At 46.1% G+C, this 141,730-nt stretch overlaps 4 protein-coding genes and 1 long non-coding RNA gene across 13 annotated transcripts; 4 read left to right on the top strand and 1 right to left on the bottom strand.

Annotated features, from left to right (window-relative positions):
• The first annotated feature begins 23,158 nt into the window (after window positions 1–23,158).
• Window positions 23,159–34,207, top strand: CNBP (CCHC-type zinc finger nucleic acid binding protein). 7 transcript variants are annotated; one of them, XM_088027022.1, is made up of 5 exons: window positions 23,159–23,312; window positions 31,545–31,664; window positions 31,781–31,871; window positions 32,053–32,256; window positions 33,207–34,207. In XM_088027022.1, the coding sequence occupies exons 2-5, from the start codon at window positions 31,559–31,561 to the stop codon at window positions 33,322–33,324; spliced, it is 519 nt and encodes a 172-aa protein (XP_087883148.1). In that variant the 5' UTR covers window positions 23,159–23,312; window positions 31,545–31,558; the 3' UTR covers window positions 33,325–34,207. The 7 variants fall into 7 exon arrangements, with proteins under 7 accessions (XP_087883148.1, XP_087883141.1, XP_087883154.1 ...); XM_088027015.1 differs by having other exon boundaries at window positions 23,160–23,312; window positions 31,545–31,682; XM_088027028.1 differs by having other exon boundaries at window positions 23,160–23,312; window positions 31,545–31,661.
• A 14,634-nt stretch (window positions 34,208–48,841) lies between these two features.
• Window positions 48,842–73,759, top strand: ISY1 (ISY1 spliceosome associated protein). The gene is made up of 11 exons (XM_028101558.2): window positions 48,842–49,029; window positions 52,235–52,257; window positions 52,866–52,917; window positions 53,690–53,755; window positions 55,150–55,192; window positions 58,792–58,904; window positions 64,301–64,418; window positions 67,958–68,080; window positions 69,102–69,226; window positions 72,571–72,657; window positions 73,020–73,759. The coding sequence occupies exons 1-11, from the start codon at window positions 49,027–49,029 to the stop codon at window positions 73,125–73,127; spliced, it is 861 nt and encodes a 286-aa protein (XP_027957359.1). The 5' UTR covers window positions 48,842–49,026; the 3' UTR covers window positions 73,128–73,759.
• Window positions 73,760–80,250: 6,491 nt separating this feature from the next.
• RAB43 (RAB43, member RAS oncogene family) lies at window positions 80,251–116,964 on the top strand. Its single transcript, XM_028101559.2, has 3 exons — window positions 80,251–80,599; window positions 110,372–110,555; window positions 112,719–116,964. The coding sequence occupies exons 1-3, from the start codon at window positions 80,396–80,398 to the stop codon at window positions 112,967–112,969; spliced, it is 639 nt and encodes a 212-aa protein (XP_027957360.1). The 5' UTR covers window positions 80,251–80,395; the 3' UTR covers window positions 112,970–116,964.
• An 11,634-nt stretch (window positions 116,965–128,598) lies between these two features.
• Window positions 128,599–130,256, bottom strand: GP9 (glycoprotein IX platelet). 3 transcript variants are annotated; one of them, XM_028101574.2, is made up of 4 exons: window positions 130,157–130,256; window positions 129,362–129,389; window positions 128,720–129,265; window positions 128,599–128,678 (listed from the first exon to the last, which is right to left on the bottom strand). In XM_028101574.2, exon 3 carries the CDS (start codon window positions 129,252–129,254, stop codon window positions 128,721–128,723), a length of 534 nt encoding a protein of 177 aa, XP_027957375.1. In that variant the 5' UTR covers window positions 129,255–129,265; window positions 129,362–129,389; window positions 130,157–130,256; the 3' UTR covers window positions 128,599–128,678; window position 128,720. The 3 variants fall into 3 exon arrangements, with proteins under 3 accessions (XP_027957375.1, XP_027957373.1, XP_027957374.1); XM_028101572.2 differs by having other exon boundaries at window positions 129,362–129,456; XM_028101573.2 differs by lacking the exon at window positions 129,362–129,389.
• LOC148165091 (uncharacterized) lies at window positions 128,719–137,202 on the top strand. The gene is made up of 2 exons (XR_015769091.1): window positions 128,719–133,130; window positions 136,197–137,202. It is a non-coding gene; the product is annotated as an uncharacterized LOC148165091 (long non-coding RNA).
• Window positions 137,203–141,730: the final 4,528 nt, after the last annotated feature.

Below are 141,730 nucleotides of genomic sequence, written 5' to 3' on the forward strand. Positions count from 1 at the left end.
GCATATTTCTGCTTTGTTATATATTTTTCACCTCCTTGAAAACTTTCTTGGGGCGCCTGGATGGCTCAGCTGGTTAAGTGTCTGCCTTTGGCTCAGGTCATGATTCCAGGGTCCTGGGATCGAGCACCACATCGGGCTCCTTGTTCAGCAGGGAGCCTGCTTCTCCCTCTCCCTCTGCTGCTCCCCCCTGCTTGTGCTCTTTCTTTCTCTGTCAAATAAATAAAGAAATAAATAAAATCTTAAAAAAAAAAACCCTTTCTTATTAGAGCCTGGTGGATTTGGGAAAGTGTTGGTGTCCTGGCTCTGTGACCAGCAGCAAGTCTCTGAAATTTTCTGGGCTTTTTGCCTCATGGAGGATGTTGGGAGATGTGATGTTTGAGTTAGTTTTTCAGAAGATTGTCTGTCTTGCTACTTGGAAAAAAAGAACCCAGTCATATAGCATATCTCCATAATACTTCTAATATGCCCAAGCTTGATGTTGAGAAGATCCTAATTATGTTTAAACTTTTATATCCAAATCACAGGAGTGGTTTATGTCTTAAAAATGGTTTTAACTGAAATTCATACACAATAACTCAAGTTTACATTCCACATGCATTTGAAATATTGTTATTATTATGTTTTGTGTATTTTTAAATAAAAACATTTATCTTGTCTTGAATTTTCCTCCTATGGTGGATACTGATAAAACCATCAAGGCATGGGGCGCCTGGGTGGCTCAGTCGTTAAATGTCTGCCTTCAGCTTGGGTCACGATCCCAGAGTCCTGGGATCGAGCCCCGCATCAGGCTCCCTGCTCAGTGGGAGGCCTGCTTCTCCCTCTCTTGCTGTCTCTCTCTCTGTCAAATAAATAAATAAAATCTTAAAAAAAACCACACAAAACATCAAGGCAATTTTTTCTTTCTTTCTTTTTTTAAGATTTTATTTATTTGTCAGAGAGAGAGAGAGTACAAGCAGGGGGAGCGGCAGGCAGAGGGAGAAGCAGACTCCCTGCTGATCAAGGAGCCCAAGGTGGGACTCGATCCCAGGACCCTGGGATTATGACCTGAGCCGAAGGCAGATGCTTAACCGACTGAGCCATGAAGGAATCCCTCAAGACAGCTTTTATTTGTCACATTTTATATTTTAGGGGTAATCTTTTAAACCAGTGAATATCATTAATTTTGCATATATATATAAATATGTATTTACATTCTTTATAGTAATATAAATATGCTACATTTATGCATATACTTATAAATATGGACTGTAACTACATTCTTTATGGTAATACAGTGTAAGAAAGCAGTATTTCCTGGTTGGATTGTTTTCTAATTGCACTAGCAGTTATTGCTTTGACTTCAGTTTGTTAAGTTTATGATAGGAAGGGGCACCTGGGTGGCTCAGTCGTTAAACGTCTGCCTTCGGCTCAGGTCATGATCCCAGGGTCCTGGGATCGAGTCCCGCATTGGGCTCCCTGCTCAGTGGGGAGCCTGCTTCTCCCTCTCCCACTCCCCCTGCTTGTATTCCCTCCCTCGCTGTGTCTCTCTCTGTCAAATAAATAAAATCTTAGGAAAAAAAGAAAAAGTATGAGACTAAGGCATTATTAAATATTTTATAGGTTGCCATTTTCCTATAGATTAAAAATTTCCTTGCACTAATTAGTGCACACTTTTTGTAAAGATTTGTATAATGCAATGCAACCCATGATTTATATTAATTGGTTTGTCCTAGATTGGAAAGTCCTAATAAATTTTGTTTATGGACTCTGCGGACTCATTTGTATCTATTTCTCAGAAACACAGCTCCAGAACACGGGCTGATTATCTCAGAGCCTGCGGGGATAAAGTGAAACATCTAAAAGCAAACAATGTTTATAGTTGCTCTGATTCAGCACAATTTAGATTCTCTTTGGCAAAGAAGAGTAAATAATGCTCTGTTACTTCTCAGCCTAGGTCAATAGAGCTTTGAGCTCCCTGTCCTAATGACCCTCCTTGCAAAGGCAGCCTCTGGAGAGGGCCGGGAAGCCAGCCTGGACACATCACACCAGATGCTCCCTCTTGGACAGGTTGCTTCAGCTCAGTACATTTGTTTGCAAAATCAAGACTGATTTTGATCGTTGTGGTTTTAATGTGAAACAAAATGAAGAAATAAAAATTCAGGTAGAGATTTAAAAAGGGAGCAAATTCTGGCACATGTTACACTGTGGATGAACCTTGAGGACATCGTACTAAGTAAAATAAGCCAGTCACGAAAAGGCAAATGTGGTCTGATTCCACTTATATGAGATTCTACTACTAGAATCTTCAAACTGATAGAAAGTAGAATGGTGGTTTCCAGGGGCTGGGAAGAGGAAGTAGGGAGTTCCTGTTTCATGGGTACAGAGTTTCATTTTAGGAAGATGCAAAAGTTGGAGTGCCTGAGTGGCTCAGTGGGTTAAGCGTCTGCCTTCAGTTCAGGTCATGATCCCAGGGTCCTGGGATTGCGTTCGTGGTATAGTGGTGAGCATAGCTGCCTTCCAGGGTCCTGGGATTGAGCCCCACATTGGGCTCCCTGCTCAGCGGGGAGTCTGCCTCTCCCTCTCCCTCTGCCTTCCTCTACCTGCCACTCCCCCTGCTTGTGCTCTCTCTCTCTCTGTCAAATAAACAAATAAAATCTTAAGGAAAAAAAAGAAAGAAAAAAAAAGGAAGATGCAAAAGTTTTGGGGATGGATGGTGGTGATGGTTGTACAACATGAATGTACCTAATGCCACTGAACTGTAAAATAAAAAATGGTTGAGATGGTAAATTATACGTTAGGTATATTTTACTAAAATAAAAAAGAAAATTCAGTTAGAGCATCTACCCCAAATCTACATAGTTCTGTACACTGAGGCTTTGGCTTTTTAAACAGAAATCTGCTTAGTCTTCCTTTACTAACGCTGAGCCTCTCTCTCTCTTTTTTTTTTTTAACTTTCATAAATCAGTTTAAAACATAGAGAGGTGGAGATTTGGGAGCTTTTTAAAAAGACAGTCAATCCTTCCAGGTTAAAATTACAGTCAGACTTGGCTCAGATTCAACAGATTCAGTACTGCCGGTACTCAGGGCCTTAATTCTGCCATGTACTGAGAGGTAGCTGGGCAGTCCCAGCCTGATCATAGACTATATGGAATTGAACTAGAAATCAACAACAGAGAGCTGGAAAGCCCCCAAATACGTGAAGATTGAACAAGACACTTCTAAATAACGCATGGATCAAAGAAGTCTCAAGAAATTTTTAAATATTTTGAATATACAGGGGCGCCTGGGTGACTCAGTCAGTTAAGCATCTGACTCTTGCTTTCAGCGCAGGTCATGATCTTGGGGTCGTGAGATCAAGCCCTGTGTTGGGCTCTGTGCTCAGTGAGGAGTGTGCTTGAGATTCTCCCCCTCTCCCTCTGCCTCTCTCTCTCAAATAGATAATTAATAAATAAAATCTTTAAAAATATATTTTGAATATACAAATAACTCTTAAAATTTGAAATTAAGAAAAGGAACAACCAATTAAAAAATTAGCAAAACACCTGAACAAACATCTCACCAAAGAAGATACAGAGGTGGCAAATAAGCATCTGAAAAGACGCTCAACATCATATGTCATTAGGGAAATGCAAATTAAAACAACAACAAGACACCACTACAGACCTATCAGAATGGCCAGAGCCCGAAACACTGACAACACCAAATGCTGACAAAGATGTGGAGGAACAGGAACTCTCATTCATTGCTGGTGTGAAGGCAAAAATGGTACAGCCACTTTGAAGGACAGTTTGGCAGTTTCTTACAAAACTAAATATACTCAGGGCCCCTGGATGTCATACTTGGTTAAGTGTCTGACTCTTGGTTTTGGCTCAGGTCATGATCTCAGGGTCGTGAGATCAGCAAGGAATCTGCTAAAGTTTCTCAGTCCCTCTCCCTCTGCCCCTACCCTCACTTATGTGCTCCGTCTCTAACATCACTAAATAAAAAAGAAGAGGGTTTTTTTCTTTTAAAGATTTATTTATTGATGTCAGAGAGACAGCAAGAATCTAAGCAGACTCCAGAGCCCAATGTGGGGCTGATCTCATTAGCCTGCGATCATGACCCGAGCCAAAACCAAGAGTTGAACACTTAACCAACTGCACACCTGGGTACCCCTAAATATACTCTTACCATCGGATCCAGCAGTCATACTCCCTTTTTTTTTTTTTAAGATTTTATTTATTTATTTGACAGAGAGAGACACAGCGAGAGAGGGAACACAAGCAGGGGGAGTAGGAAAGAGAGAAACAGGCTTCCCGCGGAGCAGAAAGCCTGATGCGGGGGGCTCGATCCCAGGACCCTGGGATCATGACCTGAGCCGAAGGCAAATGCTTAACGACTGAGCCACCCAGGCGCCCCAGCAGTCATACTCCTTGATGTGTACTGAAGGAGTTGAAAACTTTTGTGCACAAAAAACCTTCATACAGATGTTTATGGGCAGCTTCCTTCATAATTGCCAACACTTGGAAGCAACCAAGATGTCCTTCAGTAGGTGAATGGATAGGTAAACTGGTACATCCAGGTAATGGGATGTTACTTAGCACTAAAAAGAAGTGAACTATCAAGCCACAAAAAGACATGGAGGAAACTTAAATGTATATTACTAAGTGAAAGAATCCAATCTGAAAAGGCTATATACTGTATGATTCCAACTATACAACATTCTGGAAAAAGCAAAACTGGAGACAGTAAAATGAGCAGTCTTGCCAGGGTTTCTGGGGGAGGGATGTGGGAACTTTCTGTACTCTCCGTTCAATTTTGCTGTGAATCTAAAACTGCTCTTAAAAAAAAAAAAGTCTGGAATTAGATAGTGGTGATGTTCGCATGGCTCTGTGAATGTACTGAAACCCACTGAATTATACACTATAAAAGGGTGACCTTTATGGCATATCCATTATATCCCAATAAAGCTGTTATAAAAAAAGATAACTACTTCATAAGATTATGCAGATTAAAGAAGGTCATGAGGGGGAGCTCCCCTCTACTTGCTGGATAGGATGCTCCCTAATTCATGAATCACTTAAGAAAGCCAATTAGAGGGGCACCTGGGGGGTTCATTCGTTAAGCGTCTGCCTTCAGCTCAGGTCATGATCCCAACATCCTGGGATCGAACCCCGCATCAGGCTCCCTGCTCCGCGGGAAGCCTGCTTCTCCCTCTCCTACTCCCCCTGCTTGTGTTCCCTCTCTCGCCGTCTCTCTCTCTGTCAAATAAATAAATAAAATCTTAAAAGAAAAAAAAGCCAATTAGACCTTCAAGTTAAAAAAAAAAGGTCATGAGTCATTTTATACATGTGTATTATAACACTTAGTAAATACTGTTTTGTAAATACTTGTCCCTTTCCACCTTTCTCTCCAGAGTCTGGACTGCATCTTCTATATTTATATCCTTAGTGCTTAGCACAGTACCTAGTACTTAGGGAATGCTCAGTAAAGGTTTAATGAAGGAATTGGAGATGAAAAATAAAGTAGAGATAAGGCCATAAATGACGCCAGGGCTTCTAATCTGGACAAACAGATGGACTGTGACCAACAGGAACTTCAAGATGGGAGGCAAGTTTCATTCTGTTTGTACATTGAGTAAGATGTATTCTAGTTTAAACAAATTGCATTTGAGTAGTCTGTGGAATGCCCCAGTTAATTTATCCAAATTTTCATTAAAGATACAGGTCTCAAACTCAAGTAAGAGGTGTAAAGCCAGAAAATGTACAGTCAGTCACAGGTTGCTAACTACAGTCTATGGGCCAAATCTGTTTGGGTTTCATTTGGCCACAGTAATTTTTTTTAATAGACACTATTTTTTAGAGTAGTTTTAGGTTCCTGGAAAAATTGAGCGGAAGGTACAGAGTTCCCCTCTGCCTGTCCACACGCATACTGTCCCCCACTATCAATATCCCCCACCAGGATGGTGTATCTGAAACAGTCAATGAACCTACACCTACACATAATAATCACCCAAAGCCCATAGTTTCCATTAGGATTCACTCTTGGCATTGTATATTCTTTGGGTTTGGAGAAATTTATAATTTATAATGGTGATATGTATCTACCATTATAGTATCATATAGAGTAGTTTCACTCCCATAAAAATCCTCTGCAATTTTATTTTATTTTATTTTATTTTAAAGATTTTATTTATTTGACAGAGAGAGAGAGAGAGCACAAGCAGGGGGAACAGTAGAGGGAGAGGGAGAAGCAGACTCCCCACCAAGCAGGGAGTCCGATGCGGGGCTCGATCCCAGGACCCTGGGATCATGACCTGAGCCGAAGGCAGACGCTTAACCATCTGAGCCACCCAGGCACCCCAAAATCCTCTGCAATTTTAAAAATAAATTGCCAACAGTTGAAACTGGGAGATTTGTCATAAAAACGAAGAATTTCAACTTCTATCAAAATATGAGGAAAAAAAAAACAAGAATCAAAAAACAAAACAAAAAAAAGAGACACCTGGTAACCCTAATTCCATATTCTCCAAAGACAATCAACTAGGTCTGAATAAGGGCTGTCCCCTTTGGGCAGGTGGGCTCACATGCTCAAGTTTGTTTTGATCATTTTCATTGTACTCCATCCCTAGTTTATCTTAGGTAACTTTCCCCTTACCTCCTTTCTTCTTAGGTAAATGGTAGTTGAAACAGGGTAGGGAGTAAGGACAGAAAGCAGCCAAGGACAGACCCTTTGGGAACACCAGTGATTAAAGATTGGTAGGTCTTATGTTCGACGGTCTTTCCTCTTCTGAGCCTTTTTTCTGGGTTTCACTAATCCTTAGCTTGGTTTCTTGTTGCTTCATTAAGAATCTAATCACTGGGGGGATACCTGGGTGGCTCAGTTGGTTGGGCATCTGCCTTCAGCTCAGGTCATATTCCCAGGGTCTTGGGATCAAGTCCCACATCTGGCTCCCCACTGAGTGGGGGAGTCTGCTTCTCCCTCTGCCTGCTGCTCCCCTTGCTTGTGCTCTCTCTCTCTCTCTGACAAATAAATAAATAAATAATCTTAAAAAAAAAAGAATCTAATCACTGGGGCATGTGGGTGGCTCAGTCCGCTAAGTGTCCAACTCTCGATCTCAGCTCAGGTCTTGATCACAGGGTCCTGCGTTCAAGCCCTGTGTCGGGTTCCATGCTGGGCATGGAGCCTACTTAAAAAAATAATCTAATCATAGTTGATTTTGGAGGAGTTGTTGAAGAATCTAATTGTAGTTGATCCTGTTCTTGGAACTCCTTTCCAGAATTCTTTTATTCCTTTTCTCTTTCTTAAACAGAAGGTTATTGGAAACTGGAAATTAAAGGTAGTCTTTTTCTTTCCATTCGCTGGAGTAAAACACTTGCATTAGGTAAGAGTGAATGAGATAGCAAGTCTTGAGGTATTTTCCAGAATGACTAGCTGACCAAAAATATTGGAGAACCACTACTTTGTCATGTTGAGTAAAAATGTCCTGGAATACTCTGTTAGGTCCTATGGGTAGTTTTCTGTTATTCTAATAACAATAGTAGCTAAATATGGATAGCACTTTATAGTATAAAAAGTGCTTCATACATACATCATTCTAACCCCTCAGCCCTCTTGTTAGGTAAGCATCCAACCTTCCCTTTCTATGGTAGTTCCATTTTAAAACTATTTGTGTTAACATCAATTCTGGAGATTCCAGATTCTGTTACTGTATCATTGCAAAGGCCAGCATAAAACACAGGCCAACTGATGTTGTCATCAGCAAATCGAGGTTGGCCAGTACTGAAAAACAGGAAAAGCCTGTGGAAAATGCCTTGTCTTAGCGACTTTCGAGTGAGATATAATAAATGCTGGCTCTGAGGATAATGAACAATCTGAGCAATCTCAGGCGTGATGCCGAGAGGAAAAATGAAATCTTCATTCACTCAATAATAATTCACTCAAGATACTCTGTTAGGTACTGGTACTATAAAAATTAGTCAGACCTTGCCTACCTTTGACCTGGACAGTCTATAGAGTTTAGAATCATAATGACATTAAGAGATTTTTTTTTTAAAGATTTTATTTATTTATTTATTTGACAGAGAGAGAGCGAGAGAGGGAACACACCAGGGGGAGTGGGAGAGGGAGAAGCAGGCCTCCCCCAGGGCAGGGAGCCCGATGCAGGGCTCGATCCCAGGACCCTGGGATCATGACCCGAGCCGAAGGCAGACGCTCAACGACTGAGCCACCCAGGCGCCCCAAGAGATTTATTTTATTTTCTTTTTTAAAGATTTTATTTATTTGAGAGAGAGAAAGAGAGAGAGCACACGTGCGCATGAGCAGGGGGGAGGGGAGGAAGGAGAGGGAGAAGCAGACTCCCTTCTGAGCAAGGAGTCTGAGGTGGGACTGGATCCCAGGACCCTGGGATCATGACTTGAGCTGAAGGCAGACACTTAACTGACTGAGCCACCCAGGCTCCCAAGAAATTTGTTTTCAAACACTTCCTCTGATTTTACTTTTCAGAGTTCTCTTTTTTCCCTATGGTGTATCTTAAACTATAGTTTCACCTTTTATGTCCCCACATGATAACCCAGTGTACTGTCCTTTATATGTTCCCATATAAAGGTCTTAAAAGTGGGTAGAATAAAGAAGTAGGTAAGGGTCTGTGCCTATGATGTGAGGAAACTTGCGGAGTCTGTCCTTTTTTTTTTTTTTTAAGGAAACTTGTGGAGCCTTTTTTTTTTAAGATTTTATTTATTTATTTATTTGAGAGACGGTGAGAGTGAGAGAACATGCACAAACAGGGGGAGGCGCAGAGGGAGAGGGAGAAGCAGACTCCCCGCTGAGCAAGGAGCCCAATGAGGGACTCGATCCAGGATCCCAGGATCATGACAACTCACCTGCCCAAAGGGGACAGCCTTTATTCAGATGCTTAAACAACTGAGCCACCCAGGTGCCCTGAGCCCGTCCTTTATTAGCCTCTCTATGAAGTCTACCACAAAGGATTTAATGGGCTCTTCAAGAAGGACCCATGGAAGAAACCCAGGAAAAGATAAGACCCTTGGCTATTGTCTCCTAACTTCTCAATAGGAAGCTCTTTGTTGGCTCTTTTACTCAGCTGAGATCACTACCTAATAGTATTGGCAAGACAATGCTAAGGAGTGGGAAAGGGAGTTGTGAAAAGGAAGAGGGATAGTAATCAAAGACAGTTGCCGTCCTCCAGTTGGGTCTTAGGCCCGGTCAGTATCCTTGGAGTTGTTGATCTGCAGAGGAGGTTTTACCCTCCTGTGTTATTCTTCCAATCTTCCAGTAATCGAGGGCATGTAAGGTGCTGTGGGCAGGTGTGTGCACCGCACGCACACACACACACACACACACACACACACACAATCAGATTGCTGCTCTGAGCTTGGAATGCTGCCTGCAGCTGGAGACCTACACCTACACTGAAATTTTCAGACATACACACCATTCAGGTGCTGAAGTTCTCAAACATCCCTTCTATTAGCCCTTCACTCCCCTCCTCACCCCCACCAAACAGCCCAGTAGACAGTTTCCTGGGAATAGCAAGCCAACAGGAAAAGCTGGTTGAACAGCAGTCAGACATTCAAATGTCCCAGTACCAGCCCTGGGCTCCAGGTTCTTCTGCTCTGATAACTCTGCACACAGAAGGAATAGGAAACAGGAAATTGTTTCTGCCCTCTTTTTTTCCTCCCTTAATTTAAAAACATTGTTAATGCTCAAGGATAGCTGGCCAACGTGTTATGATTACTCAACAGCGTCCTTGCCATATTCAAGGGAGAAAATGATCTTGTGTTTTATTTTTAACAGCAATAGTGTATTTCTTGAGGATCTTTCTTTTTTTTTTTAAGATTTTTTAAAAAATTTATTTATTTGACGGAGAGAGCCACAGCGAGAGAGGGAACACAAGCAGGGGGAATGGGAGAGGGAGAAGCAGGCTTCCCACGGAGCAGGGAGCCCGATGCGGGGCTCAATCCTAGGACCCTGGGATCATGACCTGAGCTGAAGGCAGATGCTTAACCGACTGAGCCACCCAGGTACCCCGAGGATCTTTTTTTCCACCATAATTACCACACAAATTACTCCAGTAGCTGACCCTCAAGACCTGTCAGAGTTCAAAGGCAGATACTAAGATTGGATTAGGTGAGAGGCTCTGGAAGTGCCACCCCCGTGTACTTCTCTTCTCCTCTTCCACTGTTAAGGATTCCTTTGCATTTCATCTGCTTTCCAACACTTGGTCCCCTTGCATACCCTCCACTCCGTCTTTGCCAAATCTACCCAACCTTCATGCTATCTTTGGGAGTGTTTACATTTTGTTGTACTTCCTCTGTTCTTATTTACTTAATATTTCTTTCTTTTTTCTCAAAGATTTATTTATTTATGGGGCTCCTGGGTGGCTTAGTCGGTTAAGCATCTGCCTTTCGCTCAGGTCATGATCTCAGGGTCCTGGGATTGAGTCCAGCATCGGGCTCCCTGCTCAGTGGGGAGTCTGCTTCTCCCTCTGTGCCCCCCCGCCCCGCTCCTGCACGCTCTCTCTCTCAAGTGAAAAAAAAAATTTATTTATTTATTTTGGAGGGTGGAGGGGCAGAGGGAAAGAGTCTCAAGCAAACTCCCTCCTCACAACCTTGAGATCTTGACCTGAGACTAAATCAAGGGTAGCACGCCTAACTGACTGAGCCACCCAAGCACCCCATATTTACTCTTTACATTAACTCACGTTTTACTCTTACTTTAAGAGGAAACTTGAAAAAAAATTTTTATATAAATGTAGTTGACACAATGTTCCACTAGCTTCAGGTGTACAACATAGTGATTTGGACAAATTTCTACATTATTCTCTGCTCACCACAAGGGTAGCTACCATCTGTTACCATACAACATGGCTACAGTACCATTGACTATATTCCCTATGCTGTGTCTTTCATTCGCCTGATTTATTCATTCCATAACTGGAAGCCTGTATCTCCTGCTCACCTTCACCTATTTTGGCCATCCCCTCACCCTCTCCCCTCTGGCAATCATCAGTGTGCTCTCTGTATTTATGGGTCTGTTTCTGCATTTTATTTGTTTTTGTTTTTAAATTCAATATATGATTGAAATCATGTGGTATTTGTCTTTCTCAGTCTGACTTATTTCACTTAGTATAAAACCCTGTAGGTCAGGGGTGCCTGAGTGGCTCAGTCGTTGAGCATCTGCCTTCGGCTCAGGTCATGATCCCAGGGTCCTGGGATCGAGCCCCGCATTGGGCTCCCTGCTCGGCGGGAAGCCTGCTTCTCCCTCTCCCACTCCCCCTGTTTGTGTTCCTTCTCTCGCTGTGTCTCTCTCTGTGAAATAAATAAATAAAATCTTAAAAAAAAACCCTCTAGGTCTGTCCCTGTTGTCACAAATGGCACAATCTTATCCTTTTTTATGGATGCATATTATATATATTGCTTATATATATGCATATTTATATATATAAATATCTCACATCTTCTTTATCCATTCTTCTATCAGTGGACACTTAGGTTACTTCCATATCTTGGGTATTGTAAACAATGCTGCAATAAACATAGGGGTGCACAGTTCTTTCAAATAAGTGTTTTCTTTTTCTTTGGTATATACCCAGTAGTGGAATTATTGGATCATACGGTATTTCTATTTTTAGTTTTTTGAAAAAACTCCATACTCTTTTCCACAGTGGCTGCACCGATTTACATTCTTATCAGTAGTGTAAGAGAGGGTTCCCTTTTCTTCACATCCTCACCAAGACTTGTTATTTCTTATCTTTTTGTTTTTAGCCATTCTGACAGGTGTAAGGTGATAGCTCATTGTGGTTTTTATTTGAATTTCCCTGATGATGAGTGATGCCGAGCATCTTTTCATGTGTCTGTTGGTCGTCTGTAGGTCTTTGGAAAAATGTCTATTCAGGTCCTCTGCCTGTTTTTTATTTTTTTTAAGACTTTATTTGAGAGAGAACAAGTGGTGGGGAGGGGCAGAGGGAGAGAGAGAGAAGCAGACTCCTTGCTGAGCAGGAAGCCCCATGCAGGGCTCCATCCCAGGACCCAGAGATCATGACCTGAGATGAAGTCAGATGTTTAACTGACTGAGCCACCCAGGTATCCCCCTCTGCCTGTTTTTTAATTGGATCATTTTGTGTGTGTGTGTTGAGTTGTATAAGTTCTTTATATATTTTGAATATTAACTCTTTATCAGATATGTCGTTTGCAAATATCTTCTCCCATTCAGTAGGTTGTCTTTTTGTTTTGTGAATTGTTTCCTTTACTGTGCAAAACCTTTTCATTTTGATGTATTCCTAATAGTTTATTTTGCTTTTGTTTCCCTTGCCTCAGAAGACCTATCTAGAAAAATGTTGCTATGGCTGATATCAGAGAAATTACTGGCTATGCTTTCTTCTAGGATATTTTTTCAGGACTCACATGTAGGTTTTTAATCCATTTTGAGTTTATTTTTGTGTATGGTGTTAGAAAATGGTCCAGGGGCGCCTGGGTAGCTCAGTCATTAAACATCTGCCTTTGGCTTAGGTCATGATCCCGGGGTCCTGGGATCGAGCCCCGCATTGGGCTCCCTGCTCTGTGGGAAGCCTACTTCACCCTCTCCCACTACCCCTGCTTGTGTTCCCTCTTTTGCTGTGTCTCTCTCTGTCAAATAAATAAAATCTTAAAAAAAAAGAAAAAGAAAATGGTCCAGCTTCATTCTTTTACCTGTAGCTGTCCAGTTTTCCCAGCACCATTTATTGAAGAGACTGTTTTTTCTTCATTGTACATTCTTGCCTCCTTTGTCCTAGATTAATTGACCATATAATCATAGGCTTATTTCTGGGCTCTCTATTCTATTGGATTGATCTATGTGTCTATTTTTGTGCCAGTACCATAGTGTTTTGATTACAGCTTTGTAGTATATCTTGAAATCTGGAATTGTGATACCTCTAGCTTTGTTCTTCTTTCTCAAGATTGCTTTGGCTATTTGGGGTCTTTTGTGCTTCCATACAAATTTTAGTATTATTTGTTCTAGTTCTGTGAAAAATGCTATTGGTATTTTGGTAGGAATTGCATTGAATCCGTAGATTGTTTTGGGTAATATGGGCATTTCAACAATATTAATTCTTCTAATCCATGAGCATGGAACGTCTTTTCATTTGTTTGTGTCATCTTCAATTTCTTTCATTGATGTTTTATAGTTTTTAGTGTACAAGTCTTTCACCTTTGGTTAAGTTTATTCCTAGATATTTTATTCTTTATGGTGCACTTGTAAATGGTATTGTTTTCTTAATTTCTTTTTTTAAAAGATTTTTTTAAAGATTTTATTTATTTATTTGACAGAAAGATAGAGAGCACAAGTAGGCAGAGCAGCAGGCAGAGGGAGAAGCAGGCTCTCCACGGAGCAGGGAGCCTGATGCAGGGCTTGACCCCAGGACCCTAGAATCATGACCTGAGCCAAAGGCAGACACTTAACGGGCTGAGCCACCCAGGCGCCCCTAAAAGATTTTATTTTTTATTTTTTTAAATTTTTATTGTTATGTTAATCACCATACATTACATCATTAGTTTTTAATGTAGTATTCCATGATTCATTGTTTGTGCATAAAAAGATTTTATTTTATTTATTTATTTTTTTAATCTGGGGGTATTTAATAGGGTTTCACTGAATCCAATTCAATTGGGTCAAAGAACATGCTTTATAGGATTTCATCCCATCAATATTATTGAGATATATTTGAATGTCCTCTATGATCTTGAAGAAAACCTGATTTTCTACTGTTTGAAGTAGTTATATTATTGCAATTATGTTACTTTAGGTATTTTATATTTTTAAAGATGTTTTGTTTTTTTTTAAGATTTTATTTATTTATTTGAGAGAGAGAGAATGAGAGATAGAGAGCACGAGAGGGAAGAGGGTCAGAGGGAGAAGCAGACTCCCTGCCGAGCAGGGAGCCCGATGTGGGACTCGATCCTGGGACTCCAGGATCATGACCTGAGCCAAAGGCAGTCGCTTAACCAACTGAGCCACCCAGGTGCCCAAAAAGATTTTATTTTTAAGCAATCTCTGCACCCAAGCAATCTCTGCACCCACAACCCTGAGACCAAAAGTCACATACTCCACCAACTAAGCCAGCCAGTCGCCCCATTTTCTTAAATTTTTTTAAAAGATTCTATTTATTTATTTATTCATTTATTTATTTGAGAGAGAGAGAGAGCATGAGAGAGAGAGATCATGAGCAGGGGGGAAAGGTAGAGGCAGAAGCCAACTCCCCACTGAACAGGACTTAATGAGGGACTCAATCCCAGGACCCTGGGATCATGACCTGAGCTGAAGGCAGACGCTTCACTGACTGAGCCACCCAGGTGTCCCATTAGGTTTCTGTAAGAACTTGAAGAGGTAAAAATACCCTGGATGGTGTGGCACATAATAATCTCTCTATAAATGCTGGTTGAATGTTTATGTGCCAACTATAAGGTGCTATGTGAATGAAGTTATTAACCTAGCATGCATTGGTTGATAAAATGATAGTCTCTGATAGAGCAGGGCATGCCAATGTTGATGAGAGAAGGAAGCTGGCTCTGGCTGACTCGGGAAATCACTAGGAAACTAGATGTGTGTCAGAAAGGAAGAAAATAGGAAGCACAGGAAAGATCCCATTAACCACCCCCTTTAGTTTAGTCCAGAGCTGTCTTTGAATTCTGTACCACCCAAAGCAAACTTCATTTTGGATAAATCTTCAGCATCAGAAGTTTTAGAGTCAGTGTTAGTCCCCTGAGAACTTTTATTGCATCGAGTAGGGAAGCCAACATCTAAATAAAGGAAAAAAATTACTTCCAGTCATTCTTCAAATGCAATAGAAATATTACCATTGCCTATTCACATGTCCAAGATATTGTCTTTATATGTTTTAAATCAGTGTGGAAAAGGAATTTCATGCCTTAAATGTGTCAGAAACTGATCTTAATATTTTACCTTGGTAAAACATTTGGGAATTTGTGAAGCATTTTCCATTTAAATACTTTATTTATTTATGGTTTTATTTATTTATTTGACAGAAAGAGAGAGCACAAGCAGGGGGAGCAGGAGAGGGAGATGCAGGCTCCCTGATGAGCAAGGACCCCGATGAGGGGCTCAATCCCCACCACTGCCCTTTGAAAATATCCAAAGCCTCTTTTCTTTAACATTTATTTGTTTGTTTTAGAGATGGAGCTGGGGGAGCTAGGGAGAGGGATAGAGAGAATCTCAAGCAGGCTCCACATCAGAGTGGGGCTCGATCTCATGACCCTGAGATCACGACCTGAACCGAAATCAAGAGTCGGATGCTTAACTGACTAAGCCACCCAGACGCCCCTAACATTTATTTGTATGGCGTAGGTATAAATTTCATGCTCCTAGAAATCCTGGTACTCGCCTTTATAGGTTTTTTTTTTCCTGTGGTTTGAGGGGAAACTTTGCATATCAGTTTCTTCACAGGCAATCCACATGAACAATTGCAATGTTCTTATAAATAAACTAGTGGAGATAATTTTGGCCAGTGAATGTTTTATAAGGTAATTTATTGAAATGAGAGCTAAATTTGGGATTGTTAATTTCGCTATGCAGACTGTTCACTGTAAGCGCCACGCCCCAGCCGGGACTCTGCAGAAGGGAAAGCCAACTCACTGAGCTCAGAAGGACGGTACTGGCCGTGCCAGCCCGTACAATCCATAGCTTTATGGCTAGGATTCCAGAAGCGTGGCTTCCCCTTCAGTCAAAGGAGAAAGGATAGCAGCTGAGTAGAAGAGAAAGTTAGAAAAGAAAAGCCTCACTATTACCTGAAATTGCACTGGTTTTGGTTTGTCCAAAAGCTATTTCCCCTTTCAAAGTCACTTTGTGAGCATTGACCATACCAGAATGATCAGCATTCTCTATGGCTGGCTGAAGGGTGAGTCAGGATTCTAAATTCTGGCTGCAGTGCTAGAGAAAATGGAAACACCAGTGGAGGAGTACATCATGATGTCAGCAGTTTCTGAGGGCTGATTAAAATGCTGAAAATCATGGTTTTGTGGTGCAATAAATGCATCTGAATGTCCTCCCCCAAAATGAGGCAAAGGGTTTGATAAAAGTAAATCTAAGGACTCCGTGGCATTTGCTCTCAAGCAGGCAGAAATTTTGATATGCTCTGTCTAGCATTCAACATGACACCATTAAAGCATATTGTTGGCATTTAACAGATGCAAAGGAGGTGCTACAAAGTATGGGGGTTGCAGTAGTCTCCCTAAACTCTTGGTGGGTAGCCCTGAGTGACATTCCTTGAAAGAAATCACTCTGTCTCTTCATCAATGATCCAAATCCAATTTTCAGGAATTCTTTACCCATTTCTAAACTTTACATCACACTGAGAAATAATGATCACCAAAATGTCAACACATACAATTTTTTATTACTTACGAAGGATTGTTATCCCGAACATATAAAGAATGCTTTCATATCCGGAAGAAAAAGGCAAACAACAAAATTCACAAAGTGAGCAAAATCAGCCCTTCTCAAAAGAGGAAACCTGAAGAGCCTACAAATATATGAAAAGATGATCAACCTCACTGGTAATGTGGGAAATGTTAACTGAAAAATGAAATGCCAAATGAAAGCGTGTTTACACAGACCTGCACACAAATGTTCATAGCAACTTTATTTGTAATAGCCCCAAATTAGAAACAGTAGTCCTTCCATGGGTGTTGGTTAAACTGTGGTTTATCCATACCATGGAATGCTACTCAGTAACAAAGGAAAAAACTATTTGATGCTTACAACAACTCCCATGAATCTCCAGGCCGTTATGCTCAATGAAACAAAAGCCAATCCCAAAAGGTTACAAACTGCACAATTCCATTTCTATAACTTTTAAAAAAAATGTATATATAACATTTTTGGGGCGCCTGGGTGGCTCAGTCAGTTAAAGCAGCCAACTTCTGATTTCCGCTCAGGTCATGACCTTAGGGTCCTGGGATCCAGCCTTGTCAGGCTCCATGCTCAGCAGGGAGCCTGCTTCTCTCTCTCCCTCTCCCTGTGCCCCTCCCCCTGCTCTCACTCTCTCTCTCTCAAATAAATAAATAAATCTTTAAAAATTTTATATATAGTACTAAATGGAGCACTGGGTGTTATACGCAAACAATGAATCATGGAACACTACATCAAAAACTAATGATGTCATGTATGGTGATTAACATAACATAAAAAATTTTAAAAAATTATTAATCCAAAAAAATTTTTGGATTAAATAAGTTTACTTATTTATTTTTTTTAATAATCTCTACACCCAACCTGGGACTCAAGAGTCACATGCTCCTCCAACTGACCCAGCCAGGCGCTCCTATATATAACATTTTTGAAAGGGCATTTTGGAAATGAAGAACAGGAATTAGGGTGGAGGGGAAGAGTGGGAAGGAAGTAGGTGTTGGTATAAAGGGGCAACAGGAGTGAATCTTATGATGTTGAAGGTATTCTGTATCTTGAATACGTAGGTGATTACATAGACCTACATGTTAGATTCAGTTGTATAAAACTACACACGCACACACACACAGAATACAAGTAAAATGGGGAAATTTGAACAAAACCAGTGGACTGTATTGATTTCACTATCCTGGTTGTAATATATATATATATATATATATATATATATATAAAAGATTTTATTTATTTATTTGACAGAGAGATGGAGAGCACAAGTAGGCAGAACAGCAGGCAGAGGGAGAGGGAGAAGCAGGCCCCCCTCTGAGCAGGGAGCCCGATGCAGGGCTCAATCCCAGGACCCTGGGATCTTGACCTGAGCCGAAGGCAGACGCTTAACTGACTGAGCCACCTAGGTGCCCACATTATACTATATTTTTGTAAGATACTACCATTGGGAGAGAAATTGGGTAAAGGATATACAGGATCTCTCTATATTACTTCTTTCAGCTACATGTAAATCTACAATTATCTCAGTAAAAACAAACAAAACAGAGACAACATGTTTCATCCGTCAGATTGGCAAAAAATAATTTCACAGTGTGAAGTGTTGGCAAAGATTTGAGAAATATGGCACCATTGCTCCCTGCTGTGGGGAGTATAATTCGATACGACCAGTTTGGAGAGCAATATGGCAGGCAGCCAGTGAAATTTAAAATACACACCTTTCCTTGCCCAACCATTCTCCTTCTGGGTTTGTATACCCTAGAGAGAATCTCCCACAAGTGCTGAGGAGACTTGTATACAAGGGTGCTTATTACAACATTGTTTTTAATAGCAAAAGAGTAGAAGTAATATAAGTATCTTCCAAATTGGGAATGGGTAAATAAAATATAGTATATTTATAATACATAGCAGTAAAAATGATGAACCAGATAAGATTATTTATAATATACATTATATTTACATATTATATATGTCAGAAACACAACATCAAATTTAAAAAGCAAGATACAAATTGATATTTATTTATTCAGCAAATATTTGAGTGCCTGCCATATATAAGGAGCTGTTCTAGGACCTGGAAGTATAGCAGAAAACAGACAAAGCCAAAGTTCTTGCTTTGTGGATTTTTTGTTCTTGGAAGGGAACACAAACAAATAAGCAAATATATATGATAGTATTTATGTAAAATTTTTAATTGTTCATGTGTATATATATAAACATATATGTAATTATATGTATACATACATATGTAATATAGTCACTATATACTATGTAATTACTATATACTATATATACATATAGAATTATTATATACTATATACATAGTAACTTTATTATATAATATAAAAAGTGGACCAGAAGGATATATACCATTTTTGTGATATTAGGAAGAAGGAAAAGAAGTGGGACTCAGGGTAAGGAGGTATAAAGGAAACATTAGTTGTATCTGTGATATTCTAATTGTCTAAAAGCCATTCTTTTGCCAGGTATAATTTCAAATGTTCTCTTTTGTAGTTACAATACATAATTGAAAGACATTTCCCTAGTATAAACATTTAGAGTTTAAAGGTAATGTTTCTTATATTGAAGTCTGAGTACACATCAGAAGATTTAGAAATTGATTATTCATCCTCGTTAAACTCATAAGTTTATGACTACTTTATAAACGAGAATGACCATTTGTGTTAATTTCCAAAGAAAAAGGCTGGAGACACAAGGCATGAGTGTACAGTATTAGATTTGGGCTCCCCTTTTCTTACTACTACTGCAGTTACTTGGATTAATCAGGTCACAAGCATAGCTAACAGCTCCTTCCTTATGAGATGTGGGTGGCACCCTGGTTTGCTCATGTTAAAAACATCAGTTCTTTTGGGGACTTGTAGGAACTCTAAGCAACTCTGTAGGTCTCTTTGTCTCATTTAAAGATGAGGGGATTAGATGAAATATTCTGAGATTAGGCTAAATACTCTTTTAGATGTTAGATTCTAATTCACCCATTTATATAGTACTTATTTTTCAATCTAATCTTGAAAAGTCAATTACACTATTTTTGTAGATTTGAGAGCCAGATGATCAAATTTTTAATGCTCTCTCAAAAAACAATTTAAGACATTTTGTAATTTGCCATTCACTACCTATTTTAAAGTTTAAATAATGAAGATGATCCATATGAAGTTACTTTTTTTAATGAATGCATCTGCTTTTCTTTTAAGAAAAAAAATGGGTGGTTTTACTTTGAACCTTTAAAAGCTATTTGCAAATGATGTTCTTCTCTTACCAGTTATTTTGCAGAAGTAGAGGTAGTTTCAATTTGAGGTCATAGAGGAGAAAGCCAACTGATGGAATGCTCACAAAATCATTAGTCAGTGTTTCATATTTTCCTTATCATCCGTTAGTATTCCCTATACTATTACTTTAAGGAGTCAATAGGAAATTGTAGGATTAGGTTTCAATAACTACTGGGAGGCCGGAAGCATTGTGTTTAAGCACTTAGGCTGCTTCTGTTTGAAGCCTGCCCTGTCATTTATTCACTTTCTGACCTTTGGCAGAATACTTGAATTCTCTGGAATTTTATTTCCTCATGGGGATAATAAAAGTACGTATCTCATAGAGGTTTTGTGTAACCTTATAAAGAGGCTATAAACAATGACTGGCATATAATAAGCACTCCATAATAATAACAAAAATAATAGATAACACTTTAATAGTAATTATGCCAGGCCTTGTTAAAGAACTTTACATATACTATTAGCTATTATTAGTATAACTGATTCCTATTTCAGGATTTAGTTTAGTAAACTATGTTTTAGCTTCACAGGCAGACAGGAGAGATGAAAACGATTTATGCTCCTTAAACTTATTTGCATATTTTCCAAGTCAAGTCACAGAGACTCTTTCCTGTAGGCAGAGAAAACAAGACATGGAAGGGTTTAAAAAGATATATACGATATCATCTCCATTGGACAGCAGAATTTAAGGCATGTACTATGCAGTTGGGCATTTTAGCGGAAATTAAGAGTTGGCAGGTATTGCTGCTCAACTGGTACTCATTTTAAGGAATCCTGAATCATGCTGAATCATAGCATTTTAGCTGATCCTCCCTCAGGACATTTAATATTTTCTTTTTTTTTAAGATTTATTTATTTGAGAGAGCAAGAGAGAGTGAACACAAGCAGGTAGAGGCAGACCCCCTACTGAGCAGGGAGCCTGATTCGGGGCTCAATCCCAGGACCCTGGGATCATGACCTGAGCAGAAGGCAGAAACTTAACCAACTGAGTCACCCAGGCTTCCCCCCTCTTAATACTTTCTTGTGGCCCATTTCATCTTGCAAGATCTTTAGGGGCAAGGTCTACATCTGAACTGTCACTTTCATAACAGTCAACATTGCTGAGCACAAAAAGTGTGGGTAAGATTGAACACTGGAAGGGAGGAGGAGGAGAAAACACATTTATAGGGGAGGGACTCTTTCTTCATATATGATTGGCAGTTTATCTTTTGAGTGGGCTGGCTTTTTCCTTTCTTATTTTCAAACATCTCTAGTGAAATAGTTGTACCCAAGGGCATATCTAGACAACACAAACGAGTGTAAATTCTATCATAAACCTCTGGAGACAGAATGCCTCATGATCAATCTGGCTCTGTTAATAATAATAATCATTACAGAAAGCTGGATGCCAGGTAGAGAAGAGCCATTACCTATTACTACTCCTAGAGCCAAGCAGCAAAGACCACATTATGTTTCCATTTCTTCCACTTAAGTCTTTTGAAACCTACAGAATATTATGTCCACTACCTATTTCACACCCACCCTCTTTTTAAACAATTTTTTAACATTAGGAACATTCTGTCCCTGGGTCTATAATAGATATCAAACATTGTGGTTGGAATGATAAACAAAAATCAAGTAAAAAATAGGAATTGATGGTTACTGTGACAATTTCACTAGTTCTCCTGGCATGGCTTGGATGCACCCAAGGTGGACTTCCTCCATTTAGCCTCGTGCATTATTATACTGTCTTACTGTTGGGGCTTAGGAAATCACTACTTAAGTGTCTGCAATTGCCACACTACTACCTTAGCTGGAGATATTATAAAGATTAATCAGTTAGGAAGGGGAAATCTATAAAGCTATGTAAGCTTCTTGGTAATAAAACTATATAAGCACAAAAGTTTTATTATTTGTAACTCTGTGTTATATAACTCAACACATAAACTGCTAGGGAATTCAATCTTATTGGAAGTGGGACCCTTTCATGCTGAATTTTAAAATATTTTTACTTTAATTTTCTTGGTTAAAAAAACTTTAAAAAATTATTGGCCCTTGAAATAGTTCACTCTTTGATAACTGAAAATTGCTGCCCTTCATTGAGCACTATGTTGAGCACAACCTGCTAAATGCACTACAATGATTAAGTAAGCACTAGTGGTTTGAATCCAGGTTTAATGCCTGATTCTCAACACCTGTGCTCTTAACCACTGTGCCTTCCCATGAACATGATTTTAGAAGTCATACAGCCTGGGGACTGGGAGGATTCAATGAGATGAGACCAAGGACAAAGGACACCTAAAATCTTCACAGCTACCCACCTAATTAATGCTACAAACAAGGACTGTTTATCACAGTTTTAACATCTTAATGGATCTGTACAATTAATTTCAAGTAAGCTGATCATTAAAGGAATGAAAAGTAAATTTCTGGGCTATACCAGCCAACAGCTTGGGCTGCATACTAACCTTGAGGAGCATATTAAGCTTAGTAGGAGACTGTAGTAATTTCAGGGCTTTTAGAGCTCAAGAGACTGAGGGGTGCTTCTATTTTTTTTCTGTTTCCAACAAAAGTGGTTTCAAGATGGTACACACAATTCTTAAAAATTTTAGTTCATATTCAACAATTGTTTTCATCCTGAAATAGTATCTATGGCTACATACCCATATCTTTGGAGAAGATACCAATTCTCAGCTAAAGGCCATTCCTGAACATGATAGCCCAGGCCAGATGGCTCTCCTGGCACGCCGTGCTACCCCCTTAAGTCGCAGGGAATGTGACTCTTCAATGTGCTGAAGGGTCACAAGGTGTGTTGTGAGGCAGAGAAGTCTCAGGGCCATTCCTTCGCCATCTTCACACCCTCCGCAGGGCAGGTCCCTTTCCCTCATCGGACACATTTTGTGAAGGGGCTGATAGGGGGTTTTTGGTGGTGGTTTATCTGTTAAGAGGTGTCAGCACCAGGGAGTTCTAGGTTCTGCCTACGCTCACACAAAAACCAAAACAAAACTTAGGGCCTCCGACCCACAGCCACAGCAACTTCTGTCACTTGGCAGCCGCGACTTTTCCCTAAACTGAGATGTGTGTTTTAGGAAACGTGTCCTAGCTCGGAAAGTCAGTCCGAACCAGAGGTCTCGGAGCAGACGCTTTTTTCTGAGCCCCAAAAGTGACAGGAATTTTCCCTGATCCCACGCTAATCACCGCCACTTCACTGAGACCCGCCCTCTGGTATCCCTCTTCGCCGGCTGCCGCCAGATATCACCAAGGGCGGGGCACCCAAATTTCCCCCGGGTGGGGGGGGCCTGGAATAAGCGGAAAGGGCCGGAGAAAGATTGGGGCTGGGGGTTCCGGGCGGGAAAGGCCACGCGCGGGGCACGCTGGGAAAGGCCGCGGCGCGCGGAGGTAGAGGCCCACCCCACCCCGCGCAGCGCTCAAGCAGGGCGGCCCTCCTCGGGGGCGGCTCTGATTGGACGGCGGAACTCCGCGTGCTGATTGGCCGCGTGGGCGAGGCGGAGGAGAGCCGTGCGCAGCGGCGTGTGTGGGGCCGTGTGCAGACCCGCGTGTGGCGCAGGCAAGGACCCTGAAAATAAACAGCCGCTACCTTGTGAGCCGCCTTTCCCGGGCCTGCGTCTGAGTCTTCGCCGCTGCGGGCCCGCTCAGACGCCGAAGGTGAGGTCCTAGAGCGGGGCCTGGGGTTGGTGGGAAGCCGCGGTGCGGGCCCTGGCCGAGGCGGACGGAGAGGTTGGGAGCGGTGAGGCGGCGATGGCGGCCGCACTCTGGCCTGCGCTGCTGCTGCGTCAGGCGGGAAACTGGGCTGCCACCGTTGCCTCAAGTCCAGGTTTCCGGCCTGCCGCAGTCGGGCCACCCTGCCGCCCTTCTTTCCGTCTTGGGAAGCTGGGTCGCCGCCCCTCGGGGCCTTTTCCATAGCCAAGGCCGCACCCCAGGCCATAGCCTTAACAGCAAAGGAGGCCCGGGCCCTTGGGACTGAGGCCCTGAGACTTCGAGGGTCGCGGAATGCGGGACGGAGGGTCGATTTGGCGGGAACTCTTTGGAAGGAGGCTGTGGTGGGGAAAGGACCCTGGTGCGGTTGGGGGGGATGGGTTTGAGTATTTATGCAGGCCATGTGCTGGGGTAGTGGGCCTGGCGGGCCATGTGCCAAGGGTTCTGATGGGCTTAGAAAAGGGCCACTGAAGGCGCGCTTGGGTTTAGAGTGGTGGGATACTCCGCCAGAAGGCCAGAGAATCTCCGAAATTCGTACTCTTCCGTACTTGATAGCTTCCCGATTCTTGAATTTTTATCGTGGTTCAGATGCTAAGTTACTTCTTTTAACATTGCAGTTCGAAAAGGGGCAGATAGGTCTCGCTTTCCGTGAATCAACGAAATCCAGTCGTTTCATGGATTAATTAAATACAATTTAATTTTAAAATGAGACGTGAAAGTTAATGAGCCAGCCCCCATCTAGATATTCCAAATGTGAAAACCTATTTTGGGACGACGTAATTGCCCACATTTGGGTTTGGGTGTTGATTTTATTATGGGTAAGGCGTATGCTTGTTGCCACATGTTAACCACATGGCCTCAGCCACAGGGCACTTCCAAAGGAAGTGACTACATCTGGTCTTGGAGGTCTTAGAAAAAGAAAATATTGCTCAGTAGTCATCTGTGACTTGGGATAGTGTGTTTCAGTCATTATCCAGAAAGACCCACAGAGAAGGTAAGAAGCCAAGAGTCTGGATTAATTTATATCCTCATCATACCCCAAGTTAAACAAGTTTTTTTTTTTTTAAGGTTTTCTTCCTTTCCTATTGTTTGACCCAATTTTTGAGAAAAACATAACTAGTTAATTTCTGAATGGACAAGTTACCTTAAATTAAGATAGCAACTTTGTTACTCTTGCTCAAGCACTATAAATTGTATATATGTTCTGAGGGTTTTTAAAAGATGTATGAGATGAAATTCCTACCTCTTAGGCTTTTTTCCACCCCCCTTCTGCGAAGCAGTCATTTTCAAATGCTTAAAAATTACTCTGATCATGGTTTAATCAAACCTCTACAAATGCCACGTACATAGGTACATGCTGTTTAGCTTGTTCAGCCTGATTCTTGTCTACAAGGAGCTGTCTGTACTGGAATATAAAAAGAATATTAGATTCCCAAGGGCTGAAATAAGGACTTAAAATTTTTTCCAAATCGCAGCTCTTGGCAACAGTTTTTTTTTTTTAAAGCTAACAGTATATGTTTGTGTACTTACCCGCATATGTCACATTAGAAAACTTGGGTAAGTCTTAGCAACCTAAAGGTCCACACTTTCATACTGATGAGAGATGATGTGTTTGAAACAAATGTGGAGTCTGTAAAATATTTTGAGCCAAATCAGTGGAAGACCAAAGGGCATTTGTTACACTAGCATTTGAACTAGAACAGGCAGAGTGATCTCTTCTTTAAGGTATTATAAATGGGTTTTGTAGGTGGTTTTATGACTTTTTGGATTATTTTTGCCTTTTATAAAAAAATCTAATAAGATCTGCATACATGGGAAGCTACCAAATTGGTGCTTAAAAGCAGTAGAACCATAATTTGACTAATTGGAATCGTCTCTTGGCTAAGCATTTGACCACAAGAGAGTTTTTTTTTTTCTTGCAGGAGTGAGAGTTTTAAAAAATTGTTGGCTTTCCTCTTCCTAGCCCTTTTGACAGTAAGTGGAGAGCCAGAAGACTGATGCCAAGGCATCCTGGCCTGCTATGTGGAGAATGCTCTTTCCCTACTGTCTCACGTAATAGAACTCCGATTCTGGCAGTGTCAGTTGCTGCTGCAGTAAGGCTATGCGTTTGAGAATTCCAGTAAACTGGAGTTTACTGGAATTTACAGCCATTTTCATGTTGTAAAAAACTGCTGGGATAATAAAGTGAGAGCTTGTGGCCACCGAAATGCAAGTTGTAAGTAGGATAGAATGTATTAATCAGTAGTATGAGAGTGTAGTATAGTGATCACCTGAAGTGGCTCCATAATTACAAATGAGGCTGTTAACTAGTGAAATCAGTTGCCAGTCTTTGGATCTGTGGTGACACTCTAAATTCTACCACAAAGAAGGTTAAGAAAATCTGTCTTGGCTTAAAATTCAGGAAAGCTGTGTGATGGTATACTGTGAATAAATTTATATATGGCTGTGGATTTTTAAAAGGATCAGTTCTAGTTTCTGTTTATCTAAAGAGAACAAGTACTTTTGTCATTACAAAGTAACTTGTTTTACATGGGCTCAGATTTTCAGTCTCCTTATCAGTAAAATGGGAACAAGAATACATAACTTGCAGGGTTGTAAGGATTACAGGTAATATGTTTATTAGTCTTTGGGTCATAGTAGATACTTAGTTATTAAAACCTAAAACCCTTCGGGGGTAATTAGGGCAGGAACCAGGGTAAGAACCCAGAATCGCTCCCAGTATTACACTCTGGTCTCCTTTATTCTGGTCAGAATGCAGGTAATGTACAGTGTAACTTGCTTCCTTCCCTGCTGTCTGTCGTTTATTTATTTAACAATAGTCTGAAGTGTTTCAGTACCATGTTGGAACACTAAACTGATTTATTAAGAGTATAATGATGGTGAGGGGGCGCCTGGGTGGCTCAGTCGTTAAGCGTCTGCCTTCGGCACAGGTCATGATCCCACGATCCTGGGATCGAGCCCCACGTTGGGCTCTCTGCTCGGCTAGAAGCCTGCTTCTCCCTCTCCCACTCCCCCTGCTTGTGTTCCCTCTCTGTCTCTCTGTCAAGTAAATAAATAAAATCTTTAAAAAAAAAATATGATGAGTGAGTACATTCATGGGGGGGCCAAAGCGACCCTGTGGCCTGGTTATAGTTAGGTCAGCAATATGGATGAGTCAGGGTAACCCTAAACTTGAGGGAAATAACTAGAGATACAGTAAATGTGAATACACACACACAGAGCTATGTTAGGAAAACCATGTAAAACAATAAAGATAGCCAGATCCACATCAAACTTTGTTGCCCCCCCGTTTGCCTGTCACTACTTACGTTAAATAGATTTATAGCCAGAGTTAGGGTCTTATTCACTGGAACTCACATTGTTAGTCTTGATGATGTCTTGTTAAGATTTAAGTAGTTTAGTGGCCTTGTTCTTAGAATCAAAAATGTGGAACAATTACATTGATGAAGACAAGTTAGTATAACCAGTAATGTTTTGGTTTCAATTCCAGAAGTTAAGCCTAGGTGAGTATAAAATAATTGGACCTCTTAATTATAAATGGCCTCTCAGTGAATTTTCTATCTTTTCAGGCGATATCTTGACTGCCTTACTGCTGCCTGGCATGCCCTGTGCTCCTAACATTTCTTTAAGTGGTTTGTGTCATGAAAATTTGATACACAAAAACTGAAATAGAAACAGATAACTGATTTCGGTTGTTGGAAATGTGAAGTTGTTTGGCATTTACCCATTTTTCTTACCTCTTCATTCCATTCAGGAAGTAGACTTTGAGATGGGAAACTTGAGTAAGCAGAATTTGCCCTATTCTAAGCCTGCTCTGTAGGCATTGCACGGAGTTCTAATCCACCTGTAAGCAATCTAACTTAATTGGGGAGAGGAGAAAGACTAAGGATATAAACCAAAGTTTTTTGAGTTGAGCACCTGTTAAGGGCAAGACACCTGGTAACAATTCTCATCACAGACCAGTTTTATCTTTTCCTGATAGGGACAGACCTCAAGTGTCTGAGGTAACACAGCAGGTGGTTAAGTGGTTAACCCAGGCTTACCTGTTAGAGTCCCCAAATCTTTACTGTGTGACGATATCAGTGTAGATACAAGCAATGATTTTTAGCAGCAAAAGGAAGAAAATATATGCTCTCCTTCTGCCTGGCAACAGTGAAAATACAGCATTTTGTCTTGTCTTTATTAGTAGATAATGTTTTATAGCATTCTATAAAATATTAGAGGTCTAGTTGATTGTGAATTCTAGGAGTAATAGGATTTTATTAGATAATCCGAAATTATCATTCTTAAATTTAGAGTGATAGTACATCCTTAATGAGTACATAATTTAAAAATACATTGTTAACTTTTTTTTTTAAGAGTTTATGATAGAGCACACAAACTGGGGCAGGAAGGGCAAAGGGAGAGGGAGAAGCAGACTACCCACTGAGCAGGGAGCCCAACTCATGGTTCAATCCCAGGACTCTTGAGATCATGACCTGAGCTGAAGGCAGATGCCCAATTCACTGAGCCACCCAGGCACCCCTACGTTGTTACTTTAAATTAATGGTGCAGTAACTCTTGTGATAGCAAGTATTTAGGTGTTAGTACTTGGTTAGATTGGGTTGGGTCTGTACAAGAAACAGTTCGTTTCATTCAGCAAATGATTATAATTGTCCCTTAACCCCAAGCAGTTAAAATACTGAGTATAACTGCTACTAAAAGCATAATTATATGGGAGTGTTGTGATGATTGAAAGGTGAATTACTTGGTCTATGTCCTCAAGGAATATGGTAAAAGTCAATATGGTAGTGTTATCAGACAGATACTAATAAAGTACTGTGGGTTTTACTAGGAAGGAGAGTTCCAGGTTGGGAGATGTGGTCAGATTCTTTTATAAATAAGAGTTGGCATTTGAGTTGGCGGGTGAAGGTTGGAAAAGGTTATGACAGGTGGACAGGGGCAGAGGCAGGATGGTGCAGCAAAATTTCAGCCAGGAGATCATAGGCAGTGAGAACCACAGAACCATAAATCTCAGCTGTGTTACCTTACTCCCTCTCCTTTTCATAGGGAATAGCATATAGTTTTCTAAAAGACTTTATAACTAAATACATTTGCATATAAGATGAATATTAGGATGGGGACCTGCTTCTAGGATAAGTGGCAGGTCTCTAAAACATAGTGGGAATCGGTTGGTTTAATGTTATGAGACAAATCTATCACAGGGGACTCTGAAAATGTAGAACAGCTAATTGATTGTCTTGGCCAAAGGGGGAGAAGGGCAGATTGCATACACAAAGCCCACTGGGAAGATCTTTTTAAAAGTATGTGGCCTCCTGATGATGGGTCTTTGGGATGTAAATGACATGTTTCTTTTCCCTTTAAGATTTAGTATTTTTTTTTAACATTAATTTACTCCAGTAAATAAAGTTATGTGAGACTGAAATTTGTTGATGGCAAAGCAAATATCTAAAACTAGTTAACTATAAAGTTGCATATTTGTTTTGTAGAATTAATTACTGTCTAAATGGAGAAATACTGCTTTCCCTAAATTTGTGGTTCATACAGAAATGATCACATTCTAACCAAATTTCAGTCAGGAATTAGGGTGGGAAGAAGTAGAGTGTAGTGTTTAATCCTTTAATGTTATTTTAACTAATTGTCTTTCCAGAAGTACTTTTCCTATCATTTCTTGTTCTTTTCATTTTGGATCTGGGTCCCATGAATAGAGAAAAGACAAGAAAACAATTAATGAAAATGTACACGTAGATTAATCAGTACTTGAGTAGTTTTTTAAACTCCTATTTCTATGGTGAAAGTAAACCTAAAATTTTACCTGCTGACTTTATCCCACTGATAAACATGATGATTCATTATAACACATTTCCTTTGTACTTTATTACGAAGTAAACCATGTTCTTTTAAAGCATCAGTCTAAAGGGGTGATTGTCTGAAACTAGCTTTAGAAATGCATATTGAATATATAGGATTATGATGTTTTCTAAAAGATGTTATCTTGTTTGTACTTACAGATAATATATAATTTCTATAAAAGATTTTGAGAGAGAGCATGGGCACAAGCAGGGGGGAGGGGCAGAGGGGGGCGAGAGAACCTCCAGTAGATTCCCTGCTGAATGTGCAGCCTGACACAGGGCTCGCTCTCATAACCCTGAGATCATGACCTGAGCCAAAATCAAGAGTCGGATGATCAACTGACTGAGCCACCCAGGAGCAGCCCCTCTTGTTTAAATATTAAATGAAAACTACTCAGGACTTGTCAAATTGCCTGTATTACCTTGTAAAGGAAGTGATCATTTCAGTGCAGAGAACTCATTGACAGCAAAAGTTAAATGTGCTTAAATTGGTCTGGCTATAAACTGGAGAAGATGCAAAATGAAAATGAGGTTAGAGGGGAGGACACGGTACCATAAGCAGCCCTCTTCTCTAATCTTTTTATTTTCTATCCTAACTTCTCTGGTGAAAACGAGTACTTTACATGACTTAAAAAGGCTAATACCAGTAAAAGCAAATCTAATATTTTGCAAAAATACATTTTTAATCTTTACTGGCTGTTTTCTTCTGACTAGAAATGTGCATTATGCATCTGAAACCACTAACTTTTTTTTTTTTTTTTAAGATTTACTTATTTGAGGGAGAGTGGAGATAATCTTAAGCAGACTCTACTGTAGAGTTTGGAGCTGGATGCTGGGCTTGATCCCAGGACCCATGAGATCATAACCTAGGCCAAAATCACGAGTTGGATGCCTAACTGACTGAGCCATTCAGGGACCCCTGAAACCACCAACTCTTAAGTATCCCATGCAGGTCCCCACCTGTCCTTCCCCCACCCCCTTTTTTGGTAATGTGTTTATATGGCAAGTTGCAAGAATTGATGGAAAGATCCCTTTGAAAACTTACCATGAATCTGATAGCAGAGACTTGAGATAAGTATTGAGTTCTTTTGAATATTTGACAATGGAAACCTTTGAAACTTAACTTTAGCTTAATTTTTAGTTATTGGATTCTCTATAACTTAGCAGTGAACCAGTTACTGAAAGGATGGCAGGGAGGGGGGACTTTGCCATTTCACTGTCACTTGAGTTTTGGTGCTGTGGTTGGTTTAGATGATTCCACTAACTAGTCATAGTTGAAACAATACGTTTTGCTAGATCATGGTGCTTGTGGCTTTGAGAGGGTAGTTAAAAAATTTGGTGTACCATGGCTTGACACTGGAAATAAGGGTAAAAATATTCAGATGTGGAAGTGTGGAAATGTAAAAGTTACTACATTGTTCCAAGATAGGTTGTTTTTTAAAAACCACTTTCCTAGGAGTTTCTTCTGCAACATTACATTCTATTCCAGGAATAGTCCCTGTTTATTTTTAGATTGTTACATAAGAAGTATAAAATTCATTTGCTTTAGTGGGAGTTTTGCCCCCCTTTTATAAATAATACCCAAAAAGGAATCTGTTGTGAAATTCCAAGTATCCTTGTTTTAAATGTAAAACTACAGGAAAACTTAGAAAGAAGAGAATAAAAGAAGAAATGGTCCCGGTGCTTTAGATGCTTTTTGGTGTACCCTTTTGTTGTTTTTCTAATAATTTTAGCATGCTGTATCCTCTAGAGAAAATTGATATACTGCATTTCTTCTAACATGTTTGCTCTAAAGAGTCCGCAGACAAGTGCTGCAGTACAACTAGGCACTGTTAGATGCTAAAGTTACAGAGAGAAATAGTTTTTCTTTACCTACTCCTTACTCTCAAAGTACATACCACAGCTCTTGTTTTGAACTATTCTGATTTTATGACCATTAAATAACTTCCATTTGCCCAAAATAAAGTTTACTGGCTTATAACCATGAAAATGTGCCCATTAAATTAGACCTTGAATGAGGTGTTACATTTCTAATAATGGATGTGCATTGATACTATCCCTCTAAATTCCATCACCCCTTTAATAACTGAATTAACATTTGTATTAATCCATATATTCATAATCTTAATGGTTTTAAAAATCAGAAATTATGTCAAAATACGTGTTAGTTTTTCACTTTTAATATATTTCTTAATAGGTATTTAATGCCTAACCAGTGTATATGCTGGCTTCTTCCCCCAGAATAATTATCCAAAAATACACTCAAAGGACAATATAAGCTAAAAGTAATTTCAAGTAGTTTAACAATGTCATTTTTAATATTTTGAAGATCTGACTGCAGCCATGAGCAGCAATGAGTGTTTCAAGTGTGGACGATCTGGCCATTGGGCCCGGGAATGCCCTACTGGTGGAGGCCGTGGTCGTGGAATGAGAAGCCGTGGCAGAGGTGGTTTTACCTCGGATAGAGGTATTTTTGTCGAATAAAAAAATTTGAAGCACTTCAGTATTTATTAGTATCAAGACCGGTCTAATTAGCCAAATTCTTTTTGTTTTTACCCAAAATAGGTTTCCAGTTTGTTTCCTCATCTCTTCCAGACATCTGTTATCGCTGTGGTGAGTCTGGTCATCTTGCCAAGGATTGTGATCTTCAAGAGGATGGTAAGTATTTAACACTTCCTTTTCATACCCTTCTAGAATTTGGAGAGGTGAGCATGTACAACTGCTGCACATAACACTAGAAAAGACATTTTACCTTTGAGGTTTTGTATTGTATGGCTTAAAACATAGCAGTGTTTGTAAAGGTTTTATAGTCTTGGTCTGCTTCTTTTCCTTATTGTTGAAGCCTGCTATAACTGCGGTAGAGGTGGCCACATTGCCAAGGACTGCAAGGAGCCCAAGAGAGAGCGAGAGCAATGCTGCTACAACTGTGGCAAACCAGGCCATCTGGCTCGTGACTGTGACCATGCGGATGAGCAGAAGTGCTATTCTTGTGGAGAATTTGGACACATTCAAAAAGACTGCACCAAAGTGAAGTGCTATAGGTAAGTTGTTATGGTGTTGCTGGAGGAAGGCTTATGGCAGAGATTATTTTAGAGGTGAGTTGGGTATAAATGGAAGGGCCTTGTGGACCAGTACATTAGTGAAGGTTGGCTGTGACCAGTTGATACTGATTTTCAGCATATATAACCAGCGGCCTGTCTGTATATTAGTCACTATTCTGCCATCATGGCTTGTAGCTTATGGCAGTTGGACAACTTACACAACTTGGAATTTTTAATGTTTTAAAAACAATGTTATGCTGTAATTTGGAGTTTTCAGAGGCATTGTAGAAAACGATTATTCCGATACACAAATCTTCTGTCTTGCAACCAGAAATCTTTGTCTGTGGATGAGACATACAATAAAATGTACATATTTAAGGTACAAAACTTTTAAGTTTTGGTAAGTACTTACCAGTGAAATCTTAGGGATTAATTTGTATAAAGGTACATCTTGGGGCACCCACCCAGTGTGGGACTCAAAATCATGTCCCCACGCTGGGTGTAGAGATAAATAAAACTTAAGAAAAAGGTACATCTTGGCCAATGTCCTTTTTAGCATTTTGGGGGGGGTGGGGAGATAATCGCAAGCAGGCTCCACGCCCAGCACAGAGTGGGCCATGGGGCTCCATCTCGTTACCGTGAGATCATGACCTGGGCGGAAATATAAGAGCCACTTAACCAATTGAGTCACCCAGGTGCCTCTGTTTTTGGTGTTTCGGAGTTTTTGGTGGATCTCATGGTGAAAATTTTAATTTTATGGCTTAGACTGCATAATTGAGTACTTTGTTATCTAATTTCTCCTTCCTGCTTTTAGTTTAGGGGTTAATGAGACTCTTGGGAAAAAATGCATTGCTTCATTTGCTAATTGCTTTTTGTTCCAGTTACTATTGCTTCAGTACAGTTTTGCGTTTTCTGAGCACATTGTGAAAACTTTTTTTTTTTTTTTAAAGGTGTGGTGAAACTGGTCACGTAGCCATCAACTGCAGCAAGACAAGTGAAGTCAACTGTTACCGCTGTGGCGAGTCAGGGCACCTTGCACGGGAATGCACGATTGAAGCCACAGCTTAATTATTTTCCTTTGTCGCCCCTCCTTTTTCTGATTGATGGTTGTATTATTTTCTCTGAATCCTCTTCACTGGCCAAAGGTTGGCAGATAGAGGCTACTCCCAGGCCAGTGAGCTTTACTTGCCGTGTAAAAGGAGGAAAGGGGTGGAAAAAAATCGACTTTCTGCATTTAACTACAAAAAAAAAAAGTTTATGTTTAGTTTGGTAGAGGTGTTATGTATAATGCTTTGTTAAAGAACCCCCTTTCCGCGCCACTGGTGAATAGGGATTGAGGAATGGGAAGAGTTGAGTCAGACCAGTAAGCCCGTTCTGGGTTTCTTGGATATGTTCCCATGTAGGAGGTAAAACCAATTCTGGAAGTATTTATGAGCTTCCATAAATAACTTTAATTTTAGCATAATGATGGCCTTGGATTGTCTGACCTCAGTAGCTATTAAATAACATCAAGTAACATCTGTATCAGGCCCTACATAGAACATACAGTTGAGTGGGAGTAAACAAAATAAAAAGACAAACGTGTGTTAATGGCTGTGCGAGAAAAAAACGGGATAAAGGCCTAAACAGGAACAACTTCATCACAGCGTTGATGCTGGATATACATAAGGTGATGGCAAAGGTTTAGAACACATTTTTTTCAAAGACTAAATCTAAAACCCAGAGTAAACATCTATGCTCAGAGTTAGCATAATTTGGAGTTATTCAGGAATTGCAGAGAAATGCATTTTCACAGAAATCAAGATGTTATTTTTGTATACTATATCACTTAGACAACTGTGTTTCATTTGCTGTAATCAGTTTTTAAAAGTCAGATGGAAAAAGCAACTGAAGTCCTAGAAAATAGAAATGTAATTTTAAACTATCCAATAAAGCTGGAGGAGGAAGGGGAGTTTGACTAAAGTTCTTTCTGTTTGTTTCAAATTTTCATTAATGTATATAGTGCAAAATGCCATATTAAAGAGGGGAATGTGGAGGACTAAAAGCTGACAGTTTGGACTTTTCTTTGTGTACTAACTCAGTCATGTCTTCAGTAATGAAAATTAGCTCTTACAAGGAAGCATGAGCTTTAGATCCTTTGGTGTCCTGTTTTGCAGGGATATAAAAAATTCTTTTTGTAACCCATTGTAATGCTGCCCTTTAGCTCTATGTTCATTCTTGATAGTTTTAATGCCATTGTTTATATTTTAGCATTTACTATTTTTTCTAGGCTTCACAAGGCTCTGAAATGGTTGATTTCCTTGTTTTTCTAGGATTTGTTCTAGAGTTGAGATGGACCTTAGAAAATCATTTGGTTTTTTTTTTTTTTTTAAAGTTTTATTTATTTATTTGAGAGAGAGAGAATGAGAGATAGAGAGCACGAGAGGGAAGAGGGTCAGAGGGAGGAGCAGACTCCCCGCCGAGCAGGGAGCCCGATGCAGGACTCGATCCCAGGACTCCGGGATCATGACCTGAGCCGAAGGCAGTCGCCTAACCAACTGAGCCACCCAGGCGCCCGAAAATCATTTGGTTTAATGAACGAATTTACTTTATACATGAGTTAGTGGAAGCTTAAGTTGCTTGAAAAATGACAGCTACCTAGAGTCTAGAACTTACTCAAGTATCCCTCCCACCCTATGTCCTCTTTTTGTCCCCATCCCCCCCCCCCCCCCAGCTATACTATACTTAGTGGCTTGTGCTTTCCCAGCTTAGTTTCTTTTTTTCCCTTCACAATGCCATGTGATTCTTCACATTGGATCTATATTGTGAGTTTTTCATCCTCAGGTAGTCTGGTCAATTTGTGATCTATACCATTGCAGGATTAAGATGTTGTTGCCTGGCCAATTCCTACTTTGTCTAATTAATAGTCAAAAGCAGGCAGAAAAATACGGAGCCCTGACATGTAGGTCCTTTAACTCCTGAACACAAGCAAACAAGTTTCTTTTTCCTTTGATACTTGTATTGAGCAAATGATACATATCAGATGTTAACTAAGCATGTTAAATGTCTTTTTTTTTGTTTTTTAAAGATCTTATTTATTTGACAGAGACACAGCGAGAGAGTGGAACACAAACGGGGGGGAGTGGGAGAGGGAGAAGCAGGCTTCCTGCGGAGCAGGGAGCCTGATGGGGCTTGATCCCAGGACCCTGGGATCATGACTTGAGCCCAAGGCAAATGCTTAATGACTGAGCCACCCAGGTGCCCCGCATGTTAAATGTCTTGATAATTTTTGCTTCTATTGCAAGTAAAAGCATAAGGGAAGACCTATTTTCAAAGGCATTACTGCTAAATGTAGATTCCGGTTTGGGGGTGGTACACATGGGGTTATTTTCCCCCAAGGTTTCTAGCCTCAAGTTGGAAAACCTAGCAAGTGAGATATTTAGAACTGCTTTGCTTCACACAACTGTTCTTTGTGCTGCATTTGTAGTACCTAGCAGCCTTTTGTTTCAAGGCCTTTGATACACATAACTGAGGGCCTATTCACAGGCTACATAAGTGTTCTTTCATAAGGTTGCATTTAGTCACATTGACCTTGATGACTGAGCAAGTACAATGTGAAAATATGTGTATTCTAGGGAATCCAAGCTAATTGCTGAGAGCCAATGAGCAGTTCCTGTAGCAATTAAGGATTTGTTGTAAGACTTTTTCAAGATTATTTTATTTATTGGAGGGGGACAGAGGGAAAGAATCCTCAGACTCCCACTGAACGTGGAGCCTGACACTGGGCTTAATCTCAGGACCCTGAGATGAGAACATGGCCCAAGCTGAAACCAGGAGTTTGACACCCAACCAACTGAGCCACCCAGGAGCCCTGTAAGACTTGGTTTTAAGCAATTTTTTTTTAAGATGTTATTTATTTGACAGAGAAAGACCCAGCAAGAGAGGGAATGCAAGCAGGGGGAGTGGGAGAGGGAGAAGCAGGCTTCCTGCTGAGCAGGCAGCCCGATGTGGGGCTCGATCCCAGGACCCCAGGATCATGACCCGAGCTGAAGGCAGACGCCCAACGACTGAGCCACCCAGGCGCCCTTAAGCAACTTTTTATTTGAGAGCTAGAGAGAAACAGCATGAGGGGAGAGGGTCAGAGGGATAAGCAGGCCCCCTGCTGAGCGAGGAGCCCGATGTGGGACTCCATTCAGGGACTCCAGGATCATGACCTGAGCCGAAGGCAGGCGCTTAACCAAATGAGCCACCCAGGTGTCCCCTTGAGCAACTTTTTTAAAAACCTTTTTCCAGATAGTAAGCATTGCCTTGATAGGTGAATGGTTCTGTCAAATGTGAGGTTGGTTTGGGGTTTAGCCGCTCCGCTTTTGGGTAAGAAACCAATCCCCCTGTGCTGTAAGGTTTGCTGAGATTTCTATCTCTGCAGGATCGAGGAGATGATGGAAAGATAAATGGAGGTGGTACAGTGAATTTTGCATTGTCTAACATTTTCATCTTTGCATCCCTGTTCAGTTTTGCTGCCTTTTTGCATACTTCTAGAATAGCTGTTTCTCCTCAGCCTCTTGAAGCTGCTTCAACATGACCGAAATGGAGTGGATCAGATGGAGCTCTTGCCTACAAACTTATTTTGAAGAATTTAATAGAGTAGTCAAAAGAAGAATCCATACATTCTGAGGGTGCCTGGCTGGCTCAGTAGAGCATGCAACTGTTGATCCTGGGTCCTGAGTTCAAGCCCCACATTGGGCTTTGGAGCTTAGATTTAAAAAAGAAATAGGTCATGTTCTCAGGGTCGGGAGATCAAGCCCTGTGTCCTGCTCCACACTGGGTCCTGCTCTACACTGGGTGTGGAGCCTGCTTAAGATTCTCTCCCTCTCGGGCGCCTGGGTGGCTCAGTTGGTTAAGCCACTGCCTTCGGCTCAGGTCATGATCCTGGAGTCCCGGGATCGAGTCCCGCATCGGGCTCCCCCTTCTCTGTGGGGAGCCTGCTTCTCCCTCTGCCTCTGCCTGCCACTCCCCCTGCTTGTGCTCACTCTGTCTCTCTCTCTCTCTATGTCAAATAAATAATAAAATATTTTAAAAAAAAAAGATTCTCTCCCTCTCCCTGTGCCCTGCCCCACCCCCACCCCCCTGCTCATGCATGGGCTCTCAAAAAAAAAATGTTCCATCTAACTTAGGTATGCATAGCAAAGCTACATTATTTAGTTTTTTTTTTTAATAAAGATTTTATTTGAGAGAGTGCATGAGAACATGAGCTAGGGGAAGAGGCAGACTCCCTGCTGAGCAGGGAGCCCAATGCAGGGCTTAAACTCAGGACCCCAAGATCAACAGTACCCCTATTAAGTAATATTTTAAAATGTTAATTTCAGGGGCGCCTGAGTGGCTCAGTCGGTTAAGCGGCTGCCTTCGGCTCAGGTCATGTTCCCAGGGTCCTGGGATCGAGCCCTGCATTGGGCTCCCTGCTCGGCGGAGAGCCTGCTGCTCCCTCTCCCTCTGTCTGCCACTCTGCCTACTTGTGTTCTTACTCTATCTCTGTTAAATAAATTTTAAAAAAATCTTTAAAAAAATGTTAATTTCAGGTGCCTGGGTGGCTCAGTCTTTAAGCGTCTGCCTTCGGCTCAGGTCATGATCCCAGGGTCCTGGGATCGAGCCCCGCATCGGGCTCCCTGCTCGGCGGGAAGCCTGCTTCTCCCTCTCCCACCCCTCCTGCTTGTGTTCCCTCTCTTGCTGTCTCTCTCTCTGTCAAAAAATTAAAAAATTTTTAATGTTAATTTCAGTATCTTTGAAACTATTTTGAAGATTTTAGAGAGAGAGTGGGGGGGCAGAGAATCTCAAGCAGACTCCCCGCTGAGCACAAAGCCCCAGATCATGACCTGAGCCGAAATGAAGAGTCAGATGCTTAATTAACTGACGGAGCCACCCAGGTGCACCTGCTTTGACACTTTAAAGACAAAAGATTCTTTCCTTTCCCTACAGCAGATAAGAATTCTATTCCCTACACAACCAATGTGCTGTACTGCAATGAAAAGTCACAGTGATGGCGTTAATGGAGTGACACTGGTTTTACTTTTAGGAGTCCACTGCCGCACTGTACTGCAATGTACGAAAAATTGCACATGGTTTTGATGATGTAGCATAGGGCTTTGGGGTAGCTGGCTTCCAGAAAACATTTAGATTATGCTTTCTGGTACAGGTGCACTTGTAACCTTGTCTAGTTAAAGTGCCAGAGGTAAAACCTCGAGATTTTGGAGGAATTAAGTTTTTAGTGCATATTTGTCTTTTACCATCTGTCTCTTACTTTCTATTTTGGATGTGTTTGCCTTAATTTGTATTAGTATTTGTTGTGATAGTCTAAGTTAAACCTCCATGATACTGAAAATTCTTTAAAAGATTTGGGGTATGTTTTTTGTGGTGGACTCTGGTATGTCATAGTAAGCATTAGACATTGCATTTCCCGTATGTAACTTGAAGTATTGGGGGCTACTGTTGTGAGTCTTGTGTGCTTGATGTGAAGAGGGAGTAAGCAGTGGAGAAGTGTGAATCTTAGCAACAGCCTCATGGCTGGGAGCTAGTAACCTCTAGAATTAGACATGCAGGCATTTGGCTCTAATTTGTCTAGGCGGTTTCTGAGCTATCAGTATTTTAAAAGCTTCCAGATGATTCTCAGGTACCACTGGATTGAAAACCATTGGTGTAAGTAACCAAGGTCATAGCCCCGGTGGTGCAGTTGGAATTTGAGAATATAGTCCTGTGCTTATGCTCTTAATTACATTGGTTTGTGTGTAATTATCCTTGCTTGCTTGCTTTAGAATGGAAAGAACATTCATGACACATAACTGCTTCACATCTGTCCATTTTCAACCCCACAACAAACCTTTACAAGGAACTTAGCTGCTATCTGTAATCTTTTAGTAAATGTTTTGATAGCAAGCTACAGTATTTTACCTCCAAAGGTAGCTGGTACATACCCGAATGCAAGGACGGTGGTAATGTTTTCTTAAAAATAACAAGCCTTTTTTGACTGACTGCTTTGCTTTCTTTCACTTGTAAAAACATCCTTTCCTAAATGGGCCTGAGGAGATCAACGCAATTCTGTTGAGTAGTGTGGGTGCATTTTTGTCTTGATCCTTCCTGGTCTTTTTTCTCCCTGCTATTGTGGTTCTTGGTTTTCAGTATTGAAGTTTTAATTTAGGTTACTTTGCAGCATGGCCCACCAGCCAGGGCCTAGAACCTGACTACTCTTGTCTCCCCAGAGAACATTGCTAAGTGACCAAACTTAGGCAAAAAAAATTTGGTGGCAGACAGGTCATTATTCAGTGAGTTTTTCCACTTGACTGAGATGGACTTCTTTCCTAAGTGTGGCTACTGCATTGCTTTGCCTTCACAGAGTAACCATCCTTTGCCCTTAGGTTCATTTCAAATATTCTTAGTTGCAGTTAGCATGCCCTCTTGTGCCCCCAATAATGAAAGTCATTGTAGAGGAGTTATCACAATGGGACTTCAACTTAAAGTAGATGCAAGTGGGATGGAATAGGGGGAACAGTTCCCTGGAAGAATGGGGAACTCCAGTTCTTCTGCCTACTACATTTATACTTCCTGGATCAGGCCACAAAGATGCATGCAATAGGCACATGTACTTGATGTTTGATGCTTAGTTGACACACCTACCATTTATGAGGCAATCTTATATATTGGAGCTCTTAGGAGCTGATTTAGGTATAAAGCTCCTTAGAGGAATGGGAGTTCATTCAGTGCTTCCAGGTGGTATTTTTAATTTGGAAAAGTTAGAAACTATATTTGTGCAAATTATGGTGTAACACAGATGAGATGACACTCTCTCTTCAAGCTCTGGCTATTTGCTTGTCTGTTTCCACACAGCGAACCTGAATTGATAAGGCAAGAGGTCAGAGCTTATAGTCACAGATTTTTTTTTCTGAGTAGGACAAAAATTTTAGAGGCAAGATTTTTGTTTTTTAATTTTTAACTGTATAGCTGAGGGCTAAAAGAGAAGCAAAAACTTGTCATTGACTTTCCAAACCTTTGCTGATTCTCTATTGTGAATGGAAGAGAAAGTCAATTCAGTTTAGTGGTTTTTGTGCCAAATTTCAGAATTCTATCACAATTATCTTAGCTGCCATGTTTATATTGACTTTCTACAAAATTGCTTCATTAACAGGTTTCTGAATCAGACCAAAAAATGCCTTGGAATTGAAATATTTACAAAATGATAAATGGTAATGTATGGAGGAAACCCAGATTTCCATTTGATTTCATTTTAATTTTTTCTTGTTGGGTCAGGATCCAAATGCTCCATATACATAGCATTTGGTAATGTCTCTTAAATCTGTAAGTTGCCTATCCTTTTTGGAAAAAACAAATTGAAGAATTCCTAATGACCTGCATTTGGCTGATTGTATCCTTGTAGTATTGTTTCATATGGTTTTATCTCCCAGAGTTTAGTGGTAGTCAGGTCTAGAAGCTTGATTGTATTTTGATTTTTTTTTTTTTTAGGCTAGATACATCATAGAGGGTGCTGTGTACTTCCTGTTACATCACATCAGGAGGTACATAATGTCAGATTGCCTTCTGGTGATACTAGGCTTGATTAGTAGGCTCAGGTGATTTCAGTGTTTTCGATTATAAAGTCTTCCATCAGCCTTGCACCACATGGTTTTAGCAGCCATGGATGATAAACAGATCTCTACCAATACTTCAGTCATGAACAATTAGTGAAAGGACCTCAAATCCTTAAAAACGCAAGCCCAGGATAGAAGATACCAGGAATGAATGTGTGTGACTTCTAAATGCTGGCCAAGTGATCTTGCACTTTCTCACGCAAGGTCTTTTGGTGCTGCAGTGCCTGGGCCTCGAAAATCTGATTTTAGCTGCAGGGCCTTGCCCAGTTTTGGGACTGTAGCATCATGCAACCAATATAGGCTTGTGGTGTCAGAATTCACTGGAATCTCTGCTCCAAGCCAGTTTTTAGCTTATATTTGAAATAGCAAGTAGCTCTAAGCTCCAGTTTCCTCATTTGTAAAGTGGGGAAAAAAAAACAAAACACCTTGTATTTTGCTGGATCACTGTGATGGATTACTGAGACGTTATTCGTAAAGGGCCTACCACTTACTGGAATAATAAATGGTACTTACTGTTTTTATGCAAACTTCTTACAGTGCCACCAGATTGTATGCCACCTGAGAGGAATACCTCTCAGTATGTTTGGCAAGTCTGAAATAAGGCCTGGTTGAACCAGTTCACGGACACCTTTAATGCATGCCACTAACTCCAGAGCCTTTGGAAGGCAGCAGATGGTAATATGAATGAAGCTGGTCAGCTGGGAAATGGAGGAGGTGGTGCTATAGAGAACTGGAGAAGAGCCCATGTCCCTCTGGGGACAACAGCTACTTGGCTCCTCTTAACTGAGAGATTCTCTAATGCTTTGGTGCATGGAGGAGCAGTCTACTATTTTAAACTTGTGTAATGCATACTCTGTTAAACCTGAGGAACACTTTGAAAATCAGTTTTTCTTAGGCATTTTGATCTTGATTACAAATTTGTTCTAAATTTCAACTTTGATTAGGAATGTAATCTGGCTTTGAAAATTTGAAACAGAAACACTACAGATATAATGGTTTAAAGTTTTGCTAATAACTTTAAAATTTTTTTTCTGCCTTTGTGATTTTCTAATCATACATCTTCCTAATGATTTTAATTTTTTTAAAGTTTAAGTAACCTGTACACCCAACATGGGGCTCGAACTCATGACCCTGAGATCAAGAGTCGCATACTCCTTCGATTGAGCCAGCCAGGTGCCCCAGGATTTTATAATTCTACCATATTACATTTTTATACTTGTTCTTGAATGTAAACACTCTCAGACCCAAGAGAAAAAGGATGCCATCTCATCTCAGGTTATCAGCATGGGAGTTTCTGGTATTTTGGGCTGTGGTTAACCTTAGATTAGGACACAGAAGCCCAAAGGTGATTAAAATCTGAGATGCTGCAAGTAAGATTGAATTTTCTTTTGTAACAGTTACTCCTAGGATGGTCGTTAGGGAATAGGTCTCCCAATCCCTATCTTTGAAGCACATTTAAAAACGTTTGGATGCTTTTTTCCAGAAACAAAGTGTTCTTGCAATATTTTTTTTTATTAGGCCACAGTAGTTGATCAGACCTTTCTGTTCTTTGCATAGTTTATAAATTTTCTGGATTGTTTAGCTGGTTTTATTTGGGTGTACAGGTTAAACTTTAAAAAAATTAAAATCATTAGGAAGGTGTATGATTAGAAAATCACAAAGGCAGAAAAATTTTAATTCAACATTTTATTCAATTCTTCACAGGTGAAAAGTACACATATAAGAATACATCTATATAGTAAGTACTTTTTTTTTAAGATTTTATTTATTTATTTGAGAGAGAGAATGAGATAGAGCATGAGAGGGGGGAGGGTCCGAGGGAGAAGCAGACTCACTGCTGAGCAGGGAGCCCGATGCGGGACTCGATCCGGGACTCCAGGATCATGACCTGAGCCGAAGGCAGTTGCTTAACCAACTGAGCCACCCAGGCGCCCCTAGTAAGTACTTTATGTGTAACAAGTTCCCTTAGCAGAACTCCTTCATGTTCATATCTTTGCAACTAGTTTTTGTACACTTTTAACTTTTCTTAGCAAAATTATGAACTCATGGGCTTTTACAAATGCCTTTTTTTTTTTTTAAGATTTTACTTACTTATTAGAGGATGGGGGCAGGGCCAGAAGGAGAGGGAGAGAAAGAATCTCAAGCAGACCCCGTGCTGAGCAGGGAGCCTGAGGTGGGGCTCAATCTGCTTGTGCTCGCTTCACTTGCGTGCTCTCTCTCAAATAAATAAATCTTTAAAAAAAATAAAAATCTAGCTGGGCAAACAGTATCAGGTTTTAATACCTGAGGATATTCTCCGGGCTCAAGCTGACTTCCCAGGAGCCATCCTTTTTTCTTTCTTTCAATCTTTTTTTTTTTTTTTTTTGAGAGAATGAGCAGAAGCAGGGGGAGCAGCAGAGGGAGAGGGAGAAGCAGACTCCCTGCTGAGCAGGGAGCCCAATATGGGGCTCGATCCCGGGACCCTGGGGTCAGTACCCAAGCCAAAGGCAGATGCTTAACTGACTGAGCCACCCAGGCACCCCTAACCCTCCCTTTTTCATGAAGGGTAGCACTTGTTTATAGCCGGGTTTTTTGTATTTTTTTTCCAAAGACTTTGTCAGAGAGAGAGAGCACGTGTGCACAAGCAGGGGCAGCTGCAGGCAGAGGGAGAAGCAGGCTCCCAGCTGAGCAAGGAACCCAATTCTGGACTCCATCCCAGGACCCTTGAGATCGTGACCTGAGCGGAAGGCAGATGCTTAATCAACTGAGCCACCCAAGCGTCCCAATATAGCTGAGTAGTTTTATCAGGTTGTTTCCTGCTCATAAAATTTTGGGGGGCGCCTGGCTGGCTCAGTCGTTAAGTGTCTGCCTTCAGCTCAGGTCATGATCCCAGGGTCCTGGGATTGAGCCCCACATCGGGCTCCCTGCTCAGCGGGAAGCCTGCTTCTCCCTCTCCCACTCCCCCTGCTTGTGTTCCCTCTCTTGCTGTGTCTCTCTCTGTCAAATAAATAAATAAAATCTTTAAAAAAAATAAAAAAATTTTGGGAATGTGACAGACTTCTTTCATTTTGTTCTTTTTCTGTCCTTCAGAGTCCAAGCTGGCAGTCTTCCTGCGGGTGTAAAATTCTCTGCCTTGTGGGTCTTCTGTATTTGTCATGGGAATTCACTTCATTAGACAAGAGGCTCCTCCACAGAACTTTTCCTGGATAATTCTATCTCTGTCCTGGGTTCTGCTGCAATGGTTGAAAGGATTCATGAGTCACACACCTAATCTCTTACCCTAGCTCTGTGGATGAATATTCTGACCTTTTGATCATTCTGAGGCATTAGAAAAAGGTGGTTCAACCACACCCTTAGCTTTTTCTCCAGAGCACATCCCAGTGAATCTCCTAATTTTAGCATCTTTTGCAGTGTGCATAGGCTAAGATTTTCTCAAATGATCAAGTTCAGGTTCTGTTTTAACAGTACTTCCCGAGGTTATCTCTTTGCTCTTGCATTTTACTATAAGCATCAAAAATAAGACTCAGATGGTTAAGCGTCTGCCTTCGGCTCAGGTCATGATCCCAGGGTCCTGGGATCGAGTCCCTCGTCGGGCTCCCTGTTCCTTGGGAGCCTGCTTCTCCCTCTGCCTATCTCTGTCTTTCATGAATAAATAAATAAAATCTTAAAAAAAAAAAGAAAAAAACCCAAAAAACTCCCTGAGCTAAATATCTAAGTTTGTTGTATACAAATTCCACCTTCCACATAAGTGTAGGATACAACTCAGCTATGTTTCTACCATATAAGGATTCCCCTTTCTTCCAGTTTCTGATAACATTCCCCAATTCCTTCTGAGCCCTCACCAGCAGTGCTTTCGATGTCCATGTTTCTATTTATGTATTCTCTAAGATACAGATTTTCTGTTGAGATCTTCACTTCTTTCTGAGTCCTCACTAACAGAGTTGTTAATATCCACGTTTGTATTAACGATTTGTAGAAGGCATTCTAGGTATCATCCCCATAATTCTTCCAGCCTCTGTCCATTGCCCTGTTCCAAAACCACTTCTACATTTTAACATGTACTGATCTAACATTAGGATGTTTCACTTGCATTTTTTTTTAAGTAGGCGCCACACCCAGCATGGAGCCCAATGAGGGACTTGAACTCATGACCCTGAAATCAAGCGCTGGATGCTTAACTGACTCAGCCACCCAGGTGCCCCAGGGTTTTTCAACTGTATTGACAGTTACTGTACAGGAATGTGGGTTCAGTGTTGCCTCATATCAGGATTTCTGTGTGAGATTTTCCAGTTACTATTTTTTGAAGATTTTATTTATGTTATTTGACAGAGAGCCAGCGAGCACAAGTGGGGGGAATGGCAGAGAGAGAGGGATAAGCAGGCTCTGGACTGAGCAGGGAGCCCGATGCAGGGCTCAATCTTAGGACCCTGAGATCATGACCTGAGCCAGAGGCACACGCCCAACCATCTGAGCCACCCAGGTGCCCCAGATTTTCCAATTCTTAAAACAGGATGGAAGTCAAAACAACCATGTAGGCCAAATTCAGCCCGCTGGTCAGATTACAGTTGTTATGTAGATTAGTAATGTGATCTAATGATAGGTCACAATTATGGATGCGTAGATAAATAAGATATATGATTGATACTGGAACGTAAGTACAGAAAATCTTAGCAGTACAAAAGGCTATTCAAATTTACATGGTGGCTAAGAAGCACAGCTTAAGTTGGGGCTGTTGGCATACAAGAAAAGGCAGTGCAGCGCTATTGTCTGTTTCTTTACTCATTTGGCTATCGAATCTCAGGAGCCAGACCCATGGGGTGGAGATAAAAGAAACAAGATAGGGGGGCGCCTGGGTGGCTCAGTCGTGATCCTGGGGTCCTGGGATAGAGCCCCGCATCGGGCTCCCTGCTTGGCAGGAAGCCTGCTTCTCCCTCTCCCACTCCCCCTGCTTGTGTTCCCTCTCTCGCTGTGTCTCTCTCTGTCAAAAAAATAAATAAAATCTTAAAAAAAAAAGATAGAATTCCAGGGGGGTAAGGCCTGGAAATCTTAAATTTGGTGATTTAAAAGCCAACAGAGGAACGCCTGGGTCCCTCATTTGGTTAAGTGTCTGCCTTCCGCTCAGGTCATGATCTCAGGGTCCTAGGACTGAGCCCTGCATCAGGCTCCCTGCTCAGCGGGGGCCTGCTTCTCCCTTAACCGCTGCCCCTCCCCCTGCTTGTTCTCTCTCTCACACAAATAAATAAATAAAATCCTAGGGGGAAAAAAATTAAAGCCAACAAAGCTTTTACAAAGCCCCCAAGCCCGGCTCAGCTAACTACATAGGCTTGGGTAAGGCCACATAATAGATGTGACTGCAGATCATGGCGTCTTTGGTTTTGAAATAATTGAGAACTTTACATAGATCTGTTCTGAGCACCTTATATATATTTGCCTCTTTTAACAATAGCTCTGTAAAGCAAATGTCCCAATTTCATGAATGAGGAAAAATGAAAATAGGTAAATACTGTTATGACAATTTCACAGACTAGAAATTAAACACAGAGGTTAAGTCATTTAAGCCTGTCTAAATTGTCTCAAATGAGAAGGAGGCATAAACAGGGGAACTAGTTGGGTAGCAGAATGGAGGAAGGGTGCTGCCGGCAGAAGAAACAGTATGGGCAAAGACAGGATCAGTGTGCACAGAGAAAGGAAGGACCTTAGCAGACTGTGGCAAGGTGAATGGTATAATCAGGATGCTCTTAGTTTTAAGTACTGGTAAGTCTGACTCTTAGTGGTTTCAACACTGAAGAGAGTTTATTGGTCTATATAACTGAAGACCAAGCAGAGGGCTTGAGGCAAGGCCTCATTCAGCAACTCATTGATGTCACCAAATACTGAGTCTTGTCTTGGAGTCCTAAAGTGGCTGACAGCGGCTTCTGGTATTACATTTGTTCTGACATCCTCCCAGCATTGCAAGTCAAGTCCGGAGGCTCACTCTGGGTCAGCCTGGGTCTTAAGCCCACCAATCAATATTTGTAGGGAGATGGGATGGATTGTTTAGCTTAACCTAGCTTTCTTAACTCTGTTCTTAAAGCTGGGCATGTAGTTCTCTTCCCCCCGAACAGTGGAATTCAGCTAAGTGGGTAGGGAGAACGAATGCTGGAAGGACAATCAATATAGGTAATGCCTCGTGAACCCTGTTTTATATGACCTCTGCATCCTAGAGTCAGGAATTTAATGGATAAAGAAACAAGTTTGAGAAACTTCTGTCTCAGAAAAACTCATTTGAGGAATGTCCTTGCTTGTTTGGGACCAACAAGCTTGGTTATGTGTTATTCATGGTAAAGGTTAATAAAAATAAAAGACCCCAGATGCAGCAGCTTAAACAAGACTATGTTTATTTCCCTCTCATTTTACAGAGCTAGATGTTCCAGAGCTGGGAGGTGACTCTGGCATCCTCATAATTTTTCCATTTCTGAGTTCAAGATGGCTGTTGCCACAGTCACCTTTCAGCCGGGAAGGGAAAGGGCAAGGGGAAAGGCCAGTCCATACTTTTCATGGCAATGCCTAAGTGGCACACATTCCTTCCATTCAATTCCCATTGGCTATTATATAATATAATCACAAACCCACAACTAGCTGCCAGAAACTTGGGAAGATGGAGTCTAGTTGAGTGGCCATATGCCCACCTAAAACTTTTAAGGAGACAACTTGTCTTTTTTTAAAAAAAAAGATTTTATTTATTTGACAGACACAGCAAGAGAGGGAACACAAGCAGGGGGAGTGGGAGAGGGAGAAGCAGGCTTCCCACGGAGCAGGGAGCCCGATGGGGGGCTCGATCCCAGGACCCTGGGATCATGACCCGAGCCAAAGGCAGACGCGTAATGACTGAGCCACCCAGGCGCCCCGAGACAACTTGTCGTTATGGTTCAGGCATGAGATCCTGGTGTCTATTCTTTTAAGTACTTGTCTGTCCTGTCAGACCTGAACCGTGTCAGCTGCTTTCCCCGCTGGCTTGTGCCTCCGGGCTGGAGCTGAAGTGCCCACCGTTAGTTAGGTCTTCCGGCAGAGGAAGACACCATGGCTCAAGCACCATGCTTGAAAATGGAGAGCTGCTCTACTGGCTTAATTGCTACCGTCCTTCACCTGAACTGCCCACCACAGCTCTGGACACCATGAGGGAGTAGCCACCAGAACCATACCCACCTATCAAGCGGCCTCTCCCGTGCTCCTGGGTTCTTGTCTAAGGATATTCTGATCCCAGCAGTATGCTCATCACACACTGACCGCATCTCTTTGAGTAGTGACACACATACGTAACCTCTCTAACCAACGTCCTCCTCCGAGTAAGTAGCTTTTTCTTCCCTGGGCCTTCCATTTCTTATTTTAAAAGAGGGTGACTTCAATTACTGGTCCAGCTCTGATGAGCCCGGCGATTCCAGAAGAGCTCGGAAAAAGTGAGGCCCCACGCAAATGACAGGGAAACGCGAAAGAATTTACGAAGCCCGGCCAGCTCGAACTCGTGGAGAGCACTTGCTCTGCTCTGCTCTGCCCAAAGAGGCGTTTCAGCGCCGCTAGCTAGAGTCTGCGCCTTCCGCTTCTGGAGCTGCCTAGCCTCTTTAGTGCAGGCTGGGTTCAGCAGCCCCAGTCCACTGGGAGGACTTAGTTCGTTCAGAGGCATGAGGACGAGCGACTTCCACAAGGGCATATTTGCCCTCACCAGAAGAAGCAAAAAGGGGGACGGAGGGATGCGACCTACGGTATCAACCATGACCCCAAACAGTTCAGCCTCGACCACATCTAGCCTCGCCCGCTTCCGCAGTACCAATAGTTAACACGAGAAAATTTGCACTCATTATCGCGAGAGCAAAACCAGGGGCTGAGGCCAAAAAAGGTCAGTCTCATTGCGCAAGCGTAATTTTGCCAACGCCCCCATTCGTACGCGTGTATTGGTGCAACGTCCAGGCGCCTAAGAAAGGCCAGCCTTACGGGAGCGCGCTTGCGTTTCCTCCTCCTCTTGTCAATTCTCATTTCACTTCCGGCCCCCACTTCCGGTCCTTCCCATTTGTCCTTCCGACAGAAAAATCGGTGGTGCGGTTACCTAGAGTATTTCTGTTCCCGCCAGGGTCGGCCTTGCCCGAGGCAGTGAAGCTCCGGGGGCTGGGGCCACGCGGCCCCAGGGAAGCGCCCTCACTCAACCATGGTGAGTTGGGTGGGTGCGTGATGGAGGGGGCGAGCGGGTGGGCTGTGAGGGCTCCCGGCTGCATTCGGGGCGCTCGTGGTGTAGGAGCACAGCTGGGCATCACTGCAGGCTTCAGAAGTTGGGGGAGGAAACGGGAATCTCGAGAGCGGAGTTAACCTTCTCCGGCAGTGTTTTCATGTCGATCAAGCGCTTTAAGTTATCGTCCCGAAAAGTAAGGCACGGAGAGGCGCAAGAGCTGGTTCCAAGTCACGGTGCCTGGCGTGGGCCCACTTGTTTGTCTCCCAAGTCCCATACGGGAGGTGAACAGCGGTTGTGACAGTGTGTTTCTGGGTTATTTGATTTATGTGTTCTCGGTCTCCCCCACGAGATAAAAACTTCACGAGGACAGGGTCTTCACCATTGCTTTTTTTAAAATTTTTTATTGTTATGTTAATCACCATATATTACATCATTAGTTTTTGATGTAGTGTTCCATGATTCATTGTTTGTGCATAACACTCAGTGCTCCACGCAGAATGTGCCCTCTTTAATACCCATCACCAGGCTAACCCATCCCCCCACCCTCCTCCCCTCTAGAACCCTCAGTTTGTTTTTCAGAGTCCATCGTCTCTCATGGTTCATCTCCCCTTCCGACTTACTCCCCTTCATTCTTCCCCTCCTGCTATCTTCTTCTTTTTCTTTTTTCTTAACATATGTTGCATTATTTGTTTCAGAGGTACAGATCTGTGATTCAACAGTCTTGCACAATTCACAGCGCTCACCATAGCACATACCATCCCCAAAGTCTATCACACAGCCACCCCATCCCTCCCACCCCCCACCACTCCAGCAACCCTCAGTTTGTTTCCTGAGATTAAGAATTCCTCATACCAGTGAGGTCATATGATACATGTCTTTCTCTGATTGACTAATTTCACGCAGCATAACACCCTCCAGTTCCATCCATGTGGTTGCAAATGGCAAGATCTCATTCCTTTTGATGGCTGCATAATATTCCATTGTGTATATATACCACGTCTTCTTTATCCATTCTTCTGTCGATGGACATCTTGGCTCTTTCCACAGTTTGGCTATTGTGGACATTGCTGCTATAAACATTGGGGTGCACATACCCCTTCGGATCCCTACATTTGTATCTTTGTGGTAAATACCCAGTAGTGCAATTGCTGGATCGTATTCACCATTGCTTTCTTAATGTCTAATGTGGTGTCTGGCACGTTGTAGGTGTTCAGTAACGATTGAAGGATGGCCTAGTGTTATTGCGTGAGGGTGTGATCTCTGTGGTGTGGAGTGGTTTGTTGGCTTCTCCATTCGTTCAGGTAGCACTCACGACATGTAAATGTGAGAATGCACAAAGCGCTGGTACAAAGAAGTTGCTCACACATTTTGGTAACCATAATATTTTCATTAAGTGAAGTCCCCATAAGACGGACACGAAGCAGTAATAGGTTGTAGATGTATTGCAAGCTCTTGTAGATTAATGAACCCAAGATCTGAAGAAGGAGAGAAACCAGTGGGGTAGAAGCAGCCCTTTATGTGGGAGAATATGCCCCAAATTACTGCTTCATACTGCCCTGCTCAGCCTTGAGGCTCTTTGTTTCTGAACTCTTAACAAGCATAAGGAATCCCATCTCTCCATTCCCTAGCAGGGGAGAGGGATCCCTAGGCCTGGATATTTCTGGGTACAGGAGTTGTTGGTTATTTTACAACACTTTCACCATCATACATTTGTATTTGTGGGCTTCCATTACCCTGGGTTCCCTTATCACATTGATTCTTGGGGGGGGGAGAGTTCCAGTAAGTCCCCTTAAAAAGAAGACCCATGGCTAAATTGCTAGTACCTACCATCATGTTTTAAGCCTGGAGTAAGCATTGAGAATCATTAAATTAAATATTCAGAATCTCTAGAATTTAATGAAATAGGACACTGCCTCAGCCTTCAAGATGATGGCCTCCCCTGGGAAAGCTGCTCTGTTTTATTCCTTAGTAGGTAATGTGTTCATGTATCCACCAAGCTTTCACCAGTTTTTTTCCTGTGTTCATTGAAAGGGAGGGCCAGAAAGGAGACGTAATTTGAGCTCACTTTTGCTGAGTATCTATAAACTGCATACCTGATGTTTTCATATATTTTTCTTGTTAAGTCATCATGACATCTCTGTGAGATAATCCCTATTGTAATCCCTATTGTAAAGATGGGGAAACTGAGAGACTACTCAGGGATGGTAAGTGGAAGAGCTGAGAGTAAAATTCAAGTCCCTGACTCAGCAAGTACTCTTTCTACTTATACTACAACCCAGAAAACATGTTCTGTGCTTGACACCGTGTTTCAAGGACAATTGTCTTGACACTAGTGTGACAATACTTACATAAAACTCAGTTTGGAAAAGCCAGTCTTGGGCGCCTGGGTGGCTCAGTCGTTAAGTGTCTGCCTTCTGCTCAGGTCATGATCCCAGGGTCCTGGGATCGAGCCGCGCATCGGGCTCCCTGCTCAGCGGGAAGCCTGCTTCTCCCTCTCCCACTCCCCCTGCTTGTGTTCACTCTCTTGCTGTCTCTTTCTCTGTCAAATAAATAAATAAAGTCTTAAAAAAAGAAAAAAGCCAGTCTTTTCTTCTCAGATTCTGCTGGCAGGAAACAGACAATTGGGATGCTGGGTGGAATGGACCATGGTAGTTATAAACCCAGACAAAAGTTAGCAACCCATTTGGGACGAAGGGGCCACAGAACTTTCTGGGGTGGTGATAACACAGGTGATACATTGTGAAGGATGGATAGGAGTTAGCCAGATCCAAGGGGGTGGGGACAGTAGAGAAGTAAAGATTTTAAGTGGAGGGAGCAGTGAAAGTAAAGTCACAGGATTTGGACATCTTTTGATTTTTTTTTTGTTACAGTGCATATATACTAGTTCAAACATTATGCTTGTGACTGTGATACTTTTCTCTAAAAACTGCATGAAAAAAGGGTATTTTTTTAAGATTTTATTTATTTATTTGACAGAGAGAGAGAGAGCGAGAGCAGGAACACAAGCAGGGGGAGTGGGAGAGGGAGAAGCAGGCTTCCCGCGGAGCAGGGAGCCCAATGTGGGGCTCGATCCCAGGACCCTGGGATCATGACCTGAGCCAAAGGCAGACACCCAACAACTGAGCCACCCAGGAGCCCGAAAAAAGGGTATTTTAAACATGGGCATTTTTCTTCCCTTCTCTCTTAGGCCCGAAATGCAGAAAAGGCCATGTAAGTATCAACTCAATTTTGTTTGTAAATTTTATGTAACTTAATTATCACCATAGAACTCGTTTTGTGTTTGGTCCTTTTGGTATGTTTCTTTCTCTTCATGTGTTAAAATAGTATTCCCATATTTGCTGTTTGTTTTCCCCATTAGTGTTTTCTGACAGATCCCAGAACTTACACTGGATAAACATTAGTTCACTTGGAGATGGTGCAGGGGCTGTGAGAGTGACAACTGGGCACCCCATGATATTAGTCTTTTAACATCTGGATGTGTTGCTCACCACAGTGGTCTGATGAGTAGAGTTTCCCATAGTCTTTACATGCAGTGTAAGTAAAATGGATACAGGAACACCAATGGCTTTTTTAAGTCCCACTGTTGGAACATGGAAACCCCTAACTTCTCTGTGGTGTCTTCATCTCTCGCATAAGCTTGTGTATGCTTTCCTTTTTTTTAATGAATAATTTTTATGAAAAAGTATATAATAATATATATATATGAGTCATATTAATGAATACCTTACATGATGGTCATGAGTAGACCTGCCCCATCTAGGAACTTGGGTGACAAATCTGTGAGCAGTATCTAATGGAGTCTTCTCTCTTCCTGGTAGGACGGCCTTAGCAAGATTTCGCCAAGCTCAATTGGAAGAGGGAAAAGTGAAGGTTGGTGTAAATATTCCTCATGAATTGTAAAGTATCAAGCACAAATGTGGTAAAACTCCCTCCTGAGCAGAATAGACTTATTTCTTGTCTGTACTTGCTGACATTCTTATAGTCTATACACTTGAATTCCAGGTGTGCCTCCCTATTGCTAGGGCAGTGTGATGATCTAGCTGCTTGTTCTTCTACCTCCTCTGTATTATGATAATTGGCTTCCCATATTATCCCAGCTCTGTCTAATATTGAATAATAGGAAGGGCTGGGGAGAGCAGCTCTAAGCTGCAACCAGTAAATGATTGCAATTCATGGAGGCTCAGCCAGGTCAGGAATAATATGTACCATTCTTTCAATATTTTTGTTTTGTTTTTTAAAAAATTATATACATGTATGTGCTCACACACATACATGTGTATATGCACGTGTATGTTTTGTTCTAAACACTGATAGCCATTATTTCTTAAGATAATATGAATATGCCATGGAATGGATATAACCTAGCTTACTTAGCCATCTCTCTGTTACTGGAATTTTAAGTTGTTCCCAGTGGTTCACTCTACTAGATACAGTGCAGCCTCTGTATATTTTTACATGTATACTTGTTTCTTAAGTAGAGACTGAAAATGTAAGGCTTGATGAAGATCATCTGGAACTGAAGTTTAAAGTCTAAACCGTGTTTAGACCATTAGACGTTTAGTCTTCAGGGCTGAATCAGTTGGGGATGCTACATAAAGCTTGTAACTAGGACAGTGGCAACGTGTATTTTGCTTCTTCTTAGGAACGAAGACCCTTCCTTGCCTCAGAATGCACTGAGCTGCCCAAAGCTGAGAAGTGGAGACGACAAGTATGTTCTGGGTGAATCTGGTCTTAGTAGAAGTAACAAGTCTCTGTTTCTTTTTGAGTTGAAGTATAGTTGACACAGAATGTTACATTAGTTCAGATGTGCAGCCCGGTGACCCCTCAGGCATAGCTCCCACCTGTTACCATAAACACTATTACAGTACCATTGACTGTGTTCCCTGTGCTGTTCCTTTCCACCATGACTTATCATTCCATAACTGGAAGCCTCTCCCTCCCACTCCCCTTCACCCATTTTGCCCATCCCCCGCCCTCTCCCCTCTGGCAGTCATGAGTTGGTTCTTTGTATTTATGGGTCTGTTTCTACTTTTTTGTTTATTCTTTTGTTTTTTAGATTCTACATACATGTGAAATCATGTGGTATTTGTCTTTCTCTGTCAGACTTACTTTACTTAGCATAATACCCTCTAGGTCCATCTGTGTTGCAAATGGCAAGATCTCATTCTTTTTTATGGCCGAGTAATATTCCATTGTATATGTACACCACGTCTTCCTTATCCATTCATCTGTCCCTGGGTACTTGGGCTGCTTCCATATCTTCAGTATTGTAAATAATACTGCAATTAACATATATTTTTTCACCAAATTAGTGTTTTCATTTTCTTTGGGTAAATAGTAGTGGAAATACTGATTCATACAGTATTTCTATTTTTAATTTTTTCAGGAACCTCCATATTGTTTTCCATGGTGGCCGCACCAGTCTACATTCCCACTAACAGTGCACAAGGGTTCTCTTTTCTCCACATCCTTGCCAGCACTTGTTATTTCTTTTTTTTTTTTTAAAGATTTTATTTATTTATTTGAGATAGAGAGCATGAGAGGGAAGAGGGTCAGAGGGAGAAGCAGATTCCCCGCTGAGCAGGGAGCCCGATGCGGGACTCGATCCAGGGACTCCAGGATCATGACCTGAGCCGAAGGCAGTCGCTTAACCAACTGAGCCACCCAGGCGCCCCGGCACTTGTTATTTCTTGTCCTCTTGATTCTAGCCATTCTGAGAGGTGTAAGGTGGTATCTCATTGTGGTTTTGATTTGCATTCTGATTGTTTCTTATTATCTAAATGATTCATTACCAGAATTCTAAGTATTTTTTTTTAAAGATTTTATTTATTTATTTGAGAGAGAGAATGAGAGAGAGAGAGCACATGAGAGGGGGGAGGGGCAGAGGGAGAAGCAGACTCCCTGCTGAGCAGGGAGCCCGATGCAGGACTTGATCCCGGGACTCCAGGATCATGACCTGAGCCGAAGGCAGTCGCTTAACCAACTGGGCCACCCAGGCATCCCTAAGTATTTTTAATTACTAATTTTGAGTTCTATTTTTTCTGTGCTTTCAGACATACTCAAAAGTCATGAGAATTTATTACCTTACATTTTTTTTCACAGATCATTGGAGAGATCTCTAAAAAAGTGGCTCAAATTCAGAATGGTAAGCTAACCTGTCTTTTAAATCTCAAATCCCCAATTAGACGTGGGGATTTCAACGCTTGTCTCTCAATAATCAATAGAATAAGTAGATAAAAAATCAGTAAGGACATAGAAGAACTGAACAATTGTATTAATCAATTTGACATTTATAGAACACTCCAGGGGACATTTGTTTTTGTTTTTGTTTTTTTTAAAGATTTTATTTATTTGACAAGAGAGAGACACAGCGAGAGAGGGAACGCAAGCAGGGGGAGTGGGAGAGGGAGAAGCAGGCCTCCTGCTGAGCAGGGAACCCGATGCGGGGCTCGATCCCAGGACCCTGAGATCATGACCCGAGCCAAAGGCATTCACCTAACCGACTGAGCCACCCAGGCGCCCCATCCAGGGGACATTTGTATCTGGAGAAATTTTGATTTATACAACTTGGGGTGCTACTGGCATCTAGTGGATAAAGCCAGGGATGCTGCTAAAGCATCCTCCAGTGCATTCTACAAAGAATTTTTGGCCCAAAATGTCAGTAGTGCCACTGTTTAGAAACACAGTTCAAAAGGAAATTGAAACCTGAGTAGCCTTTTATCTATTAAAAAAAATATTTTTTTTCTTTTTAAGTAAACTCTGTGCCCAGTGTGAGGCTTGAGCTCATGACCCTAAGATGAAGAGTTGCATGTTGTACCAACTGAGTCAGCCAGGCACCCCTATATCTATTAAAGAAATTGAATTCATCGTTAAAGCCTTCAAGCAAAGAGAACTGCAGGTCCAGATGGCTTCCCTGGTCGGTTGTATCAAACATTTAAGGAAGAAATAATATCAATTCAACCTAGTTTCTTCCAGAAAATTGAAGGGAAAGGAACACTTCATCATTCATTTTATAAATTTTAGTATTAACATTACCATGATACTAAAATAAAAAAAAGACATTATACGGATAGAAAAAAACTGCCACCCGATATTCCTCATGCATATAGACGTAAAAATCTTCCAACAGAATATTAGCAAACCAAGTCCAGCAATTTATAAAAAGGATAATAAATCACAACCAAGTAGGATTTACCCTGGAATGCATGGGCTGATTTAGCATTCAAAAATTAATATAATTCACTTATCACCATTCTAAAGTAGAGAAACCACATGCTCATCTCAGTAGATACAGAAAAAATATTTGACAAAATTTAACATTCACTCATGATGAAAACACCACTAACTGGGAATAAGGGGGAATTTTCTTTTTTTACCCTGATAAAGCACTTCTACCAAAAAACCTATAGCCAGCATCATAATTAATGGTGAAAGATTGCATGCTTTCCTCCTAAGGGCAGGAACAAGGCAGATACCTATTCTCACCACTTCTATTCAGGGTCTTACTGGAATTCCTAGTCAGTGCAGTAAAGCAAGAAAAGGAAATAAACGGCACACAGATTGGAAGGGAAGAACTATAATTCTCTGTTCTCAGATCATGTAATTTTCCATGTAGGAGATCCCAAGAAAACTATAGAAAGATTTCTTTTTTTTTTTTTTTAAAGATTTTATTTGTTTATTTGACAGAGAGAGACACAGTGAGAGAGGGAACACAAGCAGGGGGAGTGGGAGAGGGAGAAGCAGGCCTCGTCCTGAGCAGGGAGCCTAATGCAGGGCCCGATCCCAGAACCCTGGGACCACGACCCAAGCCGAAGGCAGATGCTCAACGACTGAGCCACCGAGGCGCCCCTATAGGAAGATTTCTAAAATGAATAAGTGAGTTTAGCAAGGTCACAATAGACGGTCAGTACACAAAAATCAGTTCTATTTTTATAAAGTAGCACTGAAAAATTGGTACTAGAACATTTTTAAAAAGTGCTATTTACAAAAACACCAAAACACAAGAAATAACTTAGGTATAAATCTAACAGAACATATGTGCAATCTGTATGCTTTTTTTTTTAAGATTTATTTTTTTTTTTTTGAGAGAGAGACAGAGATGGCAACAGAGAGCACAAGTTGGGAGGAGAGGGAGAAGCAGGCTCCCCACTGAGCAGGGAGCCTGACACAGGGCTTGATCCCAGGACCCCAGGACCATGACCTGAGCCGAAGGCAGAAGCTTAACGACTGAGCCACCCAGATGCCCCCCCCCTTTTTTTTAAAGATTTTATTTATTCATTTGAGAGAGTGAGAGAGAACACATGAGAACTGGCAGAGGGAGAGGGAAAAGCAGACTCCTCTGCTGAGCAGGGAGCCCTTGTAGGGCTCGATCCCACGACCCTGGGGTCATGACCTGAGCCGAAGGCAGATGCTTAACTGACTAAGCCACCCAAGTGCCCCTGCAATCTGTATGCTTAAAACTACAAAACACTGATAAAGGAAATCAGAGACAACCCGAGTACATGGAGAGATACACAGCATTCATGGATGGGGAGACTCAGCCTAGTAATGATGTCAGTTCTGTCTCTTTTCAAATACTCACAATCAAAGTCCCAACAGGATTTTTTTTTTTAATAGGTTACCAGATTTTTTTCTGCATTTTAAATGGAAAGGCAAAGGAGCTAGAATAGCCAAAACAATTTTGAAAAAGAACAAGATTGAAGTAGTCATACCACCTGGTTTTTAAGAATTAATATAAAGCTACTATATTCCAAATAATGTATTGGTGAAAGACAGACGATCGGAACAGAGTAAGAAGGGCAGAAATAGGGCCACACATGTGGCCAGGTGACAACGGTACAAAAGCCATTCAGTGGAGAAAGGGAGGGATACTCCCTTGCAATAGCCATGTGATATTTTATTTAACAAAGCAGGGGTCATTAACCATTTTCCTTCCTCTGGTGGGCTCTCCCAGCTGCTCCCAGCCTTGGCTGCCATAGACAACACCTTAGCAAAGTCCCTTGTGCATATTCCTTTATAATAAGTACCTTAGGCTTAACTCTCAGGGTATAGTCTTTGCCAAAAGATGTCCCCATATAACAACACATTGCTTTTCTGAAAGGGTGAAACCAACGCAGAATGCTCCCAGGCCCTGGTGCTTGTACGAGCCTCACTGCACATTGCTGGCGTTGGATGCTAGGTGCCCCCCACCACTAAGATATTTTAATAATTGGATAAATGGAACTGCAGGATTGCTTCAGTTTATATTTCTTCAGTTGCTAATGAGGAGCAAGTTGTTTTTCAAGGATTTTTTTTCCCCCTGCTCTGGTGGGAACTTTGTTCGTAATCCTTGCTTTCCCTTTGTTTAGGTGTTGATGGTTTTTCTTAGAAATTTAAATGAGTATTTTTGTACCAGATACTTTTGTTAAGTGTTGACATTCATTTTTTTTTTTCTAACTTTATTTCTTTGTGTTGTTTTCATGTTAATAAGCATTAAACTCTTTTTTTTTAAAGATTTTATTTATTTATTTGAGAGAGAGAATGAGAGAAAGAGAGCACGAGAGGGAAGAGGGTCAGAGGGAGAAGCAGACTCCCTGCTGAGCAGGGAGCCCGATGTGGGACTCGATCCCGAGACTCCAGGATCATGACCTGAGCCGAAGGCAGTCGCTTAACCAACTGAGCCACCCAGGCGCCCGACATTCATTTTTAAGGGTATAACTTTGAGTGCTATTTTCAAGAAACGATATTAACATTTTTGTTTTCTAGCTGGTTTAGGTGAATTCCGAATTCGTGACCTGAATGATGAAATTAACAAACTGCTAAGAGAGAAAGGACACTGGGAAGTCCGGATAAAGGAGCTGGGTGGTCCTGATTATGGAGTAAGTAAGCAGCGGTCTCAGTGGATCTTGGGGGTAAGCCAGTGAGCTTTTTTAGCAGCCTGGGTAGCTTTGCATCCTCTGCAGCTCCCAGCCCATGTCTGCCACAGAGTAGGCATTTGAGGGATGAAAGAAGGTTTGGGAAGTGCCCATTGCATGTGGACAGGAAACATGGAAGGGATGGGTAGGATAATTTTTTTTTTTTTTAAGATTTTATTTATTTATTTGACAGAGACACAGCAAGAGAGGGAACACAAGCAGGGGGAGCGGGAAAGGGAGAAGCAGGCTTCCTGCTGAGCAGGGAGCCCGATGCGGGACTCAATCCCAGAACCCTAGGATCATGACCTGAGTCGAAGGCAGACACTTAACCGACTGAACCACCCAGCTGCCCCGGGTAGGATAATTCTTAAACACCCCATAGCACAGCCCTCAGAGCAGACAGGGCACCTGAGTTTACTGCTCAGATGGTCTTGCGGTGCCTGGCTGGCTCAGTCAGTGGAGCATGTGACTCTTGATCTTGGGGTTGTGAGTTTGAGCCCCATGTTGGGTGTAGAGATACTTAAAAGAATGAAAATGTTTAAAAAACAAAAGAAAAACGACCACGGTCCCTTTGCATCATCCCTGAGCTCCTTGGAAGTTGGGGCAGCCATTGTTGGGTTCTTTACCTGAGGGGGCCTGGGGGCCCTCCTTTCTTTGGACTATCATTTTTTTTTTTTTAATATTTTGTTTATTTATTTGTCAGAGAGAGCGAGGGAGGGAGAGCACAAGCAGGGGAACAGCAGGCAGAGGGAGAAGCAGGCTCCCCGCTGAGCAGGGAGCCTGATGCGGGACTTTATCCCAGGACCCTGGGATCATGACCTGAGTGAAGGCAGACGCTTAACTGACTGAGCCACCCAGGTGCCCCTCTTTGGACTATCATAAATTCAGTCCTCTTTCCTGGCTGTCAAGTTTTTAGGACCGTGACCCATTGTAAAACACATGCATACCAACTCTCTATCACAACCCAGTACACACAAAAATGTACCAAAAAAATACATGGTGATGCATGTTGATATTTTCTGTTCTGTTATATTTTGATTTTAAAAAATTGATGATTGTGACCCACTTAATTGATTTCATGACTCACTCATGGGTCTTGACTTTAAAAAATCCTACCCCAGAGTCCTCCCCATTTATTCATTTGTGAAGAGATCTACCTCAGGTCATTTGACCTGGTCAGCGAGCTGTAATGTGTTATGTAGGAAGTTTTCACATGTGTTATGTGAAGTTTTTCTAATCTGGTATTTTCATTTTTATGACAGTTTAACACACATAATTCTCACTTTAGTACCTGGCGTAAAAACGAAGGAGAGGCATTCATGTTTCTTGAGCCCTGGTTTTGTTCTTGGCACTGCATGAGGAACTTTCTCACTCTCTCGAGCAGTTCGGTGACGGTGATTTTATGTGTCCTATCAGACAGCTTTAAATTAAAGTAATGCAGAAGTTTGGTAACCCTCCCGGAAAAATGACCTCAGAAGCAATAAAAAATGAATATGTAAGGTATTCTTAACTGCCACCACCGAAAGTCAACATTAATTTTCTTAAAATTTTCAGTGTTACTTTTTATTGAAATATAGTTGACACACAATATTACATTTATTTCAGGCGTACCACATAGTAGTTCAGCAATTCTGTACATTATGCCATGAGCGTTGTTAACCATCTGTCATTACACAGTTATTACATTATTGACTATATTTCTTTAAAAAAATTAAAAAAAAATTCCAGTATAATTAGTTTCAGGTATATAATACAGTGACGCCACAATTTTGTACATTACCCAGTGCTCATCATGATACATGTACTCTTAATCCCCTTCACCAATTTCACCCATCCCCCTCCCTCCTCCCCTCTGGTAACCATCAGTGTATTCTCAGTATTTAAGAGTCTGGTTTTTTGTCTCTTTTTTTAGTTTGTTCATTTGTTTCTTAAATTCCACATATGGGGAGAGTCATGTGGTATTTTTTTTCCTCTGGCTGACTTATTTTACTTAGCATGATACCCTACAGATCCGTCTATGTTGTTACAAATGGCAACATTTCATTAATTTTTATGGCTGAGTAATATTCCATTGTGTATATATATTTATATTTATATATATAGTCCATTATATATATGTGTGTGTGTGTGTATCCCATGTCTTCTTTATCAATTCATCAGTCGATGGACACTTGGGTTGCTTCTATAGTCTTAGCCTCTATGAATAATGCTATAATAAACATAGGAGTGCATATATCTTTTCAAATCAGTGTTTTCGTCGTCTTTGAGTAAATCCCAGTAGTGCAATGACTGGATCTTATGGTAATTCGATTTTTAATTTTTTTAGGAACCTCCATACTGTTTTCCACAGTGGCTATACCAGTTTGAATTCCCACCAGCAGTGCAGGAGGGTTCCTTTTTCTCCACATCTTTGCCAACACTTGTTGTTTCTTGGGTTTTTGATATTAGCCATTCTGACAGGTGTGAGGTGATAACCACACATTGTGGTTTTGATTTACATTTCCCTGATGATGAGTGATGTTGAGCATCTTTTCAGTGTGTCTGTTGGCCATCTTCATGTCTTCTTTGGAAAAATGTTCGTGTCTTCTGCCCATTGTTTAATTGGATTGTTTTTGGGTGTTTAATTTCTATATATTTTGGATATTAACCTCTTATTGGATATATCATTTGCAAATATCTTCTCCCATTCAGTAGGTTGTCTTTTAGTTTTATTGATTGTTTCCTTCGCTGTGCAGAAGCTTTTATTTTGATATAGTCCCAATAGTTTATTTTTGCTTTTATTTCCTTTGCTTCAGGAGACATATCTAGAAAAATGTTGGTATGGCTGATGTCAGAGATATTACTGCCTATGCTCTCTTCTAGGACTTTTATGGTTTCAGATCGCACATTTAGGTCCTTAACCCATTTTGAGTTTATTTTCGTGCATGGTGTAAGAAGTGGTCCAGTTTCATTCTTCTGCATGTGACTGTCCAGTTTTCCAAACAGCGTTTGTTGAAAAGACCGTCTTTTTTCCATTGGATGTTCTTGTCTCCTTTATTGTGCATTAATTGACCGTATAATCCTAGGTTTATTTTTGGCTCTCTGTTGTGTTCCACTGATCTATGTGTCTGTTTTTGTGCCTCTATCATACTGTTTTGATTATTATAGTTTCGTACTATATCTTGAAATCTGGAATTCAGCTTCATTTTTCTTTCTCAAGATTGCTTTTGCTGTTCAGGGTTTTTGTGGTTCTATACAAGTTTTGGTGTTATTTGTTCTAGTGTTTTGAAAAATGCTGCTGGTATTTTGATAGGGATTGCATTAAATCTGTAGATTGTGTTGTGTAATACGGACGTTTTAACAATATTAATTCTTGTACATGAGTGTGGAATGTCTCTGTCATCTTCAATTTCTTTTATCAGTGTTTTATAGTTTCAGAGTATAGGTCTTTCACCTCCTTGGTTAAGTTGATTCCTAGGTATTTTATAATTTTTGGTGCAATTCAACATTAATATTTTAATGTATTTCTTTATCTAGAGTTTTTTCAGATTTTATTTTTAAGTAATCTACACCCAACGTGGGGCTTGAAGTTAACAACCCTGAGGTCAAGAGTTGCATGCTGTACTGACTGAGCCAGCCAGGTGCTCCTCTTTATAGAGTTTTTTAATGCTTAACAATTTTATTTCCATTTTCTATGTGTAAAAATAATACATTTAGGATCTTAGTTTCACAAGATGAGAAGAGTTGTGGAGATGAATGGTGGTGAGGGTTACATGATAATTATGAACATATTTAATGTCACTGAACTGTCCACTAAAAATGGTAAATTTTGTTATGTATATTTTACCACAATAAAAAAGAAAAGAAAAAGTAGTACATGGTCATTTAAGGTCAGAAAAGTATAAAGAAAGCAGAAGAGCATTCAGTCAGAATGCTATTACCTGGATGCAGCTGCTTGAATAGTTCCTTCCATTGTTTGTCTGTTAATGCCATGATTGAGATCACACTCACTGTCTGTACAACTTTGGTTGTAGCATTTGTGCTTCTTTCCAAAATGGTAACATTGGTTATGTAGATAAAGAGAGAGAGAGAAAATATAAAATAAAAAATGTAAAAATTATAAAATATTAAAAAACTATGTTATATTCTATGCATAATATAGAATATGTTATATATTTTTCTAGCCCATAGAAATAACTGCTACTGACATTTTCTATGTATCTTTCTAGCTTTTTATCTATGCATGTATATGTTCATTTTTACAGGATTGTTTCTTATTCAACTATGTGCTTTGTTCACTTAATAGTGTATCAGGAACATAATTTCATGTCAATCATTTGTATCACTATTTTATTTTTTATTTTTTTAAGATTTTATTTATTTATTTGACAGAGAGAGACACAGTGAGAGAAAGAACACAAGCAGGGGGAGTGGGAGAGGGAGAAACAGGCTTCTTGCAGAGCAGGGAGCCTGATGCGGGGCTCAGTCCCAGGACCCCGGGATCATGACCTGAGCTGAAGGCAGACGCTCAATGACTGAGTCACCCAGGCGCCCCTGTGTCACTATTTTAAAAAGCATTTTTGAGAAAGTTGGAAAATCAGTAGAGGGAACTCTTATATACCATTCATACAGATTTACCAGTTTTTGATACTTTGCTGTATTTACTTTGTCATTTTCTTTGTGTACCTTGAGATTTATTTTTTCTGAACCATTTGAAGCTTAAATACATCATGCTTCCTTACCCCTTAATACTTAATATCTCTGTGTGTATTTTCTTTTTTCCTCTTTGTGTATTTTCTAAGAGTAAGAATATTCTCTTACATAACCGTGGTGGAATTATCAAGTGTAAGACATTTAACTTTGATACATTCATTTTATCCATCCTACTTGGCTGTTTCACTGATTTTCCCAATAATCTCCTTTTTAGCATTTTCCCCTCTAAGACAGGGCCTAGTCCAGGGTCACATACTACATGTGGTTGTTGACATCATCATTTTTGATGGATAGAATTCTGTCTTCAGGATGTATTTCATTTGTCTTTTACTGCTTGTCATTGAAGTTGTTTGCAATTGTTTAAGTTTTGTCACTTAGGTCATATCATAAGTGTTTTCCTAAGGCAATACAAAAGTGTCATAAGAATGATCATTTTTAAGGTATAGAATATATTCCATCCTTGACTATGCTATAATTTACTTAAAAACATCCTCATACTGTTAGGTATTTAGACTGATTTTAATTTATGAAAAAAATGAACCTAAGTATTTTTCTCTGTACATTAATATTTTCCCACATTCATTGTTATTATCTTAAACTATATTTGCAAATATGGAAATAGTGCGTTAAAGGATCAGATCCATTTTCTCTTTTTCCTTCCCAATAAGAAAGTTGGCCCTAAAATGCTGGATCATGAAGGGAAAGAAGTCCCAGGAAATCGAGGTTACAAGTACTTTGGAGCAGCGAAAGATTTGCCTGGTGTCAGAGAGCTTTTTGAAAAAGAACGTAAGTAACTGCTAATGTATGTGAAGGTTTTAGCCTCTAATTGCTGGTGATCATCATAACACATCTGTAGGCTAGGTGCTTTTCCTGTGTTGTTTCTCAGCTGCACAGCAGTGGTGTCAGAATTATTGTTCCCAGATTTGAAATGAGAAACTGTAAGTATTAGGAGTTGAAGTCAGAGGCCCAGGGCACAAGCTGGGGCTGGGAGGTGGCTCCAGAATCAACTGGTACCAGATGCTCACCCTTGGCACGTGCCAGTCTCTCAGCCCCAATGTTTTCCCTCTTTGAAGTTGCCTCTGATTATCAGGGCAGGCTCTGATGCTCATTGAAACGGGTTCCTGTTTCAGTTACTTATTAGTTGAAAAATCCCTGCCTGAAGAACAAGTACAACCTTGGGCCAAACCCCAGGAGGTATAAATGGAGAAAAGTGAAACGGCTATGTGTGGATCCACACTGCTGGTCCCCTCACCTGGCCTGTCTTTTCCCTCCGTGGCCCTGGGGAGCTTCAGCCAAACCTTGGCCTTCCAAAATGCACTTGGAAACCACTAGCCTGGAGTGTTTGTGGATTTTTAATTTTTCTATAAAGTCTAAACACGTTATAGAAAAAAGTATGAATAGCAGAGAAGAATGACACCTTACTGCTTGTACCAACACCGCTGTTGGCATTCTGCTCTGTTTCCTTCCAGTTTTTGTTGGTTTAAAAATATAGTTCTACTATATTAAGCCCTGCTTATTTTTATATTAATTATGCCCAAACTGGCATGTGCTATTAACAACACTTAAAAATAATTCAGGCGGAAGTGCTCCTGGCTGGCTCAGTCTGTTAAGCATCCGACTCTTGATTTCAGGTCTGGTCATGATCTCAAGGTCATGAGATTGAGCCCTGCATTAGGCTCTGTGCTTTAGGGGGGAGTCTGCTTGGGATTCTCTCTCTCCCTCTTCCACTGCTCCTCGCCCCCCCTAAAAAATAATCTTTAAAAATAATAACATTAATTCAGGGGGTGCTTGGCTGGCTCAGTTGGTGGAGTGTGTGACTCTTGATCTCAGGGTTGTGAGTTTGAGCCCCGTTTTGGGCGTAGAGATTACTTAAAAAATAAAATCTTAAAAAAAAAATTCATAATTTAAATATCATGCTGTTCATTATGAAAGTAATATAATTTTATTACAGAGAAGTTGTAAAATACAGAAAATCAGAATAAAATCGTCTATATTTTCACATCCTGTAGAGGACAGTTGTTGACATGTTGGGGCATATTTCCTTCCAGTTTTTAAAGGGAAATGACAACCCAACAGATTGGTCAAAGAATCAAAGCTGATAATTTAAGAAGAAAAACTTCATATGTATAAAAATACATATGTGGAGGGAGGCTCCTCTATTGAGGTTATGCTGCACATAATACTTTTTTAAATTTGCATTTTTCTAAAAAAATCAGTTGTAGATTTTTTTTTTTAATAAGAAAGTGCTTAGGTGTTTTTTTTTTTTTTTAAGATTATTTTATTTGAGAGAGGGGGAGAAGCAGGCTCCCCGCTGAGCAGGGAGCCCAATGGGGGTTCCATTCCAGGTTCCCGAGATTATGACCTGAGCCGAAGGCAGACGGTTAACCGACTGAGCCACCCAGGTGCCCCGAAAGTGCTTAAGTCCGTCTTAATGAGTGTAGTTCAGATAGCACTGTCCCCTGGGTACCCCCCATCCCTGTGCCTCTGGATCACTGGTAATCATAATTATCTGTTTCGTGCATTCCCTTCCAGGCCTTTTTTTATGCACTTACATGCTTATTTCATCAGCTAAATTTCGTCAGTATGAGTGACGGATGACTCAACCCCAGTTCCGTTTAGGTAGAAAAGTGAATTTATTGACTCACCTAACTGAAAATTTCAGCCCACGGGTAGTTTGTCTTCAGGAATGGCTGATTGCAGGTCACATTTCCTCCATGTTGTAGTTTTGACTTCCAGCCTATGAGCTTGTTTCTCTATCTAGCTCTCTGCTTGTGGTGGCAAGTGGTCCATCATCAGTTTACATTTTGTCCTCTGTCAGCAAGAGATTTTTTTTCCCCCAAGTGGTTCAAGCGAAACTCGTAGAATTGAAGCTGTTTGGCTTTGATCAGATCATAGTTCAATCCTTAAACCAGTCCCTGTGACAGGGAGGGATGCAGTGTTCTGAGCCAGCCAGGTTTTAAGCCCTGTACCCAGTGCTGGGTGCAGCCAGCATCATCACAGGACAGGGACCAAGGGTGGTGCAGGGGTGGACAGACTCGCCATTACCAGCATCAGGGTGATAGGTGGAGGCCTGCGAAGACTCAGTGGCCCTCCCATACCTGTTGTGTTGTGCTCTGCATTGATGTCCTCCCATCGTTCTGCTTAGAACTCTGTGAGTGGATGTGAAGAACTAAAGCATAGGATATGAATTAACTTTATATAACCATTCACCCATTGGTAGACCTTTAGCTATTTCTAGTTTTCTATAGTTATAAAATTTTTGCTGATCTGATGGTTGAAATACATTATTTTTACTTTTTATTTCCCTGATTACTAATGAAATTGATAATTGAATTCAATTACTTTTTTTTTTTCAAGATTCTATTTATTTATTTATTTGACAGAGAGAGCGAGCACACAGGCAGGGGGAGCGGCAGGCAGAGGAGAGGGAGAAGCAGGCTTCCCTGCTGAGTAGGGAGCCCGATGTGAGACTAGATCCCGGGACCCTGGGATCATGACCTGAGCTGAAGGCAGCCGCTTAAGCGACTGAGCCACCCAGGTGCCCTGAATTCAATTACTAATTGAAATTTTTATACATATGAATTTTTTCTTCTGAAACGATCAGCTTTTACTCTTTCACCTAACTGTTGGGTTGTCATTTCCCTTTTGATTTTTTTTTTTTTAAGATTTTTTAGTTTTAAGTCATCTCTACACCCATCATGGGGCTCAGACTCATGACCCCGAGATTAAGAGTCCAACGCTGCACCGACTGAGCCAGGCAGGTGCCCCTCCGTTTTGAGTTTCAAGAATTACTTAAATACTCTGAGTAGTAACCCTTAGTTTGAAAATATTTTCTTCAGGACTTTCTCATTTATCTTTTTGGTTTGTTTATAGTTTCTTTTGTCTTATCTCTATATTTACATTTTTCCATCATATTTTTTTTAATTAAACCTCATGACATTTCCTGTGTTATCAAAACACCTTGTGAAATAGCTGTAGAGGGGCCGTAGGGTACCCCATTCCCCACACATCCTGTAGTTGACAGCCCTGGTTATTCCAGGTTTTCACGACACTCTCAACAAGGCACATCTCTGTGCCTGCTTTTGTTTTTGTTTTTGTTTTTTAAATTAGGATAAATGCCTTCTAAGTAGACTAATTGGATTAAAGGTTTCAAAACTGATTGAAAAAAAAATTACAAAATTACGTAATTCTGTGGCTAGTATAGGAAGGGCCTATGTCATGGTGTTTTCTTGAGCGCACTCCCTAGCTGTGTAACTTTGTATAGGATACTGGCTCAAGTGTGATTGTGGTGGGATGTTTAGCTAAGTTGGTGTGGTTTCTTTTAGCTCTTCCTCCTCCAAGAAAGACACGTGCTGAGCTCATGAAAGCAATCGATTTTGAATACTATGGTTACCTCGATGAAGATGATGGTGTCATCGTGCCTTTGGAACAGGAATATGAAAAGAAATGTAGGTCTATGAGCAATTTATTTCATTATAGATGGCATCTGGTTTCTGTTCTGTCCTTTGAAAATGGGTTTTTACATAGCGCTCTATGCCAGAAGCGAGTTTGTTTTATTGCTGATGGTCTTCAGAAGACATGGGCTGCTAATGACCTAACCCTCCGTGACTGTGATGCAGTCTGGGGCTGTGTGGGGCCAGAAGCAGCACGTGGAGGATGCCCAAGAGCGACATTGGACCTGTTCCCTGTCCATGGGGAATTTATTATCTGGATTCCTTCCCACGTTGGCCTTTCTTGAAATCAGGAAATGGCGCCCATATAAGTGGCTTTTCTTTTCTTTTTTTTAAAAGATTTTATTTATTTAACAGAGAGATAGAGAGCACAAGTAGGCAGAGAAGCAGGCAGAGGGAGAGGGAGAAGCAGGCTCCCCGCTGAGCAGGGAGTCCGATGTGGGGCTGGATCCCAGGACCCTGGGATCATGACCTGAGCCGAAGGCAGTCACTTGACCGACTAAGCCACCCAGGCGCCCCTTAAGTGGCTTTACAATCTGCTTTAAACGCAGCTAATAAGTTATCAGTGTAGAGCAAGATGGGTGGCTCTTTCTGAGTGCTTCCTCCATGCCAAGCACTGTGCTGAGCATTTTATGGACCCCGTCCTGAAGCCTCCTGATGGCCCTGTGGGGAATAGTTAGTGCTGATCTTCCGGTGGTGTGTTGAGCTAGGGCTCTGGGGGCAGGTGGCCAGGAGCCTGAGCCCTTTCCCAGCAGCATATACTACTTTGTCTCACTTGTCATGTGGGCGTGTCAGGAAGCTACTCAGGTTGCTAAACTGGGGATGATCTGGGGACGTCCCCTAAAAAGCTGCCTTGTTGTGACTTCCAGCTACAGCTGTGGTATGACCAGACTACCCCTCATACCCCAGTCCTGCCTGCCAGGGCAGAGTGGAGCGCTCTCTTCTTCACGTGGGCCTAGCCCTGCGTGGTGGGCAGAGCTAATTCAGAGGCCTGACTAAGCAGCACCTGTTTGTCCAGTCAGGGCCGGATTGGTGGAGAAGTGGAAAGCAGAGCGAGAGGCCCGGCTGGCAAGAGGAGAAAAGGAAGAGGAGGAGGAGGAGGAAGAGGAAGAGATCAACATATACGCTGTCACTGAGGAGGAGGTACTCTGGGCACTGGGGGCCCTGGTGCTCACTGCTCCGAGTCACGAAGCCTGGGCCTGGGGAGAATCAGTGGAGTGGTAGGAGGACTTAGCTCATTGGTGAGCAGTCAGGGTCAAAGCCCAGCTCTGCCCCTATCTCCAGGTGAGAACTCCGCTTCCTCACCTGGCAGATGGATATGAGGATCACCTCGCAGCATCCCGGGGAGGGTTCCAGAAGGGACTGGCTGTGGGAGCACCTTGTAAACAGTGCTTTACACCCAGAATCACTTACCTCCTGAACATACTGCTGTTCGACTTCTAAACACATTTGAAGCCATATGAGTTATAGCCCCTGTCCCCATCGTTTCTTTATATTTATCTATTCATTTATTTATTATTACCATGATTTCAGGTTCAATTATAGATCTATTGCTTATATTTTACAAAGTACCGCAGATTGGTTGGCTTAAACACCAGAAATGGATTTACTTTGGAGTTCTAGAGGCTGGAAGTCTGAGATCAAGGTGTCAGCAGAAGGTCTCATCATTTCCTTTTTTTGTTTGTTTGTTTTTAAATGGCAGTGCCAGTAGCTCTTCTGCAGTCTTAACACCCCCACACCCCCATGGTAGAGATAGAAACCAGCCCAGAGCAGACAAGGGACTGATGTAGAAGGTCATGGCTGAGGTGGAGCTGTGATCCTGCCTCTCTGGCAGAGCGTCCTAGCTTCAGGCTCTCCAGGCCTCACTCCTTGGACACATTGAGAAAGAATAAAATGGATTTGCTGGGCTGAGAAGGGGACGGGGATTACTTGTGCATGGGTGGTAGGTCAGGTCCCGTGTGAGGAGCTTGCTGTGATATCAGTGGCAAAGAAGCAGGCTCAGAGAAGGTTAGTGACTTGGTCAACATCACACAGGATATAGCCGACCTGAGGTTCCTGTGCAGGTCTGGCTGATGAGCAGTGGGGACAGTGAAGCATTTGAAGTAAGCTGGCCGCATGCCCTCGGAAGGTCTCGTCTCTTCTCTCTCTTCCCCTCCCCTCCCTCCTTTCCTCCCTCCCTCCCTTCCTTCCTTTTTTTTTTCCCCTGAGTGGAGCCCAGTGGGGGCTTGAACTCAAGACCCTGAGATGAAAACCTGAGCTGAGATCGAGAGTCAGATGCTTAACCAACTGAGCCACCCAGGCACCCTTACCTAGGAAGGTCTTCTTTAGCTGCAAATATTCATTTGCTCTTTCAGCAGCTATTTGCTTAATTAGTGGCTACTGTGAGCCAGGCCCATGCCAGGGGCACAGCAGTAAACAAGCTCTGCTTATAGCTTAAAGTCAGTGGGGAGACAGACCAGTGGGTAGAGTCGATGGAAAACAGTGGCTGTCACGGCAGCTCTGAGATAGTGACACGGTGTGGGGAGAACCCGTGAAGCCTTTCCTGGGGAACTGACCATTCAGCTGAGGCCTGGAAGATCAGGAGAAGTTAACCAAGTGAGAGGCGTTGAGGGAAGAGTGTTCCAGGCAGAGGGAGCAGCATGTACTGAGAGACGCCGTGGGAGTGTGAGGGACAGAGGACAGGCCAGTGTGGCTGAAGCACAGTGTGGGCTGCTGGTGGGGAGAGGAGAGGAGGCGGGAAAGAGGGGCAAGGCAGGACAAGCGCCCCAGCTCCACCGGGAGGAGGCTTTGCCTTTATCCAGAGAGCAATGGCAAGCCACCAGAGGTGGTTGTGGGTCTTTTTTTAAATTTGAAATAATTTACAGGAAGTTGTAAAGGTAGTACAAAGGGTCCTGTGCATCCTTCACCCAGTTTCCCCCAATGGTTACATTTTCCAGAGTTATAGTCCAATATCCACAGTAGGAAACGGAGTTGGTGTAATGAGTGTATAGAGTTCAGTGTCTTTTATCATGTGTAGATTTGTGTAACCACCGACTGTTTGTTTGTTTCTTTCTCTTTTTAAAGATTTCTTTATTAGAGCGCATGTGGTGGGGAGGGGCAGAGGGAGAGAGAGTCTTAAGCAGACTCTGCGCTCAGCATGGAGCCTGACGTGGGGCTCGATCTCACGACCCTGAGATCATGACCTGAGCTGAAACCAGGAGTTGGCCACTTAACTGACTGCACCACCCAAGCGCCCCTGTAACCTCCATTTCAATCAAGATACACAACTGTTCCCTCCATGCACTGCTCCCTTACAGTCATACCTCCCTCCTTCCCCCATCCCTCACCCCATCTCTCTCATTCTGTCATTTTGAGAATGTTTCATAAGTGAAATCATACCTTATGTCACCTTTGGGGATGGTCCCTACACTCAGCACAATGCCCTTGAGATCCATCAGAGTTGTTGCATTCAAGAGTTCATTCCTTTTTATTGCTGAGTAGTATTCCATATAGAGAGAAGTATGCAAGTGCTAAGTGGGCAGGTCAGTGCATTTTCACAAGGCAAACAACCCCATGGAGCAAATACCAGGTGAAGAAATGGAACATGACCATGACCAGCACCCTAGAAGCTTGCTCCTGCTCTCCTGGGTGTTACTCTTCTGACCTCTAATAACCCTTAAGCTCTTACCTGTTTCTGAACTTGATGTCAGCTGGTGGAATCATGCATACTCTTTGGTGTCTAATGATAGTGGGTGTCTGTTTAGCGTCCATTTTGGGGCTATACCAAATAAGGCTGCTGTGGTCTTTCTTGTTCATAGGCAGCCGTTTATGTTGCTTGTACACGGAGGAGTGGAATTATCAGGTCATAGGGGAGGCTCGTGCTGGGCTTCAGTAGATAACGGCTAAACTGTTTCCCAAAGTGCAGGGCCCGGCTTGCCCTCCTACCAGCAGCATCCAGGACATTCCACTGAAGGGTCTCCAGCCAGCTCCACTGGGCAGCAGGTGTGCTGAGAGGCTGGTGCAGGGCATCCAGCACCTCACAGGAGTCCTCTTCTCAGGTTTCCAAGGCCACAGTATTTCCTTAGGTGATAAGTAATCTCTTTTGACTCACGTGCAGACTCAGTTGATCTTTTTTCTGTATGTGGTACATTTTAAAATCTTAATTAAACAAAATAGATAACATTTACAAGGTTCAAAAGCCACAAAAATACATAAAGATCAACAAAGATTCTCTAGTTCTCTAGGTGCAGAGATGTACCTGGTTCTCACGGCTCTTGCTAGTTTCTGTTCTTATCTTTCCTCAGACAAAAGGTGGCATAATTTACACAGTGCTTTGTTGCGTTTTAAATAGTTAATCGTGTGTCTTCGTGTCTTTCTGAGCACTGAACTTCCTCATTCCTTTTGTTTTTTCCTTTTAAACAGCTGCATAGTTGTGCATTTTTGTAGTGGTCCCAGCCTGTGTTTTAACGGGCTCCTGCTCACTGACTTTTTGGTGCTTCTGTTTGTAGTCTGACGAGGAAGGCAGCCAGGAGAAAGGAGGTGAAGACGGGCAGCAGAAGTTCATCGCCCACGTCCCAGTGCCATCCCAGCAAGAGGTAGGACAGAGGCGGGGAGCTGCCCTTGGCTGTGGGGCTTCCCCAGCGCCAGGGGCCTCGCCCCTAAAGGAGATTGCACAGAGTGGGGGAGCGGGTTTTCCTCGTCCTTCCGATCCCTTAGGGCAGCTCTGACTCGGACCGCACGCGCCTGGTCACTCTGCTCACAATAGGGTGTGGAATCCGGGGGAGGCAGGATCTCGTCTGCGTTAGGGTGGGGAAGAATGGGGCTCTGGGAGATGCCTCTGGGTTTTGGCTCCTTGATGGTCTCTGTCCCGGGAACCGCCTCCTGGCTGGGTTCCGGCAGGGCAGGGAGGGCCTCGCCGAGGAGTAAAGCATGAACCCTTTCTTCATGCCATCCACAGATTGAGGAGGCCCTTGTGCGGAGGAAGAAGATGGAACTCCTCCAGAAGTACGCTAGTGAGACCCTGCAGGCCCAGAGCGAAGAGGCCAAAAGACTTCTGGGCTACTAGGGCTGAGCTGGGACGTGCTCAGGGTCTGGAAATGTGCCGGGAGGCCGTCATCCCCCGCTGGCCCTTGGTGAGCCCACCGGACTCGCTGTCCTGGGGTTGCAGACGGGCTGGCTCGTGCTGCGAGTCTTCCTGCTACTTCCCTTACCTTTTCTAACCCCCTCTCCTGATCTGAAGGGACGGGCTGCGTGCCTCCCTGGCAGGCTGTCTGCACTGAACCCTCAGCTGTCACTTTTGTACAAATGTTTGCTATTGTAGGAACCCATTTATTTTTATCTAGAGTGTGTAAAACAGGCTGCCTGTGTTTTACTTAGCTTTGTACCGTCATTTGCTGGGGAGGGAGGTCAATTTATGACTACCATTAAAAAGATGGCAGTTTTTCCTAAAAAGACATACTGCTACCTCCTCTTGAAAAATGAGAAAATGTGTCAACCCTGGGCCCACAGTCCCACGTGTCAGCCGCCAGCCCGAGCTGTTCCTTTTGAGTCGGGTACTACTCCAAGTTCTCCATGGCCCACTCAGCCTGCCTCATTCCCTCCTGCCCAGGTGGCAGGAATTTCACTTTGATACTTCTGTCTTATGACTCGTTCTGAAGAGAGCTATTTTTATTAAAGATTTTTTATATGAAAGGGCAACCTCTATGTCTGCAGCGTGGTCCCTGGGAACCGTACTGAGGTGACGGTCGCCTCGGGATGCCAAGTGCAGAGTCACCGCTGGGGACAGAGCCCCGAAGCACACAGCCCGGGTGTGGGAGGGATGGGACCCGTCCCAGGCTCCCTCTCAGAGCTGAGAGCTGAGGTGGGCGGGCAGCGCTGTCCTCACCAAAGCCCCGAGTGGCCTGGGTCAGAGCACACAGGGATGCCCAGGAAGCACCGGTCGGGGCCAAGCCTGAGCCGACAGCAGAGACGGGACACAGCAGTCTCTGGGGCTGTGTGTGTGTGGGGGGGCTCTACACACTCTGGAGGGCTCCTGGGAGCGTCTGGGGGTCAGCATCAGGACCCGGTGGTTGTCCTTTGGGGCCGGGCCCCAACTCGGACTGTATGTCAACAGGAGGCCCTGCTTGGAGAAGCCCAGGACACAGCGGGGAGCTGGGCTCTTCGGGTGGGTCTGGGGGTCTGCCTGTCAGGGGAGCAGCGGGTCAGGGAACGCAGAGCCCCGTGTGGCTGGGGGTGGCGAGTGTCAGGGGAGAGCGTGGCCAGGCCGTGGACGGCGCTGACGGGCCCCTTGAGGGAGCCTGAGGGCAGCAGGGAGCCGGGCAGAGCCAAGCAAGGGGGTGACCCGGTCAGCGTGTGACCTGCTTTAGGAAGCCGGTTAGCCGGTGTGGAGCCGGATGTGGAGACAGGAGGCAGGAGCAGTTGGAGGCTGGCTGGCGTGGGGAGTGGGGAGTGGCCGCAGGGGAAAGGTGACAAGAGGGTGAGGAGAGGAGATGTGACTGGGGTGGGGCCACCCTGCATCCTGGCTTCCCTGAAGGAAGGGCTGGCGCGGTCCCTCCTCAGCCGAGCCCCTGGGTGAATGTGTGCAGGGAGCAGGGGGGAGGCGGGGTTGCAGCTTTGGGAGCCCCTAGGGGAGGGGCAGGGCCAGGCTCAGCTCTGGGACCTAGGCCCCTGGCCTCAGTTTCCCTGTTTTAAAGCCCAGGACTTCGTCCCAGGGTCTCTGGCAGTGCCACGGTGTGGGCAGAGGCAAGAGAGGACCCTCATCACAGCCTCTGTGGGGGCGTGTGCGGGCCCGGCTCAGACCACCCACTTAGGGGTTTTTCTTCCAAGGGGCACATGCAGGCTTGGGGGGCTGCCCTGCATTCAAGGACAGCAGGAAATTCAAACCGCAGGCATTTCTTCTCCCTGGAAAAGGTGATTGGAAGGGCCTGGAGCGTGGCCCCTCTGGAAGGCCCAGGCTCCAGGCCTTCATCATTCAGTCAGTGGAATTACCAGGATTCTAACCTCTGGGACAGAGCCAGAAACAGGAGCCCCTGCTCCAGCCCTGCAGTGTACAAAGCCTCTCCCAGCTGGGATCTTGCAGTGGCTTGCCGAGTCGCAGGCAGGACAGGAATTAGTGTCCCCTATCTGAGGGAACTGAGACTGGTGGAAAAGCACCTAGCACCATGTCCTACATGTGTCCTTGGCAGAGATGGACCCAACCCCAGGTTTCTTCCTGTCCTGGAGGCCCTGACTGCTTGCCTGCCTGCCAGGGGCCCCAGAGGGAACGTCTCTGCGGGGCTCCCATTCCAGGCCTGGAACAGCAGAGGAGTCGGCTTGGCAGGTGTCACCAGTAGTGGGGATGTGGTTCCCTTGGCCCAGTTCATTGCTCAGAGGCAAAGGAACCAGTCTTGGGAGGCTTGAGTTTGTTGACAAAATCTGTTTCACGGTTTATATTAGCTTTGGCTCTGTCCGAAGTTTCCAAAAAGGCGACTTTCCATAGATATATTTCCATAGACTCCCCTCTCCTTTGCTCACCTCACTGGTTTTCCTGTGAGTAAAACATTAGTCTTCTTGTTTTGCTTTAAGATTCATCAGACCAGCTCCACCCAGGCCTTAGGCCGGCCTTCCTCCCCCTACCTGCACTCTGCCCCCTGACGCTTGTGTTCCTGCTCTTGAGCAATGTCTAAACAAGGAAGAGATTAACGTCATTCTCCTCTGACCTTGGGCAGCTATGAGAGGGACAAGCCTGTCACAGGGAAGCAAAATGCTGGTTATGTTGCCGCAGACTGCCCCACTGCCACCCCACCCCATCTGCTAACAACTGAACTGGAGAAGAGACATCAGCATCCCACTGCCTCCTCCCAAAGCCCCAAGACAGGATGCGTGGGAGTGTCTCAGCCCCTGCTCACAGGAACTGTGAAGCGGTGACAGCGGGAACCCATCTGGGTACATCAGGCCTTCCCTAACGGGGCAGGCAGTACTTGACTAATGAGCAGACGGGTCCCCAGGGAGACTAGTGGCAGGCAGGGAGAGCAGGGCTGATCCCCATCGGTCCCTCTGGCTAGGCCACAGGATTCTGTGAAAACTGGCAAGTTGGAGGGTCTGGGGAAGAGGAGGGTGGTTGAACAGATCATGTTGGAGGAGTAAGGTGGAACAGGGTGTTCCAGAGGGTCTGGGGCTTATCACTGAAGTTTGAGCTGGGGAGTGGCCTCATCAGAGCCCTTCCGGCAAGCCCATTTGGTGGGGGAGGGGGACTGTGGGGACTGGAAGCTGATGGGAGGAAGCCTGGGCAGTCCTGGGTGGGGGCACTGTGCCAGGCGGAGGGTGGCATGGAGTTGGTAGAGGTTGGAGTAGGGGTGCTGAGAGCCATTCGATCCCTTATTTTCAGGCAGAGCCTCAAGCGTGAAATGGGTACCATCAACAGAAGCAGGGAGGGCTGGGGTTCATTTGACCCGTGTTTATGATGTTTTGGGGTTCTGGGAGTGAGGCGAGAGTCGGATGGCTGGCATTTCTTTGGCCTTCAGGTGGGCTGAGGGCTGGCCCCTGGGAGGGAGCCTTCCCAGTTCTCAGCCAGCACCCACCCAGGGCACCTAAGTCTATAATCGCACCATTCTAATATTGCGAAGCAAGCACTCTTCTATATTAAGAATGCAGGATATCATGGTTGATGTCTGGTCTTCAGTTCTTTACAGCGTTTTCTCACCTTCGTGTCTGATGGGTCTGATGGGGGCACATTTTTAGCCCCAAGCCTGGGCGCTGCCAAATAAAACTCAGATGATATTGTTAGAGGCTGTATATTTTAATCATGGTGACAGTAGAAAGAATAAAGATGAAAAAAGAAAGGAAGAAAGGAACGGAGGGAGGAACCAAGGAAGGGGAAGAAAGGTGGCATTTGTCCCTCTAACCACTTGGAGGAGTTCTGATCCACAGACTGTTGGAGTTAACAGCAGATGCTTCAGTTTATTAACTGGGATGGTGTGCCCCCATGTGGCAACAGCACAAACACAGTTTAAACTCAGCCCACCCACTGCTAGCTTTAAGAATGTTAATTTTTTTTTTTTTAAGATTTTATTTATTGGGGTGCCTGGGTGGCTCAGTTGGTTAAGCAACTGCCTTCGGCTCAGGTCATGATCCTGGAGTCCCGGGATCGAGTCCCGCATCGGGCTCCCTGCTCGGCGAGGGGCCTGCTTCTCCCTCTAACCCTCCCTGCTCTCATGTACTCTCTCTCTCTCTCATTCTCACTCTCTCAAAATAAATAAATAAATCTTTAAAAAAAAAGATTTTATTTATTTGAGAGAGAGAGGGAAAGAGCATGGTGGGGGGGGAGGGTCAGAGGCAGAGGGAGAAGCAGGCTCCTCACTGAGCAGGGAGCCTGACCTGGGGCTTGATCCCAGGACCCCAGGATCACCACCTGAGCCAAAGGCAGCTGGTTAACTGAGCCACCCAGGCGCCCCAAGAATGTTAAATTCTTGACACATTTTTAAAAATTTGGGATATGCATTATTTCAAACTTGGGGCATTAAGTGAGATATCATAAACAGTTTTGAATTTGAATCGCTCTGTTTCAAATGAGCATAATTCAATTTCAGATAAAATGCCACTGTACTACCACCAAAAGAGAAGAAATGCAGATATTTTTTTAACAGCTTTATTGAGGTATAATTTACACACCATCAACTCCATCCATTGTAAGTGTACAATTTAAGGATTTTATTTATTTATTTAAAAGATTTTATTTATTTATTTGACAGAGAGAGACATAGCGAGAGAGGTAACACAAGCAGGGGGAGTAGGAGAGGGAGAAGCAGGCTTCCCCGCGGAGCAGGGAGCCCTATGTGGGGCTCGATCCCAGGACCCTGAGATCACGACCTGAGCCGAAGGCAGACGCTTAACGACTGAGCCACCCCGGCGCCCACAATTTAAGGATTTTAATAAATTTCCTGAGTCATGCAGCCCTCATGACAGTCTAATTTTGTTTTTTTAGAAAGATTTTATTTATTTATTTGAGGGAGGGGGGTGGGGGTGGGAGGTGGTGAGGGGCAGAGGGAGAAGCAGGCTCCCTGCTTGAGCAGGGAGCCTGACAAGGGGCTCGATCCCAGGACCCTGAGAAAATGACCTGAGTCGAAGGCAGATGCTTATCCGACTGAGCCACCCAAGTGCCCCGACAGTCTAGTTTCAGAACATGTCCATCACCCCATAAAGACAAGTGGTAACTGGGCTTTCTGGCAAAATCCATAGCCAGATCAACATGCTTGCCCCCATCCCACCCTAAACCAATGCCAGGCAAGACGAATGTAAAGGCCCATTCAATTATTCAGCCACAGGTCCACCCCACCCTGCAAATGTCTACACTCTTCCTTCCTCTCCCCTTGCTTCCAATAGCTGAGTCTTGGCTCATCCTGGCCCCTGGGCTCACCTTTTCCTTCCCTCTCTCCACCAGTGGCTGTGAGGAGCCACTCTGGGCTGGAACAGATGTTATTTTCTGGGGTTCTGAGCTTTGACATGCCCCAGAGCCAACCCCAGCCTGTGGAAGCCTTCCATCCCATCTCCTGTCTCCTTCTAGCTCAGAATGGGAGACTATTTCCTGCCCCTCCAATCTGATGTAATAAAGCTGGGCTCTCAGGATTGCTTTTCCGTGTCACTTTGGGGGTTCCTGTCTAACACTGTTGGGTACTTCCCATGGGAGAAGAGTTCACACTGTTCCAGAACAGATTGCTCCTCCATCTTCTCCATGGGTCTGTCTTTGCCTCCTCATCCAGTCAGTCTCTTCCCCACTTGGCTGGTAAGGTTGGTCAGGGATCCTGGTGGACTTGCCCTCTATGGTCTCCTTAAACTATGGGAAAGCCCTCTCCCCTTTTCTGCTGGGGAGGGTATGGATTTTTGTCTGCTTTGTTCACTGATGTGTTCCAAGGGCCTAGAACAGTACCTGAACCATAGTAGGCATTAATAAAATTTATTGAACCAAGTATAACTGGAGTCTGCAGAGGGCAGGAATGTTCTCAATTCCCTCCCAGCCGGGTAGTTGGGAAGCCCTTTGTGGGGAGAGGTTCCATTTGATCTATTTCAAGCTTATTTGGGTTGCATTTCTTCAAGGACCCTTGATTTATGGATTATCTTGGCAGAAGCTGGTCTGACCTTCCACAGAATTCCCACAGACCTTTCATGTTCCTTTGCGCAGGCCAATCATCGGTGCTGTTTGGCTGGGTCAGTTCTCCCAAGTAGACCCATAACCCCAGCTGAGCCAGTCCACCCTGAGCCATTTGGACAGCTGCTTCAACCACTGCTGGGCTGCCTTTGGGGGTTGTGATTTCCCAACTCCTCCTTCTGGCCTTGCCCTCCACCAAATGCGCTCTCTAGATCCCTTCTCCTGAGAGTCCTGAAAGGGGGGTCACCTTGAGGACACAGCCTTCAGGTCCCTCTCCCCATTGGGATTCTGGTCTTCACCCCAGTTTTGTAGGTGACTTAATTTCCGACCTCACTGAAGCCTCATCGTTCCTTGTAGTGGGCCGCTATGCCTTTGCCTTCTGTGTGGGAAGATGCTACCACCTCTCCCATCCCCTATTGGAGGAATTCTGCTGTGGCTGTCCCCTTCCCAGTGATCCATTCTAGAGGAGGCCGTTCTGGGTGCAAGGGCTGCGTTAATGGCCCCAGGCCTGCAGGCCCACCCAGAGACTCCACCGTACCCTGGAGTCGGCTCCTCATTCCACCCTTGAGGCAGCCTGGCCCGCGGCGGTGGGGGGCGTGGCGAGGGCCGGGGTAGGTGCCGAGGGCGGAGTTGGGTTGTGGGCGGGCTTAGGGGCGGGGCTGAGAAGCGGACAGTCCCCGGGCCGAGGGCCGCAAGTCGGTCTGGGGGCGGGGCCGAGAGCGGTGCTGGGGGCGGAGTCTGGCCGGGGCGGTGCTGGGGGCGGCTCTGAGGGTGGAGTCTGATCGGGGGTGTGGCTGAGGGCGGGGTCTGTCCCGCGAAGTGCTGAGGTTAGAGTGGGGATGGGGCGGGCCCAAGGTGCTGAGGGTAGAGTCGGGCTGGGGCGGGGCTGAGGCCGGGCGCGAGAGCCGGACTGGCCCGGAACGAGCAGAGGGCCGGCCGCGGAGCTTTGCGGAGGCGGGACTAGGCGAGTCCCGGGCTGAGCGGAGGCCCGCGGGGCTCCGGGCTGGCCGGGGTCGGGGGGGCGGAGGGGGCGGAGGGGGCGGGGGGGCTGCCGGGGCGGGGCCGGGGCGGAGCCGGGCCGGGGCCGGCTGTCGGCGGCGCCCCTACTTCAGGTGTTGCGGCGGTTCCACGTCGCCAGGCGGTCCGCTGCTTCCGTGAGCTCAGGCTTCCCTCAGTGTCCGGAGCGCCGGCCCTTCGGCTCCCGCGCGGCCATGGCGGGGCCGGGCCCGGGCGCGGGAGACCCGGACGAACAGTACGATTTCCTGTTCAAGCTGGTGCTGGTGGGCGACGCTAGCGTGGGCAAGACGTGCGTGGTGCAGCGCTTCAAGACGGGCGCTTTCTCGGAGCGCCAGGGCAGCACCATCGGCGTCGACTTCACCATGAAGACGCTGGAGATCCAGGGCAAGCGGGTCAAGGTGGGAGGCCCGGCCTGGGGTCGCCGCGCGGGGGTGGCCTGGCCCTCTGGCTGCCGCGCAGCCCGGGCTCCGACGGGCACCGGGTGTCGACCGGGACCCCTAGAAGACGCTCCCTCAGCGGGGGCGGCCTCAGGCCGCAGCGAGCGCCCCGGATTGTCTTGAGGTTTCTGGCAAATCTCTTTCGATTCCCTTTCTCTTCCTCCTGTCGGAGCAGGCCTGGGCCTTGGTGTCTGAGTCAGGTTCAGTCCTCAGAGCGCTGGCCTTGGGGTGTGTGTGTGTGTGTGTGTGTGTGTGTGTGTGTCTGTCTGTCTGTCTGTCTGTCTTGGGGGTAATGCGGGGGGAGGAGGCCCTGCCCGCCGGAGCTCACACCCTGGGGGCACTTCTCCAAAATAACTTCGCCAGTGGAAGGCAGCAGAGCGCCTCGGAGTGCGGGGGACAGAAGGCCGCCTGGCTGGCCTGACCCTTCCCCACCGCGATCGAAGCCCCCACCTCGGCCCTGGTGGGGGGAACCCGGCCAGAAAACTACACCCCCCCCACGACTAGGAGGGATCAGGAAGTAGTTGTTTCTAGGACCGGAGGGCCAAAACTTTTTGTCAGAATTTCCGGCCTGGCCACGCCTCCCTGCAGTCTCTTTGTGGACCTGGTGGTGGAACTTTACTCGACGAGGGCCAGCACTGGGTCCCCTCCCCCAGCTGGAGTTTGATAGAAACTGAAAAGTTCACAGATACCGGAAGGTGGGGGAGAGGACCAAACTTTGGCAATGACTCTGAATAGAAACAGCAGGATGTAGTTGCCACAATGTCCTGGCAATGGTTTGATAAATAATATTTGTGATTAATGAATCAGAGTTTCTTTAACCTGGCTACCAGCCCTACCTAATAGAGTTAGGAGACCGTGGCCAGGGCAGAGCATTGTTTTTGCTCAGTAACTTAACTGAGCTGTGCAGAAATCTTTTCCATTCTTTCATGGTTTTCAGTTCACATGATCTTCAGGACAGCTCTTAAGAGCACTGGGCAGGGGCAGCACAGGGCAAGTGTTATCTCCTGTTATCTCTGTGTTTTCTAGAAGCTGAGCCAGGGTATTGGAGTCCCTTGAGACCGAATGCTCTGGTGCTTTGCGTCCCTGGGCTGCTGTAGCCCTGCTCATGTTTGCCTTTTGCCAGGGTACTTAGCTCTTTGTTTCTGTAAAATTGGGATAATTTCTGGGTGTTGCCTACCTCCTGTCCCTCCGTGGAGAAGTAGTAAGCCAACAAACTTTACATGACCACAGTGCCTCTAGAGTTCATGTGCCACAGGAAACAGAGACTCCCTGCCTGAAGGGTTTTGTTTTGTTTTGTTTTGTTTTGTTTTAAAGAATCTTTTGGGTTTCTCTGTGTTTTTGGTTTCCTTAGCTTAGAAAAAAAAAAAAGAGCAAGGTGTGGCAGGCAGCTTTGAGTCATTTTTTGGGACCACCCCTTTGGAACAGGTGGCGAGGGAAGGGCTGTAGGATGGGTGGAGTGTGTCTATGGATGAGTTTGTGCCCTGTGATGATGCCAGCAGCCACAGGGAAAGCGGAGTGCCTAAAATACAGGCATAAATAGCAGTGGTGTAAAAAAAAAAAAAATAGCAGTGGTGTTCCTGCAAGCTGTCGGCCTTCTCCTGCACCCGAGTGTTTGTGGTGGCTGGGTGCTGACGGTGGTCAAGGAGGGGGCAGGGTGTTCCTGTTGACCTGGCGAGATAACAGCCTGTGCCCCAGTGGAGCCTAGGGTGTGCTGTGTACCCGAGCGCAGGTTATGCAATGCGGGGCAGGCAGTTCGTGATTTCTGTACCTTATGGTCACCTCCACGTTCTCAGGAGGCCGCCGTGTGTGATTGTGATCAGCACGGGGTAGGGATGGTAAAACCCCTCGGTAGTTAGAATGGCTGCGCCTCTTGAGAGGCCGTTGTGTGCCAGCTGATGTGCAGATGTGTTCTTATTAACCCTGTACTGGCATAGGACAGGCTGGCCCCAGGGCACAGCCAGTCACTGACTGAAGTGGGCATTTTTCTTCCAGTGTTTCTGACTCCATAGCATTGAGGGCTTTCCCCTATGCCAGACTGCTTCTTAGAATCTGATTGTTCGGAGTGGGAAAGTCTTTGGCATTTATCTACCTCCTCATTTTGCAGTCAGGGAAACCTGGGGCCCAGAGTGCTAAAGAGGCTTTGGATTGAAACTGAGCAGCAGTGGGTGGGGAACGGTCCATCAACAGCAGTTTTGGGGCTCTACTGACTCAGCAGGAGCAAGTCATTTTTGCTTTCCAAGTCTGTTTCCTCATCCATAAAATGCCTCGGAGGTGTCTTGGTTTTTTTAAAAAAAACTTCAGGTTTGTTAGAGTTAAATTGATACTCCTTAAGCTTCACCCATTTTAGGTGTACCGTTCTGTGAATTCTTTTTTTTTTTTTAAGATTTTATTTATTTGGCAGAGGGAGACACAGCGAGAGAGGGAACACAAGCAGGGGGCGTGGGAGAGGGAGAAGCAGGCTTCCCGCAGAGCAGGGAGCCCGATGTGGGGCTCGATCCCAGGACCCTGGGATCATGACCTGAGCCGAAGGCAGACGCCCAACGACTGAGCCACCCAGGCGCCCCCGTTCTGTGAATTCTGACGAAATGTATACAGTCCCATAGTCACCACCACAGTCACAGTATAGAATATTTCCAGCAACCCACAAAGTTCCCTTGTGTCCTTTTTTGTCAGTGTCCTCCCTTCACCCCAGCCCCTGTCAATCACCGATCTGTTTTCTGTCCCTATAGTTTCAGCAGTGTGATTTTTTTTTTTTTTAAGATTTTGTTTATTTATTTGTCGGAGACACAGCAAGAGAGGGAACACAAGGGGGGGAGTGGGAGAGGGAGAAGCAGGCTTCCCGCCAAGCAGGGAACCCGATGCGGGGCTCGATCCCAGGACCCTGGGACCATGACCTGAGCAGAAGGCAGACGCCTAATGACTGAACCACCCAGGCGCCCTCGGCAATGTGATTTTAACTGGAACCTTTGACGAGCCAGATTTTATTGTTATTGTTCCTGCAGAAAGTGTGACCACATCAGGGATTTTGTTTAAAACCTTTCCAGGGGCTATCTGGGGCCGAGCAAGGCTCCAGCATGATCCCCCAAAACTCCTCTCCTTGTTCTGCGGCTTTTGTTAGAGCTTGACGAGCCCAGAGATAGATCACCTGGTGTTTTTCCAGCTCCTCTGAGCTCCAGTGCTTGGGGGTGCTGTGGGGGTCAAGGGGGAAGGCCAGGAGGCCACAAGTTCAGAAGGGCCTTAACTAACTTCTCACCCAGCCAGAGCAGAACCACTTTTATCCAGTTCTATATTGAGGTTCCACTTGTTTTTATTTGGCTGAAAAGTTCTGCTGGTAAAAAAATAAAAAAGTTTGCAACATCACAGATCTAATTAAACCCCTTTATTTCTATAGTCACTTCCTGTTGCAACCAGAATGACATCCAGACTCCTCACCTGAAGAGGTGGGCCCCTGTCTCCCTTGGCCGGTGTATCTCCTTCCCTCTGCCCCTCACTCACCGCCCTCTAGCCTCGAGAGCCCTTTCTGTCCTTCAGACACGCCTGCCTTGGGCTCTTTGTACCTGTCCTCCCCGCCCCCGTATAGCATGTCCCTACATCCCCCTGCTGCTTCATCATTTGGCTCCCACTGCAAATGCCTCCTCCTCAGAGAGAGGCCTTCCCTGACCTTCTGGACCCTCTGTCCCATTACAGGGTGAGTTCAGGGGTAAGTTCATAGCACTTACCAGGACTTGAAATGACCTCATGTATTGGTCTCCTGTACAAGGTCTGTCTACTCCTTGAAAGTGCAGGGATTTAGTCTGCTTTGTGGGCCTGTGAGTCCCCCCACACCTACAACAGTGTTAGACATATGGTGCACAGAACATGTCTGGGAATTGATTTTTATTAATAGAGGGGAAGCTGGGGCGCCTGGGTGGCTCAGTTGGTTAAGCAACTGCCTTTGGCTCAGGTCATGATCCCGGAGTTCCGGGATCGAGTCCCGCATCGGGCTCCCTGCTCAGCGGGGAGTCTGCTTCTCCCTCTGACCCTCTTCCCTCTCGTGCTCTCTGTCTCTCATTCTCTCTCTCTCAAATAAATAAATAAAATCTTAAAAAAAAAATAGAGGGGAAGCTGAGGTCAAAATAAGTGAAGTGTGACCAGCATGCCTAAGGCCACACACAAATCAGGGGCAAAACCAGGACTTGAACCCAGGGTCTGCCTGGGTCCTAAGCCCAGGGCTCATTTTTACACTTGCCACCCGTCTGAGTCCCTCTGAGTTCAGAATGATGACCCTGGGAATCTACAAGTTAATGAATCTAGTAAAAATGCAGTTGCAGCCACCGTACTTTGAGAAACAACGTGGACTTGGGCATTTTATAGATTTTTCAGTAATAAGGGTTGAAGCCCTAGCAAGTTTCAGGATGTTTGTCTGCTACCAGAACGTCTAGCCAGCTCTGAACAGCTCACCTAGCCTGCTGTGCTGGTTAGTAAGGCTCCATATAGGGTGATGGGTTCCTGTGCCCACCCCATTTGGATTCACATAGCTCTAGCTATGCAGGTTGAACTTTAAGAGCGAATCTGGGAGGGTGGGGGGCTGCATCTTCCAAACTGTGAAGTCTCTGAAAGAGAACCCTGGCTTAGGAGTCTGAAGGTCTGAGTCTTACTTCCGGCCTCACCACAACCGTGGCCAATTCCTTTTCCCTTCTTAGACCCCACAGCTTCCGCATTTGTGAGTTGGGACTAATGATCTTTGCTCTGCCCACTTCTTAGGGTTGTTGGAAAACTATGGACATGCTTAAACTAGTATAAAAAATTCCCTTTATATATATTTGAATAGATAACCCGTCTACACGGTCCAGAATTTCAAAATTTCAAAGGTATAAAAAGGCAGACAGTAAAAAAAAAAATCTCCCTTTCACCTTCGTCCTCCAACCCCGCAGTGCCCTCTAAGGAGAATCAATTGGTGTTACTGGTTTCTTTTCTATCCTGAGAGTGCTATTGCGAATAAAACCAAGGAATTACAAATATGAGGACTTAAATTATTATGGCCGTTGTTACCCTTTTCCTCCTTATCTCAGACAGATGATTTCTTAACTCCCCCTTCCCCCACTCTTTGCTCCCCGCCCCCGCTGCCCCCCAACCTCACTATCCCCCAGGAAATCTCAGCCAGTTCTAAATCCTTAAAACATTCTTACTGCTCCTCTACTCTCTCTTATCTGGGACAACACAAAGGCCTGTTATGTAAACTCGTTTTGCAGATCACTGGGGACACAGGCCTCAAGTCCACACACAGAGGTTAGCCTTGTCGAATTGTACCCCCTTTATTCAGCTCTCTGTCGGGTTCACTCTCCCCTTTTTGAGGATGTTGCCAGATCTCTCCTTCGCTGAGGTAAAGTGTATGCCCTTGGGCCTTGGCTCTCAAGCTTCCCTAGGCCCTACAAGTCACCTTTGTTTTTGTAGCTGCTCCTGGCACTTCCCAAAGAGGGGGCAGGCAGGGAAATAGGAACCGCCTTCTTTTTAAAGTTTGCATCTTTGGTCCTTCCAATCAGGGGTCTGCTTTTGCTGTTTGGATCAGGTGCTTTTCTGATTTGGATCTTACTGGTTTGACTTTTTCAGTTTTGATCAGAAATAGCTAAAGGACTGTTAGATTAGAAAGAAGTTCTGGGTCATGCTGATTGTCTGGAGAAATCTGTTCTTGAGGCCAATGACAGCCATCCGTTGCAAAATAAACCTTGCCTCCTGAGGTTTCTAAAAGTCCTGAAGTAGCGCGGGTTGTGGAAAGACAGTGGAAGGAGGGCCAGTGTTGGACCCATGAGGCACCATCTTAAAATCTTGACTTTGCCATGTAGCTCTTTGGGCATGTGACATCACTGCTTCTAATCTGCTTCTCTGCAAACCTCTTAGCTTTAGGAACCTGGCCCATTGCAGATCGTTAGGAAATGGGGACTGACATTGGTGTGGAAATCACCTGGGAGAGAGAGTGGCGTGGGGCTTCTCAGCTTGGGTGCCCAGCTGACCTTGTGCAAGTCACTTCACGGATCTGTTACTCCCATCAGTGAGCTGCAGAAAGAATCCCTGTCTCACCTACTCACACAGGGTTTGCTTGAGGTCACCCTGTGAGAAGGACCACCATCTTACAGAGCGGGACATGAAGGCCTGTATGTGGCAGATCGGAACAGAACCTAGCCTTCTGGCTCCTGGTCTGGTGCTTATTCTCACTGCTGTGCTGTGCCCTCTCCCACTGGTAGTACGTGCACAAACACCACACACGCGCGGAAAGGTTTGGGATGAGTCTAATATCTGGGCCGTCATATATCACTTACATTTTACATTTTTTGTGTGTTTTGATTAGCAGTACTGTATCAGCATCCTAATGCCAGGTGCTGGTTAAACAAACAAATCCTTATTCATTCAGATGAATTGGGTGAATTGGTACATATGGCTAGTGTGAGCAAACGAAAAAGCCCATCTTCTAGAATGGCTTACAAAATGCTGTGCTGTTGAACATAGAGCAGCAGAACCCGAGCTAGTGCTGTTAGAGAATCTCTCCAACCTGCTGTGATAAATTGATAAGCAAGGACAATTGCTCATTAATAACTTCTATATCTATACCATGACATACATGGATTCCTCTGATCTTACTTGTACTCCTTTGCCTTGTAAACCTCCCTTTCTTGGACTGGAAAAACAGGAACTTAGTCCTACATGAGGTGTGTAAACATTGTGAGTTCTTCGAGGTTTTTGCACCTGTTCGTTAGTGTTTGAGGTGACACCATCCCGAATTTGGAGTGTGACTAAGGAGTAATGTGACTAATTTGTAAAAAAAAAAAAAAAATAGCAACCTAGAACCTGATGTGTGCATGGGTGCTGCCCCTTTCAAAATCGTCTCCTTGAGAAATTGTGTGCGTTATTTCCCAAATGTTTGATCAGCTGTGACGATCCTTATTCACATTCTTCAGAGCCTGCGGCTCTTCCTTCTGGCAGGTCCTTCAGGGGTATATTTGAGAGTGTTCCATAGTGGTAGCGTTCTTTGGTCCAAAGTGAAGTCTAAGCATAAAGTCACAATTCTGGTGCATGTCAGTCCAGGGGGCTTGCCCAAGGGCCCTGACAGCAATTGCAGTGTGTGTTGGGCAGCGACAGGTCATTGGAGTGTGTCATCTCTTGAGGCGACTGCTTTTTAAGGGGATGCTGTTCATCTTAATGCGAGAGGCCCGAAAGGTTGGCTACCAGCTCACAGCTCATGGTTAGTGGGTTAGGATAGCTGATGTGGATGGTGTTGGACCATTTCCTCACTGAAGGATCCCATCACTCACTGAAAAAAAAAAAATCCTATAATTTCCAGCCAGGGAATCCCAACTCCTGCCATTTTGATGCCAAAGAAAGATAAAAATTAGATATTTTTAAAATGAAAAATATTCTGGGGCACCTGGGTGGCTCAGTTGGTTAAGCATCCAACTCTTTTTTTTTTTTTAATATTTTATTTATTTATGAGAGACAGAGAAAGAGGCAGAGGCAGAGGGAGAAGCAGACTCCCTGTGGACCAGGGAGCCTGATGTGGGACTCGATCCCAGGACCCCAGGTTCATGACCAAAGGCAGACGCCTAACTGACTGAGCCACCCAGGTGCCCCACCATTCAACTCCTGATTTTGGCTCAGGTCATGATCTCAGGGTCGTGAGATCGAGCCCCAGGTCAGGCTCCATGCTCAGTGGGGAGTCTGCTTGAGATTCTCTCTTCCTTTGCCCCTCTCCCCAACTTGTGCTCTCTCTCAAATAAATAAGTAAAGAAATAATCTAAAAAAAATGAAAAATGTTCCGTTCACATTTTCCAATGAAAAGCTTTGATTTTTTTGTTTGTTTAACTTGTTTTTTTATTCTTGGGTTTTAACTCTCATGGGTACACAAATATGATTTCGTGATGAAAAAAGTAGATCTTAGCTGTCAGAATAAACTTCAGTTTGCTAGCTATGAATTGTTAATATCTTCCCTGTTGACATTATAGATAATTACATAAAGATCAGTTTTATAAAATACATGAACATTCTTTGAAATACATAGAAAAAAAAGTCTGTTTTATTATTGAGATCACAAGGTAAATACCTCAGTGTAAACTCTGACTCTAGGGTTTTCTTTGGGTTCTTTTCTCCAGAATAAGCCCTTGGTAAGTGTTGGCTGAATGAACTAGCAAGTAGTGAGAGAGAGACAGAGAGGGAGGGAGAGAGAGAAAGAGGGAGAAGGGAGAGCCTTCTAAGCAGGAAAGGGTATCAGTGAACCTCTGCTTGAAGGGTTGGGTTCATGCAGGAGCTTAAGGGCTCCTGGTCAGGGAGGGGAGATAATTGTCAGGTGAAAATGGGAGACCTTATAGGAACTCGGTGTTTTGTTTTGTTTTGATTTTATGACTTGAGAAATAGTGTCACCATAGCGCAAGTTGATGGGCAAAGTTTTTGTAGACTGGTTTCCTGAAAAGCCTAATCTCTTAAAATGTAACTGGCAAAGTTCGGCTAATTTGATGTGAAACAGTCATGGTTGGTATTTTCAAGCCTAGTGTGAAAAACTCATTAAGTATTAAAAGGACTCCAAGCTATAGAATTCCAGCTAGCTTCTTCTTTTTGCCACTCAGGGGTTCCCCTGCCTCTGAGCAGGAGCGTGATAATGGATGGAAGGCCGTGGTGTGTTAAGATGTTTTGGGGCAGTTTGCTCTGCGTGTGTACATGTATGTATACATCAAGAGATTATTATTTTGCTTTACATGAGTTGGCCTTACTTGACTGTCATTATTTGTTTTTTAAAGATTTTATTTATTTATTTGACAGAGAGAGACACAGCGAGAGAGGGAACACAAGCAGGGGGAGTGGGAGAGGGAGAAGCAGGCTTCCTGCCGAGCAGGGAGCCCAATGCGGGGCTCGATCCCAGGACCCTGGGGTCATGATCTGAGCCGAAGGCAGACGCTTAATGACTGAGCCGCCCAGGCGCCCCTTGACTGTCATTTTTTAAAAGATTTTTAAAATTTATTTTAGAGAGAGTGAGAATGTGACTGGGGAGAAAGGCAGAGGGGGAATAGAGTCCCAAGCAGACTCTGCTCTGAGTGCAGAACCCGAGGTGGGGCTCGATCCCACAACCCCGAGATCGTGACCTGAGCTGAAATTAAGAGTCGGACGGATGCTCAACTGACTGAATCGCCCAGGTGCCCCCTTACTTGACAATTTTGTCTAAAGTAGCACTCTGCCAAGTTCCTTAAAAAAAAATCTTTATTGAGATATAATCCATATACCGTAGAACTCCCCCATTTAAAGTGTTCAGTTCACTGTGGTGTTGTATACTCAGAGTTGTATATCCATCACCACAATCAATTTTCAGATATTTTCACTGCCCCCAAAAGAAACCTGCTACCCCTGAGCAGTCATTCCCGTTCCTACCTCCCTATAGCCCCTGGCAACCACTTGTCTACTTTCTGTCTCTACAGGGCTGCCTGTTCTAGACATTCCAGATAAATGGAAACCTACAGTATTGTGGGTTTTCCTGTGTCCAGCTTCCTTCACCAAGCATAACGTTTTTGAGGTCTGAGTTACTTTATATCCCTTGCTTTGTTTTTTCCTTCCTAGCACTTACTACCACCCCATGTCTTGCTCACTTGTTTGCTCCCAGGCCCGGGAGGGCATGTGAGCTCTGCTGTGTACCAGCACTTAGCACTGCACCCTCTCTGCTGTTGTTGAAGGAACTACATGAAGCCCTCTGCCCTCACTTTTCAGTGCTGACTTTCTGCATCACAAAGTATGTCTTGGCCACTGTTGGATCTCTCTCCCATGCCGTCCTCTTAGTAATTTGGAAATACATATGTCCTGTCTCTATTCATCTTGTTAAATGTTAAATACATATTCAAATTTACATTTTCCTACCCGTGGTCTAGAATTAGTATTTATTTCTTTGACCCTAAGAGGACAAGAACGCTGGCACACTTTCCCTCCCTCCTCATTGCCTCCCCACCCCCAGTTTCCACATTGAAATCATCTGGGATTCAAGGGCCAGATCATTATTTATGGTTTTTTTTTGACATTTTGCATCAACAGTTATTTTAATTCCTTTAATTTATTTAATTCCAAGTTTTATTTATTTATTTTTGGCTTACTGTTTTTTATTACTTTATTTTAGTTCATTTGCATTTTGCCTGAATTGTTCCTCAAGTGATTCTTTCAGAAAGAATCTGTAAGTGACTCTTGAAATCAAGTGACCCTTGATTTCTTATGTTCTGAAATCTTACCATAGTGTACCTAGGTTGTGGGATATTTTTTCATTCACCTTGCTCTGAACTCAGTAGGTATAACCAGAGTGAAAATTCCTGTATTTCTAAAGGTCTAAGGATTTTTTTTTTTTAGGATTTATTTCTTTATTTTAGAGAGAGAGAGAGAGCAAGCAAGCATGGTGGGGGGAGGAACAAAGGGAGAGGGCGAGAGAAACCCAGGCAGATTCTACGCTGAGCGTGGAGCAGATGTGGGGCTCGATCTCAGGACCCTGGGATCATGACCTGAGCCAAAACCAAGAGTTGGATGCTTAACCTACTACATCACCCAGGCACCCCTAAAGGTCTAAGGAATTTTTAAAAATGCATTTGATTAGCTCCTCTTCTCCCCTCTGGAGCTTGCATGGTACAGGAGCTGGAATTTAGGGTCTGTTCTTCACATCTCATATCTTCTCCATCTCAACAGCATGGTGCTCTACTGTGCTGTGTTCTGGACAAACCCTGGGCTTCACCTTCCAGCACACTGATTTCCTTTTCAGCTGTGTCTGTTCTTTTTTTTTTTTTTTTAAAGATTTATTTATTTTAGAGAGAGAGAGAGCATGAGTGGGAGGGGCAGAGGGAGAGGAGAGAGATTCTTTTTTTTTTTAAGATTTTATTTATTTATTTGAGAGAGAGAGAATGAGAGAGAGCACAAGAGGGAAGAGGGTCAGAGGGAGAAGCAGACTCCCTGCTGAGCAGGGAGCCCAACGCGGGACTTGATCCCGGGACTCCAGGATCATGACCTGAGCCGAAGGCAGTCGCTTAACCAACTGAGCCACCCAGGCGCCCCAGGGAGAGAGATTCTTAAGCAGACTCTGAGCGCAGTGCTGAGCGCAGAGCCCAACCCGGGGCTCCATCCCAAGATCATGACCTGAGCCAAAATTGAGAGTCAGACGCTTTAACCAAATGCGCCACCCAGGCGTCCCTCAGCTGTATCTGTTCTTTTTTTTTTTTTAATGTTTTATTTATTTATTCATGAGAGTCAGAGAGAGAGAGGCAGAGGCAGAGGGAGAAGCAGGCTCCCCGCCGAGCAGGGAGCCCGATGTGGGACTTGATCCCAGGACCCTGGGATCATGACCTGAGCCGAAGGCAGACGCCTAACCATCCGAGCCACCCAGGCACCCAGCTGAATCTGTTCTGACCATTCATTCCATCTCTTGTTTGATTTTGATAATTACAGTTTTAGTTTCCACGATCTCCAGTTGGTTCTTTTTCATATCAGTAATATTTTCATTCTGCAGATATTAATACTCTTATTTTTCCCAACTTTTTATTATGAAAACTGTCAAGCATATAGAAAAGCTGAAAGAAGAGCACAATAAACCCGAAACCTATCCTCCACCTAGATTCAGCAGTTGTTCTGTTTTACTCTGCTTCATCTTTCTGTATATGTAATATACCTTTTTTTTTAATTTGAAAATAAGTTGCAGATAACATGATATATCACCCCATAGCTCAACATACAACTTTTAAGAATAGGCATGATTTTTTTTTTTTATTTTTTAAACTCCAGTGTAGTTAACATACAGTGTTACTAGTTTCAGGTATACAGTATAATGATTCAACAGTTCTATACATTGTTCAGTGCTCTTCATGATAAGTGTACTCTTAACGCCCTTTATCTATTTCACCCATCCCCACTCCTATCTCTGGCAGCCACTAGTTTATTCTCTGTATTTAAGGTTGTTTGTTTGTTTGTCTCTTTTCATTTGTTTGCTCATTTGTTTTCTTTTTTTTCATTTGTTTTGTTTCTTCAATTCCACATATGAGTGAAACCATATGGTATTTGTCTTTCTCTGTCTGACTTATTTTATTTAGCATTGTACCCTCTAGGTCTGTCCATGTTGTTGCAAAGGTCTCATTCTTTTTTATGGCTGAGTAATATTCCATTGAATATATTTACCACATCATCTTTATCCATTCATCTGTGGTTGGGTGATTGGGTTACTTCCATGTCTTAGCTATTGTAAATAATGCTTCAGTAAACATAGGGGTGTATATATCTTTCAGAATTAGTGTTTTCATTTTCTTTGGGTAAAACCGAGGAGTGGAATTATTGGATCATAGGGTAGTTCTATTTGTAATTTTTTGAGGTGCCTCCATACTTTTTCCCACGGTGGCTGCACCAGTTTGCATTCCCACCAGTGGTGTGTGCAAGGCTTTCTTTTTCTCCACATCCTCGCTAACACTTCCTATTTCTTTCTTTCTAAGATTTTATTTATTTATTTGAGAGAGAGAGAAAGAATGAGTGGGGCGGGGGTGTGCCTGGGGTGGCTCAGTTATTAGGCGTCTGCCTGCGGCTCAGGTCATGATCCCAGGGTTCTGGGATGGAGCCCCACATCGGGCTCCCAGCTCGGTGGGAAAGCCTGCTTCTCCCTCTCCCACTTCCCCTGTTTGTGTTCCCTCTCTTCACTGTGTCTCTCTGTCAAATAAATAAAATCTTAAAAAAAAAAAAGTGAGCAGTGGGGAGAGACAGAGGGAGAGGGAGAAGCAGACTCCCCTCTGAGTAGACAGCCTGATGTGGGGTTTGATCCCAGGACGCTGGGATCGTGACCCAAGCCAAAGGCAGATGCTTAACCAACTGAGCCACCCCGGTGCCCCAATACTTCCTATTTCTTGTCTTTTTGATTTTAGTCATTCTGACAGGTGACAGGTGGTGACATCTCACTGTGGTTTTGATTTTTATTTCCCTGATAAGAATAAGCACAATACTTTTAACACACCTAAGTAAATCAGTACAGTTGACCCTCGAACAACTGGGTACACTTCTATGCAGATTTTTTATAGTACAGTTCTGTAAATGTATTCTCTCTTCCTTATGACTTAATAACATTTTCTCTAGCTTATTTTATTGTAAGAATATGGCATATAATACATATAATATACAAAAATATGTGTTAATCGACTATGTTATCTACAAGTCTTCGCATCAATAGTAGCCTATTGTAAAGTTTTTGGGGAGTCAAAAGTATACACAGATTTTTGACTGCCCAGGGGGTTGGTGCCCCTGACCCCATGTTGTTCAAGGGTCAACTGGTATTTCTATAAAATAGCATCTACTGTCTAGTCGATTTTTAAGTTTTTCCAACTTTCTCCCTCAAGTTTTTTATAGTGTTTTTCCTCTTTGTTTTTTGTTCTTTTTTTGAAAGACTTTATTTGAGAGTGAGCACGAGCGGGGAGAGGGCCAGAGGGAGAGGGAGAAGGACACTCCCAGCTGAGCAAGGAGCCCGATGTGGAGCTCGATCCCAGGACCCTGAGATCATGATCTGAACTGAAGGCAGACGCTTAACTGACTGAACTACCCAAGGCGCCGCAGTGTTTTTCCTCTTTGAACCAGAGTCCAGTAAAGTTTGGTCCAGAACAACACCTTGCTTTTTTTTTTTTAATGACTTTTTGTTGTCGTTGTTGTTAATGATACTGATTTTGGATACTGATTCACTTCCTGGATTTGTCTTATGGTTCCCTTGTGGTGTCTTTGCACTTGTTCCTTTGTCTCCTGTATTTCCTGTAAGCTGGAGGTTGAGTTAGAGCTCACTTCGACTTGGGTGGGACATGGCAGGTGGCACAGGAAGCCAGGTGCCCACATTGGTACTAATGCCTTGGTTTGATCACTTGGTTGGGGTCGTGTCTACCAGATTTCTCTATTCACATTTATTGTTAAAAGATTCCTTTTTGCTCTGTTAACTTTGTTTCCTGGGATATCACTTAAGAGTTGTGGCCTTAAGCTGGCCTTTTCTGCCTGGAACAGTAGACAGGATGAAATGGGATTCCAAGGGGAAAATGCCTGGAACTTCGAAAGTATTCTGTCCAGCTTAATTACAGTTGTTGGTAGATGTGACCATCTGACACCCTGAGACATAAACTGCATATTGGGGAGATCATTAGATGGCGACTAGTTGATGGTTTGTCTGTCCGTTCTGTAACTACCTTCTCTTTCCCAGGCACCATTCTAAGCTCAAGAGAAAAAAAGGTGAGTAAGAGACAGTCCCTGTTCTTCAGGAGCTCGTAACTGGTCGGGGGCACAGATAGGTAAACAGATAGCTAGCGTGCGGTGCTATTAATGTCGTTGCCCAGTTTCTGAACCAGGAATTGGAACACATGGCCTGACAATATGTGTGTGTTTATTTTAGCGACAGCAAGACCGAATATTGAAAATTAGGACCGTCCTTGCAAAGCAGGGCCCTGTGGTTGCCATGGCCATCATGGGGATGTCTGCTGAATGCCGGAGGGGGCACAGAGGGGGCAGCAATCCGCTCTCCCCAGGGTCACGGAGGCAGTGAGTTTCACGTTACGTAGGCCCTGAAAGATAACGTGAATTTCCCAGTGAGGAAAGATAGAAGGGGCTTTAGCTACCAAAGCCATATATGTGTAAAGTCAGGGAGGTGTGGAAGAGGAAGTGTGGGTGTTTGTCCAAGTCGAGCGTAGCTGGAGTGTCAGAGGGGATGAGACGATGCAAGGGGCTCAGTGCCAGACTTCTGATCGTGGAAGGTGCGTCACCTGTGTCCTGAGGGCTGTGGTAGCCCTTTGTGCGGGAGACCCACTGTTTGTCCCTGAGGCTTGATGCCGGCTGGAGGCACCACCAGCCATGACTGAGCGGAGGGGCGGCCAAGGGGTCACGGTTGAGCGGGGCTCCCAACTTGGCGCACTCTCCATTAACCCTGGTGGCAGGGTGCAGGAGGGACAGTGTGAGGGAAGGCAGATTTCATTTTGGGACTTAGCGCATCTGATCCCTCTCTAGGCTGGGTCCTTGCTGCAGAGGACTTTTGGAAAAAGAGAACCAGATGGGCATAAGGGAATTAGTGTGGAGGCAGGCAGCGAGGGCTCCATGACACCATTTACCCAGGAAGTCGGAGCTCATGGCTGTGGCTTTAGGAATGCTGTCATCACTTGCTCTTGGCTTCTCCTGGTAGGCATAGGTTGTTGCCACGAGGAGCCGGCAGTCCACCTGTTAATTATGGGCTCTTCCCAGCCTGGTGGGCCTGCCTGACCACTGAATCCGGGAGGGGGGCTCCTGGCACCCTGCTTCGGTCGGGTCACTCCCTGTTGCCCCATAGTGCTTAAGGGGGCCTGTGAGTGTGGTTTGGTGGCAGCAGGGAAGGAGGCCACGGAGGAAGGACTTGGGTTGTGCTAGATGATCTCGGCTTCCCTGTGAGAAGGAGGAGGGGCATCCCTGGGGAGCCGGTGGCCCTTGGCGAGCGACTGAGGCAAGACTCCTTGGTCAGAGGCTTTGGTCTCTTTTCAACATCTCGTCTTTTCCCCACCAAGACTGTTCAGGAAGGGGTTTGACTGATTCCTGCAGGAGGTATGAATCATTACTGAGGTTTCTCAGAAGAAACAAAACAAAACAAAGCATTTAAGGTTTCTGGAGGAGGCTTGCACACAGTAAAGGGCATGGCCTTTTAGAGTCAGACAAAGCTCTTCTGCCACGGCTTCCCTGTGACCCCTCATGTAGAAAGTAGTAAGACTTACCTTCTAGGGTTGTGAGGATGAAACGGGCTGGCAGAGGTGAACACTAACACAGATGGCACCCAGAGGTTCTCGAAGCACGTTAGAACCCCTCCTGCGCCCTGTGCTCCCGCCAGCCCTGCAGAGTGGGACTGGTCACCGCTGTTCCCAAGTTCCTGGTGAGGAAATGCCGACTCCTGGCAACTACTGGAACCATCCTTGACCCCTCTGCTGATGGAGTAGAATGGGAACCTGAGATTCCTGATCACTCGTTCACTTCCAGCTACAGATAACCTGCCAAGGAGGGCTGCCTTGTAACAAGGGACACAGAGAGATCTGTGACACTGGGACCTTGGGCAGCTGTGTTTAGGGGGCAGGAGGAGTCTTGAGCTCAGGAGTACACCCGCAGCCCTCCTGCCTGCCGCAGAGAAGCCGTCTGCGTTCAGGACCGTGTTGTTTGCCCCTCCCTGGGTCACTAGCCCAGCGTGTTCTTGCCCTGCTCTCCCTCCCTTGGCCTCTGCCCCCCTGCCAGCTAACATCCTGGGCGTTTGGCAGCTTCTCACTATTGCTCCTAAGAGTAACCCGTGTCTCGGTTCTGGCTTGTTGGGAAGCCCCAGGTTGTGCTCTTCCCTGGAGGACTGAAGCAGGAGAAGTGACAGCGGCTGGCCAGAGGAGTGGCCTGCAGACTCCAGCTCCTGGTTCAGCTCACCACATCCCAGGACATGATGAAAAATAGCTCAAGAACTCGTATTTGGGTCAGTCTGACCAGTTTTCAGAGTTTTGTCCTGAGAACTAATTTTTCCAAGGTCTTTTTCTACTATGAAGAAACAAGGAACTTTCCACTGTTTGTTTCGTCATGCAGGAGAAAGACTGTTCACATAAAATCCTCTTCTATTTCCACCGGTGGAGACAGTGCTGGACATAGGTTTTGGGAACTGAACCACTAATGGTGTTTTTGTTGTTTTTTTTTTAAAGATTTATTTATCTATTTGAGAGAGAGAAAGAGAGCACGAGTGGGAGGGGCAGAGGGAGAGGGACGGAATCTCAAGCAGACTCCCCACTGAGCACAGAGCCCAACACGGGGCTTGATCTCATGACTCTGGGATCATGACCTGAGCTGAAATCAAGAGTTGGACGCTCAACCAACTGAGCCACGCAGTCACCCCACTAATGGCGCTTTTAACCTAATGAGCAGACTTGATTTTCCACTGGGGCACATAGGAAGCCACTCCTTAGGGACAGCAGGCACAAATCCCTGGAAAGCAGCTTTAGCCCCACCGTACCTCTTTTTTTTTTTTTTAAGATTTTATTTATTTATTTATTCGAGAGAGAGAATGAGAGCGAGAGAGAGCATGAGAGGGGGGAGGGTCAGAGGGAGAAGCAGACTCCCCGCTGAGCAGGGAGCCCGATGCGGGACTCGATCCCGGGACTCCAGGATCATGACCTGAGCCGAAGGCAGTCGCTTAACCAACTGAGCCACCCAGGCGCACCCCCCCCCCCCCGTATCTCTTGTCCTCCTCTTGTTCCCTCTCACTGGCCTGACTACCAGGCCCTGCCTTCAGAAGGGTTCCTTTATTGTTGAGTACCTGGCTCTGTGCCCTGTTGCTGGTGGCACAAAGGAGTAAGATGGGGTCTCTCCCCTCAAGAGCCCATTCTCGATAGCAAGAGAGAGACTTACAAACCAAGAGCCCCTCACAGACAGCCCTAGGCCAGTTCTCACTAAGAAACCTGTTTTTTGGTGCCTACAGAATGGTGATGTGCTGCTTTGTTTTTAATTGGATTTCCTTTAGGCTGCATAATCTTTTCTGTTGTCTTGCTCCATTTCATGTTCCTTGCCTGCCCCCAAATGCACCTTAGTTTGGGGCATTTGAATTAAATGTTGAACATACTCTGCAGTGTGTGCTGTTACAGAGGCAAGAACACAGATGCTAGGGAACAGGAAGGCAAGAAATGAATTCTGCTCTGGGCTGGGGCTTGGTCCTGTGTGTCAGGGAAGGCTCCTGACCAGGTGACTTTTGAACAGGGTCTTGAAGGTTAGGTAGGAGTTCACCAAAAGATGAAGATGAATGCAATCTATCCTAGGAAAAGAAGATAAAGACAAGAATATGCCGTCACGGGTGTAGGGACTCAGAGGGACGGTGTAAACAAGGAGTCATTAACTGTGAAGCTTAGAAGAGAAAATAAGCTTCATCTCTTACCCTGAGACTGTGCTTCCCAGATTGAGGCAGCGATCCATGGGCCCAAGCTCTCCTGTCACCAAGACAGAAGAAGGACCTGAACGTGACCCAGAACCCTTGCAGCCTGGAAATGCCCACCCCCACACTCAGAAGAGGGGAGCCACCCCCACCCGCATCCATTTGAAACTTAGCTGACTGACCTCTGCTGAGTGGGAGTGGGGGCAGCTCCCCTCTTCTGAGTGTAAATGCTCTGGGAGCCCTTCTCCATCCTAACTGGGCCTCACTCCTACTCTCCGTGCCCAACAGATGCTTCTGAACTTCACTCCAGATGTCAGTAGCTCTAAAAATTTCCCCAAAGTCCGATGTAAGATAAGAAGGCCTGGCTTGGGGAAGGTAGGGGAGGCAGGCAGCGTGCCAGGCAGGAAGTGGGAGAGTTAGGGAGGGCGGGCTGGGGCATAACCCACAGTACAAAGTCCCTGCCTGTTTGTCAAGTGAGTGTTCGGGCAGAGGACTTCCAGCGGGTGGGGTGGTGTTTTCAACTTGGTAGATGCTCTCGGTAGTTTCAGGCTGATGTCGGATACTCACAGTCTCATTAGGATGCGAAGACCCAATGGTTCGCTTTCCTAAGCCAGGGCCTGGAGCCTGAGCTGCTAGATGGAGATCCGACGGGATCTCAGGACCCCACAGGCTCTAAGGGCAGGAAGGGTACTCATCCATCTAGCATGTATTAATCAAGCACCCTCGACATGCCAGGCAGTATGCTGGGTTCTGGGCATATGTGGAAAGCCAGCCAGCCAGGCTCTGCCCTCGTGAAACTCCTATGAAAGAGAACAGGAAACATTTAAAAAGTGCATGTGTGTGCGTGCTGCCTTTGGAGAAAAGTAAATCAGGGTGAGGGGACAGGATGGGCTGCTCTTTTAAGAAAGGGGGATCGTGAAAGACCCGTGAGCGCAATTGATACTTGAAAGTGGCCTGGAGTGAAGGAAGGTGGCAGTCCATGTGCGGGTCTGGGAGAAGAACACTTCAGGAAGGGGAATGTCAAGGGCAGGGTTCTTGGTATAGAGACCTTTGAGTGCTCAGGGACCGGCCAGGAGCAAACACGGCTGAAGTGAAGTTACATGAAGGCAGATAAAGTCCAGGCTGCAGGTCCTTGAGGCCTTTCCGGGGTGGAGAGCCGAGGAGGGACAAGATCCTACTTAACACTGTTTTAGGGGCTCCACATCGGCTGCTGTGTGGAGAATGGACTGCAGTGCAGGCGGAAGCCCGGGGCAGGGTTGAGGCTGGCTGCCGTGGCTGTGGTGTGAGGCTTGGTGACAACCAGTGTGGAAGGGAGGGAGCAGCAGAGGACTCAGCGCCCATGGGCCCTGCTGAGGACAGGGAGCAGGGAAGTAGACAGACAGACAGACAGACAGATGGGCGTGGGCCCAACATCACGCTCTGATGCCTTGGCCAGTCATGGCCCTGTGGGAGCCTGCCTTTCTGCTCTGTGCACTGGGCTGGTGGTCTCTGCCTGCAGGCTCTGACGGGACCTGCCTCAGGACCCCACAGCATCCATGCAGGGGATTCTGCTCTGGCTTCTGAGAAATAGAGCCTGCGGCTGTCCTCTCCGATGGACGACTCTGGATGGCCCCAGTGTGCTTGCCTGCCTCCTCACCTGCCTGTCTCTGGAGTAGCTAAGGTGGCTGATCACACTTATTAAACTTTCACCCAGACCCCCTCGGGGCACTGCCTTACAGCAGGCGTGGGGCTCCAACAAAGGAGCTTTGCTTGGCTGCTGGGAAAGTAGGCCCTCACCTGGCTTGGCTTCTCCCACCTGTTTTGGAACACAGAGAGCATTTGGGCCAAGAGATTGAGCCTCCTCTATGAAACCTTCCCTGCGATCCCACAGTAGGACCCCCGCTCCACTCAGCAACCCAGGTGATACTTGGCAAACATCAGTCAAAGTGCCACTCGTCTCAGCCTGGGCTCCCTCTGGAAAATAAGAGCCTGAGACACAGGCTTACATGCAGCTCATTTGTTTTGGTGACCGGAGAGAGTAAACAGGAGGAAGGAAATGCTACAAGGCTGCATCCTCAAGTTGGTCCCTGCCACGGGCAAGTAGGGCTTGATCTGGCCGGGCATCCCTTGCTCCCTGTTGGCCAAGGGTTGATCCGTAGCATGGTAAGGCCCTCTCACTTCTGGGTCATGAATGCATGAATGCTTGGTGGTTTCCCACAGGCCTCCCAGGCTGGAATCGGAGAGGATCCAAGGCAGGCAGCGAGGCTCTTTAGGCTGTTACACTGTGTGGGCTGGTTGCTGCTGCAGTGGGCTGGAGTTCAGGGGGTGCTGCTAAGATAAGAAATGTGAGGTGGGATAAAAGAGATGTCTAATACAAATTTCCTTGCTTCAGACAGTCTTCAGTGGCTTCCCATTGCCGTAAAAATAAAATCTGCACTCGACGTTGGCCTGTAAGATCCTGCATGTTCTGGTTTCAGCTGCCACTGACCGCATCTCCTTCCATGTGCCTTCTTCACTGCCATCTGGCCACACTGCCCTTTCTGTATCTCCAACACGGCGAGCTTTGTCTTTCTGGACACTGTGGCACTGTTCCCTCTGCCTGAACACTGTCCCCATGCCTGGCTTCTCATCATCAGGCCTCAGCTTGAGTGTCACCTTCTGGGACCACCCCAGGAGGCCCCTATCCCAGGGAGTCTCTCCCCATTATCCTTATTTTCTGCAGAGTGCTCATTATCCTTCTCTGCAAGGGTCCCGTTTGCATTCTTCTTGTCTGTCTTCTTTTGCTGGGATGTGAGCTCTGTTTTTGTTTTATTCCCTGCAGTCTCCCCAGCTCTTGAACAAAGGCTGGCCCATGGCGGAAACGTAATACATAGTAGACGAAGAAATCAATGACCCATACACACAGCCTGGTAGAGTTTTCTTTGGGCATTTTATATCTTCTACCTCGCATTAAAGCTCCTTTCTTATATTTAAAACACTAGCCAAAAATTGTACTAGCGCAGTAAATATTGTTAAATGGATGCTTTTTTTTTTTAAAGACTTTATTTATTTATTTGATAGAGAGCACAAGCAGGGGGAGAGGCAGGCAGAGAGAGAAGGAGAAGCAGGCTGCCTGCCAAGCAGGGAGTCCGATGCGGGGCTCCATCCCAGGACCCCGAGATCATGACCTGAGCTGAAGGCAGCTGCTTAACTGACTGAGCCACCCAGGCGCCCCTAAATGGATGCATTTATCCAAGCACCTTCTCTGTGTTAGGCACCGTACACACTGAATCTATCATTTGGCCCTTACTGTACCTTTTTTTTTTTTTTAAACAGATGGGAAACTGAATTAAGTTGTAGCTCAGAGACACTATGCTGGAAATTGATGGAACTGGTTTACAATCTCAGGCCTATTGGACCCCAGAGCACTGACACTGCTCTTTTCATTCCCTTCCTCTAATGTGGGAGAGTAGGATGAGAATATTACTAGTCATGGGAAGGACCTACTTTCCAGAAATACCTCCTCCATTGCTGCCCAAATTTCACCAATTGGTTGACCTAGATACCTTAATCTGGAGCTATTTTGTTGGTTTTTAATTTAGTTTTTATTTTTATCAGAGTTACACATGTGTATGGTTTAAAGAGTCATTAGGTTCAACAAGGCTTGTTACAAAAAGGTCTCCTGATACCCTCACCTCCAGCCTGCAGGGGTAATCACTTCCAGCTCTTTTTCAGCTGATGGGATTTTTCTGTTTCTTTTGCTTATATCGCAACCCATCCCCCTTCCCCCCCAGTTATAGGCATAGTTGTTGACTTCTGACTTTGGAAGGTGATGGTTAACTAACTCTCAGTGCTCCCCCCAGCCCCCATCATACACGTACACACTTTGCATCCTCCCAGTAGAGTTGTGTGGCAATAGTGATTAGATCAGGATTACATTCCTTTCAGCCCTCTTCCCAGAATGTATTCTGAATTTGCTCACTTCTCCCTTCCTCCACTGTTACCACCCTGGTCCAACCACTGTCTTTTACCTGGGTTATGGCCATTGCCTCCTAACTTGTCTCCCTGTTTCTGTCTTTGACCTCTTTTGATCTCTTCTCAGTACAGCAACCAGGGAGAGCCTGTTAACAATTAAGCCTGATTGGCTCAAAACTCCCGTGGCTTCCCACTTTGACTCAGAATGAAGTCCAGAGTTCTTACTGTGATCTAGAAGGCACTGTGTGACCTGGGCCCCTTGATACTTCTCTGTCATTCCTTATTACGCTTTCCCTTTGTACTCTGCTCCAAACACCCCAATATTCTTGCTTGCTTTGTCTCTGCCTCAGGGCCTTTGCACTTGCTCTTCTCTATTCCTGGAATGCTTGTCTCCCAGACATTTGCATAGTTAGCTAACTTTCTCCACATCTTTATTATTTATTTTTTTTTTAAGAGAATTTCTTGGGGCTCCTGGGTGGTTCAGTCATTAAGCGTCTGCCTTCGGCTCAGGTCATGATCCCAGGGTCCTGGGATCGAGCCCCGCATCGGGCTTCCTGCTCCGCGGGAAGCCTGCTTCTCCCTCTCCCACTGCCCCCTGCTTGTGTTCCCTCTCTTGCTGTGTCTCTCTCTGTCAAATAAACAAATAAAATCTTAAAAATAAATAAATAAATAAATAAATAAATAAATAAAAGAGAATTTCTTTTATTTTTTAGTAATCTCTATACCGAGCATGGGGCTTGATCTCACCACCCCGAGATCGAGAGTTGCACATTCTTCTGACAGAGCCAGCCAGGCGCCCCTGTATATTTATTTTTTTAAAAGATTTTATTTTTAAGTAATTTCTACACACAGCCTGGGGCTTGAATCTACAACCCCGAGATCAAGACTCACACGCTCCACCAATCTACAGTTTTTCCTGGAAGTAGTAATCATTTTTGTCTTGCTTAGGTGTCTTATGTATTTACCATTAATTCATCTCCCCAGTTAGAGAAGATCCCAATTGTTAGAGCTTTCCTCCCCATCTGTCCAACATATTGTATACCTTGCCTCTCAATATATGGCCTTCTCTAAGCCCTGTCTTATTTTATTTTATTTTATTTTATTTTATTTATTTATTTGCGAGCAAGAGAGAGAGCACGAGAGAGACCATGAGTGGCGGGGAGGGGCAGAGGGAGAGGAAGAAAGAGAAGTAGGCTCTCCACTGAGTGGGGAGCCTGACACAGCCTGATCCCAGGATCGGGAGATCATGACCTGAGCCGAAGTCTGATGCTTAACTGACTGAGCCACCCAGGCACCTCTCAGTTCTGTCTTCTTGAAGAAATTTCTCTCAGAGCTTTCTTGATTTCTATTTTAGTTTGTGTGTGTGTGTGTGTGTGTGTGTGTGTAGTTAGAGTAATAATCTACAAGAATTCAGCCTTTTGAAATTTATTGAGACTTATTTGAGGCCCAGCATATGTCTGGTTTACCTTGGTGAATAGTCTGGGTCCACTTGAAAAAAAAAGTGCTGTTCTGCAATGTTGGGTGTAGTGTTCTTAGAAATGTCAATTTGATCAGTAGTGTTGTTTAGATATTCTTTATCCACACTGATTTTTTTTTTTTTTTGTCTACTTATTGTATCAATTACTGAGAAAGAGGTGGTAAAATCTCCAACTACGATTGTGGATTTGTTTCTCCTTTTAGTTATGTCAGTTTTAACTAAATGAAATTTAAAACTCTGTAATTAAGTGGATACATATTTAGTATCATTATGTCTTTCTGATAATTGCCTCTTATCATTATGAAATGTCTCTTTATCTCTTGTAATTCTTTGTTTAGAAGCCTACTTTCATATTCCTATAACTGTCATACTTTCTTATGCTTACTCTTTACATGTACTTTATGTATTTCATTTTTTTTTAAATTAATGGTTTATCTTTTTTTTAAATTTTATTTATTTATTTGACAGAGAGATACACAGCGAGAGAGGGAACACAAGCAGGGGGAGTGGGAGAGGGAGAAGCAGGCTTCCCGCGGAGCAGGGAGCCCCGATGCGGGGCTTGATCCCAGGACCCTGGGACCATGACCTGAGCCGAAGGCAGACACTTAACGACTGAGCCACCCAGGCGCCCCTGTATTTCATTTTTTTTTTTTTATGGGCTACCTATTTGTGTCTTTATATTTAAGGTGCATCTCAGGTAGATAGCATATAGTCTTGCCTTTTTTCCAGTCTGACAAGCTATGGCTTTTACTTGGAATGTTTGGTCCATTTATATTTAATGTAATTATTGATCTGTTTGAGTTTAAATCTACCATTTGCTCCTTGTTTTCTATTTGCCTCTTCCGTTTTTTATTCCTTTGTTCCTTTCCTACTTTCTTTTGGTTTCATTGAAAAATTTTTTTAAGAATACCACTTTATTTCCTCTATTGACCTGCTTATTTCTCTTACCAGGTGAAGGGCTAACTATGCATCCTTAACTTATAAAGTCTCTTTAGAGTTAGTTTTGTATCACTTCATGTGTTACAACTGACACTTAACACTTCTCATTTCTCACTTTACATCTGAAACCTCATAAGTGTAGTCACCTTACAACAGTATAATTTTATTTAACTGCCCTCCTTTTTTGGTGCGCTATTATTGTCATAGTTTTTATTTCTAATACATTATAAATCCCACCTTACAATCATTATTTATAGTTTTCCAGTCAGTTGTCTTTTTTTTTTTTTAAAGATTTTATTTATTTGAGAGAGAGAGAGAGAGAAAAACAGCATGAGAAGGGAAAGGGTCAGAGGGAGAAGCAGGCTCTCTGCTGAGCCGGGAGCCTGATGTAGGACTCAGTCCCAGGACTCCAGGATCATGACCTGAGCCGAAGGCAGTCACTTAACCAACTGAGCCACCCAGGCGCCCTCCAGTCAGTTGTCTTATATGGCAATTAACAAGAAACAAAAATCATATTTTAGATATACCTACCTATTTACCATTTCTGGTGCTTCTCATTCCTTGTGTACATCAGCGTTTCCATTTAGTATCATTCCTCTTCAGCCTGGAGAACATCTTTTAGCATTTCTTGTTGTGCAGGTCTTCCAGGGAGATTCTACTTTCATTTGTCTGAAATTATCTTTATTTCACTCTCATTTTTGAGAGAGATTTTTTCCTGGTTAGGGACTTTGGTGTTGAAAGGTTTTTCTTTCAGTACTTTTTTTTTCTTTCCTTTTCTTTTCTTTTCTTTTCTTTTCTCTTCTTTTCTTTTCTTTTCAGCATTGTCTTTTGACATCCATTATTTCTGGTGAGAAGTCACTTGTCATTTGTTACTGTTACCCTGTATATGTCTTTTTCTCTGACTCCTTTAAAATTTTTCTCTTTTACCGTTGTTTTCATCAGTTTGGCTATAGTCTCCCATGGTATATTTTGTATTTCTTCTGCTTGGGTTTTGCTGAGTTATTTGGATCATTAAATTGATATTTACATTAAATTTGCAATTTTTGGTCATTAGTTCTGCCACATTCTCACCATTTTCTCCTTCTGGGACTGTAATTATGTCAATATGGAACTGTATGATGTTGTCCTGCATGTAACTGTACCTCTCTTGCTTTTCAATATTTTTTTTTCTCTTTGTTCTTCAGAGGGAATACCTTCTACTGATTTTTCTTCAGGTTCAGATTTGTGTGTGTGTGTGCCATCTCCGTTTTGCAGCTCAGCTCATAGAACGTCACTTGTACTTTTAAGTTCTAGAGTTTTGACTTTTTTTGTGTGTTTTAAAAAAATAATTTCCATTTCTGTGCTGAAATTCCTTATTTGCCTACTCATTGTGATCATATTTTCCTTTAATTCTCTGATCATACTTAAAATAACTGCTTTAATATTTTTGCCTACTAAAATCCAGTATTTGGATCATTTTGGCATCATTTTCTATTGGCTTTTTTTCTTTGTGGATCAAATTTTCTTAGGGTTTTTTGTTTTTTTGGTTTTCTGCATGTTTAGGAATTTTTGATTGTATACTGGAAATAGTGGTTGATACCTTATTGAGACTCTGGATTCTGTTCTCTTCTTTTGAAGAGCATTCATTCATTTCCTTTTTTTTTTAAGATTTTATTTATTTATTTGAGAGAGAGAGAGAGAACAAACAGTGGGGAGAGGCAGAGGGTGAGAGAGAAAGAAGCAGACTTCCTACTGAGCAGGAAGCCTGATGCGGGGCTCCATCCCAGGACCTGGAGATCATGACCTGAGCCGAAGGCAGATGCTTAACGGACTGAGCCACCCAGGCACCCCCATTGATTCATGTCCTAATAGTCAATTCAGTTTGCTGGCCGATCACCTTGAACCTGTGTAGGCTTGCTTTTATGTTTTGTTAGGGCAGATAGGTGGAAGTCCAAGGATGTTTCTCTATCCTCTCTGACTTGACAGAAGTCAGCCACCAAACCTGAGACTCGTGTTGCAGCTTGGTTTTAGGCTTTGTTAGGGCAGGTTTTTGGAGGCCTTTGTCTAGTCCCACCCTATGCATGGAGCATCCCCCTAGCACTGCTCAGCCTCTATCTCTGGTCTTTTCTCAACCCTGTAGGAGTCACTGTCTGGTAAAATTCTGGTAGTCCCACCCTATGCATGGAGCCCCCAGGGAAGGAGTCTCCAAAGACTCCCACAGCATACCCAGACGTTAGGCTTTCCCACCCCTGCATCGCTCCTCATTCCAGTCCCATCAGCTGCTCCAGACTCTGATATGTGCCTCCCGGCCGTGTGGGACCACCGTGCTTTGCTTGGATTCTAGTCTGGCAGTCAGGAAGCCATCCCCGGGTAGAGAGAGTTGTGGTGATCAGGAGGCGCATCTTACAAGTTTTGCGTCTTTCAGGATTATTTCTTGTGCTGCTTGTTGTTTACATCTTGAAAACAGCAACCTCCCTTATTTTTCTCAGCCTTGTTTGTGGAGGGAGGGCTCATCTGCCAGAATTACTCTATCAGAGCTGGAAGCTGCTCCTGGAGCCCCGTGACCTGCTGCAGATGGGTTGATGTCCAGGCTCGCTGCTCAGCTGTTGCCTTGGGATCTCCCTCGACCACCATCTTGAGGTTCCCTTTGCCTCTCTTTTGAGTGGACTTCTCTGTTTTCGGGATCCCACATCTTATTTTTGGTTGATTGCTTTAGTTAGAGGAACCGCCAGTAGCTTCCTGAGAAAGGGTGACAGGAAGATAAATTTTTTGAGGCCTGTATATCTGAAAATGTTTATTAAACCATCACACTTGACTGATGGTTAATTGGGTAGAAAATTCTAGGTTGGAAATAATTTTCTATCCTATTATGTTAGGCATTTTTTTCATTGACTATCTAATGCCATGTGGATTTTGTAAAACTATAATGTTAAAACCTGTTTTTTCTTTTTCTTTTCCTCCCTGGAAGCTTTTAGGACCTTTTTTCTTCCCCATTGTTGTGGAATTCCCATGTGGTGTGTTTTGTGGGGATCTGTTTTGCTCCATTGTGTGGCTACTTAGTGGGCTCTTTCAACGCAGAGGGAGTGTTCTTGAAGTTTTTCTTTGATTTCCACCCCTGGATTTTACTGTTATTTTTCTTCTGAAATGCTTGCTATCCCCATATTGGACCTCCTAGGCTGGCTCTACAATTTTTTTTCCCCTCTCTATTCCATCTCTTTGTATTTCTTTATTTTGGAGGGATTTCTTCAACCCTTAGGTTGCATTTTTCATTGATGTTATATTTTTAATTATCAAAAGCTCTTTTTTTTAAATTTTTTTTATTGTTTTGTTAATCACCATATATTACATCATTAGTTTTTGGTGCAGTGTTCCATGATTCATTGTTTGTTCATAACACCCAGTGCTCCATGCAGAACGTGCCCTCCTCAATACCCATCACCAGGCTAACCTATCCCCCTACCCCCCTCCCCTCTAGAACCCTCAGTTTGTTTTTCAGAGTCCATCATCTCTCATGGTTCGTCTCCCCCTCTGACATACTCCCCTTTTCTTCCTCTCCTGTTATCTTCTTCTTTTTCTTTTTTCTTAAAATATGTTGCGTTATTTGTTTCAGAAGTACAGAACTGTGATTCAACAGTCTTGCACAATTCACAGCGCTCACCGTAGCACATACCCTCCCCAATGACTATCACCCAGCCACCCCATCCCTCCCACCCCCAACCACTCCAGTAACACTCAGTTTCTTTCCTGAGATTAAGAATTCCTCAAAAAGCTCTTTTTTTTTTTTTTTTAAGATTTTATTTTTAAGTAATCTCTACACCCAGTATGGGACTTGAACCCACAACCCTAAGATCAAGAGTTGCGCCCCTCTATTTTCTTTTCTTGAATACTCCCTCAACTTTTTTTTTTTTTTAAGAAATAATATTCTGTTATTGTTTTACAGATCTTTTCCTATCTCTGAAAATACTGATGTTTGTTTTTGGTAAACAAAAATTTGCCTCTGCATAGTTTTTGTTTCATTCAAGTCACTTTTTTTCTATGTTCATTTGGCCTCTGTCTTATGTGCCCTCCTCTGGGGTATGGAGATGAGTTTCTTGGTTATCTGGATTCCAGGTTTGTGTATTGCCAGAGTTCATGCCTTTTGCTTCACCCCATGCATGAACTAGCAGACACCCAGTTTCCTTGGAGCCTTTTATGGTTAAGGAGTAAATAGGAGGTCTCAGGACTGGAGGGTTCCATTTGGCATGTCCCAGAGTTTGTTAACTCTTAGACTTCTGTCGGTGGGGCCTAGGGAAGAGGTGGTCACCTCCACAGCCCTGCCCTCAGGAACTGTCTGAGGCCTCTGGGGTTTTTCCCTATCCTGAACAGACCAGGGGGTCTCCCACACCTTGTGAAGTAGATAAAAGAGGCGCCCAGTGTGCTTGTGCCAGTGAAGGAGGATGGATGGACCCACAGCTTGGTGGAGATCGAAGGCTCATGTTCATCTTCAGAGAGCCCCAAGAACCTGTGATTTGTGGAGCAGAGAAGACAAACCCTGAGCCCCTAAGAGCCCTGGCATCTGCCCACTCTGATGGCCCCCGACAGCCCATCTCTCCCAGGCCCAGAGCTGGTGACCTCCACCCAGCCTGGGCACAGTGAAGGTCCAGGTCTTCTCCGGGTGCAGCCCCTCCCCCTGCCCTATCTGGCATCTGTCACGGCAGACTGCTGCTTCTACAGAAACCAGGGGAGCTCCTGCTACACATGGGCATCTCTCTTCCATGTCCAGTGTCCAGAAGGGCTTGGCAGTGGGCACCAATGGGTGTTTGCTAAGTGAAGACATGGCAAGGAAAAACCCCAGGTTTCTTGCCTTTGGCCAAGCTGGGCCAGCTGGTGGTAAAGGCCCTACGGGAGGACCCTATCCACTGCCTCCCCCGGGCCCTCACTGCCACAACCCAGGCCCCCTCATCACCAGGTTGTGAGCATCCTCCCAGGCATCACTGAGGCAGGAGTAGAGAACCCGAATGCTGGAGGAACCTTCCACACAGCTGGGTATAGCGGTGCATTTACAGGCCCAGAGAGGGGAAGGCACAGGACATGTACACACAGCCAGCATCATAGCACACCTGGAACTGTGAGCTGCTGGAGCTCTTCTGGTTCACTGTTCCCAGCAGTGAGCCCAGTGTGTAGGGGAGAGAGGGCACAAGGAGGACCCTGGGTCAAGTGTACGTCCTGCTGCAGTGCAGAATGTCCCCTTGCCACCTTTCCCTGGGGACTCTAGCGAGCAGAGATGAGGGCTCCCCACCTTCCCTCTGCATCCTCCTGTCCCCCTCAAAGTTGGGTCACTGAGTTTTTTCCTAAGGGTGCAGAAGTACTTCTCTCTCTGTCCACCTTCTAGCCCCTCTTGCGTGATTCCTGCCAAGGTGCAGGCTGGTGGCCTGCGCAGTGGAACCAGCACTTTGGCCGTGGGTCTGTGGGATTGCCCTGCCTATCCCCTGTGCTTGGTCACACCACCAGGTTCACGGGAGGCCCCCTGTTTCTTTAGCTGCAGATCTGGGACACGGCTGGCCAGGAGCGATTCCGCACCATCACCCAGAGCTACTACCGCAGTGCCAACGGGGCCATCCTCGCGTACGACATCACGAAGAGGAGCTCCTTTCTGTCAGTGCCTCACTGGATCGAGGACGTGAGGAAGTACGCAGGCTCTAACATCGTGCAGCTGCTGATCGGTGAGCTGGGGGGGATGGGGCAGGCCCAGCAGGGTTCCTTAGGGCCCCGGTCTGTCTCTCTGTCTGTCCTAGTCTCTCTCCTTTTTAAACAGAAGGCAAGTGGAGCACAGAGCGAGGCTGAACTTGGCCAGGCAGGAAGGGAGCCAGAACTTGAACTGTGATCTTCCAAATATGATCCCGCCAATCACTTACACATTATATTCAAAATTGGAATTAGAGGGAGGAAGAAAGGGAGCTTAACATTCGCTTTGTAGTTACCGTGTATCCCCACAGTGGTAACACTGGTTAAACCTTCACTGGTGTCGTTGGATTTAGTTCCCATAACCCTGGCTACTCCTTGTTTGTCAGGGGCTGGAGCTCAGGCTCAGAAAAGTAATTTATCCCAGTCCACACAGCCTGTGAGCATATAAATAGGAAACTTGAGCCCTGCCGATTGTCATTCGGTGACTTGCTGTCACACCACACTGCAGAGCAGGGCTTCTCAACCATCTGTGTGCTTCCCCATCACTCTGAAGTTTGTGAAAGCACAGATGCCAGGCACCATGTCTGATTCAGGAGGGCTGGGTGGGGCCCGTGAATGTGCATTTCTCACAGGTTCCCAGGAGGCACCATGTTTGTGGCCCAGAGACCCCACTTTGAGAACCATTGTTGCTCTTACCTCCATTTTCCCTTTTCCTCCTAAATCAACTTCCCAGACCTGGGCCTAAGACGCTTTGGACCATTTGTGTGGTCCCTGGAGTCCTCATTCCAGCCCTCAGGCTGATTCTTCCAGGACGAGATTGTACAGATGGGGCCTGGACATAGCTCCAGCTGGGGAAAGGGTGGTGCTTGGTTCTACCCAGCCTGCCTGGCCCAGGATGGGGAAGTGCTTAGCGAAGTTGGACTCCCCAGGCAGGAGTGGAGTTCGCCTTACCCGGCCTTACACTTCCCTTTTATCCAGGACATTTAGAGTAAAACATTCTGCCATAGAGCATTTTATACAAATACAAAAAATAGAATAGTGCAGTGAACCCTGGATCTTCATGCCCCAGCTTCAGCTCTGAGCCACTCCTGGCCAGTTTCTCTAGCCTCATCTCTTCCCCTCCCTTGTCTTGCTTTGGGGCGAATCCCAGCACCGTAACTATTTCATCTGTAAATATTCCAGCATGAATCTATAAAAGATACAGACACTTAAAAAGTACCTAACGAGACCATTTTCGCATCTGAAAATTCTTAATATAATCAAGTAGCTGATCAGCGTTCAGATTTATCATTGCTCCTAAATATCACACATACTTTTTTTTTCAGTTTGTTGAAAGCAGGATCCAAATAAGCTCCCCACGTTGCAATTGGTTACTGCATCATTTAAGACTACCAAAGACAGTTTAGATCTTTCTAGACGGTTATCTTTTTTTCTGTCCTGCCTATTATAATCACACTACAAAAGTCAACCATTTAGAGACTTAGAAGAATTCTTCTAGAAATTAGGTCAAGGAGCCGTTGACCAGATTTTTTGGGAACATAATGAAACGTCTGACACCTTGTAGAAGAAGCCAGAAGTGTGCTCTCAGGTCAGCTGGTAGTCTGTGCTCTTCTGCGCAGAAGAGCAAAATAATCGAAAACCATGATCTCACAGTGAATAAGAGAATTCTAGAGGAAAATAGGAGAGAATAAATAATAAGCATAACAAGATGTTAGCAAAGAATAGACCTCGCCACGCTAGTTCTCCCTGTTCACGCCACCGCGGGCCAGCTGTTTTCCTGCCCATCCAGCCCCCCTATGCCGAAGGTGGCATCAGAGATGGGGGAGCGAGACTCAGGGGTGAAGTGACTTACCGAGGGTCACACAGCAAGTGAAAGGGAGCTGAAGTTGCTTGCAGCTCTAAAGTACTCTTGGCCAAACTCTACTGCTCCCACTTGTTGGGAAGAAGCAATAAAATAAACGAGCCTCTGGCATAGAGAATAAAGAGAAAAAAAAAAAAAAGCAGGGACGAAAGGTTAGAATAAGCACTTTAAAATTTTAAAAGGTCTTTTTATTTTTTTTTCCTTAAAAAGAGAGCTAGCCATGCCAAATGGTGTTCGTTGGTGGCGGGCAGGGCATCTCTCAGCTTGGCCCTGCCAGGTAGGCCAGGGCTTGCCTGGCGCCTGCGGGCCTCACCAAGCCGCACCCGGCCTTTCCCTGCAGGGAACAAGTCGGACCTGGGCGAGCTCCGCGAGGTCCCCCTGGCCGAGGCACAGAGCCTGGCGGAGCGCTACGATATCCTGTGCGCCATCGAGACGTCTGCCAAGGACTCGAGCAACGTGGAGGAGGCCTTCGTGAGGGTGGCCACGGAGCTGGTGGTCAGGCACGGCGGCCCTCTGCTCAGTGAGAAGGGCACTGACCACATCCAGCTGGATAGCAAGGACATCGGAGAGAGCTGGGGTTGTGGCTGCTGACCGGGGTGCAGGGCAGGCAGGCAGGGGCCGCCCCACCTCCTCTCTCTCTCTCTCTCTGGCCTTTCGGGCCCACCCCTCCAGAGCTGGCCATCCATGGTGCCAGCGATTCTAGAGCAGCTGGATAAAGTCCTGGAATTATCCATTCCGTGGCCTGGGTACTTGATGGGAAAGCTGCCTTCGAGGAAGGAAGAAGCGGGGTACCTTCTGAGGGAGACCTGGTGTCATACAGGGTGTAGAGTGTGGGGCCCATCCTGCCAGCCGGTGGCTGTCCCCTCTGCGTCGTTCACGGTCCAGGACTGGCCCGGGCCTGCCCGGGTGGACCACAGTGGGAGAGGGGCCGGGATGTGCCTCCCCTGCGCCGCAAGTACTGGTTCTGACCATTTCACACCTTGCGTCTTGCTGTGGCTGTGGCGGCAGGTTGCTGCTCTCCAGGGATGTGGCTGGTGCCTTGGGTTCTTCCGGGTCATTCCAGGGCCTCTGTGCATAGCCCCAGAGAGTGAGAGCAACTAGCCCGACAGACTCGGTTCCTGAGCACAGCCCCGGGGAAGCCCTAACTCCTTCCTGGCGAGGAGCCTTCTTCCTTTCTTCACTGCCAGCTCTAAGCTCGCAGATAGCTTGGGGCTTGGCTTGCTGCCTTAGCAAGACCTCTCAAGTTTTCTGGTTTCCCGTGTAGCTTCTTGTTTTCATCAGCACAGGTATGGGGTCATGGCCCACAGCCAAGCAGGGACTGTCTGCTGGCCTGGGGCCCAAAGTTTTGCCACTCAGGTTGCAAAACCAGCTGATTCTTCAGCATCTACTCTCAGAATTTGGGGGGCTTGGGGGAATGAGATAGGAATGTGGACATTTAAGGGAAAAGTAAAAGCTGGTGTCCCTGAGGCTAAGGTCCTGAAAGGGACCCTCAGGACACCTGGTCTGACCTGTGCAGAAGCCCCTCCTGCCACCTTCAGAGCAGCAGCTCCCCCACTGCTTCCAGTCTAGCTTATGGTTTCCCGAAAGAAGAAGGCAAGGCCCCAGCAGTCCTGGGTCTGGCCGTTTCATCCTCCTGGGCCCACCTGCCCTTAACGGCCTCGGCATGTGCTGCGTGCTGAGGTTAGAAGGCAGGTGGGGGCTGGCATCACCGGGGCTCTTGGAAGCACACCGTCCTCTGGGGGTAGTTCAGGGGATCACAGGGATGGAGCTGGGGGAGGCCGGTGATCTTCCTGTACCACCCAGGCCCTCCGTGTCAGCCCAGTCTAGCTCCTTAGGCCCCCCTCCGTGTGGGGCCCCAGGAAATACACTGCTGTCAGAGCCATGGGCAAGGCCACACCATGAAGGTGGAGCCCAGAGAGCGCCCCTGGCCCAGCCCTGGCCCCAGCGGTGGGCCACAGGCCTCCAGCTGACTTCCCTTGCCTTGCACTTCCCACCCTTTGGCCTGCGTCACACCCTCACCCAGGCAGGCCCGTCTGCAGAGCCAGAAGCCAGACCTTCTGCAGCAGCCAGACCCACAGCAGGGGTCTGTGGGTCTGGACTTTATCCAGCTGCTCTAGAATCTCTGGCGTCTGGTGAAGCAGGGTCGGACACGGAGGGCTTCCCTGGCTGAGACCGAGACAGGCAGGGCTGGGGACTCCGTTTTGGGCAGGGAGTCAGCCCTGGGACAGCTGAGCCTGGTTCTGGAGAGGAAGGATGTTGACCTGGTTGGACCAGGAGCTACTGAGCAGGGGCCTGCACTGAGGGGAAGCAGCCCACTGGTGGCCGGGTGGGGTGGGACCTGGGAGCAAGAAGGCCACTTGGCTTCCTTCCTCACTGGCCTTGCCGGTGGGATGGGGTGAGTGGGGCCTGGGGCCCAGCTGCTGGCAGGGAGAACTGGTGTCTGCCGGGCCCCTCCACTGCAGTGCCTGGGCTCTACCTGCAAAGTAGAACGTGCCTATGACTGAGGCACATTCGGGCCAAGGGCAAAGGTCCTCCAGCCCCATGACCTCTGCTGGGGGCTGATGTTTAGGCAGAGCTGGGCATTCAACCTGGGCCCAAGCTGGAAGAGAAACCTCATGAAGCCTGACCTTGCAGAGATCTGCTGCTTTGGGGGGCGATGGCAGGGATGCAGGGGGTCTTGGAGCACAGGCCTGGGCCTAACCGCCCCCCCGCCCCCCGTGATTGACTTGCAGCCTCAGTTCCCACTGAGCCCTACCCATTGTTACCTGTTGTCCTTCTCTGCCTTAGGGCTGGGATGGCTAGGGAATGCGGGAGGCCATTCCATTCCATCTCCTTCACAGGGACGCCCTGGGCTGCCATGAGGATCCAGGGCAGGCACAGCAACAGGCAGCTGGCTGGTGACAGGGGTTTGGACTCCGAACCATCCCCCTCCTCCTCCAGACCCCGGGGTTGGAGGCCTGAAACCTTGCAGAGGCTTGGCAGAGAAGAGAAGGGAGCAGCCAGCCCAGCCAGGACCAGGGAGGTTTCTGCCCACTGGCAGCCTTTGGCTCGCCCAGCAACCACGAAAACACTTCCCTTTCCTGTCTTTCTCAGTTCCAAGGTGTCCAGAACACTGGGCTGAGTGGTCTCCTGCCACCCCATCCTCCAGGCACCACGGCAGCCAGGGATTTTAGCTTAGAAATCCAGGGGTTGTCTTAGGCTCCTCACTCTCTCTTTCCACCCTACCACAGTGCTGGGATCCCACCTCCACGCTGCCCCCCCACCCCTCTGCTCTGGACAGGCCCCAGCCTCCCCTGGACGCCTCCTGGGCCTCCTTAGCCCCTGGGCTTCTAGCCTGTGCAGACTGAGGCCCCCTCCCGCTGCAGTCAGCGTGGCAGTGGCAAAAGGTCACACTGATGCTGCCCCCTCACCTTCCAGGGTGCCTGGGGTCCTCGGGGTACGGTCCATGCTCAGTCTGGATGTCCAAGGCCTCCACAGCTCTGCCCTGGCTTCTCCCCAGCACCTTGTCCCCCAGGAGCACCCTCTGTCCAGGCTGCCCCCTTCCCACCCTCCCCCGCACTCACCCAGCCTTTATTCCTGTCGTTTAGAGTCCCACAGATGACCCACCTGGACACCCCTGAGAACTGGCCCCATCCCAAGCTAGCCCCTTGCTCCTAGTACCCCCTGGCAAGAATGAGTTCTTTGTCCCCCTCTTCCTCAGCGGGAGCCATTTCCTACAAGGCTCAAACAGACCCATTTCCCAGCTTCGGCCCCAAATACAAATGCTAGTGCTCAGGGCCTGACGCTGGTGTGGGGTTGACCGCATGCCAGCTGGGCTGCCTGTCTGTAGGGCCGGGTCGGGCGGGGCCCTCACTGTCTCCTGAGTCTCTGTCTTCTGTCACTTGGGGACCCAGACTCGGGTTAAGAGAAAATGGGGAAGTGCTGAGACAGAACACGACCCACCTCTGTTTTCTCCCGCAGCAGGCCCAGGGCTTCTGGGGCCAGAGAGCTTAATCTCTTCCTCTGTTTATAAATTACCCAAGAGCAGGAACAGGTGGGGTCAGGGGCCAGGGTGTGGGAGAGGAGGCGGGGGACAGGGCCAGGAAGTGTCCTGGCAGCAAGCAGGCCCGGGGAGAGCACTGTCTGTGGCCTGAGTGGGGCCGGTATGACACGGGCTAAAGAACCAGAAGGCTGGTGTTTTAGCAGCGGGGCAGGCAAGGGACACGGATTGTGATTCCCAAGCCGGAGAGGTGGGTTCCTGTCCTGGAAGCGGGGTTCAAGGACATCAGGCTGCAGCAGGCATGGAGCTAGAGGAAGCTCCTAATTCATATTGAATTCAGTTACTCTTTCCTAGGAGGGCTGCCAGGGGTGGGGCCTCAGGGACCCGCTGCACCCTGCTGGCCTGGACCGTTTGGCTGTGGGGAGGGCCTCAGCCAAGTCCAGTGATGCCATTTGCATTTGGGGATTTTTCACATTACCTATTTATGATACATAAATCTTTATAGCAAATCTATTTTTTGAAACATGGAAAAGTTGCCTTTATGGAAACAGCAGAGCCAGAGTGTACACATTCCTAAACCATTAAACAGATTTCTGCAAAGAGACAATGGTGCCCAAGACTGGTTCTCTCACCTTTGAGCCCAGGGCTGGCCCAGGTGGCCATGTCTCCACAGGCGGTTCCACCTGCCCAGCTGGCTTCCCCGACTAGTCTCGAGGCCCAGAGTGGGTGGGCGGGCCTACACACTGCCCACTGCCCTTCTGTTGCCAGGAGCCCTGTTAAGACTTCTCTGCCCCAGACCAATGTGGGATCTGAGAAGCAGTCAGTGCCTAAGGGGCAGGAAGGAACTTGGATTGGGTCCTCACTCTGCCAGGGATATACCCGTGTGACCTTGGACAAGTTACTGCACTTCTCTGGGCCTTAGCTTCCTTCAGTTGGGTTTGAGTTGAGGCAGGTTGAGTATGATTCACTGATGACCAGGGGCACCCGGCCTGGGATCTCTCATCTATAACCCTGTGGGAAGGTGTTACTATCCTTGTTCTTTGCAGATGAGCCAATAGGCTCAGGGGTTGGGAGTTCCTTGCTCCAGCCTTGAAGCCATAACAAGTTAGAGCTTTTATTCCAAGTCAGGAGAGCCCCCACGAGGGCCAGACTGGTCCTGCTCACTGCTGTATTCCCAGGGCAGAGAACGGTTTTAGGCACATAATAGGCAGTAGTGCCTGATTGGGCCCCTGGCACCAGGAAGTGCACGAATCCGTAGCCCACCCAGGTACTCTGGGGTCTGTTCCTGGTCATTCTCAGAAGGGGGCCTCTGCTGACATGGGGGCCAGATGAGGATTGCACGGCACAGCTGCTTACCATGGCCGGATCATGCTGTACTCTGTCTGCCACGCCCTGCTCTGACACGAACTGACATCGTGGAGGTCAGACCAACCTCCATCCAAATCCCAGGTCTGCTATGACTAGTTGCGTGACCTTGGGCCCTCGGTCCTGGTTTTCCACCAGCCTCGGTTTCCTTGGATAGGGGACACTAATTCCTGTCCTGCCTCCGTCTCGGCAAGCCACTGCAAGATCCCAGCTGGGAGAGGCTTTGTACACTGCAGGGCTGGAGCAGGGGCTCCTGTTTCTGGCTCTGTCCCAGAGGTTAGAATCCTGGTAATTCCACTGACTGAATGATGAAGGCCTGGAGCCTGGGCCTTCCAGAGGGGCCACGCTCCAGGCCCTTCCAATCACCTTTTCCAGGGAGAAGAAATGCCTGCGGTTTGAATTTCCTGCTGTCCTTGAATGCAGGGCAGCCCCCCAAGCCTGCATGTGCCCCTTGGAAGAAAAACCCCTAAGTGGGTGGTCTGAGCCGGGCCCGCACACGCCCCCACAGAGGCTGTGATGAGGGTCCTCTCTTGCCTCTGCCCACACCGTGGCACTGCCAGAGACCCTGGGACGAAGTCCTGGGCTTTAAAACAGGGAAACTGAGGCCAGGGGCCTAGGTCCCAGAGCTGAGCCTGGCCCTGCCCCTCCCCTAGGGGCTCCCAAAGCTGCAACCCCGCCTCCCCCCTGCTCCCTGCACACATTCACCCAGGGGCTCGGCTGAGGAGGGACCGCGCCAGCCCTTCCTTCAGGGAAGCCAGGATGCAGGGTGGCCCCACCCCAGTCACATCTCCTCTCCTCACCCTCTTGTCACCTTTCCCCTGCGGCCACTCCCCACTCCCCACGCCAGCCAGCCTCCAACTGCTCCTGCCTCCTGTCTCCACATCCGGCTCCACACCGGCTAACCGGCTTCCTAAAGCAGGTCACACGCTGACCGGGTCACCCCCTTGCTTGGCTCTGCCCGGCTCCCTGCTGCCCTCAGGCTCCCTCAAGGGGCCCGTCAGCGCCGTCCACGGCCTGGCCACGCTCTCCCCTGACACTCGCCACCCCCAGCCACACGGGGCTCTGCGTTCCCTGACCCGCTGCTCCCCTGACAGGCAGACCCCCAGACCCACCCGAAGAGCCCAGCTCCCCGCTGTGTCCTGGGCTTCTCCAAGCAGGGCCTCCTGTTGACATACAGTCCGAGTTGGGGCCCGGCCCCAAAGGACAACCACCGGGTCCTGATGCTGACCCCCAGACGCTCCCAGGAGCCCTCCAGAGTGTGTAGAGCCCCCCCCCCCCCCCCACAGCCCCAGAGACTGCTGTGTCCCGTCTCTGCTGTCGGCTCAGGCTTGGCCCCGACCGGTGCTTCCTGGGCATCCCTGTGTGCTCTGACCCAGGCCACTCGGGGCTTTGGTGAGGACAGCGCTGCCCGCCCACCTCAGCTCTCAGCTCTGAGAGGGAGCCTGGGACGGGTCCCATCCCTCCCACACCTGGGCTGTGTGCTTCGGGCCTCTGTCCCCAGTGGTGACTCTGCACCTGGCATCCCGAGGCGACCGTCGCCTCAGTATGGTTCCCAGGGACCACGCTGCAGACATAGAGGTTCCCAGTTCAAAGCTGCTTACTCATCAGCACGTGTCAACAGCACCTACGAAGGAGCTGCAGGGTCTGTGTGCAAAGCTGAGGGGACATCAGGAGACACGGACCTGGCAAAGGAGGCCAGGAGAGAGGGCAGTCATGGGGCTGGCGAGTTAGCTCCTGAAAGCTGGTAAGTGGGGCCGGCATGCTCCAGCCTTCTGCTCACAGCCCAGCGTCATCCGGGAGCTGGTTAGAAATGCAGGATCTCAGTGTCCACCCCAGAGCTCCTGATTCAAAATCTGGATTGGAGTAAGATCCCCAAAGGATCTGGGTGCATGTTACAGTTTGAGGAACACTGGTCTACACAGCCTGCCCACTCCACGCAGGTGGCCCCTGGGCAGGCCTTCATGTCTCAGAAGTTTTTAGGTTCTTCCTAAAAAAGAAGGCCTGAAGGTTCTTGCCCATTTACCCCTGAAGTGTGTTTTCCATCCTCCGCAGAGGCACCCACTCGATCTGTGGACATCAAGGGCAAAGGGCTGGTGGCTGGTTCCTTGGCAAGGCTCTGACTCTGACAGAGTCAGAACCCGGGGGGTCACCTGGGCCCACCTAACACCCAACATTCATCCAGCAAACTCCAACCCCATCTGGTAACATTTGAGCTTATCGTGTGTGACAGGGATTCTTGATCTTTTCTGGATCTCTGACCACTGTAAGCTGTAGACCCTTTAGTCAGAAAAAAATCTATATTCACATCTGCACCCAAATGTGGCCCATTGTCCCGGGGGGGGGGGGTGAGTAGACAGTTAGGGGAAGGCTGCCCACCTTCCGAATCTGGAATCTTGAAACTTCTATTGGAATACTGTTTACAGCCTCTTAAGATGGCAGAGTCTGAAATTTATTGAAAGGTTTCTATGTAGTTTAAGGCCTCGCCTCAAATGCACATCCAGTGAACAGCAGAGAGAAGATTTGAGCCCTGGATGTTGAGCTCCACGGTTGTTCCTTAACCCCCTGAAATCCTGGGAGGGACCTTTGGATTTAGTGGGATGGACTGTGGCTGGACTGACAGCCTGCTATGTACTCAGGTATACATTCGACAAAAGGGACCCGGTTCTAAGTGGACATTTCTGAAAATAACAGAAACCATATGGTGATCTAGCTCAAGGAATGAATCTTAAGAATAGTAAAACCTCGATGCACAGGAATATCCATGACAGCCTTATTTCTGTACAAGGGGAAACTGGGAGGCAGCCATTCCTCGCTGCAGAGTATTTTAGACAGTATGTCTGAGCGTTGTAGGTGAAGGACAATCTCTCAGTGAAGGGCTGGGTCTTCCTTTTGCCTTTCTACACTTCTGGTCTTCTATGATCAACATCTACTACGTTTGTCATAGAAAGACACAGTACACTTCAGAAGAGTCATGAAAACAACATAACATTAAAAAATGTGATGCTATATTCATCGAAGGATTCAGAATACCCAAGTCAAGAAGTGTTATGATTAACATAATATCAATAGGGTCTGGACATGAAAATGTTAAGGGTGATTGTGTTAAAACGGAGCTATGAAGAACTTCCTCCTTCTTTTCTCTCTTTTACAAATCTTTAAAAATGGAACTATGCTGCTTTTTGAGTAATATATAGCATATTTTATATATATCCTGTTGATATATATTACATAAGCGTGTGTAACTACAGATCTCTATCGAGCCATAGACATCCACACATACATACAGATACATGCTCATGTGGGAAATAAGTAATACATCTGATAAGGGTTTTTGGAAATTATTTTACTCATAGTTTTCATCACTTATAACCTCGTTCAGCAGTTTCAGGGAGAACTTTGGCATGGTGGATTGATAATTGGTCATGGATTTTCTTACTTATTTGGTGGGGGGTTTTTTGTTTGTTTTTTTTACTTAAAAATCACATATGTGATACATGATATTTGCTTTAATTCTGAGAGTTTCCAAATACCCACAAAGGCAGAGAGTGCAGCCCAGCCCTGTGTACCCACTGCCCACCTTCAACAACCCTCATAGTCTTGCCACATTGGCCACATCTACCCCTCCCCCCTTTCCAACTGGAGTATTTTAATGCAAGTCACAGACAGGAGGCATTTCGTCCAAATTGGTCACTATGAATCTAAAAGCAAGCAGGCAAGCAGAACCTTAATGCCATTATCCCACCTAATAAAAGTAATCATAATTCCTCCTAGTCATCCTGGATCTGTCCATGTGCAAATTCACCAAGTGCTCAAAAAAAAAAAGTCTTTTAATTTTGTTTTTGGTTGTTGTTCATGGTTATCAGATTTGGGTGTGTATCTCTCTTTAAGTCTCTTTTAATCTAGAATAGTATTCCCTTCTTTTATTTTTTTTCATGCCACTTACTTGTTGATGAAACTGGGTCATTTGCCTGTAGCATCTCCTCTCGGGTTTCGGGTTTGGCTGATTATGCCCCGATGGTGTTCTTTAGCATGTTTTTCTCTCCCCTGTACTTCCTAGAAACTGGTGGTTCGATTGGATTCTTGGCAAGAATAGGGATGGTGTGATTTTTACCTTTTGCTCACGCCAGGAAGCACATAGTGGCAGGGCGTCCCACTTTTAATGTGTTGGGATTGATCTGAGGGGGTCAGGTGGTGCCCACCTTGGGCCTTCTTATAAGGTTTTTCATCAGCCTTTCACCTAATGCTTTTACCATCTGTTAACCATCACTGCCTGAATCCGTCATTTCATCAGGGGGTCGCAAAAATGGCACCCTCTAACCCCTTCTGCTCATCCTTCATGTTAAAGTCATCCCTCCCATATACACTAGCTGGGATTATTTGAGCCAACAAAAGTATAATGGCTTCGATGGATTAAAACATATCGAATATGTGGGGCACCTGGGTGGCTCAGTCGGTTAAGCAGCTGCCTTCGGCTTGGGTCATGATCTCAGGGTCCTGGGCTCGAGACCCGCGTCAGGCTCCCTGCTCAGCAGGGAGCCTGCTTCTCCCTTCCCTCTGCCTGCCTCTCTGCCTACTTGTGCTCTCTCTCTATCTCTCTGTCAAGTAAATAAATAAAGTTTACTTGACAGAGAGAGACACAGTGAAAGAGGGACCACAAGCAGGGGGAGTGGGAGAGGGAGAAGCAGGCTTCCCCCCCGAGCAGGGAGCCTGATGTGGGGCTCGATCCCAGGACCCTGGGACCATGACCTGAGCCGAAGGCAGACGCCTAACGACTGAGCCACCCACGTGCCCCTAAATAAATAAAATCTTAAAAAAAGATAAAAACATACTGAATATGTGTGTGTGTGCTTCTACAAAGGAACATAGTTAGTGGGTTAATCCATTGAAGCCCATCATTCTTTTTAATGCTCCAATTATTCCATCTCTGGACACTGAGACTCCTTTCAAGCAGGCTCCTGAGTTCTTTGCCATGACCCATTGGTCTTGAGTGCTTCTTTGCTTTCTGGCATATATTGTGCATTTTCTGCCCCAGACCTAGAGTCATTCATTACTCCAAGGAGCCAGTGGGTGTTTTGCTGTTTCCAAAACAAGTTTTTAAGTTTTCTCCTGTTCTTTGCTCAGTGTTCCTTTTTTCCTGTTGTTTGTTTTGAACATGCTGGGAGCTTTTCTCAGCCTGGTCACCCCTGACTGTCTCCTATTTTGAAAGCTTCTGGGGAGCCTGGCTGGATGCATGGGTCCTATGATGGGTGGGCTTCTTCCTATAAGGTAATTGGGGCCAATCTGGCCTTTCCACTAGGGAAGGGTCCTCAGATGTCTGTGCCTGAAGGTCTTTTCTCTCAGGCCTTTCTGTTTGTGCAGTAAGGATCTTCTGTCTCCTTCTGGGGGTGGGTGGTGATGGCAGAACCTCACTGCCCTCCCTACTGTCCCAGGCTTGGAGTCTCTCTTCTCGGTGTCTCTGAAAGCACATCTCCTCTCTCCTGCAGGGTTGGGGTAAAGTGGTGGTCATGTCAAGATGGAAGTTGGGGAGGACACCTGTGGGTTCCAAGTGCTCTGAGCCCAATTTTCAGCCAGCGCTTGGTTCTCAGCCCCTAGCCTCCCCCATGATCTGATCTTGTTAAAATCTGCACAACCTAGCAATGAAAGCAAATTCCTGTTTGCGTGTTCACTTTTTAAAATACAAAGTGGTTGGTGCTATGAAAAAGTCTTACTTTTTAAATATCCTGTTTTTTTTTACAAAGTCGCTTAATAAAAGGATAAATTCTATTTTAAAGGTTCTGTGTGTTTTTTCTGGATGTGAACTATTCCGATTGCTTTTGTACAAGAGCTTGTAAACTAGGCATAATAGAAATATATTTAGGATCTATATGATGGCTTTAGTATGCCCTTGCTGCTTGAAGGAGCACTGTGTCATTAGTGTTGTTGGGCTCATTTGTGCAGTTTGTTATATTTGAATTTTGTTATTGTGATTGAAAATCATGTAAAGTGTTATCATCTTGCAGACCTTAAAAAATTCTTGTTTCTTTCTGAATAAAAGTCATATCCCAGTTGCATAAAGGGAGCGTGGAGCCTCTGGGGGCTTCTGTGGGGCAACGGGGCTGCCCCTCCTTGGGCTCCCTCTGCAGGTTGGCGGGGGGTGGGGGTGGCTTCTCTCAGCTGCTCAGACAGCTGTGGATCCTTTGCCCAACTCTCCGTCTTATATAAGCTTGTGGGCATCACTTTCCTGCTGTTGTCTCCTCCACTAACCTGGTCCTTGTGGATTTATCCCTTTTTTACAATCCCCTAGTAATTTCAGTGGGGCTTGGGGCAGGGAGAGGAGACTATCCCACTCGGGCAGTATGCCCAGTGTAAGCAGAGTCTGGGGAAGGTTCTGTACGCACCACCGACGCCTCTCCAAGCTGCTGTCCTGGCTTTATCTGGCTTTCTGCTTAAATCCCTCATGAGGATTGATAAGGAGTTTCAGGTGGTGTCAGTCTCATCCCTTATTTGTTAGGTTCTATAGCCAACATTTTGATTGGGATGAAACTGAATTTAGAGAATAAAGGGAAGACTGAATCTTGCTGTTCACAAATGGGTACCTCTTTCCATTTTTCAGACCTTATATTCTCAGTGACACTTTGTCATACTTGTTTTTTTAAACTGAATTTTAATACCCCACTAAAACTCTAGATCTGTATGTCATAAATGGGCTTTTTAAGAGTCTTGAAGCTTTTCAATCGCCCACAAAGGGCAGGGATGGAGAAGGAGGGAAGGGCGGCAGTTAGCCCCCGTCCAACCAGATTGAGCCACTTTATTTCATATACCAAGTACTGTCTAGGGCTTTGTGGGGGGAAAAAAGGTCTTACTGCTAAAAAGGTTTGAAAACCATCACTCTAGACTTTTTTAAAAAATGTGATAAAATATACATAAAATTTACCATCTTAAGCATTTTTAAGTGTCCAGTTGAATAGTGTTAAGTGGTTGTGCAATCATCACCACCATCCACCTCCAGAACTTTTTCATCTTAGTTCTTGCAAAACTAAAACTCGACACTTGTCAAAAAGCTCCCCATTCCCCCCCTCCCTCGAGTCTCCACTCCAGACTTTTTAAAGACAAAATGAATGGGTGGCTTCAGTTACAGAATAAAATGATCCGCGTTTGTTGAAGGATACTACATAAATATACAAAGACTTGGTTAAAAAACTCTATAAGATAATTCACACTTTCTGGACTCAAAGTAAGGACTAGTTACTCAGGTTGTGATTCAGGTGCAGGGAGTTCTTTTAGAACCGAAAGCATCAAATGCACGTATTCTTGCTTTTGCTTTTACTCACCAGTCGGCCCCCTGAAGCATTCGATAAAGAACCCAGCAGGTTGGCTGAACCTCAGAGCCTCACTTGTCATTTCATGATGTCTTTGTAAACCTTACTTGTTTCCTGCTTAGTAGGGATACGCAGACCTAAAAGAAAGGAATAGGATTTTATCTACATTCCCTGTAACAGTCTGAACAAAAACAGGACCCCCGGGGCCATCAGGGACTCCATCTGGATACTTCTGTGTTGTTGCCCTGACAACCCTGAGGTATTTTAATTTTTTAAATTAAGAAGGTAATACAGTTTAGCTTTCCTCTCTGAATTTAACCCACTTTCCTAGAGATCTAGCTAAAAAAATAAGACTTTCCCAAGATTTTGAGACACTTCGCAAAGCGAACTTATACTTACGGTATAAGTCATCCCTACTTATTACCTGTAGTGATTGAAAATGAGGATTCCATCTCCAAAGCTGTTTAGAAAGCTGCCAATCAGAGGCCGGGGGTGTCTGTCGAGTCAGACGCTGTTCTCTGAAGATTCCCTAGGCCACGGACTCACTGTTCCCTCGCTGGGGCAGAGCTGGGTGAGGACAGAGGCTTCCACGTTCTGCTCTCTGCCATCTCGGACACACCCACAGGACGGGCTCAGGTCCTTTTCAAGAGATGGAGTGCATTCTTCGCTTGACAAGGAATTAGCTCTCATCTGGTTTGACGTGTATCCACAGGGGCTGGAGATGGTGAGGGTCCTGGCTGGGAGACTGCGCGCACACATGCACTCACAGGAGGTGTGGCTGAGTGTATATGCAAAACACGTGAGACGGGCACTGTGTTAGCGGCTGGGTGTGGCTGTGGCTCAGGGCCAAGACTCAGCGTGTGCCCCCCGAGAGTGCCCACCCTTTACAAATGCCCTCTTGACAGTGGGTCCACCTTCCAATCCAGCGCCATCAGCTTCACCTAGACCTCGCGGGGCCGATGGTGGCCAGATGGCCCCCTGCTTGCTGTGGTGGGTGCCAGGGCTCCCCGCGGTCAGGGCAGGGCCGGCTCCTGGTTCCAGACGACGGCTGCTTGCAAAAGCCATCGCTACCACTGCTAGGCCGGGCCGTGAACATCGTGCTTCCCCCGCCTCGCTCTCTGTTCCTCTGGCCAGAGGAGCGCAGAGGGCCAGCAGAGGGCCGCGAGCAGGCGCCGGGAGCTGGGCTCAGCAGGAGCCTGGAGTGGGGCAGAAGGCCTGCTGGGGAATGGCCCGCCACGGCAGCCAGTGGAGGGGGTCAGCTGCCGGGAAGGTGGGGGAGGTCACAGCAACCGGTCCAAGTCGCCTCGACAAATTCTGCACGTGCAGCTTGATTTTGAAAATGCTCGTGAAGGAGATGGTCATGAGGATGAGGTCACGGAGACCGTGGGACGGCGGTGGCAGAGATGGCATTTTGCTTATAATGGGGCAAAGGTCCGTGGTTGTCTGGTGCTAGTGGTGACAGAGGTGGTAGGGGGCTGGGGGGCGGGGTCGCCTCACAGGACTGCTGTTCTGTGGCTGCAGAGGAGAGGATGGATGAGGGGAGGCGAGTGTGAGGCCAGCGAGCAGGCCACGTGGGCGCCAACGGTGGCGGTGCTGGGGGTGGTGCTCCTGGCCATCGGGGGTGGTGGGGACCTGCGGTCCTGCAGGGGACAGCGGCGGCCAGCGGGGGATGGTCGGTGGTGGTGGCGGCGGGATCTGTGGTTGCTGGTTTGGTGGCTGTGGCGCAGTGGGGACTGGGTACATGGCTCTGTGGTGGCCACTTTGCTGGCCTGGGACAAAGACCGTGGGGACAATGGAGGAGGCTAATTGAATCTCCCAGTGCACCTGTTTCCCTGGGGATTCCCGTCTGAATCCGCCATCCACCGGGGGCGATCCCTGCCCGGCCGCTGGCAGTCCCTCCGCTCCCCTCTGCCCGCAGCGCTGTCGTCCTCCGCCCCGGTGATGTGGCTCCCGGCAGCTTCTCACGGGACCAGCCCCTCGGCCAGCAGAGTCAAGGCTTATGAGCGCTCTTGGGCCCAGACCTGTGGCTGCATGTGTTGGCCTCAGGAAGGAGCAGGAGCAGAATATAGGGGCACCCCACACGGAGACTGGTGGGCTGAAGGACCCTAGTTTCAGAAGCTTTCAAGGGGGCACTTTCCAAGTGTGAAGGGGGAGCTGTCTGGGATCATGCCTGCGAAGTGACTGTCAGGGGTCCTGGGCCTGTGTCCTCCGCCCAGTGTGGGGGAGCAGTGCCTTCCTCACGGGGTACAGAAGAATGACCCACGGCCGGTGCTTCACGCAGGGCCGTGCACATACGAAGGGCCCGGTGAGGAGATGCCAGCTCTTCCCATTCTCGCGAGGCAGCCCTGTAGCCGCTGGCTCCGACTGCAGAAGTCACACATTCCCAGCCTGTGGACTCCATCCAGCCGATTACTATGCTTTATGTGTGCTGTTGATATTTCCGCGACATTTTTTTTTTTTTTTATTTAGTTGCCAACACTTGAGTCAGAGATTTCACACACAGATGTAGATTTCCAACCCCCCTGGAAGAATGGGAAGACTGGGTGCTTGGGTCCCCACCTCCACAGGGCAGCATTAGGTGGAACACGGGCTCTCCGGTTTGCCGCAGGCTCCACCTCTCCCTACAGCCCCTCCCCTCCCCTGAGTTTGGGCCCCCGGCTGCAGCCTCACCTCTGTGGCTCAGTGTCCTCCAGCGGTGCTCTATGCCCACCTGGTCTTTCCTGTGGCACCCTCCGAGCCACAGGTCCACCGCACGGACCTCCTCGAGGGAAGGACCTCGGTGTAATTATATCTGGATTTGGGGTGGCCAGGAACAGACCTGGAAGTATTCTCTCATGCGGTGGAGGACAGTTTATTAGTTTAACAGCTGGCACCAGAATTCCTCTGAGGGAGAGAAGTGTCTTGTTGGAAGAATTTGGTGGCCATTGCTGGGGGTGGAAGTGGGACTCCAGTTTGCAGGTGTCTGATGTCAGCACCCGGAGTTGTTTCCATGAGAAAGGGAAGAATTTGTTGTTTTGTTTCGGAAGAAGAGGGCTAGAGAGGAGGAAAGGGACAGAGAGCTTGTAAGAGAAGATGAGAAAGAATGGGGCCAGGTGAGCAGGTGTCTTTGTGGCCAAAGGCCGTTTTGGAAACAGTGGTGTGCCTCTCAAGGTATGTATGTCAGAGAGACGGAAAGGGCTCTTCTCCCCCCACCCAGGGTATTCCGTGTCTTCTGCTCTGCCCACTGCTGTGTTGGGAGAGCACGCTTTCTGCGGAATTGGGAGGGGAGCTGAACGCTAGTGTGAAGTTTGCCTGGGCCCTCCGGAGTGGCGCATGCAGGAAGAAGGGCCCAGGACAGAGGAAAGCGTGAAGCCCGGAGTCTTGGGACCTGTCGGGCAAGGAGGAAGGGCTCGGGATGTCCACAGACTTGGGGGACTGGGGGAGGCTGGTGTGGAGGAGGTGGGACAGCCCATTTTACTAGGAACCGGGGGGACAGAGAAGGCCCAGTTGGTATCTGGTTATAACAAAACGGACCCAGTTTTGCAGAAAGAGCCAGACGTGGGTGCTGAGAGGAAAAAACCCAAAAATCTGAGCTTGGATAAAATGGTTGAGCAGCCAGTTTATTTTGAGTTACTGGTGGCTCGGGCTGTGCCCAGGCCTGGCGGGGTCTGGGGAGGGGCTCAGGGCCTGGCCCGTAAGGACCAGGCCCTGAGCCCAGGCCTCAGTCGAGGATCTCTGTAGCAGTGCACAGCAGGCCAGCCAGGAGAGCCAGGCCCAGCGTGGCCACGACAACCAGCAGCACATCCCACCAGAGCCCCAGGTAGGTCCAGGACGCCCGGAGCCGCCAGCCACAGCTGCCCAGCTCGAAGCCTGTCAGCTGGCCCAGCGGGCGGGCGGTGGCGAGCTCGGGGCTGGCGCAGCGGACGTGCAGCAAGGCCTCGGGCGTGTGGTCCTCCAGCCAGAGACGCAGGTAGGTGAGGCTGCAGTCGCAGTGCCAGGGGTTCTGCGTCACGTTGAGGACCTGCAGCTGGGGCAGGTGGTCGAAGGCGCCAGGGGGCACGGAGCTAAGGCTGTTATTGGCCAGCAGGAGGTGGCGGGTGTGGGCCGGCAGGGCGGGCAGAGCCGTGAGGCCCCGCCCCCGGCAGTCTACCCACAGCCCCATGGTTTCCAGGGCCTGGCAGGTGCACTCTGCAGGGCACTCCTTGGTGGCCTCTGCGGCAGCCCAGAGCAGCAACAGGGCCCCCCAGGCAGGCATTGGCAGGCTGGCTGTGGGGAGAGTGGCCGTGAGGTGAGGGAGGGCCTGGCAGTCCGCACCCCCTGCCAATGGCCGGTGGGACTGACCTGGGACAAAGGACAACTCACCTCCCTTCTCAGGCCTCAGCCTTCTCCTCTGTGAAATGGGGTAGTGAAGACGGCAGGAAGTGAAGTGTGCCCAACCCAGGCCTAGCTGAGCCTCCCTGGACACAGAACGCTCTTAGGAAGGGGCCAGGAGGTCCAGGCCCTTCTCGGGGGGGGGAGGGGTGCAGATGCCGGCTAGAGGCTTCCTAGTCCTGGCCCCTGGCCCCCAAGCTGCTCCCAGCCCCCACACCCAAGCCTGGGGTCAGGCCAATGGTGTGGACTTCACAGACCACACCTCTTCCCATCGACTCCCACAGCTCGCCTGCGGCCCCGTGAACCCTTAGGTGAGACTCGATGTGGAAGACAGCAGAATGAAGGTGCTGAGGTGGGGACCAGGAGGCAGCCCAGAAGGGGTTCCCTCAGGAAAGACACGCATGTAGGCCAATACTCAGAGTTGGGGAAATTGAGGCCCGGAGACAGAGAGTGACTCGTGCAGGGTCACCCAGCGGTCTGTGTCAGAGAACCGACTCCAGCCCAGGCCTCATGAGCTCCAGGCTCTTGCCTGGTTTGCTGACTTTCCTACGATTGCTTCCCCTTCCTAACACAGGCTCTCCCCGCCAGGGCCTGGCCCATGGCAGTCTGGGAATATTAGTTGAATGAACCAAGGAGCCAGTGTCTCAGAGCCAGTGCCCCCACCCAGCCCCATCTTCTGGAGGGGAAAGCTGAAGGTGGGACAGGGGCGGGCCTGGTGGCTGGCCGTCCCCCCTGGGTGGCGGTGCGCTGTGGGAGGTGGTGCTGGGTAATAAGAGGGCCACTTACTTGTGAGGCCTGCAGCCGGCACCCCTTTCTGTGGCCTGAACTGTCCTGCTTGAGGCTGAGGTGGCAGCTCTCTGCGAGGCAGTCGGTGGTGGCCGCTGCTTGAGTGGGAGGAAGGAAATGATGAAAATAGCCGGGCTTATCCCCCACGTGCAGCCCTGGGGGGCCGTCTCCGGAGGCAGCGGGCCCTCAGGGTCCCGGGGACTTGGGCCCTGAATGGTGGGTCAACCTCTGTTTACAGAAGGGGGTCCCACAGTGCATCCCCGTGGACCACCAGTGCCTTGCTGGGCCTCAGTATGGGGTCTGTGGGAAAACCAAGGCGGCCCCTCACCAGGTCCCAGGAGGTGGGGAAGGCTTCCAGGAAGGGGAGGCCTTGGAGCTGAGCGGCTCTGCTGGTTGTTCCCCCAAATCTGAGGCTTCCTCATCTGTAAAATGGAAGCAATCATCCCTGTCCTGCTTGCATACGCAGGGTGTAGGTGGGGCGGCTCCTGTGGGCTGAGAATCCTATGGGGGGAGAATGACATCGTTTTAAAATTTCTGTGGTTCTTCTGAATAGGTCAAGGAGAAAGTCCCTTTTCGGTGCCACTGCATCTTTAGCACCTTCTAAACCTCCTGATCCTTTCCTTTCACAGGAGGCTGAGGGCCTGTGGCTTGGTCTCCATCAGTCATTGGTCTCTAGCTAGAATTTAAGATTTTTTTTTAAAGACTTTATTTATTTATTTGACAGAGAGAGACAGCGAGAGAGGGAACACGGGCAGGGAAAGAGGGAGAAGCAGGTTTCCCGCCGAGCAGGGAGCCCGATGCGGGGCTCGATCCTAGGACCCTGGGATCATGACCTGAGCCGAAGGCAGACGCCCAACGACTGAGCCACCCAGGCCCCCTAAGATTGTTTTTTTAATTTGCATTATATTTACTTCTATAGCTACATTTTACCTAAGGGAGTGACATCAATTTTCCATTTATGTTAGTGATAAAGAGTTCCCTTTAAAAGAGAAATGGATTTTCAGTTTATTTATTTTTTATATTAAAAAAACATTAATAAAAATCAAGCCTAACAGTAAAATATTATACAAAAGTATATTATAAAATTAGAACATTCATGTAGTCATTTTATAATAAGTTATGAAAATTGCACTCATGAAATATCAAATCAGTCAGAACAGGGCTTGCAGAGATGGCACAACTCGTGCCCGTGGAGAGTGTGAGGGGGGCTACTGAAGTGGGGGAACCCCTGGGGTATAGCAGTGCTTTGGGAACAAGTGGAGGGGTTCTAGCAACTGAAGTAAACAGAGCCCTTGCTAGAGGGCCCCGGGAGAGGAGCCCAGAGTGAGGGGCCACTGAGGAGAGGAAGGGGTCCCCTGGGCCATTCCTGTGGTCATGGCCAGTGTCAGCCACAGACGCCAAACCTGACAAGAGGGTCCTGGGCCCCCCGCGATGCTACCGGCTGAGGATCCCCTGATGCTTGAGCAGCGCCAGGTGGTACCCTGGCCAGGATGGAGGGCACCTGGGCGCCACACCCACAGTGACAGCAGCAGAAGTCAAGGGCAGAGGCCTGAGGGGGGCTTTTTTTTTTAAGATTTTATTTATTTATTTGAGAGAGAGAATGAGAGGGAGAGAGAGCGAGAGAGAGCACAAGCAGGGGGAGGGGCAGAGGGTAAGGAAGAAGCAGACTCCCCGCTGAGCAGGGAGCCCCGACTCGGGGCTTGATCCCAGCACCCTGAGATGACCCGAGCTGAAGGCAGACGCTTACCGACTGAGCCACCCAGGCGTCCCTGAGGGGTGCTTTAAACACCCCATTTACACACTACCCTAGACCCATAGGAGCATGGCTTGCGTTCATACAGAGTATGGGTGTTTTACTTTTTTAGCATCTTGCAACTCGGAGCCCCCTTCGAGGCACGCTCCTGTTCATCTGTATATTTGTCATCTGCTTTCCCCGACAGCACAGCAGCTCCCCGAGGGCTGTGTCCGTGGTCAAGCCATGGGGACTAGGTCAGCGGCCGCACCTCGCAGGTCCTTCCTTACTCTGTGCCGGGTGATTGCCGGAGGGAGTTGACGCTTTGCCCCGGAAAGACTCCATCAGCAGGGAGGACCCCGGTCCTCTTCCAACCCAGCTCCTCATTGTGCAGATGCCAGCAGGTCGCTCACTGACTCGCTGTGAGGCTCCCCTGCCACCGTGGCCCCGTGGCCCCGTCAAGGGCCCGCTGCTCCTCAGTCACCTGGGATTGGGTTTGGCTTGGTTTTGTTTTAAGTACCCAAAGATGTGTATTGCAGCGTTGCTAACAGCAAAGCAAAAAGCTGGAAACAAAAGGAATAGTTACTCGTGCCTGCACACCACAGGGTATTATACGGACATTATGTTAAATGAAATAAAACTGCATGAATTGTGTTGGGGAAATATCCGTTGTGTTGCTGAGTGACAAGAGTGAAATGCACGAGAGAGTAAAGTGATACCCCATTTTGGTAAAACAAACTGTGGTAAACTATCCTTGCTCAGGATGACTTGCGAATGTGGGCCTCCTTATTTCTTATCGTGAGCCCCTCTCAGGGCAGCCTCTGTCCTCCCCTGTGGCCGGGAGGCCAGGATCGCTCCTGCCAGGCCCAGCGGGGCTTGTGTTCTCGCCCTCCGCTCGGCCCAGCTCTGCTCTCTGGGAAGGAGCTGCGCATTCACTTTCCCGTGAAGCCCGGGGAGGCTACCCGGTGTGCCCAAAGGGCCAGCCTCCGCAACCTTCTGATCCCTGGCCCAGAGCAGGGTGGGGAGGGAAGGTGTCATTTGGTCCTCTGGAGTCATGCCTGCTGTGAAGACAGCTTGCTCCAGTACCTGGCAGGTACTTGGTGAACACTCTCATCAGAACCTGGACCCCAGACCAGGAACCTCAGCCTCCATGGACCTTCCCTTCTCCTACTTGTGGACGCCTGGCCTTGTCCCATCTTCATCTGCCTTCATGCCTTTACAGCAGGTGGGGAAGGAGTCCCGGTGAGTGGCGGTCCCCCAGCCCCCAGGCTGTGTTTCCTGACCTGACCTGACCTAGTTGGGCACATACTCTTCCTTTTGGGCCTCTGAGATTTCCCTCTTATTTTTAGCACGTACAACTTAAAAAAAAAGAACCAACCAAACAAAAAACAGCACACATGAGAACTCATTTTTGTTGTGGAAAAATTGAATGTTCAGATGAGCAGGAAGAAGACAATAAAATTTTCCCTCATTTCCAGTATCAAGCAAGACTCCCTTTTATTTTCTTCCTGTGTGTATTTTTTTTTCTTACCCCAAATCAGGTCATTTGGGGCCCACGCTCTTCTGGAACCTCCTTTTTCCACCTGTGAATACACCCACATATGCCACCCGTGTTTGCCATGGTTCCATTGTATGGATGTGGCAGCTTTTATTTAAGGAATCTCTGGCCATAAAGAGCATGCTTTGCTCTCCTTATCTCAGTCAGACAGGCCTTTGTGGGGGCAGAGGGTGGGAGAGGGGCAGCTCTTTGGGCTTCCTGAGGTGGGGAGTCTCCTCCTTCCAGGGCTGCCCAGGTTGGCTGGCCCATTATCCTACACCATTTTCCCTGTGGAGAAACTGAGACATTCTCCTTTCCTGCCCCTTCAGGCTACTTACTAGGTCACCTCCCACTCCCTATATGTGGAGGCCCACTCTGTCTGGGCCCCCTCCCTCTTCTCAGTCTGTAAACATGCTTAGGACCTCCTTTATTCCGGAAAAATCTTGTGTGTGTGCACGCATGTGTGCATGTTTTGAACACCACAGCATGCTCCCTGCCCATTCCCCTCAGCCCTTCAGTTCACAACTAGCCCAGATACAGTGGATACTTCCAGCGGGCTCCAAGTCCTATCTCAGTCAGGTATGTTCTCTCTTGGCTTCCAGTCCAGCTGCACCCGCTTGCCCACCCATCTCCAACGCCAGCCCAGACCTGGGCATCCTGTTCTCCCTGGACATGCCCTCTGAGTGTCCTACAGGAGGCTCATACCCACCATGACCTAAACCTGGGTGCCTTTCCCCCAAAAGCCAGCCCTCCTCAGTGTTCTCCGCCTTAGGGAGGGCCAGCTGCATCCACCCAGTCACCCAGCTGGAAACCTGGGGCACCATTAGGGATGTCCTCTCTCCCCCACTGCCATATCCCATCAGCTGCCAAGTTGGCCAACTGCCTTCTGCATATCTGCGGACTTCTCCCCTTTGGGGTGGTTCTCTGCTCACTCAATGTCCCCTCCTCTGGCCCTGTCTTCCACCTCTGTCAAGCAACCCTCACCCCCCCTTTCTCCTCTGACATCCTCCTCCACATCTAGAATGGGAGCCCAGCTCTCCCCCAGGACCTTGTCCTCTTGCCTCTTCTTGCTGCTCCCTGTGATTTCTCTTCCTCACGCAAACCTCAGCTCTTTGGATATGCATGTTGTCTGCCAGGCCACCCGCTCCCGCCTGCTGCTCCCCATCCTGGTCACTCCTCTTGTGGGTGACCCCTGGGCACAAGCCTTTCTGTCCACCATGAACATTGTCCTCCCTCTCTGTAATTCCAGCATTCATGTGGATGACCCTTGGTCACCCTGGCCTCACAGTCCATTGGCCTCTCCCGAACTGTGCTCCTGCCCTCGGGTCCCCCCCAGCCACTCACCCTCACAGTCCTACCCCAGACTGGCCATCATCAGCAACTGCTCTGCCTCGAAGCCTTCGTGCAAGCACCCCACCTCTTGACTACACCTCCCCATTCCAGCACAAGTCCTCGAGCACACCCACTTTGGTCCTTCTCCAGCCTCACTGAGGTCTCTGGGCCAGTGGCCTTATCACTGTACTTGTATATTTTCAGCGTCATGGCCTCACAAGCTGATTCGGGGATGACCACTGTCCTTCGGTGTCCACTCTTCCCTTCTTTCACACAAATAGAATTTTAGCTGGACATGTGGCCCTCAAGCTAAAGACTACATTTCCCAGCCTCCTTTGCCTTCAGATGTAGTCGTGTGACCAAGCATAGGCTAATAGGAAAAGAGGAAGAAGTGATCGGTTCCGCTTCCCACTGGCTGCAGGGGGCTGGGAAAGCCATCTTGGTTCTTGGGGTGTAGCCCTGACTTGAGGATGGTAGAGCAAAAAGATAGAAGGAGCCTGGGTCCTTGATGGTTCTGGAACTGCCATCTAGCTCAAGCATGGCTACTTGGACTTTTTCCAGAGAGAGAGAGCGAGAGAGAGAATTTTATCTTGTTGAACCTTGTCTTTTCAGGTTTCTGTTACAGCAGCCCATGTGCCTCTGAGGGCAAACCGGCCAATCTGCCTGTAGTGTAGGTGTGTCCTCACACATTCTGCCTTCCCACCTGCTAACGGCACAAAAATGTCCTGCTGCTACGGGTGGGCGCAATTCCCAGGAATGCCTCCCAAGATCCTGCACCCTAATCCCCAGAATTGGTGAATGTGATGAGATATCACTGCTGTGGTTGTGCTGTGCTCTGCGGCACAGCTGACCTCTAAAAAGGGCGGCTTTCCAGGAGGGCCTGATCTAAACATGTGAGCCCTTAAGTGCAGAGAACGTTCTGTGGCTGCTGGCAGAAGAGGAAGTAAGAGAGACGCAGCAGAAAGGGAAGTTGGAGAGATCTGGAGCGTGAGAATGGAACCTCTGTAGAAACGGAAAGGTGGATGGAAACGAAGACGGACACACTAATGCTTCAGGAAGGCCTGACTTCAAACTGAAAAAATGTTTCTCTTCCGCATTCTTGAGCCTCCCCCTCCCCTTCACTTGTTTTTCTGTAGAATCCTTTGGGGTCCAGGAACTTGGTATGGATACTTAGTAAGGAGACTCGGGTGGCGCGTGCCAGTGCCAGGTGTGAGAGCACGTTGGAGACATGACAAACGTGGCGGGCCGAACGTACCGGATTCCTATCAAAACCTCCCAGATCCTGTACTTTCCTATAAAACCCCTCAGCCTTTTACCCCTGGCGGGTCTGCAGTTTGGAAGGCTTTAGCCGGCTGCAGCCTCCTTTTCCTGGCAAAGTAATAAAACCGTCCTTCCTCTTGATGCCCAAACTCAGTCTTCGTGTCATATTTCGGTTCCAGAGCACAGAGGTCGGTATTCGACAACAGGAAGGACTTGACGCGTGATTGCTGCTTTGAAAAGAAAGCAGGAGCGGGATGCTGCGGACGGCTGCAGTGAGCCAGCAAGTGCATTCTTCCTCGGAGCCTCTGGGAAGGAACACGGCCCTGCGCGCACCATGATTTCAGCCTCTTGAGACCTTAAGCAGAGAACCCAGATCCACATTGTGCCTATACTTCTGCCCCTTGAAAAGTGTGAGATAAGGAATGAGCGTTGCTGTAAGCCTCTACGTTTGCGGTAATTTCTTACAGCAGCAAGAGAAAACCAATATGAAGGGCAAACCCGGCTCCAGTGCTGCGCATTCTATCTATCCGCTTTGTGAAAACCAATGAAAGGAAATCTTGTTTAGAACGGAGCGGGGAGGGCGCCTGGGTGGCTCAGTCGTTAAGCGTCTGCCTTCGGCTCAGGTCATGATCCCAGGGTCCTGGGATCGAGTCCCACATCGGGCTCCCTGCTCAGCGGGAAGCCTGTTTCTCCCTCTCCCACGCCCCCTGCTTGTGTTCCTGCTCTCGCTGTCTCTCTCTGTCAAATAAATAAATAAAATCTTAAAAAAAAAAAAGAAAAAAAAGAACGGAGCGGGGAGGCCGGCAGGGGGAGCTCTCATGCCCTACCACTCGTGGTCGATTGCAGACCCGGCAGGAAGAGAGGGACCTTGCACTTGGATGCTGCTTTACTATCCCAGTACGGGGAAGGAAGCTTTCCGGCCGCCCTCTCCCGGCCCTGCAACAGCCCAGCCGATGAGCGACCACCACAACTCAGCCAATGAAAAACCGCCACACTTTGACCTCACAGGTTCCTCCAATGGACTTTTTGTTTCTAACAGCCCCTCCCAGCTCCCTGTCCGCTTCCTTTATAAAAGAGCCCACTTCTCCTTTATTCTGCGGGCTGGGTTATGGTTTTTCCAGGGCGTTGCTTGTCTGGGGCCTAGTTCTCTATTCCCGAATAAACCCATTTTTGCTGGCAAGGTAACCGGTGGTTTTATTTTTAAGGTTAGCATCTTTCACTTTCTCAAGGACATTGCTCCCACAGCTACCCACTCTCTTGCATCATCAAATTTATCCTTTACTAGATCAATCCCATTAGATTACAGATGGCCTATAGTAGTGTCCTTTTAAAAAACCCTCCTTAATTCCACATTTTCCTCCCGTTACCACTACTTTTCCTGCCTCTCTCCACCACAAAACTCCTCCAAAGATTTGGCTCTACCTGCTATCCAACCCATCAGCAATTCCTGTTGTCTCAGGCCCAAAATATATTCAGAACTGACCCCCTGTACTGCCACTGCCCTGGTCTTCTCTTAACTCCCTTAGCTTCCCATTGCAACCAGAATGAACTCCACCTCCTCCCTGTTTCATGAGGCCCCACTACAGCTTGACCCCCACCTAGTTCTTGACCTTGCAATGCACTCTCCTCTTTGCTTGCTAATCTACAGCCACGCTGACCTTTCTGTTCCTCAATCACTCCAGTATCTTCCTGCCTCAGGGCCGTTGCACTTGCTGGTCCCTCTGCCCGGGGCACCCTTCCCCCAAACTCTGCCATGGCTTCCTCCTGACCATCATTCATGTCTCAGGTCAAGTGTCCTCCTTCTCAAAGGCCCTCCCCTGCAACTAAGGCAATTCCCCATTATTCTGCACCATAGTATTCCATTTAATTCCTTCCATAGCACTTAACAGGACCTAAGATTATCTTGTTTTCAAATTTTTACTCATTTTAAAAATAATTTTTAAAAAGTTTTTATTTAATCTCTACACCCAACATGGGGCTCGAAGTCACAATCTTGACACCCCAAGATCAAGAGTCTCATGCTCCCCCCGAATGAGCCAGCCAGGTGCCCCTAAATTTCTATGCATTTCTTAAATGTTTGTGCCCACTGAAAGCGAACTTCAAGAGGACAGAGTCTCTGTTCTGTTAACTGCTGTTTATAAGCACACCTATGCCTAGCACATAGTCTGAGCATAATACACATTTGTCAGCTTTGCTGACCATCTCTCCTCGGTTCCAGCCAGCCCGTAGCTCTCCAGGACGTTTGTCTCCCGGATGCCAGTCTCTGTTTCTGGCTGCAAAGGTTTGAGCTTGACATTTGCCTGCTCAACATCTTTTCGTGGCTCCTCAGTGTCTTCGAGATGAAATCCAACTCCTTGGCAGGGTTCTCCCTGGCCATCCACTCCAGGCCCCCCTGTCATCTCTTCCTGACCTGAAGCTCATGGTATGTCATCTTTGTCGCTACTCACCACCCACATGCTGGTTTCCCTCTCTGTATCTTTCTCCTTCTGGAATCTCTCCCCTCCCCGCACCCCCCCCCCCCCAGTTTTGCCTGTCACACTCCCTTCCTTTAAGATTCACCCAGGGCATGACCTCGTCCCGGAAGCCCTCCCTGACCTGCTCCTCCAGCTGAGTTAGTGGCCTGCCGTTTGCCTGTCTGCCCACGAGACCAGCGGCTCCTCAGGCACCCCAGGCACCGAGGTGTAATGGCTGAGGTTCACAGAGTGAGGAATGATTGAAGGTCGGTTGAGTCTCTTAGGTGATTTCAGGGGGTACATATGCCTCTGACATACATACTGAGACACACGAGGGACAGAGTCATTCCTTTCCCATTCCCTGACCCGAAGGAGAGAGCCTGGGTCTGGTCATTGTATTATAAAGGAAGCTGCTTAGAAGCCCTTTACTTGGGGAGCCCAGGATCTTTCATTATCCCCCTGAAACAATTTTTTCCTTCTCATGGGAAGCAGAGGAGAGTAAGAAGTGGAAACTATTACCTAGCATTTTTAGCCTGTGTACAACCAGGGGTAATTGGGTCACCCCTGCCCCAGCTGCTGGGGCCCCTTTGACCAGAAACTCTGTGGACTGGTTCTCTGCGGATACACATCTCTGTCCATAAAGCTGCTTGGGCCCAGGCTGTGGAGCAGCATGCCTGGCTCCGAACCCAGTTTTGTTAACTTACTAACTCTATCATCTTGAGGAATAGTCTCTGCTTCTCTCTGCCTCAGTTTCCTCATCTGTAAAATGGAGGAATAAAAGAAACTGCCTCCCTGGGGAGCCATGAAGGCTGAGTATGAGGCACTTGCGGCATGTTGCTTGGAGCCCGGCACAGTCTGTGCTGGGTCAGCCAGCCACCGGTGAGGGTCTGCCTGGATGCTGTCGGGGCAGAAAAGGTGGGCCTGGCACCCTTTGATCTGTCTGTGGTGTCAGAGGGTTTTCTGTTTGGTTGAATGGATCGAACAGTTTAGCTTGGCACACCTGACCACTGGGGCGTCGACTTTGCTTGCCCCCTCAGGCTCAGCAAATGCATCTGGTCGGAAGTTAACAGGTCCTTGTGTTTTCTGTGAACTTACTGTTATGTTACCTTCTCTCTATGACAGGTGGGACCGCTTTTCTCAATTAAATTAGAGCATATTGACTTTCCTTCCTAAAATCATTTCCATAAATTTAAAAGGTGGGCTGATGCTAAGAAAAATATTGAGTTGGTAATAGCACACGTGGTGCAAAGGTATGGCAAGTATCTAAGGAAGGGCGTTCAAATGAGTTCAATCCCGGACTGACAGACCTCGAGGTAGGGGTGGTTTTGAAGCCTGTTTTTTCCTCTCTTCAATGAGTGCTCTCGCCACCTAGTGGTAAAAGTGTGAAATTACAAGATATTTGGACAAGTGGGGGCAATTTCAGGTCAATAGAAAGAGAGAGAGAGAGAGAGGGTGTTAGTTAGAAATTCCTACAGAAACATTCCACCCCTCCCCAGGAAAACAATCTTAACGAGCTGCAGACCATTTGAATAATCCCAAAGAAGCCTTTCTAGAAAAGAGGCAAAGGAAGAGTGATAGAGGTGAAGGCTATTCACAGATACCCAATTCTCCTATTTTCCGTGAGATTCCAGCCACACTCCCTGCCTCCTCCTTGCTTTTCCGCTCACCCAGCGCCAGCTTCAGGGCATGCAACCAGTGTAGCTGCAAAAGGGCTCCCCACTCAGAAAGGCCCTGCGATTGGGGTTTAATGCTCTATGGTTGCTGTCTTGAATTCATAATTGTCTTAACTTTGAATTTGTTCAATGCCCCGGGGCCTTGGAGCCTGGCTGACAGGCACTCCACTACCTGTCACCTCTCTGACTCTTGGTTGCCTACTCCCCTGCCCCACTGGGTCCCCAGACCCCTCCTGCTGCCCTCTGGGCCTGGGTGCGTTTTTATGTTGGTCAGCCAGCTCTGGGCCTAGGGGACCCTTGTCCTCCTTGCAACCTGCTAGTGATTATTGTCAGGCCTCCTGTGGCTACCAATATAGCCAAACACCCACCACAAACACACCGAATTATCCTGTGTTCTGATAAAGCCTATTTTTTTAAATTAGGAAATCTATTTGTTATCTATTTGTTATCTCTCTCTTGCTAATCATCCCCCAAACTGGCAGCTTGCAGCAATAACATGTATTCATTTATTATCCCGCAGTTTCTGTGGGTCGAGAACTTGGAAATGGCTTCGCTGGGCAGTTCTCGTTTCTGGATATTGCAGTTTGGGATCTCGGCCTGGGCTACTCTCGCTGGAAGACTTGACTAGGGCTGGAGGACATGCTTCCAAGGTGTGAGCCTGGCTGTTGGCTGGAGGCCTCAGTTCCTTGCTGGCTACTGACCAGGAGACTCGGATCTCCTGTCCCACGGCCTTTTCCACAGAGTGCTTGGGGGTCCTCGTGACATGGAGAGCAAGGAGGGAGCCACAGGGCCTCTTGGTGACCAAGTAGCAGAAGTCACACCATCAGTTCTGCCTCGTTCACCTTGTCCTTGTTAAGTCTAGCTCACTCTCAGAGGGAAGGGAGCTCGGCTCTACATCTTGAAGGAAGACTATCAAAGACATTGTGGACATTTTAACAGGAAATTTTCAAATTCAAATAGTTGTCAGGTTGCTCTCAAGGAAACACTAAAGCTTTATTGAGAAGCATCTACCAAGGATTAATTAGTCAATGGTAGCTCCCAGGAGCCTCAGTTGACAGGAAACTTCTGGGTCAGGGTTGCAGTTGATAGTCAGGCCCAAATATCGGGGGGGCCCTGTTTTTGGTGAGGGCTTCTCAAGAACTGTGTACTTACTTTGCTTCTGACCAGAGGAAATCCCAGGTTTCCCATTGATGGCAGCTCCCTGGGCTCCACGATTTCCCCCCCTGCACAATGACATCACCCCAGCCTGCAGCTCAGCCAAGGTGTGCCCCATCTTTTTGTGAGATTGTACCCTTTGACCCTGTTTTCTGTCAGTGACCTCAGGCCTTGGTGCTCCGTACAGGTCCTGCCTGCTTATCACGGGGACAGGCTGGGGCCTGAATCTGGGCTCTGCTATTGAGCTGCATGGCCATGACGAGGGCCCTCGTCAGTCAGAAGTGGAGGTGAGAGGGAACCCTGCCCACCCCAGCCCTACCTGCTTCTGTTGGTCACAGATGTTGATGCTGCCTTTGGTCCCTGACCTGGGCCTTTCTCCAGGGAAGTCATGTGGATTCTCAGGACGTCTTACCCTGAGGTAGTGGGCCAGGT

Source organism: Eumetopias jubatus, unplaced genomic scaffold (genome assembly GCF_037043125.1).
Source record: "Eumetopias jubatus isolate StellerSeaLion01/CBP00866 unplaced genomic scaffold, mEumJub1_p1.0 scaffold_1, whole genome shotgun sequence".
NCBI classification, from domain to species: domain Eukaryota; kingdom Metazoa; phylum Chordata; class Mammalia; order Carnivora; family Otariidae; genus Eumetopias; species Eumetopias jubatus.

Coding starts and splice junctions, on each gene's coding strand:
- CNBP (XM_088027015.1), top strand. CDS start 31,559: ATGAGCAGCAATGAGTGTTTCAAGTGTGGACGATCTGGCCATTGGGCC. Junction 31,683..31,780: donor TGGTTTTACCTCGGATAGAG/GTATTTTTGTCG, acceptor TACCCAAAATAG/GTTTCCAGTTTGTTTCCTCA. Junction 32,257..33,206: donor ACCAAAGTGAAGTGCTATAG/GTAAGTTGTTAT, acceptor TTTTTTTTAAAG/GTGTGGTGAAACTGGTCACG.
- ISY1 (XM_028101558.2), top strand. Junction 58,905..64,300: donor TGGGTGGTCCTGATTATGGA/GTAAGTAAGCAG, acceptor CTTCCCAATAAG/AAAGTTGGCCCTAAAATGCT. Junction 64,419..67,957: donor AGAGCTTTTTGAAAAAGAAC/GTAAGTAACTGC, acceptor GGTTTCTTTTAG/CTCTTCCTCCTCCAAGAAAG.
- RAB43 (XM_028101559.2), top strand. CDS start 80,396: ATGGCGGGGCCGGGCCCGGGCGCGGGAGACCCGGACGAACAGTACGAT. Junction 80,600..110,371: donor TCCAGGGCAAGCGGGTCAAG/GTGGGAGGCCCG, acceptor CTGTTTCTTTAG/CTGCAGATCTGGGACACGGC. Junction 110,556..112,718: donor CATCGTGCAGCTGCTGATCG/GTGAGCTGGGGG, acceptor CTTTCCCTGCAG/GGAACAAGTCGGACCTGGGC.
- GP9 (XM_028101573.2), bottom strand. CDS start 129,254: ATGCCTGCCTGGGGGGCCCTGTTGCTGCTCTGGGCTGCCGCAGAGGCC.